This window comes from Salvelinus alpinus, chromosome 36, assembly GCF_045679555.1.
Source record: "Salvelinus alpinus chromosome 36, SLU_Salpinus.1, whole genome shotgun sequence".
NCBI classification, from domain to species: Eukaryota; Metazoa; Chordata; class Actinopteri; order Salmoniformes; family Salmonidae; genus Salvelinus; species Salvelinus alpinus.
In genome coordinates this window covers 6,860,141-7,003,255 of record NC_092121.1, presented here as the reverse complement: position 1 = coordinate 7,003,255, position 143,115 = coordinate 6,860,141, and the positions used below count along the sequence as shown (strand labels likewise).

Sequence of the window (143,115 nt, the reverse complement as noted above, 5' to 3'; positions counted from 1 at the left end):
CCATCGGCTCAGAGACTGAGCCCATGCAGCTGGGAGGTATTCGCATCTCGACTAAGGAGAGGGAACGGAGAATCACCAACCGCCTTTGCCTCTATTGCGGTTCTGCTGGACATTTTGTCATGTCATGTCCAGTAAAAGCCAGAGCTCATCAGTAAGCGGAGGGCTACTGGTGAGCGCTACTACTCAGGTCTCTCCATCAAGATCCTGTACTACCTTGTCGGTCCATCTACGCTGGACCGGTTCGGCTGCTTCCTGCAGTGCCTTGATAGACTCTGGGGCTGAGGGTTGTTTTATGGACGAAGCATGGGCTCGGAAACATGACATTCCTCTCAGACAGTTAGGGAAGCCCACGCCCATGTTCGCCTTAGATGGTAGTCCTCTCCCCAGTATCAGATGTGAGACACTACCTTTAACCCTCACAGTATCTGGTAACCACAGTGAGACCATTTCCTTTTTGATTTTTCGTTCACCTTTTACACCTGTTGTTTTGGGTCATCCCTGGCTAGTATGTCATAATCCTTCTATTAATTGGTCTAGTAATTCTATCCTATCCTGGAACGTTTCTTGTCATGTGAAGTGTTTAATGTCTGCTATCCCTCCTGTTTCTTCTGTCCCCTCTACTCAGGAGGAACCTGGTGATTTGACAGGAGTGCCGGAGGAATATCATGATCTACGCACGGTCTTCAGTCGGTCCAGAGCCAACTCTCTTCCTCCTCACCGGTCGTATGATTGTTGTATTGATCTCCTTCCGGGGACCACTCCCCCTCGGGGTAGACTATACTCTCTGTCGGCTCCCGAACGTAAGGCTCTCGAGGATTATCTGTCTGTTTCTCTCGACGCCGGTACCGTGGTGCCTTCTTCCTCTCCCGCCGGAGCGGGGTTTTTCTTTGTTAAGAAGAAGGACGGTACTCTGCGCCCCTGCGTGGATTATCGAGGGCTGAATGACATAACGGTTAAGAATCGTTATCCGCTTCCCCTTATGTCGTCAGCCTTCGAGATTCTGCAGGGAGCCAGGTTCTTTACTAAGTTGGACCTTCGTAACGCTTACCATCTCGTACGCATCAGAGAGGGGGACGAGTGGAAAACGGCGTTTAACACTCCGTTAGGGCATTTTGAATACCGGGTTCTGCCGTTCGGTCTCGCTAATGCTCCAGCTGTCTTTCAGGCATTAGTTAATGATGTACTGAGAGACATGCTGAACATCTTTGTTTTCGTTTACCTTGACGATATCCTGATTTTTTCACCGTCACTCGAGATTCATGTTCAGCACGTTCGACGTGTACTCCAGCGCCTTTTAGAGAATTGTCTCTACGTGAAGGCTGAGAAGTGCGCCTTTCATGTCTCCTCTGTCACATTTCTCGGTTCTGTTATTTCCGCTGAAGGCATTCAGATGGATCCCGCTAAGGTCCAGGCTGTCAGCGATTGGCCCGTTCCTAAGTCACGTGTCGAGTTGCAGCGCTTTCTCGGTTTCGCTAATTTCTATCGGCGTTTCATTCGTAATTTCGGTCAAGTGGCTGCCCCTCTCACAGCTCTGACTTCTGTCAAGACTTGCTTTAAGTGGTCCGGTTCCGCCCAGGGAGCTTTTGATCTCCTCAAGAAGCGTTTTACATCCGCCCCTATCCTTGTTACTCCTGACGTCACTAAACAATTCATTGTCGAGGTTGACGCTTCAGAGGTGGGCGTGGGAGCCATTCTGTCCCAGCGCTTCCAGTCTGACGATAAGGTCCATCCTTGCGCTTACTTTTCTCATCGCCTGTCGCCATCGGAACGCAACTATGATGTGGGTAACCGCGAACTGCTCGCCATCCGCTTAGCCATAGGCGAATGGCGACAGTGGTTGGAGGGGGCGACCGTCCCTTTTGTCGTTTGGACTGACCATAAGAACCTTGAGTACATCCGTTCTGCCAAACGACTTAATGCACGTCAAGCTCGTTGGGCGTTGTTTTTCGCTCGTTTCGAGTTCGTGATTTCCTATCGCCCGGGAAATAAGAACACCAAGCCTGATGCCTTATCCCGTCTCTTTAGTTCTTCTGTGGCTTCTACCGACCCCGAGGGGATTCTCCCTGAAGGGCGTGTTGTCGGGTTGACTGTCTGGGGAATTGAGAGACAGGTAAAGCAAGCACTCACTCACACTGCGTCGCCGCGCGCTTGTCCTAGTAACCTTCTGTTCGTTCCTGTCTCTACTCGTCTGGCTGTTCTTCAGTGGGCTCATTCTGCCAAGTTAGCTGGCCACCCCGGCGTTCGGGGTACGCTTGCTTCTATTCGCCAGCGGTTTTGGTGGCCTACTCAGGAGCGGGACACGCGCCGTTTCGTGGCTGCTTGTTCGGACTGCGCGCAGACTAAGTCAGGTAACTCTCCTCCTGCCGGTCGTCTCAGACCGCTTCCCATTCCTTCTCGACCTTGGTCTCACATCGCCTTAGACTTTATTACCGGTCTGCCTTCGTCTGCGGGGAAGACTGTGATTCTTACGGTTATCGATAGGTTCTCTAAGGCGGCACATTTCATTCCCCTCGCTAAGCTTCCTTCCGCTAAGGAGACGGCACAAATCATCATTGAGAATGTGTTCAGAATTCATGGTCTCCCGCTAGACGCCGTTTCAGACAGAGGCCCGCAATTCACGTCACAGTTTTGGAGGGAGTTCTGTCGTTTGATTGGTGCTTCCGTCAGTCTCTCTTCCGGGTTTCATCCCCAGTCTAACGGTCAAGCAGAAAGGGCCAATCAGTCGATTGGTCGCATATTACGCAGCCTTTCGTTTCGAAACCCTGCGTCTTGGGCAGAACAGCTTCCCTGGGCTGAGTACGCTCACAACTCGCTTCCTTCGTCTGCTACCGGGCTATCTCCATTTCAGAGTAGTCTTGGGTACCAGCCTCCTCTGTTCTCGTCCCAGCTCGCCGAGTCCAGCGTTCCCTCCGCTCAGGCTTTTGTCCAACGTTGTGAGCGCACCTGGAGGAGGGTCAGGTCTGCACTTTGCCGTTACAGGGCGCAGACTGTGAGAGCCGCCAATAAACGTAGGATTAAGAGTCCTAGGTATTGTCGCGGTCAGAGAGTGTGGCTTTCCACTCGTAACCTTCCCCTTACGACAGCTTCTCGCAAGTTGACTCCGCGGTTCATTGGTCCGTTCCGTGTCTCTCAGGTCGTCAATCCTGTCGCTGTGCGACTGCTTCTTCCGCGACATCTTCGTCGCGTCCACCCTGTCTTCCATGTCTCTTGTGTCAAGCCTTTTCTTCGCGCCCCCGTTCGTCTTCCCTCCCCCCCCCCCGTCCTTGTCGAGGGCGCACCTATTTACAAGGTACGGAAGATCATGGACATGCGTTCTCGGGGACGTGGTCACCAGTACTTAGTGGATTGGGAGGGTTACGGTCCTGAGGAGAGGAGTTGGGTTCCATCTCGGGACGTGCTGGACCGTTCGTTGATTGATGATTTCCTTCGTTGCCGCCAGGGTTCCTCCTCGAGTGCGCCAGGAGGCGCTCGGTGAGTGGGGGGGTACTGTCATGTTTTGTCTTTGATCATCATGTCTTGTCCCTGTGCTTCCCTCTGCTGGTCTTATTAGGTTCTTTCCCTCTTTCTATCCCTCTCTCTCCTCCTCCCTCTCTCCTTCTCCCGCTCTCTCTCTCTATCGTTCCGTTCCTGCTCCCAGCTGTTTCTCATTCTCCTAACGACCTCATTTACTCTTTCACACCTGTCCCCTATTTTGCCCTCTGATTAGAGTCCCTATTTCTCCCTCTGTTTTCCGCTTCTGTCCTTGTCGGATTCTTGTTTGATGTTTGCTGTTCAGTGTCCTTGTTCCGCCCTGTCGTGTTTTTGCCTTCTTCAGATGCTGCGTGTGAGCAGGTGTCTATGTCAGCTACGGCCTGTGCCTTCCTGAAGCGACCTGCAGTCTGTGGTCGCGTCTCCAGTCGTTCCTCTCTACTGACGAGAGGATTTCAGTTTCCTGTTTTGGATTTACCTTTGATAATATCCAGGAGAATCATTGTTTGTTTAATACTGGAATAAAGACTCGGTTTCTATTACGTCGCTTTTGGGTCCTCATTCACCAGCATAACAACTGCACTCAATTTAAAAACAGCCAAAGTGCAGGAATTAATGTTGATCTTGAGGATTGACAGAACATTTGTGTCTATGTTGTTAGACGGTCAAGGTAATTCGCCTACTCCATAGATGACATGAAATCAAGATTCCTGAGGTAAGATTAAGGTCTGTGTACATTTTGATCCTTTGTTTTCCAAGCAAGGGAATAATGGGGGAGCATGAACAAATTGCTTGTTCGTGTTTTTGTTTCTGCATATAAAACCAAAAAATTACTTGCCATTTCAATGTTAAAATGTGGGTGGGGTTAAATGTGGAATACCTGGTCAAGGGCACAGCCAACACTTCCTGTCCTTTCAAAGTAGGAAGTCACCCTTCTAACTCCATTCATGAATCTATTAGTCTATTCATTAATTGATTCATAGCTGCTCATAACATGCCACAGTGCCAAGATAAGGTAAGGTCACTTTCTGCCTAAGATTTAGTGTGTATTGACTTATTAGTGAACTGCTGTTACTGTAAATGGTTAGCTGACTGATATATCCTAGTTACTTGACTAACCTTTGGTTCTCTTATTAAATGATGGCATACAGCCATTACAACAGTATCTATTTCTAGACTAGACATATGCCCCTAGTTTGATGACAGGAAGGACCGCTGCGCCACCTTCCTGTTCAAGTGAGCACAGCACGACAAGGTGAGTCCAAAAAAGTATGGTATGCTGCTGCATAAAGGATGTAATATGCCAGGGAGATATGTATACTGTAGCTAAGTAAGTAATACTAAGTGTATGTTGTGTAGTAAGCTGTTAGTAGCCCATTTGCCTCACCCTAATATTTTGGTCCCTTTCCCCCTCATAACTTAGCCTACTGTTCTGACTTGGTGGTGCACATGTAGCCTATAGCGTGTTTTAGAGAAATGTCATCATCAAATATTATAAGAGCTTTCATTGTCTGTTTACACTCCCCCTTTATTTATCCTACAATTCTGACTTGGTGTACAGGGAGAATATTGTAAGAACGGCCCATATTCTGAATTCTGTCGCTGTACATTTCAAAAGTGCTGAACAAATAGTTATATTGACTACGTCCATCTTAGCTTGCTCATTAATGTCTTAATCGAAAATACGGATTGCGCTCATGGTTCCTTGGTTCCCTTATGCCATAGTTTGTACCTCTCAATTGTCAGTAGAAACCACATTTGTTTAAGGAAGTCAACCATATCAGCTCTGTTTTTTTAAAAGGCAGTAAATGAGGCTGAATTAACTGTTTCGCTGCCAGACAAGGCTCCGCTGTTAGCCTGGTGTATCGTTGGTAAAGATTCACTTAATGGTGCTGAAAAGAAAGCTCTGCTGTTAGGACAGCTTTATGTAGGCCCTAACAATTTATGGGTACCATTTGTCACCGTTATAGTGCAATTAATGTATTGTTTAGTGTTGTGTAGTGTAGTGGCTTTGCTGGCATGCATTGAAAAAACATTTTGGGAGTTTGCCCTACCAAGATTGACATGCTGAAATTGCTACTGGTCAGTGGTTGCACATCTAACTAGCTGGAATGAAGCAAGGGTGTGAATAGTAGACATGTAAATATATCTTTTCACTGTTTGCAGCAGGTCTTCAGTTCACTGTTTACAGCAAGTCTCCGGCTAGAGATTCTCCCCTTGTTTCCTCCATTGCTCACCTCCCTCTCGAAGCACATTGGGGGAGTGGAGGGAAGAGGAAGCAAGAATATGATGTCTAGTTCTCACACACACACACACACACACACACACACACACACACACACACACACACACACACACACACACACACACACACACACACACACACACACACACACACACACACACACACACACACACACACACACACACACACACACACACACACACATACACACACACACACACACACACACACACACAGCTTGAAAAGTTTACTGATTATAATCATTTCATTATTGGTTATTATTATTGTAAATTATTTGATTGATAGAACCCATTGTATTATATTATTTTATTGAATTATTATATAAACTATTAAAAAATATATAGAAAGGCTGTTGTTAATCTTTTTCATTCTTCTGGAAGGTCCAGCATGGCTATAAATGATAGAGAATTTGACTAAAGCAAGTGCCATTTTAAATGACTTGTAGATGTTTTGTTGTTGCTAAGAGTTACGGACTCATTGTGCCGATCTAAACTCTTATTCCTGTAACTACACATGTGAAGCTACAAGACAATCATATTTAAATGTATATCAAACCATTTAGAAATGTTGACCCTTATGTCACACATTGGCCCCTTTTTAATACACTGAACAAAAATATAAACATAACATGTAAAGTGTTGGTTCCATGTTTCATGAGCTGAAATAAAAGATCCCAGAAATTTTCCACCAGCACAAAAAGTTTATTTCTCTCAAATTTTGTGCACAAATTTGTTTACATCCCTGTTAGTGAGCATTCCTTCTTTGCCAAGATAATCCATCCACCTGAGTTCCCCTCGCCATTTCAGCAGGCAGACATTTTGCATTTCCCAACATCTTTGCAGGAACTAGTCGTTTCTAAGCGGCGTGGCGGCAACCACGTCACACGGTGCAACCAAAACAAAGATCTACACACATGCAAGAGGTTTTTTCCCTCGATACAAAAAGTGGTTTTAATAATTTTCTGAATATTCTCTGGTTTTTGGACTTCCACCTGCAACTGGACACAGAAGTTTATAATAGGCTTTGTTTCTTCCGAGTCGAGAGTTGAAAAATTGCTGCCGTGGCCTTCCACTAGCTACGGTGTAAGGGCTGTATGGAGCGACCTGCCAGAGCCGTCATTCAGCCACGGAAGCGGGGATTAACTATGGTGGGGTGGGGGCCACGTCCAGCGCCAGAGCCGACACCGTGGACAGATGCCCACCCAGACCCTCCCCTATAGGTTCAGGTTTTGCGGCCGGAGTCCGCACCTTGGGGGGGGGGGGGGGTACTGTCACGTTCCTGACCTGATTTCCTTTGTTTAGTATTTGTTTAGTTGGTCAGGACGTGAGCTGGTTTAGGTGTGTCTGATTGGCCTGATATGGTTCTCAATCAGAGGCAGGTGTTTTACGTTGTCTCTGATTGGGAACCATATTTAGGTAGGCTGTGTTCACTGTTTGTTTGTGGGTGATTGTTCCTGTTCGTGCGTTCATTGTTTTTCATTTGTTCACATGTTCAGGACTGTTAGCGTCGTTGGTTTCGTTTTGTTTATTGTTTTGTTCGTCTAGAAAAGTATTCTAATAAATATGGATACATACCACGCTGCGTTTTGGTCCTCCGATCCTTCTAACTTATCCTCCTCAGACGAGGAGGATTACGACGGCCGTTACATGCTGTCTTATCCGATTTGCCAAAACTGAAGATCCTTCTGGAAAAATCAAGTAATTCTATTCTATACAGTTAAACCTGAGTGCTCAATTAAGTGAATATACACTTGGCCCGTTACATTAACAGGTAATGTCACGCCCTGACCTTAGTTATCTATGTTTTCTTGATTATTTTGGTTAGGTCAGGGTGTGACGAGGGTGGGTATGCTTACTTTTGTAATGTCTAGGGTTTTTTGTATATCTAGGGGTTTTGGTATGTCTAGGTATATGTAGGTCTATGGTGGCCTGAATTGGTTCCCAATCAGAGGCAGCTGTTTATCGTTGTCTCTGTTTGGGGATCATATTTAGGTTGCCATTTTCCCTTTTGGTTTTTGTGGGTTCTTGTCTATGTGTAGTTGCCTGTTCAGCACTCTTTGTATAGCTTCACGGTTCGTTTTGTTGTTTTGTTAGATTTGGTCATTCTTATATTAAAGAGAATGTACGAATACCACGCTGCGCCTTGGTCTCCTCCCTACGACGGCCGTGACAGGTAGGCTATCCTAAATAAATCTCCAATGCCTGTTGTGTGCTGCCTGGATCTGAATTACGCTTAAATTATCTTCAGTAATATTTAACGAAAACACAAATACACTGGACAGTGTGGGTGAAGGGTTAGCTCCATCCCATTATGGATAATTTATTAATGCTTTAAACCCCTGATGAAACCTCATGCCTGAGATGAGTTCAGCTCCCCTTCTCATCACAGATAACATCATTAACATTAACTCAGCATTAACTCAATCCTCCACTGAATACATTATAGAAAATAGAGTGGCAACGCTGCAAATGTTATCACATTACTGTAAATGTTATCCTATTAGTGAGTTCATTTTGTGTGCTGGTGTTGTTGAGTAATGTTGAGGGTGCGGTTATGTGTAGACTAGAGAAGCTTTTGCTTTTTTAACTTCAACCCCTTCATCATCGGTCCTTATTCTGACTCACTTGCACCCCCCGCGTCCCCTCCCCTCCTTTGCCCCCCTCACCCCCTGCGGCATGTGCTCAAGAACATGGCCATTACCGTTATTGGTTCCTATGGCAACCCTACCCTGCTCTTGCAGCCCATAGGTAATGGTGGTAGCAGTGACACTATCTGTGCTCAGTGGGGTTTGTTGGTATAACAGAAATGAATATGTTTACAGTTAGGATAGATAAGTGCTATTTTGGAACATACACTCAATCTCTCCTTCTCAGTCTTCATCTCTATCTATCTCACTTGCTTGGTTTCACACACACACACACACACACACACACACACACACACACACACACACACACACACACACACACACACACACACACACACACACACACACACACACACACACACACACACACACACACACACACACACACACACACACACACACACAAATCTCTTCATAATTCTTTAAAACACTAATGCACCCAACTAGGGATGAAGAGAGAGATAGGGGGGGTACAAAGAGAGAGAGAGAGAGAGAGAGAAAGTAAATGTTATACTTTCTTTGACATATACTTTTGAAAGAGAGCGAGAGGGAATTTCGGAGGGAGGGAGATAAGGCCATGAATACATGTCTGTCCTCCCTTTTTCTTGTCAGTACCCCAAGGAGAATAGTTGAATGACAGACACACACACACGCACATTCACACACACTCTGCGTGGTAGCAGGCAGCATGTGTGTGGCGCACCCCACCACCGACTGCTTCTAATTAGCACGTCTCTGCACACACACTCAGCTCTTGAATACTGCATTACCCAGTTAGCAACAGACTCCAATTTCATTTGGTCTTTGAGGGAGCTGGGAAACGCTGGGGAGTTGGGGAATGCAAGCTCATTACTGGTGATTTTCAGTGGAAATCAATGGTACAATACCCTGAGTTCTCCTGGGATAGAGGGGTCAGAGAGAGACACTTTCATGTCAATTGTCTCAGACATCATCCTGGCAATTCTAAGCTCTCCAGAACCCATTGTTGATTGTTTCATGTTTTTTTACAGGCAGGCACAGAAATTGAGTCCCATTAATACTGAAAAATACCTGCCTCTGTCTGCAGTGAATGTGGCAGAGCTGTCATGCCCGTCCTTATGCTACTCCCATCCTGAAGGGATACTTAAAGAGATGTTGTCTAGTAATTTCTTTTGCCATTACTGATCTCAGATCTGCTCATGAGTTGCTTTAAGGTGCTAATGGATGTGGGGGATACCTTATGGAAAGTACCCCCCCAAGACCATTGTGATTCACTTTACTGAAAGAAAGATTCCAGTCCGTATGTAAACACACAAATTCTCCCTTTAACCCAGGGGTGTCAAACTCATTTTGCCCCAGGGGCCGTATTCAGTTTTCAATGAGGTCTGGGGACCGCACAAAAAAAGGTGTTATTTCCTCGTCAAAATGTGCAAAAAATCTTCCTCTACCCATATTCCCTGACTGTCTGGCTTTAATTCCGGTGGTTATTAGCAAGCTAGACATAGTCAAGAAACTGTGTACATGTAGGTCCATTATACGTTTTAGTCATTTTAAGTAACTCTAACCACCCGCGGGCCAGATTGGACCCCCTCCGGCCCGCGCACCGTATGTTTGACACCCGCGCTATAACCCTTTTAGCTTGTTAGTGTGATTGTGCATCTGTTTATTTCTATCCTGCAGCATAGGGCTGATCTGGATGTGCTCCTCAGCTAAATACAGAAACAGAGATAAAAGATGGGGCAATATAGTCTCTGATGGCCCATTCTTCTTCATGGGAATTTGATTTGGCCACACTGCCAAAGGGCTGCCTCTGCAGACAACGAGCGCCGCAGTAATATAACGCTCAGTCTCAAACGTTCATATGGTTAGAGTATCATTAGATCTATTACATTCAGAATCCTATATGTTTGGTAAATGAAGTCAAGAGGTCTGAATGTCAATTTATGAGAGGGAGTCATAGACATAGTCTGCCCATTATTCAGTTTCCTATAATGATGTTGAACTTCACTGCAAGCGTCAACATCGTCAATTACTTCATACGAATCTGTATTTTAGAGGACCTGTATTCCATATTGGTTTAGGTGTAACCGTGGAGACGAATGGCAAACTGAAGGCTGAGTTAGCTGGCTGAATTTCCATAATCGTTCCTTTCATATCCCGCAGTTTGAAGTCTCTTCAAATCCACCAAAAGCATCTGTCTCATCAATTGTTACCAGGTACACCTGCTGCATGCTGCTAAAAGATGTCTTCTACATTTGTGTGACGTGAATTCAGGGCTAGGGCTGGCTGGTGGAGAGTAGAACAGCAGATGGAGAGCTGAGGAAGAAAGAAGCAGGAAGGAGGATGGTGAGGAGGAGGAAAGAGGAGAACATCAGGACATGCTGACAGCTAAGGAGCTTCAAGACTGTGCAGGTAAATAACACTTCACCCTGGAGCTGAAGAATCCACACGGTTCCTATTTGACAGCATGCCAGTATACTGCACATACAATTAACTACCATCACCATGCATTCAACAGGCCAAACCTTCCCCTCTCACTGTACTATAGTAAGAATATTTAAGAGTACATGTGTTAGTTTATTGACTGTTTTATTGGCTGAATATGTATTATGCGTGTGGGTATTTCTCGAGAAGAAGACCGGCGTCAAAATAGCTTCCAGCCTTACAATATGGCTAACAGTAGGGTTGCAAAGGGTCGGAAACTTTCAGGACATTTTCTTGGGAAGTTAATCCCTGGAATTTGGGGAATTTTTCTTAAATTAATCAAAACGGTATATCTTATAACAGTGAACCTTTTTTGTGGGATACACATAAGGCAGTTATAGGTCTTGTGGCATATTTTGGTTACACTATCCCCAATTCAATGGAATTGCAACCCGCTGCATGCACAGTGCATTCTTCCATCGCATGTGCAGTGCACTCTTCCATCACATGTACAGCTGATTCTCAAGATTTTGCACACTAATGAGATGCTATTGAGCCCACACTACTACACTGTCTGAGCCAAGGACTGCATGCTTTCTGGTAAGTTTTGATTACAATACTGGATGGGGTGAATATATATGTTATATGACATACATGTTTTTTTGTTGGCTAGTAAATAGTAGCCTACAACAAAGTGTGTTTAAATCATTTCTAACTTGTTTACGATTTCTGCTAGTTAGTTTTTGCTACCATGTGGGTTTTAGCTTGCTTGAGCCTGCTAACTGAGGAGTGTTAATTCACCTGTTTCCATACATGTTTCATTTTAAAACATTTATCTTACAAAGGAGTTGTTTAATCTAACTGCTGAACTATTTATCTGTACATGGAATTGTATTCATTTTTTCCTAATCTTTATAGGATAATGTCATAGGCACTATCTGATGTGTGGAGATATTTCACTGCAGCTAATGTAGAAGGAAAGCTGTGTACATTTGAAAATACTGTGCCAAATCATATGTGAAGAATGCAACAAAGATACAGAATCATCTGGCCAAGTGCATAAAGTTCCCTCAGTGCTCACAACAAGCAACCTCTGACAAAAGTCCCTCTACTTCTACTCAAGGTGAAAATTATGAATGAGACACCATATCGATAGCAACAGCTCATGGTCCTCCTGGAATCAGACGTTTTTTTGACTCAATGGAGGAACGTCAGAGAAATGCTGATGAATGTCTTGCTCAAACTGGTTCACATCTGATGCTCACAGGCAATGTGTATTAGAAGAGATTTCTGAATGTTCTTCACCCAGCATAAACCCCTCCAACCAGACAAGCTTTATCTACTAATTTGCTGGATGCAGAGTTTAACAGAGTTCAAGTGAAGGTCAAGCAAATCATAGAGAAAGCAGACTGTATTGCAATCATCTCTGATGGGTGGCCGAATGTTCGTGGGCAAGGAATAATAAACTTCATCATCTCCACCCCTCAACCAGTATTCTACAAGAGCACAGACACAAGGGACAACAGACACACCGGTCTCTACATTGCAGATGAGCTGAAGGCAGTCATCAATGACCTTGACCACAGCAGGTATTTGCACTGGTGACAGACAATGCTGTGAACATGAAGGCTGCTTGGTCTAAAGTGCAGGAGTCCTACCTTCACATCACACCCATTGGCTGTGCTGCTCATGCATTGAATCTGCTCCTCAAGGACATCATGGCACTGAAAACAATGGATACACTCTACAAGAGAGCCAAGGAAATGGTTAGGTATGTGAAGGGTCATATAGCAGCAATCTACATCACCAAGCAAAGTGGGAAGAATAAGAGCACCACATTGAAGCTGCCCAGCAACACCCATTGGGGTGGTGTTGTCATCATGTTTGACAGTCTACTGCAGTCTCTCCAAGAAATGGCCATATCACAGTCTGCCGATATGGACAGCCCCATCAAGAGGATCCTCCTGGATGATGTACACTACCGTTCAAAAGTTTGGGGTTACTAAGAAATGTCCTTGTTTTGAAAGAAAAGCTCATTTTTTGTCCATTAAAATAACATAAAATTGATCCGAAATACAGTCTAGACATTGTTAATGTTGTAAATGTCACACCCTGATCTGTTTCACCTGTCCTTGTGCTTGTCTCAACCCCCCTCCAGGTGTCGCCCATCTTCCCCACTTATCCCCTGGGTATTTCTACTGAAGGAAATGTCCTCAACTCGCAGCTTCATTAAATAGTACCTGCAAAACACCAGTCTCAACGTCAACAGTGAAGAGGCGGCCGCGGGATGCTGATGATCAACTAGCCTTTTAAAATGATAAACTTGGATTAGCTAACACAACGTGCTATTGGAACACGGGAGTAATGTTTGCTGATAAATGGGCCTCTGTACATCTGTGTAGATGTTCCATTTAAAAAATCTGCCATTTCCAGCTACAATAGTCATTTACAACATTAACAATGTCTACACTGTATTTCTGATCAATTTGATGTTATTTTAATGGACAAAAAAATGTGCTTTTCTTTCAAAACAAGGACATTTCTAAGTGACCCCAAACTTTTGAACGGTAGTGTATTTTGGGAGAGAGTGGTAAGCAGCCTGAACCTCCTGAAACCTAAAGCGGTAGCCATTGCACGGATTGAGGGAGACAATGCCATTCTGTCTGATGTTTAGACTCTGCTTGCAGATGTAAGAGAAGAAATCCGTACTGCCCTTCCCACTTGCTCCAAGCAGAGGAAACTGCAGTTCTGAAATACAGTTGAAGTCGGAAGTTTACATACACTTAGATTGGAGTCATTAAAACTATTTTTTCAACCACTCCACAAATTCCTTCTAACAAACTATAGTTTTGGCAAGTCGGTTAATACTGTGTGCATCACACAAGTAATTTTTCCAACAATTGTTTACAGACAGATTATTTCACTTATAATTCACTGTATCACAATTCCAGTGGGTCAGAAGTGTACATACACTAAGTTGACTGCCTTTAAACAGCTTGGAAAATTCCAGAAAGTGAAGTCATGGCTTTATAAGCTTCTGATAGGCTAATTGACATAATTTGAGTCAATTGGAGGTGTACCTGTGGATGTATTTCAAGGCCTACCTTCAAACTCGGTGCCTCTTTGCTTGACATCATGGGAAAATCCAAAGATATCAGCCAAGACCTCCACAAGTCTGGTTCATCCTTGGGAGCAATTTCCAAACGCCTGAAGGTACCACGTTCATCTGTATAAACAATAGTACGCAAGTATAAACACCATGGGAACACGCAGCCATCGTACCACTCAGGAAGGAGACGCCTATGCAGATATGCAGATAGCCCGGTTGGCCAATGTGTGGGAGCAGTGGTTGGTCGGCCCAATTGAGGTAGTATGTACATGTGTGTATAGTTATTGTGACTATGCATATATGATAAACAGAGAGTAGCAGCAAACAATCCCAGAACAACATCAAAGGACCTTCTGAAGATGCTGGAGGAAACAGGTACAAAAGTATCTATATCCACAGTAAAATGAGTTCTACATCGACATAAGCTGAAAGGCCGCTCAGCAAGGAAGAAGCCACTGCTCCAAAACCGCCATAAAAAAAGCCAGACTGCGGTTTGCAACTGCACATGGGGACAAAGATCGTACTTTTTGGAGAAATGTCCTCTGGTCTGATGAAACAAAAATAGAACTGTTTGGCCATAATGACCATTGTTATGTTTGGAGGAAAAAGGGGGAGACTTGCAAGCAGAAGAACACCATCCCAACCGTGAAGCACGGGGGTGGTAACATCATGTTGTGGGGGTGCTTTGATGCAGGAGGGACTGGTGCACCTCACAAAATAGATGGCATCATGAGGACGGATAATTATGTGGATATATTGAAGCAACTTCAAGACATCAGTCAGGAAGTTAAAGCTTGGTCGCAAATGGGTCTTCCAAATGGACAATGACCCCAAGCATACTTCCAAAGTTGTGGCAAAATGGCTTAAGGACAACAAAGTCAAAGTATTGGAGAGACCATCACAAAGCCCTGACCTCAATCCTATAGAAAATGTGTGTGCAGAACTGACAAAGCGTGTGCAAGCAAGGAGGCCTACAAACCTGACTCAGTTACACCAGGTCTGTCAGGAGGAATAGGACAAAATTCACCCAACTTATTGTGGGAAGCTTGTGGAAGGCTACTCGAAACGTTTAACCCAAGTTAAACAATTTAAAGGCAATGCTACCAAATACTAATTGAGTGTATGTAAACCTCTGACCCACTGGGAATATGATGACAGAAATCAAATCTGAAATAAATCATTCTCTCTACTATTATTCTGACATTACACATTCTTAAAATAAAATGTGGATCCTAACTGACCTAAGACAGGGAATTTTTACTAGGATTAAATGTCAGGAATTGTGAAAAACTGAGTTGAAATGTATTTGGCTAATGTGTATGCAAACTTCAGACTTCAACTGTACATCAAAAAGCGTTAAAGACTTAAGACTTCTTTCTGAAGCCCATACACTCCGCAGTGTACATGTTGGACTCCAAGTATGCTGGCAAGAACATCCTGTCTGGTGCAGAGATCAACAAAGCATATGGTGTCATCACTACCGTGTCTCGCCACCTTGGATGGATGAGGGCAAGGTTCTTGGCAGTCTGGCGAAGTAGACTTCCAAGCAAGGGCTTTGGGATGGAGATGCAATATGGCAGTCGTGCCAACATATCTCATCGGCCACCTGGTGGAAGGGACTTTGTGGATCTGAGGCTCTTTCCCCTGTTGTCCCCATCATCCTCCAAATCCCACCAACATCAGCCGCCTCAGAGCGCAACTGATCCTTGTTTGGGAACACACACACCAAAGCACGCAACAGGCTGACCAATACAAGGGTTGAAAGATTGGTGGCCATCCTGGCAAATTTGAGGCTTTTTGAGCCTGACAACGAGCCATCCTCAACAAGGTTGGAAAGTGACAGTGAAGATGAGGCCTCAGTCTGATGTTCAAGAGGTGGACATTGAGGAGGTCCAGGGAGAAGACATGGAAGCCTGATAGTCTAGAAACTAAAGCTTTGGTTGTCTTCCTATCATTTTACAGATGCATATTGAAAACGTTTTTGGGAGATGCGATGGATCATTGGGGATCATTCAATATTCCTTTTCTTTTGTTGTTCAGTGAAATCATCCCAATTGAAGAGTCAACTCATTTAATACATTTTTTATATTGGAAGGATTTAATCATTTGCAATTATGTCTAATTATGTTAAAAGGTAAAAGGTTTATGTTTCTGTCTCCACATGATATGGTAAACATCTACATTTAAATGGTATTAATATTAAATCGGCATACATTTCCGTTAATTCCCATATATTCCCGTTAATTCCCACAGAAAGTTTCCACCTCTGAATATTCCCCAAAATGTGCAACCATAGCTACCAGCCTCAGAAAATGGCTGAATAGGAATGCATCTCCGTCTATCTGAGAAGAATCAGAAAGGGGGATGCAGGGGGGAGAGATGGAATAGTAAAACCCCTTTTCTATGTCGCTATTGTCTAGTGTCACTGGTATGCCTCCGTTCTCTCTGTCTCCGTTCTCTACAGCACGTCCCATTAGAAATGACTTGAATTGGGTTGAGAAAGGCCACTTAAATTCTAGTAAGCCTGGTGCCGGCACAGAAATTGTGTCTATTGTGAAATGCTCTCCCCCAAGATACAAGGAGAATAGCTACTTGTTTTTGTAAAAGGTTGGACTCATCTCTCCCTGGCAAATTTGTATTTTGGATATTTCTGAAATACTCAAAATCATTCCCAGACGGAACATATTCGGCAACACTAGAAACCAATGTAATATGTGAACGTTTCATTCCAGACAAAGTTTCTATGCTGCTGAATCATTTAATGCATTATTCCGCTAAGTGTTAAATACCAACCGTGGCTTAATCACCATTTTTTTCTGGCATGTTTCCAGTCCTGGTGTAGCTTTCATTATATCCACTGCTGTTTCTGTTGTTAAAGGTCACCCCTGACGTTGCCTGACAAGCTAATATAGCTCCGTGGAGCGCTCCGAGCAGTGTACCAGAGCAATAAAAGGGCCACATTCTCCACAAAGGGGAAGGGTTAACGTCCGTCCGTCTAGCACTGAACGACTGCATGAGAAACAGCCCCTGCAACAGTACAGTGTACTTGCTGTGTGTTCACACAGCATAGCGATCCAATGATCTTGATGCCTCTCAATCTTCCCCATCAACCGTTTTGAAACACTCATCCCTATCTCTCCCACACCATTCCTCGCCATATCATTTGCATTTTAATTTATCCTTGTCACACAATCAATCAATCCTTCAAAGTGGAATTTGCATAATTAAAGCATGTCATTCCCATTTAATCTTCGTTAAGGGACTTCAGATATGACAGTTCCAATTAGGTCCCATTGTTTCCATGATCCATCAGTGAGTGTTGTAGCTAAGCAGTTTCTTTTTTTCACATCTAAGAGTGTTTTCCCGTTATTGTCATCTTCCCTGCTATAGCTAGTGGTTCATGAAAGATGTTGTTTTTCCTCCGACACAACAGTGTGCTGGACTCTCACCCTCCCTCCCTCTCTCCCTCCCTCACCCCCTTCTCCCTCCCTCCCTCCCTCCATCCCTCCCTCCCTCCCTCCCTCCCTCACCCCCTTCTCCCTCCCTCCATCCCTCCCTCCCTCCCTCACCCAGGCAGTCTGGGGTCTCATGTAATTTAGTGAACCGCCTTTTCTTCTAAATATAGAGCAACGCGTTGTTCTCTCTCAATCAGCATTCACCTGCAGATCACGACTGTATCTCAGAACACTACAGTGTGTTTGTTCTCCAGATCACAGAATGGCCATGAAGAAACATCTCGATCCCATAATTGTTATTGTGCCTTATAAGCAGAGGTTAGCCAGTGATCAAAGAATGGTCATATCTACAGCAAAGGGCTTCAAGTTTCATGGGCTTCAAATCTACGTCTAAGGGTTTTGTGGTCTCCATGTCAACGGGCCTACATCATCAGAACGTTGTGGTGTGTTGTTTTCTTTCACTTCTTTTGATTAAATGGATTTCCGCCTGAGGGTATGTGGATGCCTCAGTGGACAAGGAGCTAGTGTGTGTGTGTGTTTGTGTGTGTGTGCGGGCGGGCGTGCATGCGTGGACGTACTCATCCACCTCTTAGAGACTCAGCTCCCCTGACAAGTGATAAAATAATAATGAGAACATTTGTTGCTTCTGAGTTGGGAGTCAGAGAGGGAGAGAGAGTGAGAAAAGTAGAGGGGGTAGGGGAAAGCAGAGAGGAGAGCAGAGATAGGGATACGGGTGAGGGAGAGAGAGAGAGAGAGAGAGGCAAAGAAAGAGAGGAAGATGGGGGATAGATTTTGACGTAGACTCTACTCGGTATGATTTCCTTGAAATGCAAAGAAACTTCAAGGAAGACGGGGAAAGTGGTGAAAAGTATGATGGAGCGAAAAATAATGATGGGTTTTGGTGATGGGGTGAACAGAGTGCGGTCTGCTTTAAGAGACGTGGCAGGAGGTAGAGATGGAGAGAGGAAGGGAGAGAAAGAGAAAGATAGATGTCTGACGGTGCTTTGACAAGCTGTTTCTTGTCTGTATAATGCCCAGAGATGTCAGCCATTCTGAGATGGCATTCAGCTGCATACGCTCCGCTCCCTCTTTCTTTCTCTGTCTCTCCATCGCTCTCAGTCTGTCTGTTGGTCTCCCTATCTCTGTGTCTTTCCTCTCCTCTCTCTCTCTCTCTCTCTCTGCCCCAGCATTGTTTAGATCCTGAGGGAAAGAGATTAATGTGGATGTCTTGAGGACAGACAGTGTGCCTGGACCGAAGCCCTTAGGGTCCAGTAGATAGATGCCCCAGGGGTGTGAGGAGGTGTAGAGGGGTGAACGGGTTCCTAATTGCGGTCAACTGGTGCGGTCAGTCAATTGCAGGGTTTGACTAGAGAGAACTGGTCAGATCCTGTGAATCCAATATGGTGTCAGTCCAGTACTGTGGGTTTTAGCTGAGGCTGGGCTCACATCTCAAGGTAGACAGTGTAAATGGTTTTATTATTAGGTTTACGAGCGCTTATTCAGTTTAGAGTTTAGATTGTAGGCATCGGACTGGGAGTATATGGTTAGCTGTATACAATGTTAGCTGTTCACAATGTTAGCTGTTCACTACCCAGTATTCCTCATAACTTTGGAGGTTTATGAGCCCCCATACTCTGTGTGTGTGTGTGTGTGTGTGTGTGTGTGTGTGTGTGTGTGTGTGTGTGTGTGTGTGTGTGTGTGTGTGTGTGTGTGTGTGTGTGTGTGTGTGTGTGTGTGTGTGTGTGTGTGTGTGTGTGTGTGTGTGTGTGTGTGTGAGAACCAAAGAGTCTCATGGACTGGAGCCTGCATTGAGAGAAGACCTAGCGCCTTGCTGAGTGCTAAGAGTATTTGACCAGACTTGCAGGCATACCTCAGTCTGACTTTGAAGTCTAAACCATATAGGTTACTGTCCCACTGGGCACACCACATCATTTCAACGTGAAATTTGGTTGAAATTTGGGTAAAAGTTTGTCTAGACATGAATCAATGAGATGTCAACCTTTATTCACCCACTCAAAAAGACAGCCTGAGATTTGTTGAATTTCAGATGTGTTAGCACTATGCTTTCAACCATCTAAAAGCACAACCAAATTCCAATGGAAAAATAATATCAGATTTTTGGTTTAGTTGTCATCTAAATGTGTTACCACTGCACTGTCAATCATTTTTAAAAGCAGGAGATGTATATTTTGTGCCACAGACTTAGTCTGGCTTTAATTCCAGTTTGTCTAAAAATGTATAATTGATATGTTAGATTCATGTCTCCATTTCAACCAAAAATATAAGTTAAAGAATAGGACTAAATCAAATCAAACCGTTACATAAGGTCCATTCATTATCCAACATATAAATTATTAATTTGTAGACAAAGTGGAATTAAAGCCAGACTTAGCCCTAGTTCAAACACCACTCTAAAACGTCACTTTCTCACTGGAAGAACGGGGATCGAGTCCTGCCTGAAACAATTATAAGTGCGCCTCGTCGGACTTGTGATGATAGTTCAGCAGCCTCTGCCGCTCTTTCGGCGCAGTGCGGGTGAAGCACGCCTCTGTTTCATGTGGCGCACCAGAGCAGTTCTTCCACTGTCGGAAGACATGGTAATGCATATTAACACATGTTAATTGCATGCAAATAAAAGGTTGCTTCGCTACCACACCCACAACGGAAGCACAATCAGGGTCTCGGATTCGCAGGTGGAGGACTTCTGTGAAGGTCGCTGTTATGCCTGAATTCGACCCAAAACCGACAAAGATGTCGCTGCAGTGTTGAGCTGAGAAACCAATCCGTACGTCAAGCGGAGCTTATAACCGTGACGGCTCGCTCTTCATTTCTACGCACTTCAACTCGTCATAAATTCGTCTGGACGGTGCGTAAATCAGTGGCACAGATGGAACTATCCGAGCTGAAGATACCTCTCCTTCAAACGTTGATATCTGGTTGCGATGACAACCAAACACAATTCAATATCCAGTTTGTTTATACATGAATAATTGATGTGTCGGATTCACATCTCCATCTCAACCAAAAATCGAAGTTAAAGCATAGCACTAAATCTACGTGAATGATCTGATCAAACTTTGAATGAACTTTAAATAAAGTTTGATTTGATTTAGTGCTATGCTTTAACTTTGATTTTTGGTTGAGTTGGAGATGTGAATCCAACATATTATTGATTAACTTGAAGAGGACATTTGAAACCAACCAAAGCTTGAAACCATAGGCCTATACTGTATGTATTGTCTATTTTTAGTTGAACCACGGGTTGAATTGAAACAACAGCTGTTGATGACTTGCAAATGCTATCTAGGAATAACTAGTATAATATTGATGATATATGACTTATATAGTGTGGTTACATTTTATTTGCTCTGTTTAAACCTACTCGTTGGACTGACTTTGATAACAACAGTGAATATATTTAGTTATTTAGAGATCAATAATCCTTCTCATGATAGCACATTGGTAGTAGCCAGTGACAAATATGAAAAACGAGCAGGGTTTGGGTAAAACTCTGCTGGTCGCCCAGCCTATTGTTAGGTTTTTTTTGATAGTGGATATAACATTGAAGATCTGACATTGTTTTAAAGGTACAAATTCAAAATATTTTCTACAAGGTTTGTCTATGTTGAAAATTGTTTACAATTATGACATAATCCTTCGGTTGAAATTCCATCCTCAAAACATGTTTACGTTGATTACTTTTTTCAAATCCAATGTGTTTTGCAGGTAGATCCATGCCACAATAAATGTACAAATTACATTGAAACAACGTCGATTAAACCAGTTTCTGCCCAGTGGGCTATGTCTCTACTCAACCTTGACTTTATTTGACTGCATGGATTTCATAGAGAGAAGGCCTCTATGGATCATACCCTCCGTGGATTATCTCCACTTTATCGTCATAAAAGAAATTCACAAATACATTTTGATAAAAGTCAAGGCATGAGTGCACAACATGTAATAGTCTTGAGTAATTGTTCACCTGTGCATTAAAACGGACTAGTTTTACAGCCAATTAAAATCTATGCATTTGAACAATATTAGATTTTACACACAGTTATTTACGTGCGTAACTGTGTGCAAATGGTGAATAGTTTAGACTTGTGTCTATAAACAATTAATATGCATCCTTATAATAGATTATTATAGTAGACTAATAACATTATCATTATTATTGTTATTATTACTACCTTATATTATTGTTATTGGTATTCCTGTTACAGTGCAGTATAACATACACAAGATCCTCGATCACATTTAAATGTAAATTCACTTGTTTAATTTATACTGCATATTTATGCTGCTTTGTGCGATAGGCCTATGCCATACATGAATACATTGAATCTTCTGCAACAGGTAGCCTAGGTACATTATGTACAATGGATATCAATGAAGAGATACGACAACGTCACGTTTATTCGTAGCATGCTGCACTTTTCATTCAAGTTTCATCTTGGTACAAAAGTCATGCAGCATCAGGTGCTTTCAAAAAGTGCAAAAACAGTAGGTCCAAATACCACCTTGTACTGCAGGCTACAGACCAAGCCGCGTGCATGCTGAACTGGACAAGAAAACACTCTTTGAAGCAGTGATGGGGTTAGTTAAACATGCACGATCCCAGCACCTTGAGTGTTTGCCCGACATGCTACTAAGAAACGGGACCAAGAAAAATATATTTTCAGAGAAATCCCACATCCAAAACGTATAGCCTACTGTCAGAACTGGAAAGGAAAACAACATAACATCTGCATGCGTAAAGTTGCTGACGAGTTAGCTTTGTTACTTAAACAATGATGAAATATCGACTTTTGCAAATAGAATGAGGTAACAACGTGTAAACACTTATATCACAAGAGTCCATTACTTTGTTCAAGTTGACAGTCAAAAACAAAACCATATCCAACAGCCTATGCGTAAACAACGATGCATTCCTTGTTCTCCTTGAACTTTTGATGTGAGGAATTGTCCGCGCTTGACTGCAATTGCAGTCTTTATTGGCAAACATACTTCGTAAGGAAATCAAACGCATTGCATATCATCGTGCCGCTCCAAAGACAGCGTGGTGAGGCTATGGGTCCGTGGCGCGCTGCTACACACCATTCTCCATCCCGGCGCCAGAGACTAGCTGAGTCCTATCATCCCCGGCGCCTCTACGTCTTTGGAAGGTCTCCGGTCCTTCACCATAAAGTTAATCATACTCTCCGATTTGATCATGAGGTTGCAGCCGAGGAAAAAGATACCAAACATGACGGTGAGCGACAGTACGCACAGGACGGCGATCTGTACGACGCGACTGATGAAGAGTTTCCGCTCGTCCGGAGGTAGCGCCAGCGAGCCGCCGTCACTGGTTGCCACGTTGGTCGCGTTGCAGCAGTTCACCAGAGTACCAGCGAGGACTTGGCTCCTGTTGAATAGTGCGCCCTGGGCTTGGTCGAGGAAGGAGCTGTTCATGTCTCCGTGGATGTCAGTCTGACAGCGCTTGGCAGCTATGGGCGCACGCGGTTCCACAGAAACACACTCACGGCTAAAACCTGGCTCGCAGTTGCAATTTGCGTCATGTGACTGGGAAAACAAACCAAAGTAAAAATCAAATGAGAAATGTATAATGTTCTTTTAAATTCGATAATAGCAGCACGGCCAAAAGCTGATATGTCGGTGCGTATCAGCGGAGAGAAACTATCACAATCCTAACCAGATGCCCTGTTCAGCATCATACTTGCGAGTCAAAGTAATAAACTGAACACAACTTCTACGTGGCTCGAACCTCTCAAGCGGGTCCCCTTGGACATCTCGAAGGAGGTGTAAATGTGTACGTAAGACTGCCTTGCATGCGCACATGTGCCCGCTTGAGTGCGCTTTCGTGCCAAGTCTCTCGTGCATTTTAAAGAGATGATGAGTTCCGCTCTCCATGAGTGGGGGGTGGGGGGGGGGGGGGGGGGGGTAGGCGATTGAACGATTTATCCAACCCTCATCGACTGTCAGCGACAGGCAGTTATATGGAGTGTTATTATTAGAATGTGTAATCAAAGGCATAAGTATTGGTTATGGTCTGTCACCACCACTGAAGAACTCCCATTATATGATTTCTGATGGATGTAGAATGTGGCAATGCTTTGTAACCTTAATTATGGTAGATGACTGTATCAATCTCTACAACACTTTGCTCAAGCTGCATTTCTTCCTGAAGTGCCAACATTCTAATATCCACTGCATAATAAACGGGAGGCATAACAACAACGGAGGCCTCTGAAAAGAACCCGAGGTACTGTACAGTTCAGTCCTGCACTCCTCCTCTAAATGCCACCGTAACAGTATAACATTGGAGTAAGCACAGTCACAGAGAGACACATCCAGAGACAGACTACTTGAATTGAGAGATGGAGAAATGTAATCAAGTTGATCGAATCTGGGCAAACTTTCCAGCAGAGAAGTCTATTTCCATTCCTCCTCTCTCTCTCCATACTTTCCCCGTGTGTGTAGACGCCAGTGCTATTTTCGCTGAGATTAACTTGCCGGGAAGCAGCCTCTCTCTGTTTTATTAACATGCCTTATTCAAATATCAGTTTCTCACTCAAGTGCACAGTCAAGCTAGTTCAGACAACCCCCGACGAACAGTAGGATCTCTGCAGTACTATACGGTACTGTACTATACGGTACAGTAGCCTATACCTGTCAACGAGATGCGTAGGTTTAGATGCTCTGACAAAACTGAAAGCAACCATAAATCACCATCATCTACATGCAGATTGAAGATTGGGTATGAGAGCGTATTGTCTTTGCCTCCTATGGACTCAACCTTTATCAACCATGCCTTTGTATTGAAAAACGTACATGTGCCCTAGTGATAGGCTATATGATTGGCTATACATATTCTAGTTACTGAAAGAGTATCCAAGGCTCACATTATGCATATCTTCAATGGTTTGTAAGGACTTTTTTCCTTCCCAGTGTAACAGTTTAACTTTAGTACGTCCCCTCGCCCCGACACAGGCGCGAACCAGGGACCCTCTGCACACATCAACAACGTCACCCACTGAGCGTCGACAGCCCACAGGCGGCAAGGCGAACTGATGAAACGCTACTAGCGCGTACCCCTAACTAGCTAGCCATTTCACATCCGTTACACCAGTTTGTCTTTCGGTGTTGAGCTTGTGTCAAGATAGAGGACCTCACAGGGAGCCTTAAGAGGCAAATTGTATCCAACGGTTCATGTTCTTCTTCTCGTGATGACCACCTGCTACAGTAATATTATTCTCCTGCCGCCATTACCATCTGTTATCTTTAGTACCATCAAGCCCTCTTTAATGGCCAAACGGAGAACTGTATTCTCATAGGTCCTCATCTCTGGCCTCCACAATGACTTTGATTGTAGAGAACATTGACTTGGAACAGCAGTGCTATCATTCTGAGTAGTAAACAGTATTTCTCATCATAGACCAGACCACTACTATTATTCACATAGAACCTCCACGGTTCAGTCTTTATTATATTTGAATAGGAGTATTATAATAACCTTACAGTCATTTATGCTTGTCCTGTCCCTGGGCATTGTAGAGTAGGCTATTATATGAAGAAGCAATGGCACCGACGTTATGGTGAGCAGGTGTAGGCTACGATGATGCTTTTAAAATTCTCCCTCGGATAATGTGAGAGAATATTAAAGCCCCCAGACCTAATATTCTGTTTGTCTGCTCAACAAAGCCTTTGAAAGCCAATTTAGGATGCTCACGATATTACATTTACATTTACATTTAAGTCATTTAGCAGACGCTCTTATCCAGAGCGACTTACAAATTGGTGCATTCACCTTATGATATCCAGTGGAACAACCACTTTACAATAGTGCATCTAACTCTTTTAAGGGGGGGGGGGTTAGAAGGATTACTTTATCCTATCCTAGGTATTCCTTAAAGAGGTGGGGTTTCAGGTGTCTCCGGAAGGTGGTGATTGACTCCGCTGACCTGGCGTCGTGAGGGAGTTTGTTCCACCATTGGGGTGCCAGAGCAGCGAACAGTTTTGACTGGGCTGAGCGGGAACTGTACTTCCTCAGAGGTAGGGAGGCGAGCAGGCCAGAGGTGGATGAACGCAGTGCCCTTGTCTGGTTATAAGCGGCTTTAGGCTGCGAACTGACAAGCGTGTGTACAAACAACGATTAGCTCTTTACATAAATATTTAATTACACTTCTAGGGGGTCAATTACAGTTTATTTATCACTGTACAATAACTGGAGATCAAACAAAGTGTTTGGTGTCCACCAAGCTGGAATAATTCTATTAGACTTTTCTCATTTCGATCAATGACAACAGTTGGCGGGATCATCTAATGCTGTGTAGATGTCCTTCTGTTCATTCATTTAATAGTGTATTGTAATTATAGACACAGACAAGGATTTAAATGTTGATTCCTTTGGAAATACAGCCTGCCTCCGGGTTAACAATAAAGCACACAGTCGTCTATTTATGAAACATTAAACAGCAGCCCACGCAAAGTTAAATACGGTTACAATACAAAGTACAGCCAGGGACTTTAATTCCTGAATCAAAGTGAAGAGAAAGATCTTGAATTAAAATTCTGTTACTTTCGAACATTTTGATATGAAGCTGCTTACAAAGACTCGTTCACAACATTTCAGCAGACTTTGAAGTCAATTAATTATATTTTTCTTTCATTTGCTGCATACAACCTGTTGGTAAAACTGAGGTTTATATGTGAAATACAGAAGTTATATTTTCTAAGAAGCAGCACGTTCTGTTAAAACCTCAGGATCGGCCCCTTTTTTTCAATTTTCGCCTAAAACGACATACCCAAATCTAACTGCCTGTAGCTCAGGCCCTGAAGCAAGGATATGCATATTCTTTGTACCATTTGAAAGGAAACACTTTGAAGTTTGTGGAAATATGATAGGAATATAGGAGAATATAACACATTAGATCTGGTAAAAGATAATACAAAGAGAAAACCAACCTTTTTTGTATTTTTTTTTACCATCATCTTTGAAATGCAATAGAAGGCCATAATATATTATTCCAATCCAGCTGCAATTTATATTTTGGCCACTAGATGGTATGTGCAAAGTTGTAGACTGATCCAATGAACCATTGCATTTCTATTCAAAATATTTTATCAAGACTGCCCAAAAGTCCCTAATTTGATTTTATTCATAACTTTTCATGTTCAAAATTGTGCACTCTCAAACCAAAGCATGGTATTCCTTCACTGTAATAACTACTGTAAATTGGACAGTGCAGTTAGATTAACAAGAATCTAAGCATTCTGCCAATATCAGATATGTCTATGTCCTGGGAAATGTTCTTGTTACTAACAACCTCATGCTAATCGCATTAGCCAAAGTTAGCTCAACCCTCCTGTGGGGGACACACTGATCCTGAAGAAGTTTAAAAGTAAATGATCGACATCATTAGTGACACTAGTTGCAATACAGAACTCAACACAGGTCACAGGTGGCATGAGCTCATTATTATTTCATATCATGACACACAGCATGTAGGCCTGTGTATAAAGATATACATAGATATGGAAAGTACATATAGACATGTATGTGTGTCCCAGACTTGTTCCTTAGCAACAGTAGACCTGTGAGCATGGTGATAGATGGTTGGTAAAGTTATTTTGGTTGAGAAAAGGAGGGAGGGAAGAAGAGAGGGGGAGAGAGAGAGAGATGGGGTGCCTGGACGAAGGAGAAGGCAAAACGCTTCCACTTAGCACGGGGGAATTGGCAGCCTAGCAACACAAACTAAGTAAAGACATCCCCTAGCAACACGCATGGGTTTGGCCCATACCTCCCACCTCCCCCTTCCACCTCCACCCATGTCTTTAGAGGCCTTCACACACGGCATGGCAGCACCTGAACACAGCAGAGTAGAAGCCTACACCCTCCATACACTCCTCCATCCCAAACCTCCAACCCCTTCATCTCCACATCCCTTCTCCAGAGGTGCAGCTGGGGGCAGACTTCTTAGGATGTTGATCCAGTTCAATTAGTCTAATAGATTACCTACAGCTAGGTCTTCATTAGATGAACAAAGTGTGTGTGTGTGTGTGCGACGGGCATGTGTGTGAGTGGAGGTCAAGATTAAATGAGAGAGTGAGGGGATTAACCAGCAGGAAACACAAATAAACAGAGAGAAGGTTAGGGAGTATCGAAGAGAGAATCAGAAAGAGAGAGAGAGAGAGAAACCGAGAGAGAAACAGAGAGAGCGAGAGAGAGAGAGAGAGAGAGGTCTGTGGTTGTGGGCACTGTCACCTGTGGGACAGTTAATGACATAGAGCTAAATGTAGTCATTAGTTCCCCCCTGACAGAGACTCCAGGTACACAGCAGCAGAGTGTTTCTGACTGCTCCTCTCAACAACCCCTTCACAGGCTGCATCCATTAGTCATTCAAGTTGTTTCAGGGAGATAATGGCTTCATTGCCTTCATTTGTTGTAGCGTTGTCCTGTGTGTGTGTGTGTGTGTGTGCGCACCCATTTGTTTGAGTGAGCGTATCTGTTTGTGTGTTTGAGGGCAGTGAATTTGAATTGCATGGCCTTAATTGAATTAACTTGCTTTTTCTGCCTCCTATCTCCAGGGACAACGTCTCCCACACTTCCCCCATTGAAGAATCTCCTGGCCTAAACATGTTGGCAGATCTACACATCTCTCATTAAACTTTCTAACTTGATTCCTCTCCTTCTTTCGCCTCCTCTTTCTCTCGCCACCTCTCTCCCTTCCACCGTATCTTATTCTCCGCTCTCCCCCTCCCTCCCCCTCCCTCCCTCCCTCCCTCCCTCCCTCCCTCCCTCTCTCTCTCTCTCTTTGTCTCCGTCTTTCTGTGTTACACAGCAGGCTATGAAACAACCCCATTGAGCCAGAGAGTGGATGTGCTTTTAAAAAGAGCCTGTGGAAGAAAAATGCTCACCCTCTCTTTATCCCTCTATCCCTTTCTCCCCTCCGTTAAAATGCCAGTTAAGAGTCTTTCTTTCCCTATACCTTCTCGTTTGAGTTGCTCTTTACCCCGGGACACCTGTTGAGGGGAGGAGCAGTGCTCTCCGAGCCAGAGAGGCAGGGGGCCAGCGGGTCAGGAGGCACAGCGTCACAACACAAACAACATGTCCGCCATGAGAAGAGCTAGGCCACATCTCGTAAGGTAAACCCCAATGACATATGGACTACCTGAGTTGCAACAAATCCCAGGTGGACCCCCCTCTAACATAATGAGGTGGTCTTCATTATATCCAGACCCAGTGAAAAGGAAAGGGGTGACGTGGTGGCGGTTATCCAAACACTGATATTGGCAGAGCGATTACATTCTCAGACTCAGTAAAAAGCTTGACAATGTGCTCTATGGAGCGGAGACAGAGGTCAAGACCAATCTCCTGCCCCCCCCCCCCCCTCCCTCTCCTCCCAATGGTCCGGCTCACTGTCTTAATTGGGTGCCATCTGACCCCCTCTTTAGCGCTTTACCAGTACAATGTGAGCCATGGAGCATTATCCCCCACCCACAGCCAGGAGCAATCAGAGCCCAATGCAAGCACACCACCTTGCCTTCCTGGGTATTACAGCTTATCTATTTCTCTTTTTCTATCACCCCCACCTCGCCGCAATTCCAGAACACTGGCTGGTGGCAGTAGCTTAGCAACCAGCGAGACAGAGAGAATAACGGTATAGAGGGAGAGGGACAGTGATTCAATAAATGGACAAGCTTAGAGGCAGAGAGAGAGAGAGACAGAGACATTGTCTGGCTCCCCCCCCCCACCCCCCTCGTTTTTATCCCCCTCCTGCACTTTTAGAGGTACACAATTTCTCTCCTGCTCCATCACTCCACAATGGACAGGCCTGGGAGGGCCACTAAACAGGTCAGATTCAGATAAAGGAAGAATGGATCAAACAGGTCTACTGAATCCTTCTCTAAAGAAGAGATGGCAGAGAATGGATGTAAATAGTCCAGCCTACATGCCCACATACACAACAAGCAAAATATGCTCAAAGCCCCGTAAAGCTTTATCTGAAAACGAAACAAAGATGCAAACAACAATGTTTACAAACACTTTTCTCTGCATTGTTATAACAGTGTATTGTTTTTGACAATATGTTTTTTTTATTTCTATCCATTTTTTATTTAATGTATCTTATTTTCATTCATACATTTGTTTAGTTTATATATAAATGTATTCATTCATTTATTTCAGTTTTTTTTTTTGGGGGGGGCAGGGATATTGTCGAAAAGACTTCAAAAGATTAGCAGGCAATTTGAATGTCTTGAATCACACAGATGCTTGCTACCATTATAGTGACAGACACATCTATGCCACTGACGTGTGGAGAATAGGCCAACAGCATATTCTTTAATATAATGCATATCCACACTCTAGTCTACATATTATGTCTTACAATTCTATTTCTATAAAGTAGCGTACACGTGTATGTCAAGAGCCTCTCTGAATCATAATCAGCATTGCATTTTGCAAGAATGAGGAAAAGCATTCTAATTGGTGATCCACTGGTTTGAGAGCAGGCTACTAATACTACTACAGAGGTGGAGCAGGCGGAGAAAGTCAAGCAGTCAGTCCTAACCGGTCTCTCCAACATGGGAACTTTTTTTGACCGACTATGGATATTTTCTGGTTTATTATTAGCTTCTTCTGAAGTTCTTGGTAAGTATTTTCTTTTTCATTTAATCATTTGTATGTAATACGTTTTCCATTGCCATTTTATAAGACATTTTCTATTCTAGAATGCCGACTAAATTTGAATTATACTTTTGTTTTATCCTATGTTTTTAACAAGTAATACGTCTTAAGTTCCAGAAAAACTCAGAAACGATTTTATTTGCTAAAACAATGAACTGTATTGCGCTACTGGAATGGAACATTGGGCATGTTGAGTCCTTAAAAGGGATCGCTAATTCGCGAGACGTTGTGCCAGAGTGCGCTCATATTTGTACAGGCCACACCTTTGCATCATAAGATAACACTTTCACATAGTATTTGTTTTGGCCTCCTGTTTTTATAGAAACAGTGCTATATAGACAAGCAATCACTTCAACATGCAGAATAGCCTAATAATAATAATAATTCACTAGTATCGAATTGCCTTCATGACAGCTGTTGTACAAAACACTGTGCGTGACAGGACAGGCTTGCAGTAGCAAGCAGTAGCAAGCAGTATGGCGTAACAGAAGAGGAGAGAAGTGGAGCCTGGGGCAGAGAGGAGGCAGAGGAGAAGGAACCAGCAGAGAGAGAAAAGAGTGTGTGTGGTAGAGAAATGGAACCGTATGTGGCCCAACTAACTACTGAAGTAGTGAGCAAAGAAGAAGTGTAGTTTAAATGCAGAGTCAGTGTGGAGAAACGTCATGAGCCACAATTACTGGGCAAAACAGCAAGTAGAATAACATTGTCAGAAACACTCAAAGCTAATAAAGAATCAGTCTAAAAGTGTCCATACAGCACATAGCCTATATGATTTCTATTCAAGTGTCCATATATAGCTTCTTTGATTCCCACTACTGGACCTTCCTACCGATTCACTCATGTTTATGTTGGTGTGTACTTCAGGCTCAAACATCTGCACATCTCGAGGGGTGAGCACCTGCAGACAGTGTTTGGCTATCCACCCTAGCTGTGCTTGGTGCTTTAAGGAAGTAAGTATACCCCTGGGAGACTATGTACACAAAGTGCTGTCATTTCCTAATGGTTCACCCTATATGGATGAAAATACCCTCAACTTAAAGATGACATGCTGCACTTTAACACCATAGTCGTTGCATCATTTCAAATCCAAAGTTCTGGAGTACAGAGTCAAAAACAACAAAAAATGTGTCACTGTCCCAATACTGTATTCATCTACTGAACCCCCCTTCCATTGTATTGCATTTAGATGCACTTTTTTAATTGATCACTGTCCCTTTACTGGTTGTCTCATTGGGAAGTGTTACTCTCACCAGTGTGTGTGTGTTGTTTTCCTGGGGTCAGGAGTTTGGCCAAGGGGGCTCCAGTGTGTCCCGGTGTGACCTGAAGCAGAACCTGTTGGATGGGGGGTGTACGAAGGGGGGGCTAGAGTTCCCCGTCAGTAGCCTCAGTGTGCAAGAAAACACGCCCCTCAGTGACAAGGCATCGGGGGCTGCTGACGACGTCACCCAGATCAGACCCCAGAAACTCAGCCTCACTCTGAGACCAGGTACACTAACACAGCATAGGCTCACATGCGAACACCCATATACACCTGCTTCACAACTCATCTAAAGTACATCGAAGTACATCTTTCGCCTCTCCTCTCTCACAAATTCATCCACCTCCTTTTTATCCTTTGTACCCTACCTGCCCCCACCACTTTTGACATTTTCCCACATCTCTCTCTCTCTCTCTCAGATGATGCCAGGCGTTTCACAGTGACAGTGAAGCAGGTGGAGGACTACCCGGTTGACCTGTACTATCTGATGGACCTCTCCTACTCCATGAAGGACGACTTGGCCCGCCTGCGCTCCCTGGGCAACCAGCTGGCTGCAGCCATGGGCCGCACCACCAGCAACCTGCGTATGGGCTTTGGGGCCTTTGTGGACAAGCCCCTGTCCCCATATATGTACACCTACCCTGAGGAAGCAATCAGTAACCCTTGCCTTGGGTGAGTGGGGGGTGGAGGGGACAGAGAGGTGGAGGAGGAGGGAGAGGAGGAGGAGATTGTTCAGAGTGGATTTTGATTCTGAAAAGGGTTGATATTCTGTGTTGAAGCTCAAACTTCCTCAGGATGTGTCTTTGTTAATAGCTGTCAAATTGTGTCTAACAGCAATGTATTTATCTTTCTTTCTCCATCTCTCGCCACCTTTTTTTTGTCAATTTCCTGTTTTCGGCATGGCATGGGGTGTGATGTGTAGGATCCAGACGCGGTGCCTGCCTCAGTTTGGCTACAAGCACGTGCTGTCGCTGACCAAGCAGGTGGAGCGCTTCACCGAGGAAGTGGCGAAGCAGCAGGTGTCTCGTAACAGAGACTCTCCAGAGGGAGGCTTCGACGCGGTCATACAGGCAGTGGTGTGCAAGGTGATAAATACACACACACACCTAGAGACACACGCACACACACACACACACACACACACACACACACACACACACACACACACACACACACACACACACACACACACAGTGGTTTAGAAAACAGCACACAAACTTGAATACATACCGTTTCTCTCCTCTCCTCTTCTTTCCCTCTCTCTCCCTCCGTCTGTCACTAGGACAAGATAGGCTGGCGTGGGGATGCCTCCCACCTGTTGGTGTTCACTACAGACGCTACGACACACATAGCCTTGGACGGCCGGCTGGCTGGTCTAGTGCAGCCCAATGATGGACAGTGTCACATCGGCAGAGACAACAACTATGACAAGTCGTCAACCCTGGTGAGTGGCGTGTGTCAGGGAGTTTGTGTTGGAGTTCTATTCTTCTGTTATCACCAGAGAAACGTTATGATAATGATGGTCTTCTCCTTCAGGACTACCCCTCTCTGGCTCTGATCACAGAGAAGATGTCGGAGAACAACATCAACCTCATTTTCGCTGTGACCAACAATGTGATGCCCCTCTACCAGGTGAGTACACCTGACTGTTATCAGGGTCACCGTGGTTACTAGGTGTAGGGTTATGGTACAGTACCTATTATGTCCCCTTGGACCCTCTTTCCTCAGAACTACAGCCAGCTGATTCCTGGCACCACAGTTGGAACGCTGTCGGATGACTCTGGGAATGTGATCCAACTCATCTTGGATGCTTACGAGGTAAGAGACAGCCGTATATGTGCGAGTTGGGTTTTGATTTCAATCATGCCCAGTCATGCCCACTTTACCATTAACACGAGTTGGTAACACCTAGTGAGAATTGTCATGCACTGAGAGACAGCTGCGCTGAGTGCTCTCTATCCAGTCGTAGCAGCAGAATCAGCCTACAGCCCGGCCATTTACAGACAACAGAACTACCCGTTAGCATGTAGCGCCTCGTAGACAATGTTATGTTGAAAGGACAGGAGCAAACATCACCAACACAACTGCCATAAAAAATACTGATACTCTAGAAAGCAGGAAATGCCTCGAGCTTGTCATGCTGCGTCATGCGTTGCTAAGCCATTCGTCACGTACATTGGCACACAACATTAGCGAACATAACACTCCCACTTCAAACTCTCATTGCTTCTAGCATTTCTTAATGAGGACGTAGAAAGTGAGGCTAAAGGAGTGAGTTCAGCCCCCCTTAAATTCTCAAACAGTCTATTTGACTTCCCACGAGCCCGTGTGTGACAGATAGAACACTGTGTATACACACTGTATCCATTTCCACAGAGACTAAGAGTAGAGGTTTTCTGAATCGTTTATGTTTCTGATTGAGTTCTTTCTGACCTCTGCTCATTGACCCCTGACCTGTGGAGTAGAGGATTCGTTCCAAGGTGGAATTGGAGTTGCTGGGTGTTCCAGAGGAGCTGGCTCTGTCCTTCAACGCCACCTGCCTCAACGGAGAGCTCATCCAGGGACTCAAGTCCTGCTCCGGACTTAAGATCGGAGACACAGTCAGTACCTGTACCACTCACCATCTGGATGATAAATGCTGGCCTAGTGTCAGATCTTAGGTATAGGAATAATGCTCTGTTCTTACTGCAAAGTTCAAATGTAACCTGCTGTATCACACACACCTTTCCCCCCAGGTGTCGTTCAGTGTGGAGGCCAGGTTACACGGCTGCCCTAAGGAGAGGAACCGTACCTTCACCATTAAGCCTGTGGGCTTCAAGGACGCCCTGGAGGTTACGGTCCACTTCGCCTGCGGGTGTGACTGTGAGGCCACAGCCCAGCCCGAGAGCCCTCTCTGTAACCAGGGAAATGGGACCTACGAGTGTGGTGTGTGCCAGTGTCGCCCGGGGCGCCTGGGAGACCGCTGTGAGTGTGCCGACGGGGACTACAGGCCCTCAGACCAGGGCAACTGCAGCCCCAAACCTGAGGACCCCATCTGCAGTGGGAGGGGAAACTGTGTGTGTGGACAATGCTCCTGCCACACTAGTGGCTTTGGAAAGGTGTGGGGCAAGTACTGCGAGTGTGACGACTTCAACTGCCTGCGCTTCAAAGGAGAGATCTGCTCAGGTGAGTGGATAGACCACTGTGGTGTCTGTCAAGGAGGCAGCCATGTTGGTTTCTTTTTGTGTTTTATTTTTACCCCTTCTTGTAACATTCCTTGTCTGTGTTTGCTTTAGGGTTAGGGTTTTTGGAAGACTTATGGTTTTAGCAGGATAGAGGAGATTTCCATAGAACATGTCCACAATGCCTCAGTTGACCCGTATCCAGACCTCTCTCTTTTACTGTTAATTTAACCTATTCGATTATTAGCTTGGCTTTAATCGTAGTTGATCCATTGTTACTACAGTTTCTTGCCACTGTATATGGTATTAACTATGTGAACCCTTTGGAAATACCTGGATTTCTGCATAAATTGGTCATACATTTTGATCTGATCTTCATCTAGGTCACTACAATAGACAAACACAGTCTGCTTAAACTAATGACACACAAACAATTATACCTTTTCATGTCTTTATTGAACACACCTTGTAAACATTCACAGTGCAGGGTGGAAAAAGAATGTGAACCTTTGGATTTAATAACTGGTTGTCCCTCCGTTGGCAGCAATAACCTCAACCAAAATTTTTCTGTGGTTGTGGATCAGACCTGCACAACGGTCAGGAGGAATTTTGGACCATTCCTCTTTGCAAAACTGTTTCAGTTCAGCAATATTTTTGCGATGTCTGGTGTGACCTACTCTCTTGAGGTCATGCCACAGCATCTCAATCGGGTTGAGGTCAGTACTGGGCCACTCCATAAGATGTATTTTCTTCTGTTGAAGCCATTCTGCTGTTGATTTACTTCTGTGTTTTGGGTCGTTGTCCTGTTGCGTCACCCAACTTCTGTTGAGCTTCAATTGGCGGACAGATAGCCTAACACTCTCCTGCAAAATGTCTTGATAAACTTGGGAATTCATTTTTCCGCTGATGATAACAAGCTGTCCAAACCATGATGCTCCCTCCACCATATTTTACAGTTGGGATAAGGTTTTGATGTTGTTGTGCTGTGCCTTTTTTTCTCCACACATAGTATTGTGTGTTCCTTCCAAACAACTCAACTGTAGTTTCATCTGTCCACAGAATATTTTGCCAGTAGCGCTGTGGAACATCCAGGTGCACTTTTGCAAACTTCAGATGTGCATGAATGTTTTTTTTGGACAGCAGTGGCTTCTTCCGCGGTGTCCTTCCATGAACACCATTCTTGTTTAGTGTTTTACGTATCGTAGACTCGTCAACAGAGATGTTAGCATGTTCCAGAGAAGTCTTTAACTGACACTAACTGAACCTCATTGAGCATTCTGCGCTTTGCTCTTGCAGTCATCTTTGCAGGACGGCCACTCCTAGGGAGAGTAGCAACAGTGCTGAACTTTCTCCATTTATAGACAATTTGTCTTACCGTGGACTGATGAACATCAAGGCTTTTAGAGATACTTTCCAGCTTTATGCAAGTCAACAATTCTTAATCTTAGGTCTTCTGAGATCTATTTTGTTCGAGGCATGGTTCACATCAGGCAGTTCTTCTTGTTAATAGCAAACTCAAAGTTTGTGAGTGTTTTTATAGGGCAGGGCAGCTCTAACCAACATCTCCAATCTCGTCTCATTGATTGGACTCCAGGTTAGCTGACTCCTGACTCCAATTAGCTTTTGGAGAAGTCATTAGCCTAGGGGTTCACATACTTTTTCCAACCTACACTGTGAATGTTTAAATGATGTATTCAATATAGACAAGAAAAATACAATAATTAGTGTGTTATTAGTTTAAGCACACTGTGTTTGTCTATTGTTGTGACTTAGATGAAGATCAGATCAAATTTGATGACCAATTTATGCAGAAATCCAGGTAATTCCAAAGGGTTCACATACTTTTTCTTGCCACTGTAAATAGTAGATAAATATCGGCTTAAACCAAGCTGTAAAATAAGGTGTTACCCCACATTCTTATTATATGCCATATACTGAATGTTGTTGGCTTTGAAATAGACCGAGAAGACTACACAATGTTATGTAGCAATAAACAGAGAACGCAGTGGTTCGATGACTTTGACCTCAAATTCACTATGCTTACTGCACTGTAGCGCCAATGGACATACCTAGTCTGCTCTTACACTTAGATTGTATTACGAGGGTGAAAACATTCGAAGGAAACGGAACACGTTTACAATATACTTACTCACAAGACGTTATTCAGATTATTCAAATCAAAACCACGTCTTCTTCCCATGATCATTTGAGCGTAGTAAACGAGCTCACAGCGCTCACTGATTCCATCAATCTTCTACCCACTCTTGGGAATGAAGTATGAGGTGTCATCACTGATCATCTCTCCCTACTGCACGCCTGCACAGCACACCCGTTGTGAAGTCAAAGTAGAGCATTGCAATAGGTCCTGTCATTGGATAATTGAATGTTGCTGCATAGCAGATGAGTCATGGTGCTGTTGCTACATTTATATACAGTGACATTCGAGAGTTTGGACACACCTACTCATTCCAGGGTTTTTCTTTATTTTTTACTATTTTCTACATTGTAGAATAATAGTGAAGACATCAACACTATGACATAACACACATGGAATCATGTCGTAACCAAAAAAAAAGTGTTAAACAAATTCAAGTATATTTTATATTTGAGATTCTTCAAAGTAGAGACCCTTTGTCTTCATGGCAGCTTAGCACACTCTTGGCATTCTCTCAACCAGCTTCATGAGGTAGTCACCTGGAATGCATTTAAATTAAACAGGTGTGCCGTATTAAAAGATAATTTGTGGAATTTCTTTCCTTCTTAATGCGTTTGAGCCAATCAGTTGTGTTGTGACAAGGTAGGGGTGGTATACAGAAGATAGCCCTATTTGGTAAAAGACCAAGTCCATATTATGGCAAGAACAGCTCAAATAAGAGAAACGACAGTCCATCATTACTTTAAGACATGAAGGTCAGTCAATCTGGAACATTTCAAGAAAGTTTAAAGTTTCTTCAAGTGCAATCGCAAAAACCATTAAGCACTATTATGAAACTGGCTCTCATCAGGACCGCCACAGGAAAGGAAGAACCAGAGTTACCTCTGCTGCAGAGGATAAGTTCATTATAGTTAACTGCACCTCAGATTGCAGCTCAAGTAACAGGCACATCTCAACATCAACTGTTCAGAAGAGACTGCATGAATCAGGCCTTCATGGTCGAATTGCTGCAAAGATACATTACTAAAGGACACCAATAATAAGAAGAGACTTGCTTGGGCCAAGAAACATGATTCATGGTTCCCACCGTGAAGCATGGAGGAGGTGTGATGGTGCTTTGCTGGTGACACTGTCTTATTTATTTAGAATTCAAGGCAAACTTAACCAGCATGGCTACCACAGCATTCTGCAGTGATACGCCATCCCATCTGGTTTGCGCTTAGTGGGACTAGCATTTGTTTTTCAACAGTACAATGACCCAACACACCTCCAGGCTGTGTAAGGGCTATTTGACCAAGAAGGAGAGTGATGGAGTGCCGCATCAGATGACCTGGCCTACACAATCACCCGACCTCAACCCAATTGAGATGGTTTGGGATGAGTTGGACCGCAGAGTGATGGAAAAGCAGCCAACAAGTGCTCAGCATATGTAGGAACTCCTTCAAGACTGTTGGAAAAGCATTCCAGGTGAAGCTGGTTGAGGGAATGCCAAGTGTGCAAAGCTGTCATCAAGGCAAAGGGTGGCTACATTGAAGAATCTCAAATATATTTTGATTTGTTTAACACTTTCTTTGGTTACTACATGACTTCATGTGTGTTACTTCACGTCTTCACTATTATTCTACAATGTAGAAAATTGTAAAAATAAAGAAAAACCCTTGAATGAGTAGGTGTGTCCAAACTTTTGACTGGTACTGTATGTGTTGGCTGTAGCTATAACTCTGTGTTTTAACCACAGCCGTTCCCTTAGGGATGGATTGAGCTTTATTAGACAACCAGGACTTTGCTTATGGTAACAGAGGTTGAAGTCAGATTGGCCAATCGCTGTTGTAATCACTGAAAGAATGAGCGGCACTGGATACCTGTAGAGAAGTTATGTCTGTTACTCTTTCAGGGAAAGAGCTATGTAGTCTATTATAGTAATTTTTACTGAAAATACACTGTTTGATTGCCTCCATAAGACATCCCTTGTTGTCAAATAGATGGTTGCCATTAGTTCCCAGCGTAGCCCTGAGTCTGTCGTCCTAGGAATGAGGATGTTCCCATGGTCAACCGCTTCACATGTTTGTTTTCACATTGTCCAGACTTTTCCTCATCCCTCTCTCCACTCACCCAGCCATAGCATGCCTCCACAGGGATTTAGACGGGAAGGCAGGGGGGTCTGAGTCATGTGAGACAGCATCTCTTAACCTAAGCAGTCTGGCCCTTTGGGAAGGCACTATAAAAAGGGCCCGCGGGCTGAACAAGAGGGGTAATGTGCACCGGAATATTTTTTTTAATTCAACGTACCTAAGGCAACCAGCTGCAATAGGACTGTGAGTTTGGTCATTGTTTGGGCATATAGCTGAACCAACATACATTCTATTCTACTTTATCTGCATATTTCCCAGTGTAAAATGAAACTCTTCACGACAGTATATTACATATATCATCAGGCCTTTCTTTGAGGGCCTAGTTACACCCAAACGCAGTTGTCTGAAACTCCTGGTGTACAAGCCACATCAAGCCTGCAAGTCACATTATGTGTAATTCCTATTGGAATCCAACTAGAGTGAGGATACACAACAATTGGAACTTTCAATCACCCACAACCTGCATTGAGAATTACTGACAGGGTAGAAAATATTGAGACAACCTAAATCATATAAACTGGAACAGCCATCTCAGTAACCGGTACAAAAAAATCTACTAACAGATTGGATTAGTGTCACGGCCGTTTAAAGGAGTGGACCAAGGCGCAGCGTTTTGAGCGTACATACTTATTTACCGGTGTCGCCAACAAAAAAACAATAAATATCAAACCGACACGTGACGCCAACGTAGTGCATCCAGGCAACTAACAAGGACAACTACCCACAAAACCAACTTGGAAAATGGCAACCTAAATAGGCTCCCCAATCAGAGACAATGATAAACAGCTGTCTCTGATTGGGAACCCATCCAGGCCACCATCAACCTATTTACCCCTAGACAATACAAAATCCCCATAGATAACAAAAACCCTAGACAAGACAAAAACCCATAGACAATACAAAAACTAAACAAACCACCCTTGTCACACCCTGACCTAACCAAATAATAAAGAAACCAAATATAACTAGTCAGGGCGTGACGATTAGTTTTGAAAAATGTACGTTTTTTATGTTTGTGTAGCATAAGATTAATCAACCAATCAATGTACATGCAAAAACAGAGATATTGAAACAAACAATTCTGAAAATCAACCTGCAATAGAGCATGCTGGGAAATATAATAACGATGGGTGTGGTTTTTAGCAAACATATTTGTAATTTTACTCCAAAGGAAAACATGAACTTGTAGTTCGTCTCAACAAGTTCATGTACATTCAGCTCAATGTGAGCAAAGTTTGTTGAATGAACAAACCTTCACACATTAGCTACATTTATTTTCCTTCAATTCACAGAATAATGCTGATTAAGAAATTGGTTAAGTTGGCTTTTTTTGTGTGAAATGTCTGCTATGTGTGAAATGTTATGTATGGTGCTTAGGGTGAAGTCAGGACTTGGGAGTGGGATATATTTATGTTAAAACAGTAATTACTGTCTTAACTCAGCATTATCTATGGTTTCGTCAGTGGAAAATATGTTGTTTGTGGGATTGTGGTCTTAGTCATTGAGATGTACTCTTGTCTATGGTTGGCACAGAAATGCAACAGTCCAGAACTCCATATTTAGTGAGTAGAGCACGCTGAAGGAGACTCAACTTAGTCAGCCTGTGTCTCTGGAGTCTTGTTGGCATTACGTCATTGCTGTGTGACGAACAGTATAGTATAAGAGTCCCTGGGCCCAGCTCAATTTGAGTCTCCCCCGTCCCGTCCTCCCAACCACAGGCCCTCCCACATCCCCCGGAGGATGTGTATTTTCCCCTCTGCTCTGGAGCTGTGGCTGTGGCTGTGGCAGTGGAGCACAATGGAGCAGGAGTCAGCAAGCACATCCACAGGGCACACAAACAGACAAGAGAGAACAGGAAAGTTAGCATTCCTCTGGCACCCTGCCCTCTCTCTTTCTATCCTCTCCATTTCCCTCTTTTAAAGTTAATCTCCATCACAAATACTCCCACTCATCTCCTCTCTCTTTTTAAATGTTTTATTATTCTCTCATCGGTGTCTTTACAGTACCCCCCCCCCCTCTCTCTCTCGTGCTCTTTCTTTTTCTCTCCCTCTCTTTATATTTATGACTTCCTCCACCACTTCGCTCTCATTCGCTCTGTCCTCCCTCCTGGACTCCATGTTTATGTGTCTCTGTAGTTCATGTTTACGACTTGATAAATCGGAAGATTAGAGTGCCGTCTCAGACCGAGGCAGATTATTTAGATATGCATGTAACGGCTTTCTTCCTGAGGTGAAGGAGAGGACCAAAGTGCAGCGTAGCCAGTGCTCAACATGTTTAATTAAAGAACAAGTGAACACTACAAACAACTTACAAAATAACAAACGTGAAAACCGATACAGACCTATCTGGTGCAGAACACAAACACAGAGACAGGAAACAAACACCCACAAAATCCCAACACAAAACAAGCCTCCTATATATGATTCTCAATCAGGGACAACGATTACCATCTGCCTCTGATTGAGAACCATATTAGGCTGGACATAGAAACAGACAAACTAGACACACAACATAGAATTCCCACCCAGCTCACGTCCTGACCAACTAAACACATACAAAACAACAGAAAACAGGTCAGGAACGTGACAATGCATGCCAAATGGCACCCTGTTCCCTATATAGTGCACTACTTTTGACCAGGGCCCATAGGGCTCACGTCAAAAGTAGTGCACTGTGTAGGGAATAGGGTTCCATTTGGGATGTATCCCTAGAAACTCATTCCCATGTCTCTGACTCGACCCAACAGCAAGTACAGTAGAGAGAACAAGGCACAAGCATGAACTCACTGTACGGATGAGGTAGAGTATAAGGAGCATTAGCCAAACACAAGAACGTTTTTAAGAGAGGAAAACCGGGACTTTCTTTACTATGTATTGATTGTGTCCCAGTCAAAAGCATTCAGTTGGGTTCGTGCTCTGTTTGTGGGATACATACTGTAAAACATTAACCAGCTCAACTCAGACAGCTTATGTGCCTGCAAGACGGTAAAGCGACTTTTTATACCTATAGCTGCCTCTTTCATTACAAACACACACACACACACTCACTTATCTCATAGTGATGACAGAGTAGGGTGTGGGGACTGGGGAATTTTGCTGACGGAGGTGGTTTCACCTGAAAACAACAATGCCCATGTCTCTGAGGGCATGTTTTTACAGTTTACAGACCTCTGTTCAGTTTCCAGCGGTCACTCTAACCCAGTTGAGCTCTGAGACAGTGACTCAGTTTGTCTCTGCTCTTCGTCATTCATTGCCCAGCCCTGTTGCATTAACCTTCAGCCGGTATGTCTGTCTGAGGGCAATCAAACAATCATTTCTCAATTTTGCTGGCTGGTCTGAGAGATATTGTGGAGGCTCCAGGGTGTGGCCATCACATCCAGAGATTGTCCCAGTGTTGGGAGGGGATGAGTGGGATGGATTACCAGTTTGCTTCATTAAGAAGGGAGCTTATCCTGCCATTGTCTGGTCATGAATTGATGACTTAATGTTTTGTGAATTATTACTCAATATGGACTCATCACACATGTGCCTGCCTGCCCATACTCTCAATACACTCATTAATACAGAGACAAACACACGCAGAATTGCTGACAATTATACTTAACAAAAATAGAAACACAACATGCAACAATTTCAAAGATTTGACTGAGTTACAGTTCATATTAGGAAATCAGTCAATTGAAATGAATTCATTAGGCCCTAATCTATGGATTTCACATGACTAGGAATACAGATATGCATCTGTTGGTCACAGACAGCTTAAAAACAATGGGCCTCAAAATGGGCCTCAGGATCTCGTCACGTTATTTCTGTGCATTAAAATTGACATTGATAAAATGCAATTGTGTTCATTGTCCGTAGTTTATGCCTGCCCATACCATAATCCCATCACCACCATCGGGCAATCTTTTCACAATGTTGACATCAGAAAACCGCTCACCCACTGTAGAATAAATATCTTCAAAGTAATGACTCGGGACGTCGGGTTTGAAACAAAAGCTTCTTTTAGTAATACTACTTGTTCACGTTACATTTAACAACTTCAGATTCTACAAAACAATAAAAGAAAGTTGCTAGCGAAAGTCAGGATAATCACTTGTCACTTGGACATAACTGGCGCGTTCTCTCTCTCTACCTCCTGTCGCAAGGCATTCTGGAACTTTCCGTCAATAGCGTAATCCAATACTAACCAATGCAACAGAAATATGTATGTAGTTCTCTCATTCTCCAACACACAAATTCTAATACAATTCCATATGTAAATAACTCTAAAGAAAATATCTTTAGATACAGCTCAATGAATTAACTGTAAACATTAACTCATTAACTCATAACCCATTAAAGTTACAACACCCACACAACGCCATACACGTAGTTTGCGGCTGGACGTACTGCCAAATTCTCCAAAACGACATTGGAGACGGCTTATGGTGGACATTCCTCTAGTCAGCATGCCAATTGTACGCTCCCTCAAAACTTGAGACATCTGTGATATTGTGTTGAGTGAAAAACTGCACATTTTAGAGTGGCCTTTTATTCTCCCCAGCACAAGGTGCACCTGTGTAATCATCCTGCTGTTTAATCAGCTTCTTGATATGCCACACCTGTCAGGTGGATGGATTATCTTGGCAAAGGAGAAATGCTCACTTACAGGGATGTTAACAAATTTGTGCACAACATTTGAGAGAAATAAGCTTTTTGTGCATATGGAAAATTTCTGGGATCTTTTATTTCAGCTCATGAAACATGGGACCAACACTTTACATGTTGGGTTTCTGTTTTAGTTAAGTATAGATACAATCTGGCAAAAACACATGCACAACCACTCACATACACATTGCTTAGAAATTCAAAACATTCCAGGCCAGGGTTGTAATTGCACTCATGGGTTTGTCCAGTATTGATAACGTGATGTATAAGAGAAAGATAAACCTAATGTACAAAATATACATTATTACTGTCTCTAAGTTAGACATAAAATGTCCATAAAAAATGGCCCATCCTCACTCTCTGTGTCTACCAGGCCATGGGAAATGTGACTGTGGCTTCTGCAAGTGTGGCTCTGACTGGATGGGGGAGAACTGTAACTGCACAACCCGGACAGACACCTGCATGTCCAGCATGGGCCTGCTGTGCAGTGGCCGGGGCCAGTGTGTGTGTGGGGCCTGTGAGTGCACCCAGCCAGGGGCCTACGGGGCCACTTGTGAGAGGTGTCCAACCTGCCCTGATGCCTGCAGCATTAAGAAGTGAGTAAATACAGGGGGCAGTATAACTGCCTACACACAGATACTGTATGAGTACATGTGATAGGGGTGATGATGAAATGGTGATGCAATAAGGGAAAGGAGGATGATTATGATGAAGAAGTTGATGATGATGATGATGTATTAACATTGTGTTGTATCTGCAGGGAATGTGTTGAATGTAAGCACTTCAAGAGAGGCCGTCTCTTTGAGGAGAAAAGCTGTGCCCGAATCTGCAGGGATGAAATTCAGAAGGTGGAAGAACTAGGTAAGAACTATTACACAATGTTCCCTTATTGTGTGTTCAACATGCGCTCCACGCAACAGATTGCATTATTTACAGTGCGTGTTAACGTGCTTGATGATCTCACATCTTCCTATGATGTGAGCGGCAGGTAGCCTAGTGGGCTAGTGGGCTGGGCCAGCGCTGGGCCAGTACCTGGAAGGTTGCTGGTTCGAACCACTGAGCCGACCACGTGAAATGTTTGTCAATGTGCCCTTGAGCAAAGCACTTAAACCTAATTGTTCCTTTAAGTAGTTTAAAGCATGTTATATAAACTGGGTGTTAGCAACCCACATTGAGGCCCCCAATTTCTCTACAGTATCAGAGCTTGTTCTTCCTGAGGAAACTCTGCAGTTTCAGGGTGGTTATGACGCTGATGACCATTTTCTAGAAATCATTCATCGAATCCATTTTAACATTCAATATGATCTGCTGATTCGGTAATCTAAACCTAAAGAACCAGAACAGGCTGAGTATCATTGTGAAACCAGGTAGCAGGATCATTGGTAGGAACTTACAGTAACGGACCTTTCTCGCCAGCAACATACATGAATCATACGCAAGGAGCCATCCATTCTGAGACTCCTAGCATCTCCCGTTTGATACATTTTTGTATGCTTCCCTTAGAGCGCAGATACAGGCTCCCTAGGTTTAAAACGAATAGTTCAAAACTCTCCTTCATCCCAGCTGCTATTAGCTTTCTCAATATGCGGTAGGACTGTACTGTTTTGGTACAGACTGGTTTATTCATGTCTGGTTTAGAGGTCTAATTCCTATGGACACTGCTGTTTATATTGTATTTGTTTGTCTGTATATTTAATGACATGTGTTCATTGATTTTTCTATGTGCTGCAAAATAAATAGAATTAACCTCCAGCTCCTCATCTTGTCTCTCTCTCTCTCTCTCCTTATCCTCCACTTGGTTCTAACCCCCTATAACCCTCTCTTTCATCCCAGTCTTCTATGAGAAGAATGCTGTGAACTGCACCTATAAGGATGAGAATGACTGTGTAGAGCGCTTCCAGTACTACGAGGATGCCAGCGGAAAGTCCATCCTGTATGTCATGGAGCCTGGTGAGTGTGTCCATCCGTGTGTGAATGGGTCGGAGTTCTGTGCTCATATGTACAGCATGTGATATGCGTTTGGCAGGGTCTGGATGAGAGTGAATTCCTTTAGTTATCTGGAGAATAGTTGTGTGTGTGTAGAAATAATGTGCATTACTATGTGTGCATAGGACTAAAGCCGGGAGCTGTAGGAGGAGTCGATTTTTCTCCCTAGCTAAGAATAGTGTGTTCCTGGGTGCCACGTCAGTCTTTGTCTTTGTGGCTGGCAGACACCACTAGAGAGTAGAGCAGGTACAGAGGGGGCAGAATGGTTCTCTAAAGCTGATAATAGCACTCAGCCCTGCCACCCCTGGTAGTCTTCTCCCCTCTGACACGCACCCAAGAGGAACAAAGACAACCCCAAAGCCAGAGCGAGGTGCATTAACGCTAGTCCCCTATTGCAGACACAAATGTCATCCACCCAAACCCTCCCCTCCTCCTCATCTCTCTCCATCTCTTTTCCCTGCTCAATCCTCTCTCTTCTCTCTCCTCCTGTTTTCTTCTCTCTCTTTCAGACTGCCCTAAAGGGCCTGATATCCTGGTGGTTCTCATGGCGGTGGCGGGGGCCATCTTGTTTCTGGGTCTGGCTGGCCTGCTCATCTGGAAGCTGCTGGTCACCATCCACGACCGCCGAGAGTTCGCCAAGTTTGAGGAGGAGAGGGCTAAGGCCAAATGGGATACGGTGAGTCCGACTATGCTTTTATGACAAAGCTGCCATCTGATGGAGAAAATATGAATGGCCAGAATATTTATCCATGTCAAGATGACACATCCTCTATTTGTTTCTATTTTCCAGGCTAACAACCCCTTGTACAAAGGAGCCACCACCACTTTCACCAATGTGACCTACCGTGGGAACTCTTGAGGGACTCTTGACCAATCACAATCAGCAAAACTCAGGGGTTTATAAGAGAGATGCAATGTAGTGACACAGAGGGGGTTGGTGAGGCGGACCCTCTCCACTGTCGTGATAAAGTGTGCTGACTCTACAGTCAGTGAAATACGTTTGTTGATATTACACTGTAGTGATGGTATTGTATATATCATGTAAAAACCAAAGCATTACAACTGCCTTATCCAACATTTTGATATCAGTCCAAATTATGGCAGGGCCTCGAGGACCCCTATTTCACCCACAAAGTGTGACGTCATTCCCATAATAAGGCCTGGTATAGTTCAGAGATCCCAAACCTAACTTTAGAGAGAAAGACTGTTATGCTCTGTAGTTGTTTCATGAAATTGCACTGCACACACCACAGCACACTTGCCCACAGGCCTCTTTTACCAACAAACGGGTTGTAGTATGTTATTATGGAACCAAACTGCTTGCTTCCACTGCCACGGTTTACTTGCGCTGTGACACTGAACTCAGGTATTCACACTGTATTACAAAAAGGTCAAGACCAATACCTGTAATAAATAGCCACCTGGGATATCATGAGTGAATGATGTTTTAGTTAATGGTGCTGGTGCCCAATTTATGCTGTATGTTAAAATATGGAAATGTTACATTTAATGTGTTTTGGGAATGAGTGGGTTTTTGGTTAGATGATTGGTTTTACTATGTTGATTAAAAAAAAAAGTGAAATCACTCATTTTTCAGTCTTTTTTTTTTTAGCAATTTCACTCTGCTAAGAAACATTGTAGAAAAAAATTATCTGCTTTTGCGTTTTGCTTTTATATATAACATCATGTTTGTAATTGAATGAGTATCAATAACACATTGTGCAAACAAGTACAAACACGATTTGCCATGGATAAAGATACGGAGATTTCTGCGCATGTGCAGGATTTCCACTCCGCTGTCTATGTAGCTGTTGCTCAGCGCTCCTTTGCCGCTTCACCCAACCGTAACATGAGCATCTCGTAATTATATACAGATCTCCGGTTTCAGACACTTGCGAATTAAAAAGTTACATTGGCAGGTGCACAGTGCACTGCTAAAATGCTGGCTAACCCCTAAAGTACATTGGTGTTTTGCCATAGGTATATAATTACCTCTGTCTAAATAAAATTATTCAAAAAACTTTACGAGAGAGCTTGACTTAGCCATAGGTGACTATTAGCTTATTTTTTTTATATATATATATATATATATATATAGTTGTGGATTGTTTCAAATTACATGTGCGTAGGCCTATGGCTATTAGGGAAGCCAGCAATTTGGGCAGTGCGTGTGGCAATAGGCTTAGCTGATTATTGAGTTGCAGCTGCTAGTAAAAAGCATTTAAAATGTGTGAAGATAATGTGTCTCGACTATCATTTGAAATGTTGAGACAAGCAGAAGAGGAATGCATGCTCTCTCCAGAATGTGCTCCACTGTCACCCGCCAATTCTTGCACATTCATTGTTTCATTGTGTGAATTGCTTGCCCCTTGTTTATTATGATCAATTCCCCATTACATATGTAACCGGTAGGGCTAGTTAATGTACAGGCAATCCCCATCATTTGGTTACATTCATTTCTATTATTCATTTCTGGTACTGTACATCTCAGTTGTTTTGCTTTAGGATTCCCACAAGCCACACAATACTTGTCAGAAGGTAGCCCAGACACTTCAAAACAAACTTTGTTTCGATTTTTTCACTATTAGTGGCCACACCTGGTGCTGGGGGGGTGGGCAAAAGAGGGCGATGCCTTATAACGATGACTTGGTTGTACTGATTGCTGGGAAAATAAAAAAAACCTTAGAAAGATGCCACCGTCCTGTGTGCTCACAATAAGAGCTCATATGTCATGGCTCACTTGACTTTACGAGAATATACCTAATTTTTATTTTGAGCTGTGTCATCTTCTTGGAGCTGGGGGAGGAAAGAAAAATAATGATTAATACATTTGTGTTACAGTTAGCATACAGTGTACATTGAAGGCATATCTCACCTCCCTCTCAAGTTTTTTTATTTCAAGGTCCAGTTTCCTAATTGTCCTCTTTTTTATTTCGGACTCCAGTGCAAGATTTTCCATCTTTTTCTTCTTGTACTGAATGTCTATGTCTGCCAGTTCTATTTGGCGCCGGAGGTGGTTGCCATACAACTTTCTGATAGCTTGTGAGCTCTGTGAACACAATACAATTAGCGCAGCTGGAATTTGGCAGGATGTGGTGTCCTTTTATTAATACGCACTATGTTGCCAGGCTGGTTTTCCCACTGTATAGCATCTGGGTCCTGTAAAAGAAATTAGATTTTTTGATTTTGATGAGGACTCCTCACCATTGTAGAGTAAATAGTACTTTCACAGTCTTAACATGATACCTCATGCCTTCTGGAATCCAGAGAGATGGTCTCCTCCTCATCATCGTCTCCATCATGTGCTGTTGCTGCTGCACTGGGGCCTTCACCCTATCACATTTAATCGGATTCATATTGAAGCTAGTAGACAAGACATGCCAGGCCTACAGTATGCCTTTGATGGAGTACTCACTGGATCAGCATCGTCTGGTGCTTGTGCTGGTGGCTCTAACAGGAACACAGTGCTGCCAGACACTGCAAGGCAATAGGTAAACCAAAGTCAGACAGTCCAAATTGATTCAATATGAATGTGGTTGTATCCCATGTAGAGATGGAAGGACATACCTTGAATGAAGCGGGTGGCATCTTGGGAGGAACCTATGCTCGTCTCTTTCCCCCCAGGGATCCCCTCTAAGACGGGCCTGCCTTTATTTAGCTCCAAGGCCATGTCCTCTGCTGGGGTAAGGTCAGCCTTTGGTGACCCACCACCCGTGCCTTGTCTGTGGGTATTCTTTTTCACTGCTAAAACAGTACAGACAATGTGTGAGCAGGCACCTTCTGGGTACAATATATGCTTGTGCTTTGTTAAATATTAGTCAGGGACCATACCATTCTGCAGAATGTTCTTGTATTTGATTTTGACCTGCTGCCATGTCCGTTTTGGCCCGTTCATGTTTAATCTACACACACACACACATTTAATGGAGTCACACTGCAAAAAATTACTTGGTATTTTTGTCTTGTTTTCAGTAAAAATATCAAAAAATTTATCATAGCTTTATACAGTGTGATGGAGTTACTTTACACAATTTCACTCATATCTGCAGTGCATTTCAATTAAAAATTTAACCGTTTCATAATTACAGTACAACTGCATTTTTGGAGATGTGAATTAAATATTTGAATTGTAATTGTGATGTTTCAGCGGAGCGGTGAGTGTGTAATTGTGCACTACTTACGCATTCAGGCGGTCTGCAATACTTTGCCACGCTTTTTCTCTTTGCTTTATCACTGTGGCGGTGTTGCCTTTCTTCTTAATTATATCTTTTACCTCCTCGTATGCCTCCATGAGGATTTGTGCTTCCGACGGGGAAAAGTACGCGGCTCTAGTTGCCATGGTAAATCAGTTAATCTGTGATCTGTGGCGGGGTCTATTTGAGTGAGCCGTGAGCGCGCACCTATCCAGGATTGGTTTCACCTGGCTTAATGAATCCGTGTCTGCTCATCCTGGCTTGGTCTTTGTGCAACCAATTAAGCCTGGACGCACATGTTTTGGCTTCATTGAGCTCAGCTGAGTCATTTATCCCGGATGTCTTAATTCTACTTTTGTGCAACAGGCCCCTGTTTTTCCATGTGTGAATCTGTTATTCAATGCGTTTCAATGGGACAATAGCAATAGCAGGCCAAATTCAATGTTTCATCAAATAATTGTATTATATTTATTTTTGATACCTAAAGGGGTCGTAAAATTCTAAATCAAATAGCTAAATTATCCTTGGTATGACCATCTTATTAAAACAATTCCATATGTTAGCCGAGTAGAGGGACATCCCAAGGATTTCCAGAGGGGCGGTGCAAAGTCTTATTTTTCTTCTAAAGGATTTGGTTGGCGGAGCGCATCCAACTTTTAGGTGCATACACCACCACCTACTATACTGGTGTGTGAGGCCATTCACGACCTACCTACATTACATTTTTGATACACTTCTCACATTTAGGAATCTCCCCTCCTACACACTGCTGCAACATACCTAGAAGCTTGACACCTAAAACACTGTAGTATTTTCAGGAACAAAATCTCTCACCGGATACCTTATAGTTCCTAACTTGACCTTGTCGGGCAAAGACTCTACATCAAAACTCAGCAGGACAGACAATGTCTTCTCAATTTCCCCACGCTCTCCACCGGGTCTGCGTCGCACCATACGGTGGGTGTCACAGACACCGCGAATCTTCCATTTCAACTGATCCTCCTCAACACAATGCCATCCCTGTTATCACTCCTTTCAACTCCACCCTGCTCCAGAGAGCAAAGCAAGTCACATTTCTTGTCCCTAACTGCATGATCCGGAGCGCCCGCTCCCTCTGGACTGAAGAAACACAATAAATCATCACTATTCCATTCAGAGTTACTTTCAACAGTCCCCAACCTCTTCTCCATCCAACCTGACACCACATATGGATTAGTCAAAATGCAAGGATCGATTCCCTCCACAAATCTCAGTCCCACTGGGCCAGAATCATCCTTTTCATCCTCGGGACGCTCGGCGATCCTCACCGCAGGTACTACATCCATAAACTCGTCAGGTTCCACCTCTGAGCTACTATAGGACGTATCCCTCTTTTTGCACTTGGCGCCAACCTCCCTCACCACACTGCTTCCCTCTACACTCAGCTTCTTCTCGGTGGTCATCACTGCACCTGCCACCACAATGAATTCACCCTCACCTTCCTACTCTAGCTCTTCCAAAAGTTCTGTGCAAATCTCAATTCATTATTCCCTCAAAACATAATCCCCTTTTTCCCTTATCCAACGTCTTCTCCTTCACCAGATCTTCCAGAAGGTTTGTGCAATCCCACACTCCATATTTATTCATCTGCTGCACGTTTTCCTTGCCCGCCATCATCTTTCATCATACCTCCATTCATCCCCACGCGGAGATCTCACCAGCAGCCACGTTCTCGATCACAATGCCAAATGTAGGGCTATGGCGCGCTCAACTGGTGTAACAGAGTACTCACAGGCAATGCTGATTTACTGACTATAGTGGGATATCTCGTTGACAATGTAGTCTTTGCTTCAATTTCTCTGGACATTCCTTCCGGTGCGTCAATTCAACATGGCAGCGCCCGTTACTGTGGGAGGGATAGTGGAGCAAAACATCACTGAAACGGAACAAATATTACCAGAATCCACATCTGGAGAACTGAAAAGACCTCAGTTCGGAACCCGTTTCCTGACAGACCCACGTCAAGTTTTTCAACATAACGCATGGTTCGTATTTTAGCATGCCTACTACTGGTGGTAGACTCTCATATGCAGATAACATCTATGCTGGCTGGGTAGCATACAGGTTTTTAGCAAATGTTCGAAAAAGGCCCCTTCACAAAAGATATTGTGTCAAATCCAGTGCTCTTGAAATCCGCTTCCATGCATTTGTGAGGGTATTTACATGTCCTGTTTGAAATGTATAAAACCTGTCCATGCAGCATGCATAGGTCTTTATGAAACGCAACCTCTCTTTATGCTGAGTATAGGAGCTCTCAGCCATGTTGAAGAGCATCTTGACACAAAACAAATGTAACAAGGACACAAGTTTGAACGTTACAGAAGACAGCAGTGTCGATTTCAAATCAGAAACTGAGAAGGCTTCTCCCATGACACACACAAAACTAGAAGGGCACAGAACTGAGTTGCTGTGGTAGTTAGAGATGAGCAAGCCTGTCGAGATGGAGGCATCATCAATCCCAGCATTCAATTCTATGGTTCTACACACATGCTTAGCCCTTGATCATGACTCTCAGTTCCATTACATTACACAAGAGTCATTGGATGAAGGTGTCTACTGTACATGTGTATTATGTTAAGAGCCCCAAGGCTTGGTCTGAACATAAACATGCATCGCTTGCGGTACGGCTTTGGAAGCATAAAGACCTTACATTTCATATCAGCGAGAAATCAAAACAAGGTTAAATTGATACACAGATTTTTTATATAGGGTTAGGGTTCCCACACGGTCATATTTCCATGTTACAGCGCTTGTTTACGGAAAACAGATGAACTATCTGCGTCTTCTATCACATTTTTGTACATTTGCTTCTCAACAGAACATGTAAGGTCTTTGGACTGTAAGGAGTAACTTTAGGATTCATTAGTCTATTATTGGGCAAACATGTGGACAGAATATAACTAGGCATGGGTAGCATGTCTTCCTCTTGGTTTCTATTGGTGTTGGTGTCCCTTTCACTTTCAGGGACAATGTGGAGTGGACAGAGGAGCAAGAGGCAGCTGCCAAGAAGAAGGTCCAAGAAAACAGTCAGCCCCTCCCTCAAGAGAAGCAAGGTTGGTTCTGAACCAGAATCTGGGTTTACAGGAGACGTCCTCCTTTAAGCCGAGAAGCATCCATTCAACTTGCCATTCACCAGCTTTTCAAGCTTAATAATGTCAAAATACATGTGGTACTTACCAAAGAAAGGAGTTTCACTGAGCAACTATCATCATTGCTGCCGTCCCAGACAGTATGCACTTCCAAAAAAGGTCTAAATTAAAAGTTACATGCAACTGAAAAAATCTACCTCATTACTGCCATCAGAGATCTGTATATAATGTCTCGACTGACTGATCCACAAATCACCTTGCATCATAAGTAACAACCCATTATTATTTGAAGATCAGTCAGTCAGTCACAATTTACCCATGATACATTGCAGTTTTAATGCTCTCGAACATGTCCAATGCCTTTTCTGGAAATAATCTAAATCCACCTCTTCTGCACCTTCTGCAATATTAGTAACATCATTAAAATACACTAAAGAAAGCCTTGAAATATGCAATCACTAAAAACGTACCCTATATTGTCTACTTAATCTATTTTTGCATTCCGTGTAGCATGGGTGAAACAACTGATTATGAGGTTCATACACTGTTGTAGGTGATACAATCAATTCCCTTTCCTGCTGCTGGATCAGCTAATCTGTGCGTGGCATCAGAGAGGAAGAGGCGAAGCGAGAGGTTTCACTCTCGCCAAAATCAGTCCAAATATAAGCCCAATACGTTTCTATGGGCTTATTTTGGACCTAAGCTTGTCTACTGCTTTCCCGGCTTTGGGACAACAACTCCCATTGTTAGGGTGGAGACATGAGCATCTCGTCATTATATACACATCTCTGGTGGCAGTAATGAGGTGGATTTGGCACATGAGCACTTGCTCAACAACAAGATTATTTCCATATAAGGCATTTTTTCAGTTGTTTGTCACACAGACAATTTTTGGGTAGGGCAGTAATGACGATAGCTGCTCAGTGAAACTCCTTTCTTTGGTAAGTACCAAATGTATATTGACATTAGAAGGGATACTTTGGGATTTTGGCAATGACATCTCTTTATCTACTTCCCCAGAGTCAAATGAACTAATGAATACCATTTTTATGTCTCTGCATGCATTGTGAATGAAGTTAGAAAGAGTTTTGCGAGCCAATGCTAACTAGCGTAAGCACCATGACTGGAAGTCTATGGTATCTACTAGCATGCTAGCAGTTACGAAAGAATTCCAGTAATTGCGCAAATGCTAGTTAACAACTCCCTTCAAACTGCACTCAGAGACATAAAAATGGTATCCAAGAGTACATCTGACTCTGGGAAAGTAGATCCTGAAGTATCCCTTTAAGCTTAAAAAGCTGCTGAATGGCTGCTTCCTAGGTTTAAAGGAGAATGTCTCGTGTAAGCCCAAATTTTAGTTCAGGTTGGTTCATTGCACCCCGTTAATCCACGAGAGCAGGTGGGTGGTGTTGAGAGGTGGGTGTTCCCATGGACAATAACTAATTGTGGGAACAGTTTCACCAACTGAGAGTATGGTATCAATTATTTCAGCGCTAGACGCTGATAAGTGATAAAACAAACAACCATACATAGGCCTGCTAGATACATACTTTTGTATATATAGTGTATGTGGACACCCCTTCAAATGAGTGGATTCGGCTATTTCAGCCACATCCGTTGCTGACAGGTGTATAAAATTGAGCACACGGCCGTGCAATCTCCATAGACAAACATTGGTAGTAGACTGGCCATACTGAAGAGCTCAGTGACATTCAATGTGGCACCGTCAGAGTATGGCACCTTTCCAACAAGTCAGTTCGTCAAGTTTCTGCCCTGCTAGAGCTGCCCCGGTCAACTGTAAGTGTTGTTATTGTGAAGTGGAAACGTCTAGGAGCAACAACAGCTCAGCCGTGAAGTGGTAGACCACACAAGCTCACAGAACTGGACCGCTGAGTACTGAAGTGTCGTCCGGGTTAGGGGAGGGTTTGGCCGGTCGGGATGTCCTTGTCCCATCGCGCTCTTGTGGCGGGCCAGGCGCATGCATGCTGACTTCGGTCGCCAGCTTTACGGTGTTTCCTCCGACACATTGTTGCGGCTGGCTTCCGGGTTAATCGAGCAGTGTGTCAAGAAGCAGTGCGGCTTGGCGGGGGTCGTGTTTCGGGGAGAACGCAAGGCTTTTCACCTTCGCCTCTCCCGAGTCCGTACGGGAGTTGCAACGATGGGACAAGACTGACCAGCGATTGGATATCACATAATTGGGGAGAAAAAAAAAAATATATATATACAGTGGGGAGAACAAGTAGTTGATAACCTGCAAAATCGGCAGTGTTTCCTACTTACAAAGCATGTAGAGGTCTGTAATTTTTATCATAGGTACACTTCAACTGTGAGAGATGGAATCTAACACAAAATTCCAGAAAATCACATTGTATGATTTTAAAGTAATTAATTTGCATTTTATTGCATGACATAAGTATTTGATACATCAGAAAAAGCAGAACTTAATATTTGGTACAGAAACCTTTGTTTGCAATTACAGAGATCATACGTTTCCTGTAGTTCTTGACCAGGTTTGTACACACTGCAGCAAGGATTTTGGCCCACTCCTCCATACAGACCTTCTCCAGATCCTTCAGGTTTCGGGGCTGTCGCTGGGCAATACGGACTTTCAGCTCCCTCCAAAGATTTTCTATTGGGTTCAGGTCTGGAGACTGGCTAGGCCACTCAAGGACCTTGAGATGCTTCTTACGGAGCCACTCCTTAGTTGCCCTGACTGTGTGTTTTGGGTCGTTGTCATGCTGGAAGACCCAGCCACAACCCATCTTCAATGCTCTTACTGAGGGAAGGAGGTTGTTGGCCAAGATCTCGCGATACATGGCCCCATCCATCCTCCCCTCAATATGGTGCAGTCGTCCTGTCCCCTTTGCAGAAAAGCATCCCCAAAGAATGATGTTTCCACCTCCATGCTTCACGGTTGGGATGGTGTTCTTGGGGTTGTACTCATCCTTCTTCTTCCTCCAAACACAGCGAGTGGAGTTTAGACCAAAAAGCTCTATTTTTGTCTCATCAGACCACATGACCTTCTTCTCCCATTCCTCCTCTGGATCATCCAGATGGTCATTGGCAAACTTCAGACGGGCCTGGACATGCGCTGGCTTGAGCAGGGGGACCTTGCGTGCGCTGCAGGATTTTAATCCATGACGGCGTAGTGTGTTACTAATGGTTTTCTTTGAGACTGTGGTCCCAGCTCTCTTCAGGTCATTGACCAGGTCCTGCCGTGTAGTTCTGGGCTGATCCCTCACCTTCCTCATGATCATTGATGCCCCACGAGGTGAGATCTTGCATGGAGCCCCAGACCGAGGGTGATTGACCGTCATCTTGAACTTCTTCCATTTTCTAATAATTGCGCCAACAGTTGTTGCCTTCTCACCAAGCTGCTTGCCTATTGTCCTGTATCCCATCCCAGCCTTGTGCAGGTCTACAATTCTATCCCTGATGTCCTTACACAGCTCTCTGGTCTTGGCCATTGAGGAGAGGTTAGAGTCTATTTGATTGAGTGTATGGACAGGTGTCTTTTATACAGGTAACGAGTTCAAACAGGTGCAGTTAATACAGGTAATGAGTGGAGAACAGGAGGGCTTCTTAAAGAAAAACTAACAGGTCTGTGAGAGCCGGAATTCTTACTGGTTGGTAGGTGATCAAATACTTATGTCATGCAATAAAATGCAAATTAATTACTTTAAAATCATACAATGTGATTTTCTGGAATTTTGTGTTAGATTCCGTCTCTCACAGTTGAAGTGTACCTATGATAAAAATTACAGACCTCTACATGCTTTGTAAGTAGGAAACACTGCCGATTTTGCAGGTTATCAAATACTTGTTCTCCCCACTGTATATATATATATATATAACCTCACTCACTACCGAGTTCCAAACTGCCTCTGGAAGCAACTTCGGCACAATAACTGTTTGTCAGGAGCTTCATGAAATGGGTTTCCATGGCCTAGCAACCGCACAGATCACTGTGCAATGCCAAGCGTCGGCTGGAGTGGTGTAAAGCTCCCCGGCATTGGACTCTGGAGCAGTGGAAACGCACGCTTCACCATCTGGCAGTCCGACGGACTAATCTGGGTTTGGCGGATGCCAGGAGAATGCTACCTGCCCGAAAGCATAGTGCCAACTGTAAAGTTTGGTGGAAGAGGAATAAAGTGTCTGGAGCTGTTTCTCATGGTTCAGGCTCCTTAATTCTAGTGAAGGAAAATCATAAATGCTACAGCACACATTTACATTCTAGATGATTCTGTGCTTCCAACTATGTGGCAACAGTTTGGGGAAGGCCCTTTCCTGTTTCAGCGTGACAATGCCCCATGCACAAAGTGAGGTCCATACAGAAATTGTTTGTCAAGATCGGTGTGGAAGAACTTGACTGGCCTGCACAGAGCCCTGACCTCAACCCTATCGAACACCTGTGGGATGAATTGGAATGCTGACTGCGAGCCAGGCCTAATCGCCCGACCTCACTAATGCTCTTGTGGCTGAATGGAAGCAAGTCCACGCAGCAATGTTCCAACATCTAGTGGAAAGCCTCCCCAGAGTGGAGGCTGTTATAGCAGCAAAGCGGGGAACCAACTCCATATTAATGCCCATGATTTTGGAATGAGATGTTCAACGAGTAGGTGTCCACATACTTTTTGTCATGTAGTGTAAGTACCAGAACAAGATATAGTATATGTAGTAGTCAATTTGCATCTCTTCCACTCATTTCAACAGAGGAATTTGAGTGCCGGGCGAACGAGTTCTGGAATGAATTCTACACCATCCATGAGAATCGCTTCTTCAAAGACCGCCACTGGCTCTTCACAGAGTTCCCTGAGCTGGCCCCACAGTGTCGCCTCAACCGGGACTCCTGTATTGGGGACCATAGAGCTGAGGACAGTGAACCACATGGTCTCGAACAGAGTCAGGGTCAAAGCAGTGAAATCACCCCTCTGGCCCCTGTAGATGGTGACTTCCCTGGATCCAGTGCCATGTATCGCATACTGGAGGTGAGGAATACTGTATCATAGTGTGACTGCAGTATATGTTAGCTTGAGTGCCAGTCTGTGTTATGCCAACTCATTGTCACTCATTGTAATGTCAAACATGTTTGCAGTGAGAATGAGCAATAGAGTTGGCAAGAGCACAAACAGATATGGGTCCAGCTAAGTATATGTGGCCCTCGGGCATAGAGTAGGCTAACCTATGTCCTTTTGATTCAATAGGTTGGCTGTGGTGTTGGCAACACTGTCTTTCCCATTCTGAAGACCAACAAGTGAGTGGTGGTTGGGACCACGTGTATTGAGCAGTCCCATTTATGCAGTATGCAGCCTGATCAGTTTGACTGTTTATACTAGCTACTACCCTCTTCGTATGCACATGCTGTATATCTGCTATTCAGATCTCAATATGTATTAGATGCAACCCGGTTCGCACCTCCATGTTCCATGACCCTGTCTTCTTTGTGTGTGACAGTGACCCTGGACTCTTTGTCTACTGCTGTGATTTCTCCAGCACCGCTGTAGAGCTGGTCAAGGTGAGAAGGAGAAATGCTTGATAGATGATGTCATTAGTTGGCTGATAAATAGATTAATTCATCTTGTCCCTTTCACCACCAGGCTAATTCAGAGTATGACCCCGGGCGCTGCTATGCCTTTGTTCATGACCTGGGTGATGAGGGAGCTATTTACCCTGTCCCAGACGCCAGCCTGGGTGTTATAGTGCTCATCTTCGTGCTCTCAGCCCTGCATCCTGACAAGTAAGACGCCCCTGTGTGATGTGCGTGTTTGAGTGTGGCAACAAGCAAGTGTGGGTGCGTGTGTATGTGTGCGATAGGGAAAAATTAAGTGCAATCAAATTCCCATGTCTTTCTTTTTCTCTGTCAGGATGCAGGCCTCCATCAGCAGACTGGCTCGGCTGCTGAAGCCTGGAGGAGTGCTGCTGCTCAGGGACTATGGGCGCTATGACATGGCACAGCTACGCTTCAAGAAAGGTTAGTTACCATAGGCACTCGTGCGTGGGACTGTGTGGAATCCAATCAAATGATATTGGTCACATACACATATTTAGCAGATGTTATTGTGGGTGTAGCGTAATGCTTGTGTGTAGCAAAATGCTTGTAAATTGTGATTAGCAATATGTACATGTTTTGGGGAAAATATTGAATTATTGAATGTTCCTTTTTCAGGAAGGTGTTTGTCAGATAACTTTTATGTCCGGGGTGATGGAACGCGAGTCTATTTCTTCACTCAAGGTAATAAATCAATCAAATCAAAAGGCTAGTATGTACTGCTTTTTAACAGTGGTAATTTGCAAATCCGTTTTTTATTTTTTATTATATTACCTTTTAACTAAGCACCTGGGGGAACACAGAGCTGTGTAGACAAATGGCTGAGGGAACCCAATAGCAAAACATGGCTAATGCTTTGCACACACATCACCCCTCAGTCCATCTCCATGGTGTCCATCATCACAATGGTCTCATGGAGGTATCCCAATTCTATCCATCCCTCCCTCCCAGGGGTTACAGTCCCACATCTACCTCAGACACTAGACACTTTCTGTTTTTTATGTGTATAATATCTCCATAACATCTCTCTCCAGATGAGCTACATGACTACTTCAGTGAAGCGGGTCTGGAGAAGGTCCAGAACATGGTGGACCGGCGGCTGCAGGTGAACAGAGGCAAGCAGCTGACCATGTACCGTGTCTGGATCCAGTGCAAGTACCGCAAGCCTCATACCCAACCGCCAGAGACACGGGAGTGAGCCAGGAACAGCAGAGAGAACACTGTGGCTTATCATTGAACTAGTGTCTGAGGTAGATGTGGGACTGCAACCCCTGGGAGGGAGAGATAGAATTGGAGATGGATTGAGGGGTGATGTGTGTGCAAAGCATTAGACATGTTTTGCTATTGGGTTCCCTCAGCCATTTGTTTTCACAGCTCTGGCTCAGAAACGGCATATAGAAAAGGATGATGAGCTAATGAAACCTGAAAAAAGGTCTGGAAACCCAATGTTCTAATGTTTACATTCAACAGACTGTTTGCCATTTTTCATTATTTTAGATTAATTGTGCTGTATGAGTTAAAAAATATTTTACATTAACACTTTCAAGATGATTAAAAAACTATGTGTAATCCCATCATTGTCACATGATTCCTTTCAGATAATTGCCTTCACTTCACATTTCAAAAGATGATTGCGTTTCTGTCTCCCTGAAAAGTTATGGGCAGTTTTAGATTGCATGTAGCTAGTTTGTAAATCGATTTCAATTGGTCTACAGTCGGTTTTGGGGGCAGGCGTGGTTGGGGTGGAGGTGGAAAGACAAATTTGAACAATCTCACGAGAATAAAGGAGATTTACCGATTATTGTTTATACTACAAAAAAAAAGAGAAACCGAACCAATCCAGATTAAACTGAAATGATCGGAACAACACAATTTCCGTAACAGATTGTTTGCTAGAGCGAGGAAGGTGAAGCCGAACACCAACTTTGTTCTGATTGAGTACAGAATTAGACCGAACATATCAGATCGGAGGACAACATTATAACACAAAATACCCACATTGTTGGAGCATATTCGCGATGAAAAGGGCAAGTGATGGTCATTGTTCGGGATAAAATACCCGAAAGAGGCATGGTACGGCCCTTGATGAAAGGAATGTGAACCTGGGGATACCGGTGTAGGGAGTGCGGAAAGGCTGGTTCGGGATACCCCAGGACTTCTAGGCGGAGAAGGGAACTATCCGTCGTTATTGGGGGGCCAAGCAGACGCTCGTCTCCTAACTGGTAACAAATCAACACCGAAGAACGGGGATTTGGATGAGGCCTCGTTTGACAGTGTCGAGGTAGGGAGACAAGAATCGTGGACATAAAAAGATTGGACCCGTGGAAAATATAATTACAACAGGTAACTTTGGTCGAGTTGTATTAATGCTTTATTTCTAACATAACTTTGGGTTGGGACACAATATTCCTGAAAAACAGCAGTTTTCATGTAGCTAACGTTGGCTAGCTAACGCTAGCTAACTAACCTTACATGTTAGTCAGATATTTGCCATGTCGCTATCCATCACCCATTGGCCTAGTAACGTTAATGATCTATTCCCTTTCTTAAATTGACAATTTTGCAAGTAGTTATAATTTGGAAATATAAAATGCTGTTTTTTTTTTAGTTACCTATCAGACATATTTGCCAACGAAGTGACCAACTTGCTAGTTAATAGTTAGCTGCACCAGGTGGCTTACGTCGGACGTCAGCTGGCTACTATAGTTAACTAGCTAGCTAACAAGCATTTAGCAACAAAAACATGTTTGGAATGCCATCACCAACAAGGCAGCCATACCCATAGACTAGCCAAGGGGGGAACCTGAATTATTGACACATGTCAACTAATGTAATGAACACATGATCATGAGTCATGACAATGTCTATCATGTTACTCTCATTGTTAGTATTTTGTCACCTGCAAGTGGATGATGGCACGCTGCCTGTATTCTTTGATCAGCTAGCTAGTTAGTTATCTAGCTAGTTAATTTGATATACTATTAACAAGTTGGTTGGTCGCTGGCCTGACCCTTCTTGCCAAAACTGTCAGCTAACTAGCTAAGCAACGAAGCTATGTGGGAAAATGACTCAATCAGATTCACTAATCTTATCACGATACTGTAATCACAGTTTTGAAACCATATTTGCTGAAATGTCCCTTGTCAGCACAAGAGTATGCTCAGCTCTTGCCTGTTTAGTCTTTGCTTCATTTCTTGTTGTTGATCAAGTTCTGTGTTGGAATCAGTGGTGGTGGTGACCTGATTTAAAAAAAAAAAAAACAGGTGTGTCTGAGGTTATCCGTGAGTCAGTTTCTACGAATTTATAGTTGCATGCATCAACACATTCATCTATAGGCAACCCTGAACTGGTTGTGTCACTAAATCCTCAAGCTGTTGCTAGACGATTTCCAGCCCCTTGTATTCTTACTCTGTATGATGTTTGTCTGTGCTATGGACAGTAAACAGATCTGATATCAAATTGTGTGTTTCTTGCTCATTGTCCCTGCAGCCATGATGGAAGAACTGCACAGCCTGGACCCGCGACGCCAGGAGCTGCTGGAGGCTCGCTTCACTGGGGTCGGCGTGGCTAAGGTCTGTGTTACTACACTATATCGTTGGAGATGAGAGAGGCCTATATAGGGTCTTGCTCCTTTCCCGCTCCACCTTTTCTACTAATGTAGGACTGACAACAGGATCTCAATAGTGAACTTTTATTTCAGGGCCATATCTGTCTTTCTTTGTCTCTCTCTCACCCCTTCTCTTTGTTTCTCCCTTTCTTTGTTTGATTCTCTATTTCTGGTTGAGCTTGGTCAGGGACAGGCTAGCCCCCTCCGCCTCTCTCTCTCTTGAGAATGTAGAGCTGTGTGTCTGTTGGCTGGTGTGATATGGTATCCTCTCCTACTGGCTCATGATGTGGTGGCTGCATATGCAAGTGCGGAGGGCTGCCAAGAAGGGAACGGGCAGGAGGGGGAAGTGGGGCAGGGAAGGGCAGGCATGCCTGTCACTCTCATACGCGTAGAAACCCTGACCAGATGTTATGGCAGTAGCGCTCTGGCTTTTGATTAGAGGTCCTGCCTGGTGGTGCTGAGGTAGACTCCATCTTAGAGAGCTGCCTTTGTGGGAAGGGATCCGGAGCCCAGAGAGTGAATGAGAGCCAGGACTGGGCTCTATGCCAGCCGTAGGCAGAACTGAGCCAAGAGCATGGTGCTGTCGCAGAGAAAATGGCGGCTCCCGCTAAAGCGTCACGCCACGGCCGAATCGGTCTGACCAGGTTCTGTCTGACAGAGTTACAGTGTGTGGAAAGACTGGGAGAGAGAGAAAGGAAGTATTAGCCTAGAAAGAGATGAGACGTTTAGCCTGCCCTGGTGTTATAGGTCTGAAAGCCCCAGGATGTGGTGGGGGCAGCTCAACCTGTGTCTCTCGACCTTGAACAGCCCTGTAGCTCCCTATCAGTCATCCTGAGCTGCCTTATAAGCGTTGTGGGCGCGGCTTAAATCGGTCCAGTATTGGCGGCAGAGAGAAATGTGCTGTTTTTCAGCTAATTTCCTGCAATTCTATACATTTTTCCATGGAGCTGAGAGAATTTTGCAGTGTGAAAGCAAATTTCCTGCAATTCTAAGCATTTCTGTGTTCTTATGGTTAAACATTAGAACATAACCTATGGGGACCCCAATCGAGGCCCCTTGGCATGTACCCTGCATGCCACGTCAGTAATCCAGCCATTCCAAAAATAGTATTAAATAAATCGTTTTTGGAATTTTTGATTCTCCCTGACTGTCTAGCTAGTTTTTATTTGGGGGATTTCTAGTTCTCAAAGATTATATAACAATATATAGGTCAATTTATATTTTCTACATTCTGTCCATCCTTAAAATGTATTTCATTTAGCAGCGCCACTGCTAAGTGAATACAAGGGAAACACTGAAAGCCTTCCAATACCCTGAGTAGTAGGATTTTATAATTATTTGAACAAGGCTGGAGAGAATGAAGATGAAATAATGAAAGGCGAGAGTGTGAGGGAGAAAAAGATTGAGAGACCTACTCCCACCTGCATTAGTTATGTCTGATGTTCAGCAATTTCAGGTTCAATTTAGTTAGAGGGAGCAGCATTATGTGTCCAGAATGACTAAGTATATTTCTCTGATATGGCAGAGTCTGGTGAATTCAAAAGTGAGTCATTTGAGTGACAGGCATCACCTAGGCAACAGACATTTAGAATTGATAGGGTAGGTACACAGTGTGGAGACGAATGGTGATGATATTAGCTCAACCCTATTCCTCTCCGACTCTCTTCTGCTCTCTCTTTCTCTCACAAACAATCCCTCACCTTATCTGTTCACCAGAGAGTAGCCATGGGGAGAAACAGTCAGTCAAATGAAAGCAGAAAGCATAATCCCCATCCTTCCCTACCACACCCCTGGTTTAACTGTGAATTAAGTTTAGTCCCTCCTAGCCCTTGGCATATCCTTCCACTCTTTGTCTGACGTGTAATTGTGTGGGTTTGTTTGTTTGTTTTGAACAGGGTTCAGGCCACAATGAGTCGTCCAATCAGAGCCTGTGCAGCGTGGGCTCTCTCAGTGACAAAGAGCTGGAGGTCAGTGTCCCACAGCAGTGGCGCCATTAATCTTTTCACTCTTATATGATATTTTATACATCTTCCACTGTCTTAAAGTACAATGTGTTTCTCCTACTCGTTTTCCAGACCCCAGAGAAAAAGCCCAACGACCAGAGAACGAGGAAGAGGAAAGCAGAGCCGTACGACGGCAGTCAAGGTGAGATGTCTGTCTCCCTTCCTCCGTGATCTCTCTCATTCACCTCAGTCGTGCCTTGCCGGCGGCCATTTTGTTGTCAGAATATATCAACGGCCCACAGATTTTCAGCCTTTTTTTCTCTTCTCCAGGGAAAGGAGGAGCAAGAGGACAGAAAATTAGTGATTATTTTGAGGTGAGTGTGCAAGGTGCACTTTTTGGCAAGACTCATCCATAGCTTTGAATTTCTTCGCCCTTCTTGTGACTTTTCCATTAAATCTGTCAGTTTGTGGGTGGTAGCGGTCCTGGTACCAGTCCTGCCAGGAGTCTCCCTCCAGTTGTCCGCTCCTCCCCACAACATCACTCCCTCTCCAACCCCCCAGGCACAGTGAGCGTGCTCCCTCACTTCTCCTTTCTTTTTCCGCCTCCCTTTTCACCGTGCCCTTTCCCCCCCCCCCCCCATTCCTAACGAACCCATCGTGTCCTTCAAACTGACCTGAATGCAAAGCAGAATGTTACTGTGGTCCATGACATGATGTTAGTGGTATGTGTGGATGTCTTTGTATCCCAGATGCAGCAGGGCAGCCCGTCCTCTATGGGTTCAGCCAACACAGAGCACTCATCCTGTTCCCTAAAGCCTGTCTCCCTCTACATGAACCACAAAGCCACACAGGTAGCTGTTACCTTACACCATCTGTACACACACACACACACACACACACACACACACACACACACACAGAGCACTGGTGATGTCTGTAATAACTTCCTGTATAATATGACACGTCTCTGGTGAATGTTTGACTTCATCTCTCTTTCTCGTCCTCTGGTTCTCCTCCTGCAGTCTGACCTGACGGTAGAGAAGCTAACTGCTATGGAGAACAACAAGAACTCTGACCTGGAGAAGAAGGAGGGGAGGATCGATGACTTACTGCGGGTGGGAACACATCTGCCATCAACGTGCCCTTGTTTTTCCCATTCTGTCTTCTAATGGAATAACATGTTGTGGGCCTCGTCATGAGACAGGATGATGCTCCAGACATGGAAACAGATCTCTTCAGAACCTACTAACTGACATTTTAAAACAGCTTTGTTTCATTAAAAGGACTATTAATGAATGGGATTTTGACCCGTTCTGTTTCAGGCGAACTGTGACCTTCGAAGGCAGTTGGATGAGCAGCAGAGGATGCTGGAGCGGTACAAAGAACGCTTGAACAAATGCGTGACCATGAGCAAGAAGCTGCTGATTGAGAAAGTGAGTTCTCCCTCTGTCCCTACAACAGGCTTGGGAGTCTAGAATACCGTCACCCATGTCTATTTTCTCGACCAAGGATTAGCTTTCCCCAAGTATAACGTGTGTGTGTCTTCTCTCCCTCCCCCAGTCGAAGCAGGAGAAGATGGCGTGTCGCGACAAGAGCATGCAGGACCGTCTTCGTCTGGGTCACTTCACCACCGTCCGACATGGTGCCTCATTCACAGAACAGTGGACGGACGGATATGCCTTTCAGAACCTTATCAAGTAAGGGTCACTCAAAAGCCTCTCTCACTCTGCATCTCATCCTCCTTCATACTCCTCTCTACCCTCCTCTGTTGTTTTTAATCTTTCTCTCTCTCATACCAGCACTGACCCTCCCCGTCACCTGTCTGTGTGTCTCGTCTCTAGGCAACAGGAGAGGATCAACTCCCAGCGAGAGGACATAGAGAGACAGAGGAAGGCCCTGGCCAAGAGGAAACCGCCCTCAATGGCCCAAACCCCGCCCCTTAGCCTGGAGCAGAACAAACGCAAGAGCAAGGCCAACGGAGCCGAGAGCGACGCGTACGTTACCCCGCCTCTTCCCCTCTCTGTTTAAATGCATACATTTTCCCTGGTTTGGTTCTGTTTATGATGGTGAGTTTCTTCATCTTCCAGGTTATCACAGGCCGAGTATCACGAGCAAGAGGAGATTTTCAAACTAAGACTGGGCCATCTCAAGAAGGTGGTGTGCTGTTTACCTGCAATGTTTCTATGTTTTGTGTATGTACTTTGTGTACTGTTTATCTGTTGGTTCCTGTAAAAGTTGCTAATAAGCTTGCTGTGTGTTGCAGGAAGAGGCAGAGATCCAGGCTGAGCTGGAGAGGTTGGAGCGAGTACGGAACCTGCACATCCGCGAGCTCAAGAGGATCCACAACGAGGATAACTCCACGTACGTGCTCTCTACCGGTGTTCTCTTATTTGTGTTCTCTCTGTTTGACCTTTTAATCGAAATATGTCTGATTTCCGCAACAGGTTCAAAGACCACCCAACGTTAAACGACCGGTACCTACTGCTCTACTTACTAGGCCGAGGTGGCTTCAGTGAAGTTTACAAGGTGAGGGCACTCATTGGAACTGACCTTTTGTCACCATGGTCAAATGCATAGTTGTATACCCATTGAACAGCGGCGACATAGTCTAAAGGATTCCTCATAATGATGTACTTTCGATGTTCACCTGAATCCATTTTTTAAAGTCGGTGCCAAGGTTTCATATTGGTGCCAGGTTTCGCTCAGATATGATAAAGAATAATGGATGTGATAGAATGATTTGCTTGTAATTGATGTCATGTCTCTCACGTTTTGAAGGCCTTTGACCTAACGGAGCAGAGATACGTCGCAGTCAAAATCCACCAGTTGAACAAGAACTGGAGGGACGAGAAGAAAGAGAACTACCACAAGTGAGTTCCCTTTTTCTTATCATGGACAGACACCTTTTTTCTCAGAGTGATACGGGTAACAAAAGCACTTTGGTTTTAACATTGGAGTTTAACGTGGTCTCTTTTTCAGACACGCATGTCGAGAGTACAGAATCCATAAGGAGCTGGACCACCCACGGATAGTCAAACTCTACGACTACTTTTCACTCGACACAGACTCGTAAGTTGTGTCCCCCCCCCCCTCAAACAGCAGCAGAACATATCCAACACATCTTTGGAATAGAACTTGACATTTTGGGGGGTTTCGAGTTCCGGTGTTATTTTTTTCTTTCAACTCTGTATCCTACTGTTTTGAAACAGTAGCTCACAGTTGGTTCCTTTGTCTCTCGTTGTGGAACAGGCTCTGTACGGTTTCTAACCTAAAACAGTACCACACAGCCGAATGAACTGTCGTTGTTCTAGGTTCTGTGCGTTTCTAGAGCTTAACAGTACCACATCCTCTCTCTCCAGGGTCTGTACGGTTCGAGATTAAAACACTACCTCACCGTAGGTTCATCTGTCTCGTTGTGTTCCAGGTTCTGTACGGTTCTAGAGTACTGTGAGGGGAACGACCTGGACTTCTACCTGAAGCAGCACAAGCTGATGTCGGAGAAGGAGGGCCGCTCCATCATCATGCAGATGGTCAACGCCCTCAAGTACCTGAACGAGATCCGCCCACCCATCATCCACTACGACCTCAAACCCGGTGGGTACAAACAGCAGATCACACGGACACTAGCATGGCAGCAGTTACACTGCAATATTAGTACCAGGTCAACACTGATGCGATCACTTACAGTACCAGTCAAAAGTTTGGACACACCTACTCATTCCAGGGTTTTTCTTTATTTTTACTATTTTCTACATTGTAGAATAATAGTGACGACATCAAAACAATGAAATAACACGTATGGAATCATGTAGTTACCAAAAAAGTGTTAAGCAAATTCTTCAAAGTAGCCACCCTTTGCCTTGATGACAGCTTTGCACACTCCTGGCATTCTCTCAACCAGCTTAATCTGGAATGCTTTTCCAACAGTCTTGAAGGAGTTCCCACATATGCTGAGCACTTGTTGGCTACTTTTCCTTCACTCTGCGGTCCAACTCATCCCAAACCATCTCAATTGGGTTGAGGTCGGGTGATTGTGATTGTGGAGGTCAGATGCAGCACTCCATCACTCTCCTTCTTGGTCAAATAGCCCTTACAGCCTGGAGGTGTATTGGGTCATTGAGTCACAGATTTCCACTAGTCTAATGTCCATTGCTCGTGTTTCTTGTTCCAAGAAAGTCTCTTCTTCTTATTGGCGTCTTTTAGTAGTGGTTTCTTTGCAGCAATTTGACCATGAAGGCCTGATTCATGCAGTCTCCTGTCAACAGTTGATGTTGAGATGTGTCTGTAGCAGAGGTAACTCTGGTTCTTCCTTTCCTGTGGCGGTCCTCATGAGAGCCAGTTTCGTCATAGCGCTTGATGGTTTTTGCGACTGCACTTGAAGAAACATTCAAAGTTCTTGAAATGTTCCGGATTAACTGACCTTCATGTAATGATGGACTGTTGTTTCTCTTTGCTTATTTGAGCTGTTCTTCCCATAAAATGGACTTGGTCTTTTACCAAATAGGGCTATCTGCTGTATACCACCCCTACCTTGTCACAACACAACTGATTGGCTCAAATGCATTAAGAAGGAAAGAAATTCCACAAATGACCTTTTAATATGGCACAACTGTTAATTGAAACGCATTCCAGGTGACTACCTCATGAAGCTGGTTGAGAGAATGCCAAGAGTGTGCACAGCTGACATCAAGGCAAAGGGTGGCTAATTTGAAGAATCTCAAATTTAAAATGTGTTTTTGATTTGTTTTTTGGTTAATACATGATTCCATATGTGTTATTTCATAGTTGTGATGTCTTCATTATTATTCTACAATGTAGAAAATAGTAAAATAAAGAAAAGCCCTTTAGTAGGTGTGTCCAACTTTTGACTGGTACTCTACCTGTAAAGCAAGTTGAAACGATGACAGCAGACTAAAACGAGACAAGATACCTTTTCACTCGGTTATCTTTTGACTCTTAAGGCTGGTTTACAGTTGGTCTGTCGACATCGACAGTCTGTAGGCTGTTGTCGCAGTGACATCCTGAACGTTCTATCGTTGTCCGACATCGAACTTGTCGTTGTTGTCATGATATGCATGACAGCAGCCTGGTGGTCCAAATAGCATAACTGGTGTATTTTAACACCGATTAACCCATCCGTTAATTGGATATATGTTAATCTAGCAAGCCAGACAACTAAAAGCTAGAAACTAACCACGCAACAATGTTTTGGTTAGTTTCTAGCGTGTTAGAAGGTAGGCAGTTCAAATAATGACCAGAGCATAGCTGACATCTTTTTAGGGAAAGGGGGAAACCTAGTTAGTTGTACAACTGAATGCATTCAACTGAAATGTGTCTTCCCGCATTTAACCCAACCCCTGTGAATCAGAGAGGTGCATGAGGCTGCCATAATCGACATCCACGTCTTCGGCATTTGGGGAACTGTGGGTTAACCGCCTTGCTCAGGGGCAGAACGACAGAATTTTACCTTGTCAGCTCAGGGATTCAATCCGGCAACCTTTCGGTTACTGGCCCAACGCTCGGACCACTAGGCTACCTTTTTAGTACATTTTTATGAATTATTACAGGAAAGTAAACTCACAACAAGATCATTTTTCAAGGTAATGGCAAGCTAATTACAGAAAATAGCTTACGATTGCGAGTGTGACGTATTAAATGCAGGGCATTCTACCGGATATTTTTTTTGCTTGTCTCATTGCTGTCGCAGTCAGGTAACCATGACAACACACTTTTTTCATCGGTCTGTGACAAGGAAACCGAAACGTGTCAGTGACAGTCTATAGACGTTCCACCGGAGTATATATGAAATGTTGTTTGGACCAGCGAAACTTGACGCATTTGAATTGTCTACAGACACGTCGTTAGACCAATTTTATAAACCAGCCTTGACCACATATTACTGAGAAATGTTCATTATGACCTTTTTTTGTCTTGACCTCTGACTTGTCTTTTCCTCAGGCAACATCCTCCTGGTGAATGGCACAGCCTGTGGTGAGATCAAGATCACCGACTTCGGCCTGTCCAAGATCATGGACGACGACAGCTACAACTCAGTGGACGGGATGGAGCTGACCTCGCAGGGTGCAGGGACCTACTGGTGAGGCGCCGCACAAACTACAACAATAGAACGACTGTCTTGTTTGGGTGATTGTTATTGTGGAAAGAGTGTTTCTCTAATAAATGATCTTCCCTTGCAGGTACCTTCCCCCAGAATGCTTTGTGGTGGGTAAAGAGCCTCCTAAAATCTCCAACAAGGTGGATGTGTGGTCAGTGGGAGTCATCTTCTACCAGGCTCTGTACGGACGCAAGGTAATACAAGCACGCACACGCTACTAACTCCTCTCAGAATTCTATTCATACTCTTTATACTCCATTTAAGAGATGAGGATGTTTTGTGTTGCTAACTTTTTCTTCTTTTCTTTCTTTGTCTTCGCCTCCAGCCCTTTGGCCATAACCAGTCTCAACAGGACATCCTCCAGGAGAACACCATACTGAAGGCAACAGAGGTGCAGTTTCCCCCCAAACCAGTAGTCACCCCAGAAGCTAAGGTACTGCTTGTTTTTTCTGACTGTCCCTCCCTCACCTTTCTGTCATTTGTTAGTCCATTCCTTAAATTCTGCCTCACCTGGTGTTGTTTCTCCAGCCCTCTTTCACTGGTCTGTTACTTTACGCATTCATCCCTTTCTGCTCTGTGCACAAACTCTTCCCCTGTCACAACGTCTCTAAATGTCCCCTCCTTTTCTCTCTCCAGGCCTTTATAAGGCGCTGTCTGGTCTACCGGAAGGAGGACCGTATCGATGTGCACCAGCTAGCCAGTGACCCCTTCCTCATGCCTCACATCCGCAAGTCTGTGGCCACGTCCGGGGCCTCTGGCACGGCTATACCCTCCACCTCCAGCTCCTCCAACAGCAGCGCCTCAAACTGAGCCCTCACTATCTATCTCACTACGAACTGACTGACCTGAGTGGAAGGTGGAGGTGGGGGTGGCTGCCTGATTTAGCCCCCTCACCACTTACCATCCTGCTTATGTCCCGCCATGGGCTCAGCACCCCAGGGAAACCTCTGGGGTGCAGGCAGGGGGAGCGTGAGGAATCATGGGTGAGGTGGAGGGGTGGGGTAATCAGTGTTCCAACTGCAACTTGGAGCCCTCCGTCCCCCATGTCCACCCACCCAGCTTCCCTGTCTCTCCCTCCCCTGAGGGGTGGTGTTGTTCTGGGGGTCAAAGCCCTAGGGTCCCCCCACAGTGAGGAGGGGGGCATGGCACTGAGCTGATGAGAAATGTTAAGATGAAAAGAATGGAACAGGGCTGCATTAGCTTTGAGAAATGGAAGGGACTGTTGGAAGACTCTGTTTTCCATCTTATACACACACCCACCCACCCACCATGCCTCGGAGTCGTCCCAGATGCTCTGGGTTCTCCTTTTGATAAATGCTTTGGTTGTCATCCAACCCCCTCCCCTGACTGACAGTACCAGTCTAGCCTGCCTTTAGACTGGACCTGAACAAGACCTATGGCATTCATTCATTTAAGCCACTCTCCTGGGTCCAGGTAGTTTTTGAAGGGAAACATACCCCCCCCCCCCCCCCCCGTTTTAAATCCTGTGACCAAAGCTTAAAACTTCCAGATGGTGGCACTGTTCCGCTGCTGTTTTTATATTGGTTCTAGTTGTGTTACATGATATATGACGTGGAAAACGAATGAATGGTCCCTTTTTTAAGAATTGTTACTTTTACATTTTCTCAATTCTAAGGGAAAAAAAGCAATTGGTGGTTTTTAAATTTGTTTTCTTTTGTTTTTTTCCCTGTTCTCTTTTTAGTAATTGCCCCTTCATGAAAACACATATTTATTTAGGTCTGTTTTATTGAATTTTTTGCCAATAAAATGCAAGGGACTGGTTTACTCATTGTACTGTACTGTTGCGAGGAGATTGGGCCTTAGCAGAGAATTGCATAACCCATTAAATACTATTGGTTAAACTGTGCGATCTGAGTGTTTTGTGGGGGGGGTGTGGTTCTGGTTGGGTTGTTTACTCTCAGAAAGCACGGCAAGCTCATTTCTCTGCATCAACAACACAAAAGCACACTTGTGTAATATTTATTATCTGTAACCTGGAATTTCCAGGGGGAAAAGGAAACCGGGAAGACCCAGATACAGCTGGAGAAGGTCTATCGAGGAAGAACTCAAATAATCAAGAACATCTTTGAAAGGGAGGTAGGTAGTCCAGCGGTTAAGAGCGTTGGGCCAGTAACCGAAAGGTCGCTGGTTCGAATCCCGGAGCTGACTACAGTTGAAGTCAGAAGTTTACATACACACTCAGTTTTTCACAATTCCTGACATTTAATCCTAGTAATAATTCCCTGTCTTAAGTCAGTTAGGATCACCACTATTTTAAGAATGTGAAATGTCAATAATAGTAGAGAGAATTATTTATTTAATTTCTTTCGTCACATTCCCAGTGGGTCAGATGTTTACATATGCTCAATTAGTATTTGGTAGCATTGACCTTTAAATTGAAACGTTTTACCCTAGTTAAACAGGTAGCGTTCCACAAGCTTCCCACAATAAGTTGGGTGAATTTTGACCCATTCCTCCTGACAGAGCTGGTGTAACTGAGTCAGGTTTGTAGGCCTCCTTGCTTGCACAAGCTTTTTCAGTTCTGCCCACATTTTCTATGGGATTGAGGTCTGGGCTTTGTGATGGCCACTCCAATACCTTGACTTTGTTGTCCTTAACCATTTTTCCACAACATTGGAAGTATGCTTGGGGTCATTGTCCATTTGGAAGACCCATTTGCGACCAAGCTTTAACTTCCTGACTGTTGTCTTGATGTTGCTTCAATATATCCACATAATTTTTCTCCCTGTGCACCCACAATCTGATGCTGCCACCCCCGTGCTTCACGGTTGGGATTGTGTTCTTGCAAGCCTCTTCCTTTTTCCTTCAAACATAACGATGGTCATTATGGCCAAACAGTTCTATTTTTGTTTCATCAGACCAGAGGACATTTCTCCAAAAGGTACAATCGTTGTCCCCATATGCAGTTGCAAACCGTAGTCTGGCTTTGTTTTATTACTGTTTTGGAGCAGTGGCTTCTTCTTTGCTGAGCGGCCTTTCAGGTTATGTCGATATAGAACTCGTTTTACTGTGGATATAGATACTTTTGTACCTGTTTCCTCCAGCATCTTCAAAATGCCATTTTCTGTTCTGGGATTGATTTTCACTTTTTGCAACAAAGTACGTTCATCTCTAGGAGACAGAAGGCGTCTCCTTCCTGAGCTGTATGACGGCTGCCTGGTCCCATGGTGTTTATACTTGCGTACTATTGGTTGTACAGATGAACGTGGTATCTTCAGACATTTGGAAATTGCTCCCAAGGATGAACCAGACTTGTGGAGGTCTACAATGTTTTTTCTGAGGTCTTGGCTGATTTCTTTTGATTTTCCCATAATGTCAAGCAAAGAGGCACTGAGTTTGAAGGTAGGCCTTGAAATACATCCACAGGTACACCTCCAATTGACTCAAATGATGTAAATGAGCCTATCAGAAGCTTCTAAAGCCATGACATCATTTTCTAGAATTTTCCCAGTTGTTTAAAGGCACAGTCAACTTAGTGTATGTAAACTTCTGACCCACTGGAATTGTGATACAGTGAATTATAAGTGAAATTATTTGTATGTAAACAATTGTTGGAAAAATGTCCTAACCTACTTGCCAAAACTATAGTTTGTTAACAAGAAATGTGTGGAGTGGTTGAAAAACGAGTTTTAATGACTCCAACCTAAGTGTATGTAAACTTCCGACTTCAACTGTAGGTGAGATCTGTCGACGTGCCCTTGAGCAAGGCACTTAATCCTAATTGCTCCTGTAAATCGCTCTGGATAAGAGCGTCTGCTAAATGACAAAAATATTAAATGTATATAACGAAGTGGGGGAAACCAAAACAGATGGAAAAGTCTGAATGACCTAGAGACGGGTTGGCTGACAACGTCACGAGAATGTGGACACATCGATGAGGAAGAAGGCCATGTGGTGGTATGATTAAAATAGCAAACAACCATGTGGGGAGTCGTAGGTGGCTAGTTTCATCTCGTTGATACTGTGTTGAGGTGTTTTGACTCATGTCTGTGCTAATATGGCTCAAATTTGCTAGCTAACCAACAACTGTATTGATGTATTTGAGAGACAAGTGCTCCTTGTGCAAATGTATTTGTTTTCAATAAACATTTTGAGACAAAATATAGTTTACATGTCAACAATCTAAACCAACCCTGTCTGTTTTGCCCCATTTTTGCTTATGTGTTTTGTTGCTAAACAACCAACCCGTCTATGCTCCCCACGGACCCCGAGGTACTGCACCTGGTCCGCGGTCAGATCTCAACATCTCTCTTTCTATACACTGTATATCTTTTTTTACATTCGATTTTTTTAAATGAATATTACAAAAAACAAATTAAATGAATTTTGGCCAAGAGATCTGTAGAATAAGTTGAGGGTGTAATACAATACAGTGTAATATGATTCATCTGCAATTGATGTTCTTAATAATTAACCCTGGGCAACATGGGCCTGGATATTGGTATCCACAGTACTCCACCAATTATCAACTCCATCCTTATTCTATTTTAGTTTACGTAAATGCACTGTACTTTAAGCTTTAAAACTGAAACGTTTTCTCTCTGCCTCATGACAAAATGTGTAGAATTGCAGGATATACGCTTTAAAGCTGAAACAACAAAAAATCTCTGCCCCATGAAAAAATATGTAGAATTGCAGGAAATTTGCTTCTCTCCGATGCCAGGAGATGGAGCTTTAAAATGGTTTGTCCGGCCATGCACTGCCAAAGTCAAAGTAGAACTCCTTGTATTCTATTTTTTTTTTATCCCACTCCAGTTGTGTTCTGATTATGACGGGGTCCCTGATGAATTTGCTATCACAAAAGGGGTCCCCGGCCCAAAAAACGTTTGAGAGCCCCTGAAGTAATTATCTATAATACAACTGTCACATTATTGAATGAATGATTGGGCTCACGCAGTGCTGAATTGATGCCATGAGCGATGATCACTCTACCATTGAACCACACTGGTAAAAAATGTATGGGTAGGCCATAGAGATAGAAGCTCAATCTAGGTCTGTGGGTAGGCTACTACCTTGCATGGTGCATTCGCACGTTGTTTAAAATGTGTGTTAAACTGAGTGTGGTTGTGTGCAGTGCACTGCCAAAGCCACAGATCAATAATGATCAGTGGACAGGGAGACAGCCAGGGCCCTGAGCCATGCATACTGCTAATGGTCCAACAACGGCTGTGTTCACAAGAGAGAGGATGAAGCTAACACATCAGTGACACCAGCTTTGAACTGTTAGGCTACGTGTGCAGATTGTACACACACACACACACACACACACACACACACACACACACACATTATCCGCCAATGTAAGATTGTTCTGATTGATGCATCATTCTTGCATTTCCCAACAGATTGACATTGGATTGTTTCCACTCCCCCACATCCACCACTAACAATACCCAACACGGAATCATTCCAGGGGTGAATAAAGACGATTCCATGTGAAACTATGTGCACCATGGCATCTTAATTGATTCACGAGGAAGGGACAGCAATACTGTGATAATTAAATCATCCAGAATACTTTCTTCACAACAGTGGAGGCCAAGAAGCCATCACTTTAGTATTTATTACACATATTTATGAGTTGGCTTTGGGTCTCTGGCTTTGGAATGGGAAGTAAAACGTGTTTCTTGTTGCAATCTCACGTGGATGATCTGTGTGCATAACTGTCACCCCACTGCTGATTTGGGGAATGATTCTGAGTCAGAATCTAGTAAAATAAAACATTTATGTTTTCAATCTTTACTGTAGTTTTAAATAAGCTAAATCGAGTGTATATAGGTGTAAACATTTTTTTAAATATATTTGTAATGCCAATACCTTATTTTCAAGGAAACAAATAGGCCTAGGCTAGCTAGGCTACATTTTTGCAGCATGTAGCGTATCACAAGCAGGGATGTTGTTACAATGTAACAGCGGGGCAGATCTCAAGAAGATGCAAGGTAACAATGTTGCAAGTCTGAGATTCTGAGATACAATGTTGCATATTTGCAATACAATGTATCTAGTTTGTGCACAACTGTGTATGCATGTGAGGCGGGCTAGAGTATGGTGACGCTGACGCAACGCGTCTGCTAACTTCACTTTTAACGACGCACTAAAAAGACACAGAGCCCACTCTACTCCTCCTCTCTTCTGCACCCCATCATACTCACCACCACTCTACCCATCCGTCCCGAAAGGAAAGCTTTCAAAAACATTTGCTCCGATTTACAATTTGCTGAGCAATAGCGGGCATGCCACGCTGCGACCGAAACAAGGATTCGAGGAGAACATGGAAAAATTGCCTTCACTTTTACAAATGCACTTTATATTTATTAATCTTTAGTCTGGAACTAAACAGCAGCGTTTCAGGTAAGATCAATATGTTGCTGTCGAATGCTTCTCGGCTTTTCATTCAAGGAAAACTCTGGAGACCGAGAGTCTCTTTGTTATGGCACGTCTGAATATCCACCTAAAGCTTATTTAGCTTTTTTTGTTTTGGGGTAGGAGACCTGGTGGGATTTTACTGGTACTTTTTTTATCTGAAATTCACTGATGCATTGGAATGCCACGAAAGTCCAAATTCTGAGTGGAACCAGATGTGTGAGTGAGTGTGTGTGTGTGTGTGTGTGGGGGGGGGGGGGGGTATGTGTTTTCTCGTTTGGAAACTTGAAGTGAAGTGCAAATATACTTTGCCATCTTTGGAAACTTAAAATGGTATACATGTCCTACACCTCCGTGTCCTTCCTCTGTAAGCTGATATGGGACTGACGCGTTGCATGTATTTGTCACCCCGCAGGCAATGTAACTTTTACATCCTGTTATACAATTATGTCTATCTCTTCTCGGTCCTCTTTTGAGTTTTTCTCACTACCTTGTAGGCCTTTTGGCACGACAGTGACCTCTCGCTTTTGAACACTGACCTGCCTCACTCCTAGGCATGCTATGGGTCGATTTGTAGAGATTAAATCTAGGTTAAAAAAAAGGTATAATATGTTAATGAAGACGGATAACACTAGGCTATAACAGTTATTTCGAGAAATACCACACTGTCTCTCTGAAATGAAGACAAAGTAGGCCCAGTAACCAACCTGACAGTGTAGACAACTTTTCGAGGTGGGCCTAACTAAAAACTGAAATTCTCAATTCCTCCCAAGTGGAAACAGAACTTAAATTGACTTGGCCAACCCTGTATCACAAATCCAGAGGGATTTCAACTTTCAACAAGATGTATTCAGTTCTTTAATATGGAGGTCTACGCCGTGTGTTATGGGGTCAGAATTAGTTCAGTTAGTACAAGGGAGGGGTGTCAACAAAGCTGAGCATGATGATTCAAGGTGATGAAGTAAATAAGACAATCATATACTGTAGTTCACCAGGTTCTGTTATTACTGTATTATTACAGTCATTGTTTTTGTTTTCTGTGTGATATCTCTGAAAGCACAGTTGTGTCAGCTCTCAACACAATGTCATGTAGGTCCAGATATGTTGTTGTGTCTAACTGTTACACCTGCAGTGCAGATGTTACTGGGTTTGTTTGCCAACTGCAAAGGCAAGGCAGATCTCTCATTCACATGCTTTCATTCTTGTTTTCCACCATTTCTATTTATTCTGTCTTTTAGACACTTATTCACACCCTGAGATCTTCCTGAGTGTACAGGTCTCAGAACAATCCCTCTATCCTGGGGCTCGGTCTTACCTTTAGGATCATGGAGGAATTTCAGGTACCACCCCTGTGTCTTTGGACTCAAGCTGACCAGAAAGCAGGAAGCCAACAGCCTGATCAGCCCCTAAACACCCCCCCCCCCCCCCCCCCCCCCCCCAACCACCCACTAAAGGGCTGATCAGCCCCTAACAAATCCCACCCACTCACTGCTGCTTCTCCTCCCCTCCCACTGAGATGTTTCCTGGGTGGGGGCCTACCACAGCTCCAGCAGTGTCAGAGGCTGGCCTGGACCGTCATAAAATAAACAGAAACAAACATACTAACAGGCTGGAATTTCCTGTCAATTTGTTGGTTGCTGTTTTTACTGAACAAGGACATGTTCTGTTTTATAAAGCTTACCCGGAAAACAAGCGTCCCCTTTCATCTCAAACATCTGTCAAAATAAGAAAAAGGTTCAAGGACAATCCTTTGGTCCCACCACCACACCTTCATCTAGACCTGGGGGTCTTTAACCTGATACCAGAATCTATCATCATTGTTGTTCTTATCCACTAACATCCACCCACACTTTTACTCCACTTTGCTTTAAAATCTACGGGAGTCAAATGTTTGTTATCTCAAATTTCTATCACAATATGGTTCCCAGTCCCAGTGCCACCATCTCTACAGTACGTCTCACCTCCGTGTGGATCAAGTCAGTCACCTTTGTTTCATGTACCTCAGCCTCCACTGGACCTCTGTGCTCCAGCTCCAGTGCCCTGCTCACACCCCCACGCCCAGAGAGACCTCATCAACACACCAGCCAGAGTTGGAGGAGAAGAAGGTGGTTCTGGGAACATCAACCTCTCTGCTCTTGGCTCCTTGTGTTCCGTTGTTCTTGGCTCCAGGTTTAAGCCTCTCTCTTTTGCAGCAGGAAACTGGCGTGGGTCTAAGTAGGGTGACGGGGCAGGGAGTGGGAGAGAGGGAGAGGAGGGATTAGGCTAGATGGGTGTTGTTCTGGTTGTATTTCCCCAAGGTTTAACTTTCGCCAAGATTCAGTGAAGCTGGTGATCTGTGCTTTACTGTATTCGCATCAAACATTTTCAAATCCGCTTCTGGAATTACATTCAAAGTTTGTCTTTTACTTAGCAGAGCCGTCTGAGGTTGAACCAGCACTTCAAAACACAGCTGCAGGGCCCAGGTTTGAACACTTTGAGAAGTTAAGAGCTACTACTTCACAACATCAGTAACATCAGCACCCAGCTTGTTGGGTACTAGTCGTGGCCTGTGGGAAATGAGTCATCAAGTCCAATCAAGGTCTAACAATCAAGGTCTACGTTTTACTGCCTTGGTAGCAATAGAAAACCAACATTCCTTTTGTGGTGGCTCTTATTCTCATCATGACAAAAGACAAAATGACATCAGGCGGCTTTTAATAAAAATGCACGTCTCCTAAAAACTCCTCTTACCACACCGCCGTGAGTGTTGCTAAGCCAAGCGTTAGCATGGGCACAACTATCGTTATTGTAAGCCGTGTCAAGGAAATCACACACCACTGGAAGCAGCGCTGCTTGCTTCCGAGCATCCGGCTTAAGTCAGCGCTGTAGATGTCCAAAATGAATTCATTGTTCTGTACAGTGTTTTGACAAATTTAGGAGGGGCAAAGTTGATCCTGTAATCTGCTCACAGCTGGGGTGGATTGCCTGTCATGACAGAGTAGAGCCAATTAAAAGAACAAATAGAAGGGTTGGATTTTCAGACCGAGGTAGCTGGGAGCACTGCTAAACGTTTTGGCATGGACCACAAGCTAAGAAAGATCATTGAATTGAGAGGCATCACAGACTGAGTGACTTTGCTGAACTGTCTGATCTACAGGGTCCATACGGTATGGCATTAACAGGACTCAGTTTGTCTCTGCTGTTGGAGAACTGTAGAGAATGCTTGACTAACTGTAGCAAGGTTATTGAACACATGCCATTTAATGGAAATGACAGACAATGAGTTCCCTGGAGAGAAATGAATCCATGGAAAGTTTTTTTTATTCCAGACTGTTATGGATTGTGTTACGTTAATAATAGGAGTCTGACATTATAAACTCATGGAAAGGCAGACTTGTCAATGTTAAGACATTCAGTTGCTTTTTGTCTGTTGGAATCTGCCCCTCATTCTTCTACTTCAATGACGAAGGTGCTATCTAGAACCAAAAAGGGTTCTACGGCTGTCCCAATAGGAGAACCCTTTGAACAACCCCTTTTGGTTCCAGGTAGAACCTTTTCCACAGAGGAACCCAAAATAGTTCTACCTGGAACCAAAAAGGGTTCTTCAAATGGCGACAACTGCAGAACTGGGCTCCCGAGTGGCACTACATCTCAGTGCAAGAGGCGTCACTACAGACCCTGGTTCGATTCCAGGCTGTATCACAACCGGCTGTGATAGGGAGTCCCATATGGCGGTGCGCAATTGGCCCAGCGTCGTTAGGGTTTGACCGGTGTAGGCCGTCATTGTAAATAAGAATTTGTTCTTAACTGACTTGCCTAGTTAAATTTAAAAAAAAATAACCCTTTTTTTCTAAGAGTGCAGAGTAAAGATTTTTCCAGAGGTGCACCATTACCATGTGAAAAAAAAGGTATTTTGACTTCTGACTCTTTATTGCATCACAATTAGTGGACAGTAAACAGGACTAACAGCAGGTTGCTACAACGACACGTCTGCAGCAGTCAGCGCCAGCTGGTAATTGTGTCTGATTACACTGTACAAAGCACTGCCAGTGGAGGCTCTCACAGCTCTGTGGAACCACTCAGCCATTGTGTTTTGTAACTACAGCGTTCGCAGCATCTGGAAGCCGACCAAGGCCACAAGCTGACTATTATTTCTCAACAACGTCGCAACAGAGGTTGTGTGAGTCTGAGAAAAGCTAGTGCTATACACTGATTGAAGGTCTGCTTCATAACCACTTTGGAGGGACTCTTTTTATGGAGATTCTCCATCATTTTAGTGTTGGTAGTGCTGCAGGGACCGTGTTGCTAGTTCTGTGAGAGAGCTACAGTGGACTGATTAGATGACTTGAGGAGGTTTTTGTACTACAGGCCAGGACACCTATTCTGTGTGTGGACTGAAGTACCCCCATACCAGAGCCATCTGATTCAGAAGGGCTGGGTTAAATGCGGAAGACACATTTCAGTTGAATGCCTTCAGCTGTGCGACTGACTAGGTATCCCCCTTTCCCTATGTTCAGTCCAACGCCCAGTGATCTTTCCCACCTTCCTCACATCCTGGCCCCTCGGAGGGCCCCGTGAAGGAGGAATGCTGACGGTCTCTCTCTCTGTTTCTCTTCTCTGGACCCAGATTCACGAAGGAGACCTTCTGTTTGTTTTGGAGTCATTCCTTTTTTCTCCTTGCTCTTTGTGTTCACTTAACATCACAGCTGCACTCCCCATCCTCTCTTTCTTCCTCTCCCTTTCCATCTCTCACTCCATCTCTCGCTCTCTTCCACCAGTGCGCACACTTTTGATTCACCTGGCCTTAACCTCCCAATCCCCAATCCCCATAATCCCCCCCCCCCCCTTGCAGGAGAATAAAAAGAAAATATTGGAGAAGAAGTGGGAATGAGAGAAAACCACACTGGGTTTTTGAGAAGGCTGTTGGGTTCTCTTCCCGACATTCCAGTCATAGATGCTGGATTCCAGCCAGTATCGCCTAGCTAGCTTAGAGTTAAATATCTCACTTTCTCTCTACCTCCTCCTCTTTTCAGTTCATACAGGGTTGCAGTGTGTACAGTATACATACTCTTGTATTACACAGAGCCTACAGTAGAGACCCAATGCGCATGGCACATTGACATATACATTACTACATAAGGATGAACGAAGCCAAGGTACAGTTCATGACATTTCATTGTAACTTTTTTTGAGGATTAACTGTAGGGTCACTCGGTCTGGGTAAATTACTGCCATAATTAAGTAAAGTAATGACATGTATTCTATCCGATATTGACAACAGAAACATCTTAAAATATGAAACCAGGCTTTTTCTCCTGATAAAGTTCCAAACCAGTCCCCCCAAAACCCTCAGACCGCCCAGTCCTCATTTCGTTCTTCAGCCAACCTCCCCTCACATGACATTCAGACCACAGACTCCCCGTGAGGAGAAAGGCCATTCCAGGTCACACGTCTGAAATGGGACAAATATCCCAGAATCTGACAGGAAATAACAAACACATAGACATTACCAACGTTAATAGACGCGTGAAAAAACACGTGCAACCACATTTTCAAAGCAGCAGGCCCGTCCAATTAACACGTGTCTAGACACATAACCTGGGTCAAAGTCTGCTTAAGTTGATACAGGTTTGTGAGCCTCCTATGGTCTTTTAAATACGCAAATTAAATGATTTCTTTCCCCAACTTTCTTGTCTGTTTTGTCATAGATGTGAGAGGAGATATGACAGTGGGCTAGGTATCATTGTGAGAAAGCTAGCCTTTCGACAGCACCACAACCAGCTGAAATGTGCTTGCTCTAACAAAGCAGGACATCCATTAACAGTGATATTGATCGTGTTCCGGCTCTCTCCACATTAGCAGCTAAAGATGGAATAATTTCTGAACAGTGTTATTGACTGTCCTCTCTCTCTCTCTCTTTGTATCTCTCTATGTGTGTGTCTCTCTCTCTCGGTTTATCTATCTCTCTCTCCACAGAGCCTGTGAATGGTGATGTGTTTGTGTTCTTCCACGAGGGGGCTCAGGGCTGTCTAGGGGTGCAGGGTCACTCCCTGTCCCTGTCCGAGTCCTGCGAGGATGGCGCCCAGAAGTGGAAGTGGGTGACCCGGGGCCGGCTCTTCAACCTAGGCTCCTCTCTGTGCCTGGGCCTGACAACAGGCAACTACAGCTCCAGGGAGGATGTCTCACCGCTGGGCGTCTACCCCTGTGACAGAGAGCCTCCAGGGGTCCGATGGACCTGGTACTGTGCCCATGTGTTGGAGAACCTCAACCTGTACCTGCCGTCACCCTCGCATCCTGTTAACCCCTCCGCTAACTCCTCAGTGGTGGCCTGGGATGTCAAGCCCCCACGAGAGGGGCTCAAGTGGAGGCTCTTTGGGGACGATCAGGACCTGTGTTCTAGGACCTATCGTGGTAAGGAGAAGAGCTTCTGCTTCTGGTTTACAAAGTCATTCTAGTGGATTACAAAGGGTTGAAGGCGCCATTTCGGTACTCTTTGTCTGATAAATTGAAGTGTAAGTTGAGCAAGTCATTCTGGCCAGGAAATGACTGACATGTACAGTTGGAGTCGGAAGTTTACATACACCTTAGACAAATACATTTCAACTCAGTTTTTCACAATTCCTGACATTTAATCAGAGTAAAAATTCCCCGTCTTAGGTTAGGATCACTACTTTATTTTAAGAATGTGAAATGTCAGAATAATGGTAGAGAGAATTATTTATTTCAGATGTAATTTTTTTCATCACATTCCCAGTGGGTCAGCAGTTTACATACACTCAATTAGTATTTGGTAGCATTTCCTTTAAATTGTTTAATTTGGGTCAAACGTTTCAGGTAGCCTTCCACAAGCTTCTCACAATAAGTTGGGTGAATTTTGGCCTATTCCTCCTAACGGAGCTGGTGTAACTGAGTCAGGTTTGTAGGATCCTTGCTCACACACGCTTTTTCAGTTCGGCCCACAAATTTTCTATAGGATTGAGGTCAGGGCTTTGTGATGGCCACTCCAATACCTTGACTTTGTTGTCCTTGAGCCATTTTCCCACAACTTTGGAAGTATGCTGGGGTCATTGTCCATTTGGAAGACCCATTTGCAACCAAGATTTAACTTCCTGTCTGATGTCTTGAGATGTTGCTTCAATATAACCACATAATTTTCCTCCCTCATGATGCCATCTATTTTGTGAAGTGCACCAGACCCTCCTGCAGCAAAGCACCCCCACAACATGATGCTGCCACACCCGTGCTTCACGGATGGGATGGTGTTCTTCGGCTTGCAAGCATCCCCCCTTTTCCTCCAAACATAACGATGGTCATTATGGCCAAACAGTTCTATTTTTGTTTCATCAGACCAGAGGACATTTCTCAAAGAAGTACGATCTCTGTCCCCATGTGCAGTTGCAAACCATAGTCTGGCTTTTTTATGGCGGTTTTGGAGCAGTGGCGTCTTCCTTGCTGAGCAGCCTTTCAGGTTATTTCGATATAGGACTCATTTTACTGTGGATATAGATACTTTTGTACCTGTTTCCTCCAGCATCTTCACAAGGTCCTTTACTGTTCTGGGATTGATTGACACTTTTTGCACCAAAGTACATTCATCTCTAGGAGACAGAACGCGTCTCCTTCCTGAGCAGTATGACGGCTGCATGGTCCCATGGTGTTTATACTTGCGTACTATTGTTTGTACAGATGAATGTGGTACGTTCAGGCGTTTGGAAATTGCTCCCAAGGATGAACCAGACTTGTGGAGCTCTACAATTTATTTTCTGAGGTCTTGGCTGATTTCTTTGGATTTTCCCATGATGTCAATCAAAGAGTTACTGAGTTTGAAGGTAGGCCTTGAAATACATGCACAGGTAGACCTCCAATTGACTCAAATGACGTCAATTAGTCTACCAGAAGCTTCTAAAGCCATGACATCATTTTATGGAATTTTCCAAGCTGTTTAACGGCACAGTCAACTTAGTGTATGTAAACTTCTGACCCACTGGAATTGTGATACAGTGAATTATAAGTGAAATAATCTATCTGTAAACAATTTTTTGAAAAATGACTTGTGTCATGCACAAAGTAGATGTCCTAACCGACTTGCCAAGACTACAGTTTGTTAACAAGAAATTTGTGGAGTGGTTGAAAAACGAGTTTTAATGACTCCAACCTAAGTGTATGTAAACTTCCGACTTCAACTGTAATTATAGAAAGTGATGGTGGTGGTTACTTGTTGGTTGACAAGTAAAATAACAGTATTTTGTTTCGGTATGGAGCAACAAGACGTTAGTTTTAATCTGGTAGAACGGGGGAGTCAGCCATTTTGCAATAGAAAATACAAGCCAGAATATGGTTTGTCTCTATTTCTCCCAACAGTGCTTGTAAATTAAATGCTGAGGCAGGGTTAGTCAGCTGTGTTGTACTGTTGAGGAGGGTACAGCTGTATCTGTTCAGACGCATGCTGCAATTTTTTGCCCTGGGCCTCTCTGTTGACTGTATGACTGACTGGCAGCCCGCCAGCTAGACAGCTAAGGAAAGCCCTCTCTCTCTGTGTTCGTAAACTCAAGATGTAAACAGTGGAATGCCCTTTCCCTCACATAGACTACGGTAGAGCTGGGACATTATACCGGAAATTATCGACACCGACGATAACAATCATTTATCGCGGGCCTTTTCCTGATATGGTTCATTACGATACGTAGCCTGTACTAGAGAAATGTGAAGTTTGAAATGAAATAAGTGTGTTAATATGGGTGATTATTAATGGGACAGTTGATGGTTACAACCATCAAACTAGTAGTAGTTTAAATGAAATGTTTAAAAAAAACTTGTTGCACATTAATGTTATAAACTATCCTTCTATTTATCGTCATCGTATCAATTCAGGCAATTTATCACGATCTGGATTTTTGTCCATATCGCCCAGCTCTAGCCTACGGTATGTTAGTGTTTATGTAGGACTTAGGAGTTGAAGCCCCTGCTTAAGAGTTAGCAGTGTGGTGTCGAAGCAAAGCCTTGTTTACACTATTATTATTATTATTATTATTCATACAGATATCAAATGTCATAATTTAAGTTGCACTGACAGCCATTCTGCCGGGCTTAGTCTTTGAAATACTGTCTCTAGCCTGTCTGACTGCAATTAAAACCAGATCTCCTACAACCTAAGTCCAGAAAACGACTTATTTACTTTCCTCCTCTATCTTTCCTCTCCTTCTTTACTTTCCTCCTCTATCTTTCCTTTCCTTCTTTCCTCTCCTCCTCTATCTTTCCTCTCCTTCTTTCCTTTCCTCCTCTATCTTTCCTCTCCTTCTTTACTTTCCTCCTCTATCTTTCCTCTCCTTCTTTACTTTCCTCCTCTATCTTTCCTCTCCTTCTTTCCTCTCCTCCTCTATCTTTCCTCTCCTTCTTTCCTTTCCTCCTCTATCTTTCCTCTCCTTCTTTACTTTCCTCCTCTATCTTTCCTCTCCTTTACTTTCCTCCTCTCTCTTTCCTCTCCTTCTTTACTTTCCTCCTCTCTCTTTCCTCTCCTTCTTTACTTTCCTCCTCTATCTTTCCTCTCCTTCTTTCCTTTCCTCCTCTATCTTTCCTCTCCTTCTTTACTTTCCTCCTCTATCTTTCCTCTCCTTCTTTCCTCTCCTCCTCTATCTTTCCTCTCCTTCTTTCCTTTCCTCCTCTATCTTTCCTCTCCTTCTTTACTTTCCTCCTCTATCTTTCCTCTCCTTCTTTACTTTCCTCCTCTCTCTTTCCTCTCCTTCTTTACTTTCCTCCTCTCTCTTTCCTCTCCTTCTTTACTTTCCTCCTCTATCTTTCCTCTCCTTCTTTACTTTCCTCCTCTATCCTTCCTCTCCTTCTTTACTTTCCTCCTCTATCTTTCCTCTCCTTCTTTACTTTCCTCCTCTATCTTTCCTCTCCTTCTTTACTTTCCTCCTCTATCTTTCCTCTCTTTCTTTTCTTACTTTCCTCCTCTATCTCCTCTATCTTTCCTCTGCTTCTTTACTTTCCTCCTCTATCTTTCCTCTCCTTCTTCACTTTCCTCCTCTATCCTTCCTCTCCTTCTTTACTTTCCTCCTCTATCCTTCCTCTCCTTCTTTACTTTCCTCCTCTATCTTTCCTCTCCTTCTTCACTTTCCTCCTCTATCTTTCCTCTCCTTCTTTACTTTCCTCCTCTATCTTTCCTTTCCTTCTTTACTTTCCTCCTCTATCCTTCCTCTCCTTCTTTACTTTCCTCCTCTATCTTTCCTCTCCTTCTTTACTTTCCTCCTCTATCTTTCCTCTCCTTCTTTACTTTCCTCCTCTATCTTTCCTCTCCTTCTTTACTTTCCTCCTCTATCTTTCCTCTCCTTCTTCACTTTCCTCCTCTATCTTTCCTCTCCTTCTTCACTTTCCTCCTCTATCTTTCCTCTCCTTCTTTACTTTCCTCCTCTATCTTTCCTCTCCTTCTTTACTTTCCTCCTCTCTCTTTCCTCTCCTTCTTTACTTTCCTCCTCTCTCTTTCCTCTCCTTCTTTACTTTCCTCCTCTATCTTTCCTTTCCTTCTTTACTTTCCTCCTCTATCCTTCCTCTCCTTCTTTACTTTCCTCCTCTATCTTTCCTTTCCTTCTTTACTTTCCTCCTCTATCCTTCCTCTCCTTCTTTACTTTCCTCCTCTATCTTTCCTCTCCTTCTTTACTTTCCTCCTCTATCTTTCCTCTCCTTCTTTACTTTCCTCCTCTATCTTTCCTCTCCTTCTTCACTTTCCTCCTCTATCTTTCCTCTCCTTCTTTACTTTCCTCCTCTATCTTTCCTTTCCTTCTTTACTTTCCTCCTCTATCCTTCCTCTCCTTCTTTACTTTCCTCCTCTATCTTTCCTCTCCTTCTTTACTTTCCTCCTCTATCTTTCCTCTCCTTCTTTAATTTCCTCCTCTATCTTTCCTCTCCTTCTTCACTTTCCTCCTCTATCTTTCCTCTCCTTCTTTACTTTCCTCCTCTATCCTTCCTCTCCTTCTTTACTTTCCTCCTCTATCCTTCCTCTCCTTCTTCACTTTCCTCCTCTATCTTTCCTCTCCTTTTCTTTCCCTTTTTTGTGGCGAGGCAAAAGACATTTGTAACTTTTAACTGCCATTCCTCACAACTTGCTTTTGTGAAGTCAACAGGCTGCTGAATAATGAATGCCACGGACATTAGTCATCCTGCTGTGTAGCTAGCAGGCTAGCAGCTTGACACGAACCAGCCACTGGTGGAGGAGAGAGGGAAATGAAGGAGGGAGGGAAGGAACTTTCTAGGCCTTTCCCCCTTTTTTAACACATATGCCCTACTTTCCATGGGCCTGGCTAGTTCTCTGTGTGTTTTGGTAACATCGCAAACACCCTTCTAGTCTTTCTCTTTTACAGCTCTCTCTCTCTCTACCGCTCTCTTTCTCCCTTTCTCTCTCTCTCTTTCCTCGCTCTTCTCTCTCTCTCTCTCTCTCTCTCTCTCTCTCTCTCTCTCTCTCTCTCTTTCCTCGCTCTATCTATCTTTCCTCGCTCACTCTCTTCCCTCTCTCTCTCTTTCTCCACCGTGTCTTGGAGAATTGATTTGCATTTTCCCCCTTTTGCCCTCTCCTTCATACCCCGCCGTCCAGTGGAATGCAGAGGCTACCGTGGCAACCCCTGGGCATTTTGTCAAACTGTGGAGATCAGGTTTCATTCAAAATAATGTTCATTCAACCTCTCAAAGAATAATGGAGTTTAGTTTATACATGGCAGTCTCATAATAGACTGGAAAAATAACTAAAACAGCTGCTTATAAATTAAACTCATTATTTTATTATTTTAGAGAAGGTTTTTTGGAAAGAGTGTCCTTTCTACCCTTGTCAATTGCTAGTGAAAATAACTTTTTCTGGCATACATAGACAGTATATTGAGTTTTTATAAAGCTTTGTCCTGATGTATTTATTTTTCAGATGAAAATCGTTTGATTGTTTTTCCATTATCTGGTCTATTTTGGTTTATTGTTTACCTCTGATGAGCTTTCCCATACCTTTTGGTCCAAAATCACACTTTGGCGTGTGTTTTCATTTCCTGTAATATATCTTCTATTTATTTATCACGTTTAATTGCACGTCTTTGAGTACACAGATTTGTTTACTCAGTAAAACGATCCACACAAATCAACATGGGACAGAAAGTGGCGCTTCAGTGCATCCTGGGACGTGAAGTCTTTCCATCGTGTGCCTTTGCAGAGATCTATACTATCCAGGGGAACTCTCGCGGTCTGCCCTGCTACCTGCCCTTCATGTACGATGGCCAGTGGTTCCACAACTGCACCAGTATTGGCAGAGAGGACGGTCACCTGTGGTGTGCCACCACCTTCGACTATGGCAAGGATGAACGCTGGGGCTTCTGTCCTGTTAAGAGTGAGTCACTGTCTTGCACAGCTATGTTCCTCCTCCTCCTCCACCTCCACCTCCGCACCCCCCCCCCCCCACACACACACACCCACCACAGACTCTATGTCTCTTTCGGATTTTTCCCCTTACAATGATCTCTGTTTTTCCTTCCCTCCCCTCTCCCTCGCTCTCTCGCCCCCTCCCAGGCAATGACTGTGAGACGTTCTGGGACACAGACCCCCTGACAGACAGCTGCTACCAGTTCAACTTCCAGGCCACCTTGTCATGGAGCGAGGCTCGCATCAGCTGCCAACAGCAGGGGGCAGACCTGCTCAGTATCACCAAGCTGCATGAGCAGACCTACATCAACGGTAAGAGACCAGAGGAGAGTCTAAAATGCAGTACTCTATGCTAGAACACGGGAGCGGTTTTCTTCCTTATTCTCGGTTTGATAGAAATGTGTTTATAGGTCTGTTATATCAAACATTACTGGTAAACCACTATGTATTAAGCGTTTATAAGCCATTTAAAAGCATACCTTAAAATCAAGTGCTACCATCTCTTCCCAACTTACCTCTTCTCTAATAGTTTTAAAGAGGTAGAGTGTGATCTTGTCTCTGTTTATATGAGGACATCTTAAGTTTATAAGAGAAGTCTCTCCCTGCTGCTGTAGGTTTGCTGACTGGTTACAGTGCTGCTCTGTGGATCGGTCTGAATGACCTGGACATCAGCGGAGGTTGGCAATGGGCTGACTCCTCCCCGCTCAAATACCTCAACTGGGAGAACGGTGAGAGAACACTGTCTTTAACCCAACCCAATCTCAACCATCCTCAACCATCTTTTTAACCCAACCCAACCTCAACCATCAGTTTAACCCAACCCAACCTCAACCATCCTCAACCATCAGTTTAACCCAACCCAACCTCAACCATCCTCAACCATCAGTTTAACCCAACCCAACCTCAACCATCCTCAACCATCAGTTTAACTAAACCCAACCTCAACCATCCTCAACCATCAGTTTAACCCAACCTCAACTATCCTCAACCATCAGTTTAACCCAACCTCAACCATGCTCAACCATCTGTTTAACTCAACCCAACCTCAACCATCCTCAACCATCTTTTTAACCCAACCCAACCTCTACCATCCTCAACCATCTGCTTAACCCAACCTCAACCATCCTCAACCATCTGTTTAACTCAACCCAACCTCAACCATCCTCAACCATCTTTTTAACCCAACCCAACCTCTACCATCCTCAACCATCTGCTTAACCCAACCTCAACCATCCTCAACCATCTTTTTAACCCAACCCAACCTCAACCATCTTTTTAACCCAACCCAACCTCAACCATCCTCAACCATCTTTTTAACTCAACCCAACCTCAACCATCTTTTTAACCCAACCCAAGCTCTACCATCCTCAACCATCTGCTTAACCCAACCCAACCTCAACCATCCTTTTAACCCAACCCAACCTCAACCATCCTCAACCATCTTTTTAACCCAACCATCCTCAACCATCTTTTTAACCCAACCCATCCTCAACCATCTTTTTAACCCAACCCAACCTCAACCATCCTCAACCATCTTTTTAACCCAACCCAACCTCTACCATCTGTTTACAACACTAACACCACAGACTACACAGATAACATCTAAGCGTTCCCTTCTTTCTATCTCACAATATTTATTCTATTTCAATCCTAGACCAGCCGAGCCATGTGGAGGAGGAGAACTGTGCGGTGATCAGGACAGAGTCGTCTGGCCGCTGGCAGAACAGAGACTGCTCTGTAGCCCTTCCCTATGTCTGTAAGAAGAGACCCAATGCCACCCTGGACCCCTTCACCACTGGTACGTCTGCCTAGTCACCGGTCGAGACTCTAGACCTCCTTATCAAATCCTCTCTGCTAAAGCTTTTACAGCTGTAGGAGCTTAATTTGATCACCCTTCAGTTGCTGTGAATATTTTGGTATATTTGAGTTTTAGAAAGGCTTTTAATGTTTGTAATTTTCACTTTCAAAATTCAGACTTGATTTTCCCTTACGTTAAATGTATCAACCCCTACAAAATGTCAATTTGTTACAATCCACATAAGAATTCACATTTCCTGTTGCTGCAGGCTTATTTTTCCGCTGTAGCAAACCGGCTCAAATTAAGATACATCTGTAGCTTGTTGTTTCATGGATAGTTACATCCCCTGTATGTGAGCAGTTAGAGTCATAAAATAAATCATCGATTTGTGTTACCATCTGGTTATATGCTCGCTACTGTATTAACAAATAGTTAATATAGGGTATATTTCCCTTCTGTTTGCTCTCTGTCTCTGCTCTGTGGGCTGCAGACTCGTGGGCGGATGATGAGAAGTACGAGTGTGATGTGGGCTGGCAGGCGTTCCAGGCAGGCTGCTACAGACTGACGTCAGAGAAGGTGGACTGGGACACTGCTCAGAAAACCTGTCAGAAAATGGAGTCCAACCTGGTCAGCCTCCACACCCTGCCTGAACTAGAGTTCATCATCAACAACATCAAGCGAGGTACACAGATAATACAGCACGTCATGGAAAGGTACCTCAACCTGAAGACAGGTAGCTACACCAGATAGTACAACAATGTACATGTCACGAAAGGAAGCTTCAACTTCGGTGTCAACAGTTTCTCTCATAGGAGACCGTTGATCTTGTTTATTGTTCTGTTTTTATATATAGCACTAATGTACAATTTGTTTAGGTTGTTTACCTGAAACAACAAAAATGAAATTAAATAAAAAAATTGGAGTACCAGTCAAAAGTTTGGAAAGTTTTTGGTTAATACATGATTCCATATGTGTTATTTCATAGTTTTGATATCTTCACTATTATTCTACAAAGTAGAAATAAAGAAAAACCCTTGAATGAGTAGGTGTGTCCAAGCGTTTGACTGGTACTGTATATAAGAAGTTATTTACAACTTTTTGCACCACCGCACTATAAGGACAGGGGTTCGCTGTAGTTCCCCCCTACCTACAGTCTTCGAAAAAAAGGTGCTATCTAGAACCTAAACGCGTTCTTCGGCTACCCTCATTGGAGAACCCTTTGAAGAACCCTTTTTGGTTCCAGGTAGAAAGAACCCTTTTAATTCCAAGTAGAACCCTTTTGGGTTCAAAGTAGAACCCTTTCCACGCAGGGCTCTACATGAAACCCATAAGGGATGTACCTAGAACCAAAAATGATTCTCCTATGGGGACAGCCGAAGAACCCTTTTGGAACATTTTTGTTGAAGATTGTCTAATACTCCAATCCACTCACTGCTTCTCCCATCTTGTTTCTGTCCTAATGTGATTGCTGTAGTGTCTCCTCCTCCCTGCTCTGTGATAGTTATCGTCATATCTCTGTGTGTCAGATGTGGAGGAGCTGTGGATTGGTCTCCATGACACGGCTATGCAGATGGACTTCCAGTGGACAGACCACACGCCCGTCATCTTCACTTACTGGCATCCCTTTGAGCCCAACAACTTCCAAAACACCCCCGAGGACTGTGTCACCATCTGGGGACCCGTGAGTGACCCTTGGCCTTTGACCCCTATAGTCTGGACCCTTCGTCATCTCACAGCAGTGTGTTCTCACTGCCAACAAGCCTTACAGAAAACTATTGTTTATACTCTGCAGCTGTGCCCTCTCTCTTTCTGTCTGTCTGTGTGTGTGTGTCTCTGTGTGTGTGTGTGTGTGTGTGTGTGTGTGTGTGTGTGTGTGTGTGTGTGTGTGTGTGTGTGTGTGTGTGTGTGTGTGTGTGTGTGTGTGTGTGTGTGTGTGTGTGTGTGTGTGTGTGTGTGTGTGTGTGTGTGTGTGTGTGTGTGTGTGTGTGTACAGGAAGGCCGCTGGAATGACAGTCCCTGTAACCAGACCTTGCCATCCATCTGTAAGAAAGCAGCCCCGAAGACTGACGGACAGGCACAGAACCACGGGTGCAAACCAGTAAGATTTACTGTAGTCCCTTTCTTTATTTCACTCTTTCTACGTTCTCTTTTTCCCTCTCTCTTTGTCTCTCCTCTGTTTCTCCCTCCCCCCTCTCTCTCTACTTTCTTTCTCTCTAACTCCTCTCTCTCTCTCTCTCTCTCTCTCTCTCTCTCTCTCTCTCTCTCTCTCTCTCTCTCTCTCTCTCTCTCTCTCTTTCTCACTCCTTCCTCTCACTCCCCCACTCATTAGTGTGCTTGCTGAAGGCAAACAATTCCATCTGTTATTCCCCTCCTGTATCTATTGTATCTTTCTTATTCTCTCCAATCTGTCGCTCCCTGCCATCCTTTATCTGTTTCCCTTTATCTCCGTCTCTCCGTCCCCCTCTCTGTCTGTCTAGAAACGTTCTATTCGCAGTTCTAGCAGCGTCACACTGTTCTAACTCCAGATGCAGACAGTCAGCACTGGCACTCTGAATGCAGATTGTAAATATTTGAGTGCACCCCCTCACACACTTCCCCCCTTCCTGTGCACCCCTCCGCCCTCCACCTTCCGCCCCTCTGCCCTCTGACCACACGCCTCCTCCCCTCCGCCCCAGTCTGTGTTTGCTCTGAATCACTCCCTCAGGGCCAGGGAGATCAGCCAGAAACCCTACCCCCAGACAACCCCACAAATGTGTTCACATTCACAAAAATACCCACACATAAATGAACCATATCCACAGGTCTCACATCTGGTGAACCCATCTCTCTTTTTCTCTCGCTCTCTCTCTCTCTGTCTCTCTGTCTGTCTCTTTGCAATTTCACAGACTGTAATTCTCTTCTTATCTTTGACTAGTTTCCCTCATGGTTGCGTGCTCTCCTCTCCTGCTATATTTCAACCCTCTCCTCCTGTTTAAAGGGTAAAAGCGTTTACTCAGGCAGAGGTATTACTGTTTGATCCTGATGCTTCAGTAATTTAGTGTTTATGTGCTCCCTCCATCCCTCACTAGACATGATGGATAGCCCAGCTAATGCCTCGTGGCAAATGAGTTACTGCTGTAAGCTTGGCTCCTGCTTGGCCAACTTCTCCGTGGAGTTGACTGCGTTGTGCGATTTTGTATGAGTTAATACTCGCCTTTTTTTTGAGTTAACTCAACGTCTGAAGAGAAGGTGTGAGACAACCAAGTTACGGACTTAATTGTTCTGCGGTTCTGCAGTTCTGTCGGAACAATAGGGTCTATGTGATCCATAGCTCATCGGCTCAGGGAACTGTAACACTCGAGATCCCCAGACAGTGTTGCATTGTGGGTCATGTGACAGGAGAGAGAGAGAGAGAGAGAAATAGATAACATACGCATCTGCCTCTCCAGTGTGATTCTCGTATAGAGGAGTGCTGCTCGCCAGCTGGAAGTATTTGAGGTTTCTCCAACCCTGCCAAGTGCAGTTGTGCAAACGCCTGAAGTTGGACTGAATCACACAAAGTGACCCCCCCCCCCCCTCTCTCCATCTCTCACGTACGCACTCACTTCAACGCACACATTTACACGACTACACACTCAAACCCTTGAGACCTTTTTGTGTGTTGGCCGTGCTCTCGGTCTGTACACGTCTGCAGATAAGCACTGAGAGGAGAGAGAGAGAGCGGTGGAGAGAGAGCATAGCTCTGAGCCTGGACTTGTTCTGTCCTGCCCCGGGTTTATAAGTAGGGACAAATAATTGCCCTCTCCTCGTTAGCCATGTGTTGCTTATAGTACTTTATGCTTATACGTTCCCATCTCATCTGGTTGTGTTTTCATGCAAGTCTCTGGACATAGATAGATCTCTTTGGACAGTTAATATTTCTACGCCTACTCAACCTTTCTCGTCTCTCTCCCCTACCTCTCTCTCTCGTCAGGGCTGGAGATGGCACAGTCCGGCCTGCTACTGGGTGGGAGAGGAGCAGGTGACCTTCGAGGAGGGCAGGAAGGCCTGCGCTGGCAGCGGAGCTACCCTCATCACCATCACCAATAGGTACGCACACACACATGCGTTCCTGTACATACACTCATGCACGTACGCAAGCACGCACAGACACAAACACACATACCTAGTGTAACCTCTGACCCCTGAGCCTTTTCCATGTGCGTTGTTGTAGGTTTGAGCAGGCATTTGTCAACAGTCTGGTGTTTGGCCGTTCTGGGGATTCATTCTGGATAGCCCTGCTTGACCAGAACAGCCCCGGAAAATTCCACTGGCTCAGCGGGGATGAAGTGGCCTATACCAACTGGAACAGAGACCAGCCAGGTGGGACATGGACCTCTGTCTCTCTATCTGTCCACAGAGCTATCATGACGGACACGTTGGTCTTGTACTAGTCTTCAGGATACCTGTCTGTGCCATATTCCCAGAGCAAAGTCAAAACTAGATATGGTATAAACACTTATCTCTTGAGTATTCATTGTGGATAAATTGCCAATGACTTAATCAGGTGATTTGTTTACCGTTTCCATCACCATCTTTTGCCATGATCTCCACCATCCCCACTGGTGTGCCAGTCAGTCAGTTACTCCCAGACCCAGGCTCATACAACTACGTAACATAGACCACTCTCTCCCCCCTCTCCTCTGTCAGGAGGAAACATCAAAGGGGGCTGTGTAACCATGGAGACGGGCTACGCCACAGGCCTATGGGAGGTGAAGGACTGTGCGTCGGCCCGGGCTAAGTTCATCTGTAGACTGAACCAGGACACGTCCCTCAGCCCTGAGCCCCCCGCCCCGCACCCCACCCCCAGCCTCACTGGATCCTGCCCCAACGGGTGGAAGACAAACGGCAAGCTGCACCACTGCTACAAGGTATCCTACGCCTTTACCACTGCTTGATATTACTACACAGTGAAGAGGCGACTCCGGGATGCTGGCCTTCTAGGCAGAGTTCCTCTGTCCAGTGTCTGTGTTCTTTTGCCCATCTTAATCTTTTCTTTTTATTGGCTAGTCTGAGATAAGGCTTTTTCTTTGCGACTTGAGAAAGCCAGCATCCCGGAGTCACCTCCTCACTGTTGACGTTGAGACTGGTGTTTTGTGGGTACTATTTAATGAAGCTGCCATTTGAGGACTTGTGAGGCGTTTGTTCCTCAAACTAGACACTCTAATGTACTTGTCCTCTTGCTTAGTTGTGCACCGGGGCCTCCCACTCTTTCTATTCTGGTTAGAGCCAGTTTGCACTGTTCTGTGAAGGGAGTAGTACACAGCGTTGTACGAGATCTTCAGTTTCTTGGCAATTTCTCGCATGGAATAGCCTTCATTTCTCAGAACAAGAATAGACTGACGAGTTTCAGAAGTAAATTCTTTGTTTCTGGCCATTTTGAGCCTATAATCAAACCCACAAATGCAAATGCTCCAGTTACTCAACTAGTCTAAAGAAGGCCAGTTTAATTGCTTCTTTAATCAGGACAACAGTTTTCAGCTGTGCTAACAACTTTTGAACGGTAGTGTATATTTTAAGGATATGTATTAGTTTAGTCAATATCGATACCATTTATTTGCCTCTAACGCCTCTGTGTGTGTGTGTGTGTGTGTGTGTGTGTGTGTGTGTGTGTGTGTGTGTGTGTGTGTGTGTGTGTGTGTGTGTGTGTGTGTGTGTGTGTGTGTGTGTGTGTGTGTGTGTGTGTGTGTGTGTGTGTGTGTGTGTGTGTGTGTGTGTGTGTGTGTGTGTGTGTGTGTATGTATGCGCGTGCCTGCCTGTCTGCCTGCATGTGTGTGTATGCCAGGTGTTCGACTCAGCCCAGATGGACCAGAAGCTGAGCTGGCTGCAGGCCCACCTAGCCTGTCAGAGACACCATGGAGCCAACCTGCTGAGTGTCAGTGGCCCAGAGGAGGAGCACTTCATACTGCAGATACTACACGAAGCCTTTGGGTGGGTGGACACTCCACCTTGATCATGCATGGGTTGTATGAATGGGTCTCTATTACAGGGCCTAGACTGGATGGAGGGAGAATGTGGTTCTTATTTGAAAAGGGGATGGGTTTGTAATTTAAAGAGGGAATGTGGTGGTAATGATGAGGATGAAAATAATAAATATATATAAGAAGAATTTCGGGGGGTGCTTATATTTGTCCTGTTACACACAGCCTGTAATGGGAATGTTTTTTTGCATATCCCAACTCCCCCTGAGATACCCTCAGGGAGTGGGGTCACGGGCGAAGACTAGGATGCTGATGATGGTGATGATGATAGTAATGATGATGATGCTGCTGCTGATGATCATAATGACAATGAGGATGATGCCGACGACTCTGCTGCTGCTGATGATGATGATGATGGTCCACAGGGAGTCAGAGGACCATGAGCAACGCTGGTTCTGGATCGGCCTGAACCGCAGGAACCCCATGGACAACGGGAGCTGGAAGTGGAGCGATGGACTGGCCGTGAGTCACAGCATCACCATCCAGTCATCCAGCCACAGCATTACATCACAGCATGGACCTAATTCGAGTAGCCAAACCACAGCACTATCTATTATTGACCCAGCTTAACACAGCGACCTTGATTTACCGATAGCTACAGCCCAGCTGCAACAACATACAGCCTCTTGCACCATATACGTGTGCCTCAAAGCTTAGAGATATAGCTACCTGCTTTTCAAGCTCATTTTGTAACGTCCTCTAACCCATCTTCCTCTGTATGTCAGTATACGTACCAGAACTTTGGGCGTTACTACTACAACGTCCGTCAGTGTGCAGCAGCAGACCTGGGCACCATGACCTGGCTGGCCATGCACTGTGACTCTGAACTGGACTGGATCTGCAAGATCCCCAAAGGTAACAGCAAGACAACGGAACCACACATAGACACAGATACAGTCACAAAGCAGTGCTACTGCTGTATACAGACACTATAGAGACACGCTGACACAAGGGGCCCTTGTTATTGCCTGAAAGCTTTCATTTTGAATATTCAAGTCTGTGTTATGTAGTGCTGAGCGATTAACCCCCAACATTTTTTATATCGGTTATTTAACAACTAATTGTCTGACGTCGGTTCAATTACTTGAATTCCATTTAGTTTTTTTGGGGGGGGTGGGGGGGGGTGGAGCCTAATGCACCGTTTCTCTGGAGAGAAATCAAATACTTCAGGAGAGAAATCCAGTCAATAACTATGTGGGATGTTGAAGGGAGTTGTGACCGGCCGGCTCGATTCGGTCTTATGTAGCAAAATTTGGAAATTGTGTTTTTTACATTGGATAAAAAAGTAGAGACTCGGAGCTTGAACATTTGATGTCTTGCACTGCAAGTCAGCGCTTAATTTGTAACTCGGGAGGTGCTGGAACAAAAATGGAGCACGAGAGGGGGGTTGAAGAGTTTTTGAGGTACCGGAACTCATGAGAAAATAAAACCACCTTTATAATAAAGCGTTGCATGTATATCATCACATTTGCGTAGTGACATCGAGCAGTAGAGTCGAGGCACTTGCAGAAGTTGTACACATTGGGGAACATTTTTGTAGACTAGGGTCCGGTAAGAATGTGGCCTTTTCTAAACACATTTCATGCAATTCTAAGTGACGGGAGACTTTGGCAGGATATTTTTAATACAGCACAAATGAGAATCTGAGATCAACAAAAATGACCTAGGCCTAGGTGTGTGGAGACGCATGTTGTAGGCTACAATATGAGGAGGAAATTACAGTCCTAAAAATACTTTCCAGTTTCACTGACTCACCCAATGACATGCAGCTCAATTGCTGGTGATGGCCGATCCGCTCGTGCCTAAAGCCTGTCTCTCGCTTGTTTAACTTTGTAAAACAATATTTGGAAGTTGATCAAATATGTTGGTAGCCTGCAACATAGTCTTCTCTTTTCAGCAGGAGCCATTTGCTTTCCAACCTCTGTTTTCCCTCGATTGTATTTGTCTGTTTTGTCTGCATGCTGCTTGTTCACTGACAAATTTGCCACTCGTTCACGACTGTAGGCTATTCCTTGTTATTGGGCAACAATCCACAAGAAGCTATTGATCCTTCTCATGGTGTAGTAGGCTATTCGGAATGATTTCATTTATTTATGAACAGACAGCAGTTATTCTAGAATCCTTCTATAAGGAAATAAATTATGAAGTGCAACGCTTGAGAGATGAGAGTTGCAGGCTCATGTCTATCAGAGCAGAGAGGGAGAGAGAAAATAGAAAGTGAATCTCATCCTAGTTACATATGTAAGAGATACAGGCATGCTTCTCACACAGCCACCACCCGTTCGTCTCACACATAGAGTAGGTTACAATGTTGCACCACGTTTGTTTGTGGGGGCAGGAGAATTAACGAAGAGGCAACTCGAATGAACTTCGATCGCTTTTATTCACATTTTTACATTGCAATTTTTTACCGGATTCGGCCAAATTGGTTCGGGATCAAAATAGTCCAAAACAGTGAGGTCCCGGATCCTGTTCCATTAGCTCGAATTAAGCACTGGTTACAGTTGAGGAACAATAGGAAAGTAATTCTGCTTTGGAAGTTGATAAACTTGTAACACCACTTTTGAGAAAATGGCCCTTGAATGTTTTGGTACACCTACAGGAGAGCTCTTCTTTATCTACACCCATTTAGCATTGTTCACACCCTCTTAAGCCTTAGCCCCACCCATCTCTTTAAAGATTCACATGTGAGGCCATGTGCTAAACAGAGTGAGTACAGTAGTGTACTAAACAACCAAAGATTTTAAGACTAAAGGATGGTTTATACTACCTCTATCGACAGTTGTTGCAGTGACATCATGAATATTCTATTCAATATTCTATTATCTTGTCGATGTCGTTATGAAAAAGTATAAACACAAACATGAGCAGTCTGGTGGCCTAAAATAGCATAACTTGTCTATTTTAACACCAATAAACCCATCTGTTTAAAAATTAATTTAGTATATGTCAATCTAGCAAACTAGGCAACTAAAAGCAACTTTCGAAACAATGTTTTGGTTTGTTAAGTTGTTAAGTTAGCTAGCTAGCCAGTTCAAATAATGACCATATCATATAGCTGACGTCTTAACTTTAGCTAATTTTTATTCATTATTACAGGAAAGTAAACTCAAAACAAGATCATTATTTACAAGTTATTGGCGAGCTAATGACAGAAAATAGCTTACGGTCACAAATAAAAGCAGGACATTCTACCTGAGAATTTTAGAACTTGGACACTGTCTTGTTGGCCTAACATCATATACTAATTTGACATTGGTGCAGGTCATGTTGTTCTCACATTACCGTCTCTGGTAAATACACACTATATCAAATAAAATCTAAGTGTATTTGTCACATGCACAGGATACAGAAAGTGTAAACGGTACAGTGAAATGGTTACTTGTATAGTTGAGTCTTTTGTTTAGACATGTAGCTAGCTAGCTAAATAAAGAACCATAATCCCAACTCATAATATTACTACCATGCATGAATCTGCAGGTAGCTAACACTAAACAACTAGGTTTAAAGATAGCTAGCTAGTTCACATTAGGCTATATAACTAGCAATGCAAATGGCTCTGAGATACAAATAATATTACTACACAGATCATACACGTAGTGTTAGCTAGTGAGCCATCCAGCTAATGTTAGCTAGCTAGCTTCAACATGCAATGAAAACAACTTTATGACAAAATGAGAGAAACGAATAATATCTGAAAATGTAGCTAGACAGGTGTTTAGCTTCTCCCTCCCTGTTACAGATGCCATGGTTGTCCTTAGTTTGAAGATGTCATCCAGAGACAGGTGTTTTATACAACAGCGTTCCTTTTTGACTTCCTCCGCCTATTTGAACGGCAGAATTTTCAAACGGCAGAATCTCCTTAGCTATCATACTCTGCTTCCACCCGACATTCCACTGATTTCAAAACTCGCTTCATCTTGAAAGTGGAGAGCATTAGCAACACTTTTGCCGTTTTTCGTGATATCTTTCAAAAAAGCTGCGTTAAAAAGTATTACCTACACATACTGAGCAGCTCATGTTATACAGTCGTGGCCAAAAGTTTTGAGAATGACACAAATATTAATTTTCTGCTGCCTCAGTTTGTATGATGGTAATTTGCATATACTCCAGAATGTTATGACGAGTGATCAGATGAATTGCACTTAATTGCAAAGACCCTCTGCAATGCAAAATCCCAAAAAACACTGCATTTCAGCCCTGCCACAAAAGGACCAGCTGACATCATGTCAGTGATTCTCTCGTTAACACAGGTGTGAGTGTTGACGAGGACAAGGCTGGGGATCACTCTGTCATGCTGATTGAGTTCGAATAACAGACTAAAAGCTTCAAAAGGAGGGTGGTGCTTGGAATCATTGTTCTTCCTCTGTCAACCATGGTTACCTGCAAGGAAACACGTGCCATCATCATTGCTTTGCACAAAAAGGGCTTCACAGGCAAGGATATTGCTGCCAGTAAGATTTCACCTAAATCAACCATTTATCGGATCATCAAGAACTTCAAGGAGAGCGGTTCAATTGTTGTGAAGAATGCTTCAGGGTGCCCAAGAAAGTCCAGCAAGCGCCAGGACCGTCTCCTAAAGCTTATTCAGCTGCGGGATCGGGCACCACCAGTACAGAGCTTGCTCAGGAATGGCAGCAGGCAGGTGTGAGTGCATCTGCACGCACAGTGAGGCGAAGACTTTTGGAGGATGGCCTGGTGTCAAGAAGGGCAGCAAAGAAGCCACTTCTCTCCAGGAAAAACATCAGGGACAGACTGATATTCTGCAAAAGGTACAAGGATTGGACTGCTGAGGACTGGGGTAAAGTCATTTTCTCTGATGAATCCCCTTTCCGATTGTTTGGGGCATCCGGAAAAAAGCTTGTCCGGAGAATACAAGGGGAGAGCTACCATCAGTCCTGTGTCATGCCAACAGTAAAGCATCCTGAGATCATTCATGTGTGGGGTTGCTTCTCAGCCAAGGGAGTGGGCTCACTCACAATTTTTCCTAAGAACACAGCCATGAATAAAGAATGGTAACAACACATCCTCCGAGAGCAACTTCTCCCAACCATCCAGGAACAGTTTGGTGACGAACAATGCCTTTTCCAGCATGATGGAGCACCTTGTCATAAGGAAAAAGTGATAACTAAGTGGCTCGGGGAACAAAACATCAATATTTTGGGTCCATGGCCAGGAAACTCCCCAAACCTTAATCCCATTGAGAACTTGTGGTCAATCCTCAAGAGGCGGGTGGACAAACAAAAACCCACAAATTCTGACAAACTCCAAGCATTGATTATGCAAGAATGGGCTGCCATCAGTCAGGATGTCGCCCAGAAGTTAATTGACAGCATGCCAGGGTGGATTGCAGAGGTCTTGAAAAAGATAGTCAATACTGCAAATATTGACTCTTTGCATCAACTTCATGTAATTGTCAATAAAAGCTTTTGACACTTATAAAATGCTTGTAGTTATACTTCAGTATTCCATAGTAACATCTGACAAAAATATCTAGACACTGAAGCAGCAAACTTTGTGGAAATGAATATTTGTGTCATTCTCAAAACTTTTGGCCACGACTGTAGACAAAAGCCTGTTACATGGCAGACCAATCCGAACTCTCGGCATTCCAGCCCATCCATTATCTCAGCCAATTATGGCTAGCCGGAAGATTCCTGTCTTTTCCGTGTCTAAACCAACTAGGCTCGTAAATTAACAATTGTATTCGTATTTACAGATAGCAAACGCGTTTGTTATTAAGGCACATAAAGGTTCACATGTTCCAGAAGGCATTTCTGCTAAAAAAACGCATTTTGATAAAAAAAATTATGTTTACGTTCAAATGTCTCTCCTGTGAAGCAGTGACGCGCAACATACGCCTAGTTTCCTGAAATTAGATGTTGTGGAAATTCTTACACAGGGACACTCAAAGTCAATTTTAAATGAATCGTTGTCTATTGACACTGTGCTGGAGAGGTTCCAACAAACCTAATGCACCATAGTGGAATGTCTGCTGGGGCAGTCCCAGCAGTTGTCTTATATACGACTTTACACAGACAAGTTATATTTGCATGATTTAGCATAATTCATTCATCATTACCGTCTTGCTTCATTCATGCGACCGACCAATACTGGTTCATAACATGTGACATACCAATACCTCACAAGGCTTCTTCTCTCTAAGCTGAGACCTTGAAACTAAGATATCTTTCGTTCTCAAAACAAAGGTCTGGGCGTACTGCCAAATTGCAGCTACTGATAGTGAGGATTCGTTCAGTCAGTGTCACGATCGTCATTATGAATGGACCAAGGTGCAGCGTGGTAGGTGTACATTTTCCTTTAATAAATTAACACCGAACAAAAACAACAAACTACCAAACGAAACGTGAAGCTAATAATAGTGCTGACATGCAACTATCCATAGACAAGATCCCACAAAGGGGAAATGGCTGCCTAAATATGATCCCCAATCAGAGACAACGATAAACAGCTGCCTCTGATTGGGAACCATAACAGGCCAACATAGACACACAAACACCTAGATGACCCACTCTAGTCACACCCCGACCCAACCACCATAGAGAATAAGAAGCTCTCTATGGTCAGGGTGTGACAGTCAGTCACTTGCATGAACACAGAAATTGGTTTACAGAAAAGCACAAACATGCAACATAGAATTTGGTAGATAGAAAAGCACAAGTATAACATTTCCATCACAGAGTCACATATTCAACCTAGTTCAGCACAAAACATGTGGTAATTAACTACAATGACCATAATCCACTGCGCCAGTTTTTTCTGACTCGGACAAAGACAGGATCAGAGAAGAAGAGGCAAAGCGAGAGGTTTCACTCTCGCCCAAATCGGTCCAAAATAAGCCCAAAATAAGGACAATTCCTTCAACCTCATGGCTTGGTTTTTGCTCTGACATGCACTGTCAACTGGTGGACCTTATATAGACAGGTGTGTGCCTTTACAAATCATGTCCAAATAATTGAATTTACCACAGGTGGACTCCAATCAAGTTGTAGAAACATCTTAAGGATGCACAATGGAAACAGGATGCACCTGAGCTCAATTTCGAGTCTCATAGCAAAGGGTCTGAATACTTAAAACCTGTTTTCACTTTGTCATTATGGGGTATTGTGTGTAGATTGATGAGGAAACAAATGTATTTAATCTATTTTAGAATAAGGCTTATAACATAATAAAATGTGGATAAAGGGAAGGGGTTTAATACTTTCCGAATGCACTGTACACTCCTGAAATATTGTATTATTTCATAGTAATTTCCTACTTTTCTCTTGACGTCTACCCAATGTGGACCTGACAAGACAATGGAATATTTTCAATGTTTTGGCAATCGAAAACCCGAAACCGAACCGACCTCAAAAAACACTAATCACTCAGCACTAGTGATATGCATTTGTTCTGAATTATGAGTTCAGACCACTTTTTGTTTTGTGTTTTCAGGAAAAGTTGATCAGGATCCAAACCCCACTGAAGGTCAGTTTGAAAACCACACTCCTCTCATTGTCTCTGTTATTTTTATAGTCTTCCATCATAACCCACTACCACCAACTTTTCTTCTCTTTCTCCTATTTCTCCTCATCCCCCCCAGCCCCCACTGCCAGTGAGTGGGTGGGCTTCCAGGAGGCAGAGTATAAGTTCTTTGACCACCGGTCTACGTGGGACCAAGCCCAGAGGATCTGCTCCTGGTTCGATGCTTCTCTGGCTTCCATCCACTCTTCTGCGGAGGAGGTTTTCCTTGCCAACACACTGCACAAGGTACCACACACAAGCTTTTATAAAAACCTTACAACAACTTTATCACTCTTCATAAAGTAACACATCCACTGCTGAGAAGAAGGCCTTCCTGGCTGACATACTGCACAAGGTGCGCTACATAACCTTTATAACCCTTCATAAATCAAGTTATAACCGTTTTATAGCTACTTCGTGTTCATGAAGAACGTAACAGGATTAAACACCCACGTGGGCACTTTCATATCTCTACAAAAGGTACCAGCCACCACGTGTTGTTTTATCCAAGCTAATAGTCTATGCTGTACTGTACATCGCTGCATGTCACTGGAGGTCAAGTGTGTACGACTAGAGGCCGCGTGTGTTTTCTCACCTGCAGATGACCAAGGTAGAGGGGGACCACTGGTGGGTGGGGCTTCATACGTATGAGAACGATGGCCGTTTCCACTGGTCAGACCACTCTGTGCTCAACTATGTGTCCTGGGCTTTCGGCAGGCCACACCCACTCAGCCGCGACCGCAAGTGTGTCCACATGTCAGTCAGCAAAGGTGAGGATTGTGGGATGCTGTAATGTTTGTCCCGTAAATAGCATATTTAGTGTTTGTTTTTTTAACAATATTTAATCTTTCATTCTAAAACATTCTACAGCGGAGTGGGCAGATCAGAAATGTCACTCAGACCTGCCCTACATCTGTAAGAGAGTGAATGTCACAGGCACTATCCCACCCACACCCTCCATCCCCCTGCCCCTCGCGGGCTGCCCCGATGGCTGGGCCCCCTTCCTGCACAAGGTAGGGCTTCTGGGTTATGTAGTTTCTACTGTGCTGATGAAGATATGCCAGTTACATGAATGCGACATTACGGTGTTATGTTATGATTTGATCTTCCATTTTAGCCTCTCAGTTGTTACCAGATCTCACATTAGATCTCAAACAGACCTCTGACCTGAGGGACTGGTTTCTCCTGGGTTATGTTATGTGTGAGAGCATGATGGTCCTTCCTGACCTCTGACCTTCCTGTGTGTGTGTGTGTAGTGTTATAAGGTGTTTGGTCATGAGGAGAGCCGGAGGGCCACATGGTCAGGAGCCAGGCTCATGTGTGAGTCACAGGGAGGAGCCTTGGCTGTGGTACCCAATCACGTGGAGCAAGGTAGTTTTATACTCACTCACGCACGCACGCACACACAACCAAACAAACACACGCACGGTTTCACATACACACACAAGGGCAAACACACACATACACCATCAATAAACATCAGTGGTTCCCAAACTGTCGGGCGGTCGGCAGAGGGGGGGCGGAGAGGTAGGGGGAGATGAACATACAGGAAAACATACTTTTTAAGGAACTCAGTCGGTCTTTCAACTTACTCTTGAAAGTTTCGAAATCGGGTGATGCATCAGCAGTTTTGCTCTTGTCATGTCAGTTATTGCCTTAGAGAGCTTTTTGTAACTTGTCCCAGTTCCCCAACGATGAAAGAGGGGCATGATTTGATTGAAAAAGTTTGGGAAGCACTGAATAACATCATGCATGCTGTCTCCCACAGCCTTTGTCACCACTCTGCTGTCCAACGTGAGTTTTGACCTGTGGGTGGGGCTCACGTCTGACTCTAAAGGCCACTTCCAGTGGGCTCGTCCTGGACTCCTCAGCTACACCAACTGGGCCTCTGGAGAACCCCTGGACAACAGTGGACCACTCCACAACAAGGCTCCGGTACATACCACCCTGGTCTAATCCTTTTCTGTATTAATCCAGTCTTTGGTGGCATCCCAAATGGCACCCTATTCCCTACATAGTGCACTACTTCAGAACCAGGGTACTAGTCAAAAGTAGTTCACTATATATGTAACATGGTGCCATTTGGGACGCATATTTGGTCCGTGGGTCCAGTCTTTGTCATGTCCATTGTTCGTCATTGTCACCTGACAGAGGAACTGTGTGGTGATGATCCATGGGAACCCAGCTAAAAATACTGGCATGTGGGCATCCCGGGCCTGTGAGATGGAGAAACATGGCTACATCTGCCGGAAGAAACAAGGTACAGGACATGTCACAACTCCAAACGGCACAGCCACTCGCAATTCAACAGTGCATAACATAACTAACCAGTGAATTATGTAACGGACAAGCATTCCTGTGTGAATCTAGTACATAGTACTGTACCTACTGAAACACATACCTGATATATTAAACAGTTGTGTTTATATCAGTCAGCAGAAACAGTTTCCTTTATATACTGATATATCTTTGTCTCCTTAGACCCAGCTCTGCCCCCTGGCGCTGCCCTCCTGCCCTCCTCCCTGTCGGGAGCCCTGGACCTGGGTGGGGTGTCGTACCGCATAGTGAAGAAGCGCCTGGACTGGATGGGGGCGTTGCATGTGTGCGAGTCTCTGAACGGGACGTTGGCTTCAGTGAGAGACCCCTACCAACAGGCTTACCTCACACTGCTGATGAACAGCCTACACCTCCCAGCATGGATCGGCCTTTACAACAATGGGGTGAGGCCCTGGACATGACAAGCTAGGAGGAGTAATGCACATCTACGAGATCTTTTATTGGTTTGTTTTGATATAACAACATGGTAACATGTAGGGTGAGATCACTGTATCACGACAAATCAATATTACATTGATATAATCAGATCTTCAAAAGATTGATTTAACTAGATTGACCAATGAGGTAAGACTTGGGGTCAGAAGATTAGGATTAACTCCTCCTCTGTTCCACACTCAGGGACGGAGCTTCAGCTGGTTGGGCGAGGAGGACCTGAGTTACACTGCCTGGCGGGTTGGGGAGCCTAATACACTGTCTGGATGTGGTCACATGACCACGGTGGGGCAGTGGACTATGACCCCCTGTGACGCTAAACTGGATGCTGCCATCTGTCAGATTAATACAGGTGTGTGTGTGCGCATCCGTGTGTGTAATACAGTATATGAACATGTGTGTATATAGTGTGTGTAAGCCCTGTCCTCTCTCTCTCTCTCTCTCTCTCGCTCTATCTCTCTCCCCCCCCCCCCCACCAGAGGAGGCTTTGGTGCACAAGTGGAGTTTCCCAGGACAGTGCCCTCACTCTCTGGGCGACTGGGCCTGGTTGCCTTTCAGGAACCACTGCTACTCCTTCAACCTGCAGAGCCTCCGGCTGCAGACCGACGCCCACTCCTCCTGCAGGAAGGGTAAGAAGGACACTCTGTCAACTGCCAATCACACAGTCCAGATATGACCTTAGTCAGCCAGACACTCCTTAGTCTCGATACATGTACATTGAGTATGTCCCAAATGGCACCCTTTTCCGTATGTAGTACACTACTTTTGACCAGAGCCCTATAGAGAATAGGATGCCATTTTGGACGCACAACAGTGGATTCCGTGACGTGGTTAGATTTTAGCAGCAAGGACCGCTATTTCTTGTCCTGGAATCCCGCTTAACTGACAGGTTTCAAGTCTGCTTGAAAGCTGCTAGCCATCAAGCTAACAAAGTTAGTCCCAGATTAGTTTTCCAATGGGCCCCTTTTGTCCGGAGAAGTGAATGAACGGTGCCAGCCCTGTAGGAGCTGCTGAGGATTATAGGCTTGAGGTGGCTTCCTTGATTACGCAGGTCGCCAGCCTACGTAAAAAACTAGAGAAAACGGAATGTTCACCTTTCCTACGCCGGTGGCTGGACGGCGTTCGGCCTTGTCGGATGCATCTCCGACCTTGTCGTTTGTCGTGATCCGACTGGCCGGTGTTGTTCGTTCGCCAGGGGAGCCATCTCCTGCCTCTCCTCCCCCTTCTGATAGCGGAGTCGAAGGAGCACAGCAAGAGGAGCATGGCAATCAACGATGGTCGCATGTCTCGAGCCGTGGAACCAAAGACAGTGCTTACTCCTACTCCTTTCCCTACGATTTTGAAGTTGACCCCTGCAACCTTCCGGCCCTGCTCTGGATTGCTGTTTATTTTCAGAGCCACATTCCTGTAAAGCTTAGAGAGGACATAATGTTGAATACTGTTGAAGTAATATGGCTACAGGTTCATCTGCCTCACCTAAAGACCATTCTTGTGGGAAGCTGCTATAGACCACCAAGTGCCAACAGTCAGTATCTGGATAACGTGTGAAATGCTTGATAATGTATGCGATATCAACAGAGGTATATTCTCTGGGTGTTTTAAATATTGTCTGGCTTTCATCAATCTGCCCACTCAAGAAAAAGCTTCAAACTGTAACCAGGTTCAGGTTATCAGTCAACCTACCAGGGTAGAATGAAATCATCAACATGTATTGATCACATCTTTACTAATGCTGCAGAAATGTGCATTGCAGAAATGTCCATTGGATGTAGTGATCACAATATAGTAGCCATATCTAGGAAAACCAAAGTTCCAAAGGCTGGGCCTAATGTAGTGTATAAGAGGTCATACAATAACTTTTGTAGTGATTCCCATGTTGTTGATGTAAAGAATATTTGTTGGTCCATGGTGTGTAATGAGGAGCAAACAGACGTTGCACTTGACACATTTATGAAATTGCTTATCCCAGTTACTTATAAGCATTAAGAAAATTACTGTAAAACCGGTATATCCCTGTGGATTGATGTTGATTTGAAAAATTGTATGGTTGAGAGGGATGAGGCAAAAGGAATGGCAAATCAGTCTGGCTGCACAACCGATTGGCAAACGTACTGCAAATTGAGAAATCATGTGACTAAACTGAATAAAAAAGACGAAACTACACTATGAAACAAAGATAAATGACATAAAGAATGATAGTAAAAAGTTTTGGAGCACCTTAAATGAAATTTTGGGAAAAAAGGCAAACTCAGCTCCATCATTCATTGAATCAGATGGCTCATTCCTCACAAAACGGACTGATATTGCCAACTACTTTAATGATTTTTTTAATTGGCAAGATTAGCAAACTTAGGCATGACATGCCAGCAACAAATGCTGACACTACACATCCAAGTATATCTGACCAAATTATGAAAGACAAGAATTGTAATTTTGAATTCTGTAAAGTGAATGTGGAAGAGGTGAAAAAAGTATTGTCTATCAACAATGAAAAGCCGCCAGGGTCTGACAACTTGGATGGAAAATTACTGAGGATAATAGCGGACGATATTGCCACTCCCATTGGCCATATCTTCAATTTAAGCCTACTAGAAAGTAGGTGCCCTCAGGCCTGGAGGGAAGCAAAAGTCATTCCGCTACCTAAGAATAGTAAAGCCCCCTTTACTGGCTCAAATAGCCAACCAATCAGCCTGTTACCAACCCTTAGTAAACTTCTGGAAAAAATTGTGTTTGACAAGATACAATGCTATTTTACAGTAAACAAACTGACAACAGACTTTCAGCACACTTATAGGGAAGGACATTCAACAAGCACAGCACTTACACAAATTACTGATGATAAAAAGATTGTGCGGGCTGTTTTGTTAGACTTCAGTTCGGCTTTTGACATTATTGATCATAGTCTGCTGCTGAAAAAACGTATGTGTTATGGCTTTACACCCCCTGCTATATTGTGGATAAAGAGTTAACTGTCTAACAGAACACAGAGGGTGTTATTTAATAAATGAACAAAACAAGAAACACAAACAGCGCACCGTCATGGAACGGCAACAATGACGACTGGGGAAGAAAACAAAGAGAGTGACATATAAAGGGCAGGTGATCAAGGAGGGGATGGAGTCCAGGTGAGTGTCATTATGCGCGTAACGCTGGTGACAGGTGTGCGCCCTAACGAGCAGCCTGGTGACCTAGAGGCCGGAGGGGAGCACACGTGACAGGACCTCCTCCCCGACGCGCGACGCCGACCAAGATGACAATCCCGGGGATCAGGAGCGGAACGGTCACCTCTGCTAAGGCGCAGGAACCTGTCGATCTGGCTGAGGCACGGGAGCATGACGACCTAGAGCCCCGGAGAGAGAGCATACGTAACAGTACCCCCTCCCCGGCTCCGGCTGCAGGACGCCAACCGAAGGGATGATCCGGAGCGGACCGGTCGCCTCCGCTGAGGCACAGAAACCTGACGAACCGGCTGAGACCTCCTGGTTGCCTCCGCTGAGGCACAGAAACCTGACGAACCGGCTGAGACCTCCTGGTTGCCTCGGTTGAGGTACAGGAACCTGTTCACCCAGTTTAGGCATGGGAGCCTACAAACCGGCTGAGGCAGGTAGCGCTGGCTCCAATACCCGGACCCGACATCACCTCCAACACAAAAACAAAAAACTCTCTGATGCTTCCCTTTGTTGAGTCGTCATTCTGTAACGATGTACGCTGAGAGTCAGGAAGCAAGTTCAGGGAGTGAATACATTTAATAAATAAATGAACAAAACAAGAAACACAAACAGCGCACCGACATGAAACAGGAACAATGACGACTGGGGTAGAAACCAAAGGGAGTGACATATATAGGGCAGGTGATCAAGGAGGGGATGGAGTCCAGGTGAGTGTCATTATGCGCGTAACGCTGGTGACAGGTGTGCGCCCTAACGAGCAGCCTGGGGACCTAGATGCCAGAGTTGACTGTTTAAACAACTAGCACACAGCTCAGACTTTTTATTTTATTTCATCTTTATTTAACTAGGCAAGTAAGTTAAGAACACATTTTTATTTACAATGACAGCCTACCCCATCCAAACCCTAACCTGGATGACACTGGGCCAATTGTGCGCCACCCTATGGGACTCCCAATCACGGCCGGTTGTAATACAGCCTGGAATCAAACCAAGGTCTGTAGTGACGCCTCTAGCACTGAGAGGAAGTGCCTTAGACCGCTGCGCCACTGGGGAGCCCTGAGACACCCATGCACACCTATGCATAACCCACAAGACATACCACCAGAGGTCTCTTCACACTCTTCACAGAACAGACTATGGGAGGCGCACAGTACTACATAGAGCCATGACTAGATGGAACTCTATTCCACATCAGGTAACTGATGCAAGCAGTAGAATCAGATTTAAAAAACAGATAAAAATACACCTTATGGAACAGCAGGGACTGCGAAGCAACACAAACATAGGCACAGACACATGCATACACACAGATGATAACATACGCACTATACACACACATACACATGGATTTTCTGTTGTAGATATGTGGTTGTGGAGTAGGGGCCTGAGGGCATACACTTAGTGTGTTGTGAAATCTGTTATGAATGTATTGTAAATAAATTGTATACCTGCCTTCATTTTGCCGGACCCTAGGAAGAGTAGCTGTTTCCTTGGCAGCCGCTAATGGTGATCCATAATAAATACAAATACAGTCTCTATATATAGCTAATGGGGATCCATAATAAATACAAATGCAGTCTCTATATATAGCTAATGGGGTGTCACGGCTGTCTTCCTCTTCTTCCTCTGAAGAGGTGTAACAAGGATCGGACCAATACGCAGCGTGGTAGGTATCCATGTTTCAATATAGAAAACTGAACTATGAACACCAATACAAAACAATAAACGTGAACAAACCGTAACAGTCCCGTGTGGCACAAACACTGACACAGGAAACAATCACCCACAAAATACCCAAAGAACATGGCTGCCTAAATATGGTTCCCAATCAGAGACAACGATAAACACCTGCCTCTAATTGAGAACCAATCTAGCCAACCATAGACTTACATAAACACCTATAATGAACACAACCCCATAACTCTACAAAAAAAACCCTAGACAGTACAAACACCCTAGACGAGACAAAAACACACAAACCACCCTCGTCACACCCTGACCTAACTAAAATAATAAAGAGAACAAAGATAACTAAGGCCAGGGCGTGACATGGGGATCCCTAATAAATACAAATACAGTCTCTATATATAGCTAATGGGGATCCCTAATAAATACAAATACAGTCTCTATATATAGCTAATGGGGATCCATAATATATACAAATACAGTCTCTATATGTAGCTAATGGGGATCCATAATAAATACAAATACAAACAGTCTCTATATGTGACACTTTACATGCACATTGTGACACTAAAAGATCACAGAGTACATTACAGCTCTTTCCACTCAATCGCTGTTGTCACGGAGAGAGCTTTCAGCGCTCAGCACTGACGTCAATGACCAAATACGTCAATAAGTCTAAATTAGCAGTGATTCATTGAGCTGTTATTGAAATGCACTCGCTTTATTATCTCCTGATTTCCCACTTTCATTTTCCTTATCATCCCTCTCTTTCCTTGTTTCACACCTCCCTCTGTCTGTCAACTCCTCTCTGACCGCATTTAATTATCTCAATATGGTTATCTGATCTTCTCTCGCTCTCTCTCTCTCTCTCTCTCTCTCTCTCTCTCTCTCTCTCTCTCTCTCTCTCTCTCTCTCTCTCTCTCTCTCGCTATACCCCCCTCTCTCCCCTCCAGTGGGTGGCCAGCTGCTGTCGGTCCTGGATGAAACAGAGAATGGCTTTGTGTGGGAGCACATCCAGGGCTACCAGGAGCAGGCCCACGGAGCCTGGCTGGGTATGACCTTCAACTCCAAAGGTAAGGAGCTCCTCAGGATGTACACAGTGAAAAGTATACACAGATGACTCCAACTGTTAAAAACATGTAAATATCATACACTGCAAGGTCATATAATCTAATGGGCACTGTAAGAAGAGTAATTTGTCAAAGTGACATATGCTATCCATATACTCATTCATATATTACATACATGATTTGTACACACCTTTTTGCAATAGGGTTTTCCAGGGATATTTCAAGGTGTTCTTCAGACAGGCGTGTGTGTGTTTGTGTGTGTGTGTGTGTGTGTGTGTATGTGTGTTGTTCCTGGTGTTGTCCTGCAGGGGGCAGTCTGATGTGGTCTGAGAGTGCAGAGGTGAAGTTCACTAACTGGGAGGTGCAGGGCACCAACTTGAGCATGCTGTTCCCCAACGCCTGCTTCTGGATCCAGAGCAACACAGGCCTTTGGAAACCAGGCTCCTGCAAGAACCACACACACGGAGTCATCTGCAAACGGCCACGCAGTAAGGAAGGCCTCACCCTGTAGCGCAGACAAATAACACTATGGAAAATGTCATACTTGTACACAGTGATAGCAAATATGTATGACCGCCTACTGTGCTTCATTTAAAACTGCAAACAGCAATCTCTGAACTGACAACACAACTTGAATGTTATCTTTTCCATTGCAGGTGCTGAGGCTTTGGCAGTAGTCTGTAAGTATGGATAGGAGATCCTATTATGTTTGTTCAAGTCATCAAATGTTAGATTTGTTTAAATCTGTAATGCTAATCTGTAAAAAAACAACAACAAAAAAACAGTCCCTCTTTCACTCTCTCTCCCTCTCTCCCGCTCTCACTCTTTCTCTCTCTCTCCCTATCTCCCGCTCTCACTCTTTCTCTCCTTCTCTCTCTCCCCCTCCCTCCCTGTCTGTCTCAGCTGAAGAGGACCACCTGCCCACTCTGATTGTGATCATGGTGACGGGCCTGGCGTTGGTGATCCTCATCGTGAGCGTGATCTACCTGTACCGCCGGCGCCAGGCAGGCTCCCGGGGATCTTACGAGGGGGCGCGCTACAGCCGCACCAAGTCCAACCCCTCCGAACAGGCCGAGAAGAACATCCTGGTGTCTGACATGGAGCTCAACGAGCAGCCGGAGTAGCACAGCCCACCAGGACTGGCCCCTCCCCCCGGGGCAGGAAACACCTGGGAGTACCTAATACTGACTGACCCACTGTCTGACTGATACACATTCTGCTTCTACGTTTTATGTCCCTGTTCTGTTTGAAAAGATGTTGAAGATGCTGAAGGTCTGTGCTGTGTGGAGCGCAGCAGATGCTAATCAAATTCCATTTAAACAGTCATTCTCCAAAGGGGTTAATAATATGCAAATTACAATATGAACTGCTTTTCTTAGTAGTATAGCAATAATGTTTCTGATGTCAGTTTCACATTTCATTTCAAACAAGTTCCTGTTTTTGGTCGCTATGTCTAAAAGGCAGATGCCAAAAGCCAAAGACAAAGGCTTTGCGACAGTTCTTCCCTTGTCAGGAGACTCAGTATCATCCAAATATCAACACAGCCTCCATCGAGACCATGACAGTATTTACCTGAGGTTAACTTCAGGTTTGTTTTGTATATTTCCTTTTGGTTTGTTTGTGTGTTTTTTTGTCCAGTGCAGCTGTAGTGAATCTGTAGTGAATCCTCCTAAATCTGGTTGTTGTAGTGAAGCTTTTGTTGTTGCCCGTCCCCTTCCCTCCCTCCCTTCTGTTCTGACTGACACGTCAGCAGAGCCTGGTTGGAAAGCAATACTTACTTCGGTGTGAAAGAGAAGAGGACAGTGATTTTTAGAGTGATGATTTTAGAGTGATTTTAAAGGGTCCCTGGCCTGTTCACCACAACTGCACATACAGTAGGAGAGAGGGGGGGGGGGGGGGAGACAGAAATTTGACTTGATACAGACTGATACCGTCTTTTGTTGTCTTGGCACAGTGTGATGGGGTCGATAAGGGTATGACACCCATTATATTTCAGTGTGTAACATTCTAGAGGGTTTTAGAGGGGTTTGTTTTAGTACTTTCTACCACCATCATGAGCAGAACCAACATTTATTACTTTAAGTAACTGTCCAGTGTTTCCAGATTTCTATGAAGTAGGCCTTAAAATGAATTACAAAATGAGTGAAATAGTTTTCCTTAAAAAAAATTGTAATTAGGTATGTTAAAAAGCAGCTTTTCTGTGTTGGAATGGTGTGGGCGTACCCCAACAACAGAATGGTGTGGGAGTATATCGGGTCATAAAGAAAATTCATGCGAGTAGACCGCTGATTGGCCAGCACATCCTCCTCAGGAGGATGAAATCATCTTCTATGAGGAAGTAGCAAGCGTTTTTTAAACAGTCTGTTTGAGATACAGATTTGAGGTGCGGTTTTTGAAGTATTTTTTCTCCAATTCATGCTTTGACCACAAATACGAGTATAGGATAAGTCAACAACATTACTTGGTTATGAGTTAACAGAAGAGAAAAAAAGTGAGATTTTCACTAGACAGTTACTTTTTGTTGATCTTGTCTCACCGCTGCAACTCCCCCACGGGCTCAGGAGGGGCGAAGGTCAAGTCATGCGTCCTCCAAAAGATGACCTGCCAAACCACACTTCTCAACACACACCCGCCAGCTACACTGTTCAACTAATTACTCAAGTCAGCATGCAGGCACCCAGCCTGCCACAAGAGCGCAATGACTCAAGTAAAGCCCCCCGGCCAAACCCTCCACGGACAACATTGGGCCAATTGTACGCCGCCCTATGGAACTCCCGGGCATGAACAGTTGTGACACAGGCTGGTATTGAACCTGGGCCTGTAGTGGCACCTCAGGAGGCCTCTAGTCAGTTACTTTAAGCAAAGGACAGTGCATTCACTCCTTTGTTTATGCATTATTACTAAGGTACTTTTCAATTGTTTTTGTGTTATTTCCTTCCTTTGACTTTTGGATGGGTGACATGGTGTAAAGTATGTGAACGTCTGTGTTAGTCTCATGACTGGTATGGATGGTTAGGTTTCCCATGTTAATGTCTGTGTTTGTTGGTGGTACGATTACACACTGACCTGCAGCCATGGAAAACATACCCTATATATACAGAGTATGTGGACACCCATTCAAATTAGTGGATTCGGCTATTTCAGCCACACCCGTTGCTGACCGCTGTATAAAATCAAGCACACAGCCATGCAATCTCCATAGTCAAACATTAGCAGTAGAATGGCGTTTCTGAAGATCTCAGTGACTTTGATGCCACCTTTCATCAAATTTCTTCCCTGCTAGAGCTGCCCCGGTCAACTTCAAGTGCTGTTATTGGGAAGTGGAAACGTTCAGGAGCAACAACGGCTCAGCCGCGAAGTGGTAGGGCGCACAAGCTCACAGAATGGGACCGCAGAGTGCTGAAGCGCGTAGTGTGTAGAAATAGTCTGTCCTTGGTTGCAACACTCACTACTGAGTTCCAAACTGTAACTGTAAGCAACGTCAGCACAAGAACTGTTCGTCAGGAGCTTCATGAAATGGGTTTCCATGGCCAAGCAGCCACACACAAGCCTAAGATCACCATGCGCAATGCCAAGCGTAGGCTGGAGTGGTGTAAAGCTCTCTGGCATTGGACTCTGGAGCAGTGGAAACGCATTCTCTGGAGTGATGAATCACGCTTTACCATCTGGCAGTCCGATGGACGAATCTGGGCTTTGGCGGACGCCAGCAAAATGCTACCTCCCCGAATGCATAGTGCCAACAGTAAAGTTTGGTGGAGGAGGAATAATGGTCTGGGGCTGTTTTTTCAGGGTTCAGGCCCATAGTTCCAGTGAAGGGAAATCTTAACGCTACAGCATACAATGACATTCTAGACGATTCTGTGCTTCCAACTTTGTGGCAACAGTTTGGGGAAGGCCCTTTCCTGTTTCAGCATGACAATGCCCTTGTGCACAAAGCTAGGTCCTCACCTCAACCCCATCGAACACCTTTGGGATGAATTGGAACACCGACTGCTTGCCAGGCCTAATCGCCCAACATCAGTGCCCAACCTCAATAATGCTCTTGTGGCTGAATGGAAGTCCCAACATCTAGTGGAAAGCCTTCCCAGAAGAGTGGAGGCTGTTATGACAGCAAAGGGGGGACCAGCTCCATATTGATGCCCAGGATTTTGGAATGAGATGTTCGATGAACAGGTGTCCACAAACCTTTGGACATGTCATGGAACTTAGGTCACCTGTAGGTCATTCACTTGAAAGTGACACATCTGACATGAGTCAACATGTACAATACCAGTCAAAGGTTTGTACACACCTACACATTCCAGGGTTTTTCTTAATTTTTGACTTTTTTCTACATTGTAGAATAATAGGGTAGACATCAAACTATGAAATAACACACATGAAATCATGTAGTAACCAAAAAAGTGTTTAAAAAAAACAACAGGACAATTTTTGGTTGATAGATGATACCATATATGTTATTTCATAGTTTTGATGTCTTGACTATTATTCTACAATGTAGAAAATAATAAAAATAAAGAAATACCCTTGAATGAGTCCAAACTTTTGATTGGTACTGTATATACAGTATTACAGTTCTGGATGTTGCAACAAACTTGTCGTTTGTATGTGGTATGTTCCACAAGGTACTGGAGAACCTTACTTAAGGGGTAACCTCTATATCAATGCGAAACACAGCTAGGAAAACCAAAGAACTAGTTTGAAAAGGGAAATGATCCACCACGTACTTTAAATATTTAGAAATAGAAAGGTCATCTCATCCATCTTATTTCCCCTTGTCATGTCTTAACCTTGTGTTGTACATTATTGGGTGGAGGAAAGTAAGGTTTCTAACAGAGCACAACTAGATTCAATGCAGGGAATCAACCAAAACCCTAACTTCTGGGTTCCCATTTGAATAGGAGGCAAAAACAGATGTTTTCTTCCCCCACATAACATTCCTCCTACGGTTCCCTCCTTCTCATGACCGGATTTCTGTCCTCCTGCTCCGTGGAATTCTTTGGAGAATTTTGAGATAGAAACTCTCGGTGGGCCAATGAGCCACGCTTCGAAACCAGCTCTTTTCTGCTCTGTAAAGTGGACGAATGGGGCTGAGGAGAGAGAGGGGGAGGGAAGATGGAAGGAGATGGAGGGGGTGATCGTGTGTGTGTGTGTTGTCATCTCCAACTGTGGAATGTTGAGTGGACAAGAAGAACTCAGTGGCAGGTCTGGAACCAATCAGAGCAAAAGAGCTCAGGGCTGAAAGAGAAGGGGGAGAAAATGGGGGGAGAGAGAGACTGACAGGCAGGCACGTATGGGGAAAGAAAGGGGCAGGGAGGGAGCAATGGAGATGAGAGAAGAGAAGTGACATGTCATAGGTTCACCCTGCCTCCTAGTGGAGGGTTGCTGTAGCACCCTGCTTCCAAACGACTGCCTAACTGGTTGTAATGAATTTGAGCTGCCTACAAGTTGGAGATGCCTACGAAGTGATGATGTGTGAGTCTGGCTCTGATGTACTACCCTTTCTGGGACTGACAGTGTGACTGTGGTGGGCTTTTAACATTTGAATCCCTGTGAAGAAAGGTTTAAATAAGCACCTGTTTTGATTTTTTAAATATTTGTTGTTTTTATATGAAATTAATAAAATATATGTCGGCTAAATGACTGTCAATAGAATTATTTCATAAGTTGTTGGTACTTTAGTTACACCATTATATGCACATTATTGTGGGGGGACGAGATGTTTATGGTTGCCTTGTTATATCATGACTGAACTATGACTGAAATAGTTGTGATGTTGAAGAACCGCCACCAGAGGGCGGGTCTTGCTCACAGTAACAGCTTGACTGTGTTTCAAATGAGTTCCTCACTCTCCTGGTCTGGTGCTTCATATGCTCTCTCTCTCTCTCTCTCTCTCTCTCTCTCTCTCTCTCTCTCTCTCTCTCTCTCTCTCTCTCTCTCTCTCTCTCTCTCTCTCTCTCTTTCTCTCTCTCTCTCCACCCCATACATATCTACTGTATGTTTATGTGTGCTTGAATTTCTGCAGGTGTGTCTCCATCCAGTCTGGCCAGACTCTTAGTTCAGGCTGTGATCCTGATCTGCCACACCTCATTGGAGGAGAATGGAAGGAGGGCCTCTACCTTTGCTCTGGCAGGGACTCCTTCTGCCTTCAGGCACCAATAGCTTGTCTATGTGCGGCCTGCCTGTTGCAGCTGATCTGGAAGTGAGGCATTGTGGTTGGCTACCCCTAGCTGTAGCTGGAGCACTAATGTCTAGCCCTGATCTGTTTCGCCTGTCCTAGTGGTTGTCTCCACACCCTCCAGGTGTCGCCCATCTTCCCCACTTATCCTCTGGGTATTTATACCTGTGTTTCCTGTCTGTTTGTGCCAGTTCGTCTTGTTTGCCAAGCTTACCAGCGTTTGTCCTGTCGGCACCTGTCTTTTCCCAGGCTCTCCTTTCTCGTCCGCCTGGTTTTTAACCCTTGCCTGTCCTGACCCTGTACCCGCTCGACTGACCACTTTGGCTGTCCCTGCCTGCCGTCCTGTACCTTTGCTCCTACTCTGGATTATCGACCCCTACCTGCCTTGACCTGTCGTTTGCCTGTCTCTGTTACAATAAACATTGTTACTTCATACAGTCTGCACTTGGGTCTTACCTTGATACTTGATAACTAATGTGCTGTGAGCCATTGTAATGAGTTCAACTGGAGCCCTTTAAGACTGAGACAATCAGTGTGTCAGACCAGGTGTGCCAGCCAAGTGGACATGAGGCCCGACGGCTCTATCCACTGGCCAGGTGTACACTGTTTGGCAAAGGATTTGACCTAGGTGTCTGTCCAGAGTTTGTTCCATAGACCAATGGACAAGGGGTGTAGTGATTAGGCAGAACACTTGGATTAATATGGGTATTTAGGCAGATTGTTTGTGCCCTAATCAAGCGAGAGACCTCTCTGCCTGAGTACGGAGGGAATCACTCATTCCAAATCAAACAGAGGAGATTGTTTCTGTTGCAGGGAGAGAACTAAATGTCTTTGTCATTATCTCACTTAGACTGCCTGTCAAAACACATCTGCCTAAATATTTTACGCAGTTAGTGGTATTGATGTCAGAGCCATGAGGTAGAAAATAGCATTTTTATATTTTAAGTTATTACAGTATTATGTATTTGTACATTTGTTCATATTTAGAATATGTATATCTATTTGTATATGAATCCCCCTTTGTATAGGCTAGCACAGACTGGAATATGTTCCAGGATTCTTCCGATGGCATTGAGGAGTACACCATATCAGTCATCAACAAGTGCATCGAGGACGTCGTCCCCACAGTGACTGTATGTACATACCCCAACCAGAAGCCATGGATTTACAGGCAACATTCACACTGAGCTAAAGGGTAGAGCTGCCGCTTTCAAGGAGCAGGACTCTAACCCGGAAGCTTATAAGAAATCCTGCTATGCCCTCCGACGAACCATCAAACAGGAAAAGCGTCAATACAGGACTAAGATCGAATCGTATTACATTGGCTCCGAAGCTCGATGTGGCCGGGCTTGCAAACTATTACAGACTACAAAGGGAAGCACAGCCGAGAGCTGCCCAGTGACACAAGCCTACCAGACGAGCTAAATCACTTCTATGCTCGCTTCGAGGCAAGTAGCACTGGAACATGCATGAGAGCATCAGCTGTTCCGGACGACTGTGTGATCACGCTCTCCGCAGCCGATGTGAGTAAGACCTTTAAACAGGTCAACATTCACAGGGCCAGACGGATTACCAGGACGTGTATCCGAGCATGCGCTGATCAACTGGCAAGTGTCTTCACTGACATTTTCAACCCTCCCTGTCTGAGTCTGTAATATCAACATGTTTCAAGCAGACCAACATAGTCCCTGTGCCCAAGAACTCTAAGGTAACCTGCCTAAATAACTACCGACCCGTAGCACTCACATCTGTAGCCATGAAAATCTTTGAAAGGCTGATCATGGCTCACATCAACACCATTATCCCAGAAACCCTAGACCCACTCCAATTTGCATACCGCACCAACATGATCCACAGATGATGCAATCTCTATTGCACTCAACACTGCCCTTTCCCACCTGGACAAAAGTAACACCTATGTGAGAATGCTATTCATTGACTACAGCTCAGCATTCAACGCCATAGTGCCCCCAGGTGGTAAGGGTAGGTAACACATCCGCCACACTGATCCTCAACACAGGGGCCCCTCAGGGGTGAGTGCTCGGTCCCCTCCTGTACTCCCTGTTCACTCATGACTGCACAGCCAGGCATGACTCCAACACCATCATTAAGTTTACCGATGACACAACAGTGGTAGGCCTGATCAGTGACAACGACGAGACAACCTATAGGGAGGAAGTCAGAGACCTGGCCATGTGGTGCCAGGACAACAACCTCTGCCTCAACTTGATCAAGACAAAAGAGATGATTGTGGACTACAGGAAAAGGAGGGCCGAGCTCGCCCCCATTCTCCTCGACGGGGCTGTAGTGGAGCAGGTTGAGAGCTTCAAGTTCCTTGGTGTCCACATCACCAACAAACTAACATGGTCCAAGCACACCAAGACAGTCGTAAAGAGGGCACAACAAAACCTATTCCCCCGCAGGAGACTGAAAAGATTTGGCTTGAGTCCTCAGATCCTCAAAAGGTTTACAGCTGCACCATCGAGAGCATCCTGACTGCTTGCATCACTGGCAACTGCTCGGCCTCCGACCACAAGGCACTACAGAGGGTAGTGCGTACGGCCCAGTACATCACCGGGCCAAGCTTCCTGCCATCCAGGACCTCTAAACCAGGCAGTATCAGCGGAAGGCCCTAAAAATTGTCAAAGACTCCAGCCACCCTAGTCATAGACTGTTCTCTCTGCTACCGCACGGCAAGCGGTACCAGAGCTCCAAGTCTAGGTCCAAGAGGCTTCTAAACAGCTTCTACCCCCAAGCCATAAGACTCCTGAACAGCTAATCAAATGGCTACCCAGACTATTTGCATTGCCACCCCCCTCTACGATTTGATTTGATTTGATTAGATGCTCCATTTGGTTTAATCCAAATGACGTCATATCCCTGACATCACTGCATCAATCAGTAGACGAGAAGAATACCGTTTTTGAACATGTTAAATTCATTTTCATTGTAAACTTTTCATTACTATATAAAAGGTAAAACGGAGAAACCTTTTGAATGTTTTTATTTGCGTCAGACTCACTGCTTTTTACATAGACCGTGGTTGAATTTCTTGAGAAGCCTGCACCACTGCAGTTTGTGGAGAGAGTGGTCCTGATGCCTCGTCCATTCAGGATAGATGAGGCTCGGTTAGAGTCTGAGGCAGGGCCGGCGACAGAGCGAATCAGTTGGACGGGCCTTTGATATCCATAGGTGGGGACGTTTTTTCACGGGACCTTCTATGTGTGCATGCCCTCGCGTGTTCACAATTCTTTTTCATGGGTCTTATAGTAGATCATTGCAGCTCGTAAGTTTCAAGTTTGGCTTGTAATTTAGCCTACCATTTCTACCGATCTGAGTGACAGTTATGAGTATTTTTATATGTGCATTTTTGTGGAACAGTTACATTTTAGTAAAAACGTTTCGTTCCTCAAAATCATTGTCACATGGTTAATCAATGAATACAATTATAAAAATCTAAACTAAAGCAAGAGCAACAGCCTCTGTCATATGGACACATTGATACACTGTGGTCCATAGGCGGCTAAAGAAAGAAGCGCATAGAACTCAGAGATACATAGCCTATAGGCCAATGCAGCAGTAGGTATCTTTAACTAAGTAAAATGCATAAGCCTAAAGCCGATAAACAAAAACAGTAAAAAATATCCTGATGAAAATTCTGTTTTTTTCAATCACATTCACCTCTCTACTGTGGGGAGTTAAGACAACTGCCAAAGGGGCACTGTCCTGCATGTGCACACAGCAGGCCAGGTACATGACTGTAATTAATACACGTATTAACAGAAATGTATGTAACCAAATGACAGGGGATTAACGGTACATTTACTTGGCTTACTGGTGACATATGTAATAGGGAATTGATTTTTTTTAAATACAATCAAAGGGAAAACAATTCACAGAATGAAATAATGAATGAACAAGAATTGTCAGGAGACAGCTGAGTGCATTCTGGAGAGCTGAGAGCAGGCGTTCTGGAGAGCTGAGAGCAGGCCTTCTGGAGAGCTGAGAGCAGGCGTTCTGGAGAGCTGAGAGCAGGCATTCTGGAGAGCTGAGAGCAGGCGTTCTGGAGAGCTGAGAGCAGGCATTCTGGAGAGCTGAGAGCAGGCGTTCTGGAGAGCTGAGAGCAGGCATTCTGGAGAGCTGAGAGCAGGCGATCTGGAGAGTTGAGAGCAGGCGTTCTGGAGAGTTGAGAGCAGGCGTTCTGGAGAGTTGAGAGCAGGCATTCTGGAGAGTTGAGAGCAGGCGTTCTGGAGAGTTGAGAGCAGGCGTTCTGGAGAGTTGAGAGCAGGCGTTCTGGAGAGCTGAGAGCAGGCGTTCTGGAGAGCTGAGAGCAGGCGTTCTGGAGAGCTGAGAGCAGGCGTTCTGGAGAGCTGAGAGCAGGCATTCTGGAGAGCTGAGAGCAGGCATTCTGGAGAGTTGAGAGCAGGCGTTCTGGAGAGTTGAGAGCAGGCGTTCTGGAGAGCTGAGAGCAGGCGTTCTGGAGAGCTGAGAGCAGGCGTTCTGGAGAGCTGAGAGCAGGCGTTCTGGAGAGTTGAGAGCAGGCGTTCTGGAGAGCTGAGAGCAGGCGATCTGGAGAGTTGAGAGCAGGCGTTCTGGAGAGTTGAGAGCAGGCGTTCTGGAGAGTTGAGAGCAGGCATTCTGGAGAGTTGAGAGCAGGCGTTCTGGAGAGTTGAGAGCAGGCGTTCTGGAGAGTTGAGAGCAGGCGTTCTGGAGAGCTGAGAGCAGGCGTTCTGGAGAGCTGAGAGCAGGCGTTCTGGAGAGCTGAGAGCAGGCGTTCTGGAGAGCTGAGAGCAGGCATTCTGGAGAGCTGAGAGCAGGCATTCTGGAGAGTTGAGAGCAGGCGTTCTGGAGAGTTGAGAGCAGGCGTTCTGGAGAGCTGAGAGCAGGCGTTCTGGAGAGCTGAGAGCAGGCGTTCTGGAGAGCTGAGAGCAGGCGTTCTGGAGAGTTGAGAGCAGGCGTTCTGGAGAGCTGAGAGCAGGCGTTCTGGAGAGCTGAGAGCAGGCGTTCTGGAGAGCTGAGAGCAGGCATTCTGGAGAGCTGAGAGCAGGCGTTCTGGAGAGCTGAGAGCAGGCATTCTGGAGAGCTGAGAGCAGGCATTCTGGAGAGCTGAGAGCAGGCGTTCTGGAGAGCTGAGAGCAGGCGTTCTGGAGAGCTGGGAGCAGGCGTTCTGGAGAGTTGAGAGCAGACGTTCTGGAGAGTTGAGAGCAGGCGTTCTGGAGAGCTGAGAGCAGGCGTTCTGGAGAGTTGAGAGCAGGCGTTCTGGAGAGCTGAGAGCAGGCGTTCTGGAGAGCTGAGAGCAGGCGTTCTGGAGAGTTGAGAGCAGGCGTTCTGGAGAGCTGAGAGCAGGCGTTCTGGAGTGCTGAGAGCAGGCATTCTGGAGAGCTGAGAGCAGGCATTCTGGAGAGCTGAGAGCAGGCATTCTGGAGAGCTGAGAGCAGGCATTCTGGAGAGCTGAGAGCAGGCATTCTGGAGAGCTGAGAGCAGGCATTCTGGAGAGCTGAGAGCAGGCATTCTGGAGAGCTGAGAGCAGGCATTCTGGAGAGCTGAGAGCAGGCATTCTGGAGAGCTGAGAGCAGGCGTTCTGGAGAGCTGAGAGCATGCATTCTGGAGAGCTGGGAGCAGGCGTTCTGGAGAGCTGATAGCAGGCGTTCTGGAGAGCTGAGAGCAGGCATTCTGGAGAGCTGAGAGCAGGCATTCTGGAGAGCTGAGAGCAGGCGTTCTGGAGAGCTGAGAGCATGCATTCTGGAGAGCTGAGAGCATGCATTCTGGAGAGCTGAGAGCATTCTGGAGAGCTGAGAGCATGCGTTCTGGAGAGCTGAGAGCATTCTGGAAGGCTGAGAGCAGGCGTTCTGGAGAGCTGAGAGCATGCATTCTGGAGAACTGAGAGCATGCATTCTGGAGAGCTGAGAGCAGGCATTCTGGAGAGCTGAGAGCAGGCATTCTGGAGAGCTGAGAGCATGCATTCTGGAGAGCTGAGAGCATGCATTCTGGAGAGCTGAGAGCATGCATTCTGGAGAGCTGAGAGCAGGCGTTCTGGAGAGTTGAGAGCAGGCGTTCTGGAGAGTTGAGAGCAGGCATTCTGGAGAGTTGAGAGCAGGCGTTCTGGAGAGTTGAGAGCAGGCGTTCTGGAGAGCTGAGAGCATGCATTCTGGAGAGCTGAGAGCATTCTGGAGAGCTGAGAGCATGCGTTCTGGAGAGCTGAGAGCATTCTGGAGAGCTGAGAGCAGGCGTTCTGGAGAACTGAGAGCATGCATTCTGGAGAACTGAGAGCATGCATTCTGGAGAGCTGAGAGCATGCATTCTGGAGAGCTGAGAGCATGCATTCTGGAGAGCTGAGAGCATGCATTCTGGAGAACTGAGAGCATGCATTCTGGAGAGCTGAGAGCATGCATTCTGGAGAGCTGAGAGCAGGCGTTCTGGAGATCTGGGAGCAGGCGTTCTGGAGAGCTGAGAGCATTCTGGAGCGAGACAAGCCATATCTTCTCCCACCCCCCCTTCTTCTTGTTGCAACATTTTTAATTATACTCAAGACACATTATCTTCAAAAATATTTGAGATGCTTTTCACTGACAGACGCCACTCAGTCAGCTAAACATATTGCAACATGGGCATGCCTAAATTGGCGGCTTCCCAAATGGCCATAGGCCTACACATCTTGTGATTTGAAATAATCCAGAGCAATTCATTTTTTAAAAGAAGCTAATGATCGATCCTCTGTGGCTAAGTCATTCTCTTTGGTGAAGTATTTAGAATCATTTTTTTATTTAGACAGGGGTAACTATATCATTTGCGCAGAACATCATTTTACTTTAGCTGAAGCCAGCATCCTAACAGTGCACTGTGCGTCGTCAACTTTCCTTTCCAATTCGCAAGAGACTGAAACCACAGATCTGTATATAATGGCGAGATGCTCATGTCTCCGCCCTAAGTGTGGGAGTCGTTGTCCTAGCGCTTCAATCACACCGGCAGCGTCTATGCATTTTGGTACACCAGAATTACATTCGTTTCCAATGAAACGCTACGTTTGCCTTGCAGCGTTGCAGAGGAAGTTGCAGTGTGTTTGGTGTGGTGCATACGTTGGATTTATCTAATTTATGAGTCAAATTGTATGCGTAGACGTCTTCACAGAAATGGTAGCAGAAGGTGAATGTTGAACCTTTGTTGCACACACATCCAGATGGTGCTGCGTACTTTTTAGCGTCTTTACGCTGTCGGGGTGTGTTCGAGGCGTAAAGACGGGAACGCAGGCGACAAGTTTATGTCAGTATATTATGCCCACAGAAACACATTGGGCTTATTCCGGACAGATGTTGGCGAGAGTGAGCCCTCTCGCTTCGCCTCTTCCTCTCCGCTGAAACGAAACAGCGCCCCTCTGTCTTACTATATGTATACCATGTATCTGATGCTGTCTGGCCAGAAATAGTATGACATGCCATACTCTTTTGGTCCAGACAGCATCTGATACATGGTATACACATGCGGAGACAGAGGGACCCTGTTTCGCTCGCTTGGATGCTTTATCTGAGATTGATGAGTCTTTCTGTCTACAAATGTATGATCAATATTTAAATATTTTATTTGGATGGGCAAGGAGGTACGGTAGGGTGTGCCAGGCCCCCTAAGGCCCGCCCCTAACGCCAGTCCTGGGCTGAGGCATCAGTTCAGTTTTACCCATCCTCAACCTACCACCACCTTGAAACAAACCCAGGCAGAGGTAGTGGTAATCTGGGCTTATTTATCTAGGCAAGTCAGTAAAAAAAATATATTATTTACAATGACGGCCTACCAAAAGAAAAAAGGTCTCCTGCGGGGACGGGTGCTGGGATTAAAAATAAAATAATAATAATTTAAAAAAATGCCATGCTCATAGTTTTGTTTCTGTTTCTCTAGAACTCAAATATTTTATTGTGTTTAGTCTTAAATACATCTCTGTAAATGTAATTTCTCTCCTGCACACCTCTCTTGAATATTTTATAAGTTTGTCTGTGTGCTGTTCTGAGTCAGAGGCTGCTGGACAAACTGAAAAAAAAAAAATGTTTGAACACGAACCTGTGTCGTCATCACCAAACATCCATGTTGCATCCATGATCCGTGCTTTTAGGCACTAACATATGTGTCTGGCATCCATTGATATTTTTCTATTTGGCTTCACTTGACTTTTTCATTTAGAGGATTAGTTAGTCACAGAGAAGAGGGACGGAGGCCAAGGCAATGACTCAGTGCTTAGCGTCGACTTTTCTTTAATCATCTACATGAGGAAACCAGGTGTGTGTTTGGTTCTTCAAAGTTCTGCCTTCTGAAGGGACAACATTAGCAGAGTGGTCATGTGTTAGGTAGGGCTCATTTGAATGAACTGTTTCCGTGGCAACTAGCAAATTACATTCATATTGTTTGATCATCGAGTTGAGAAAATTGTGTGCGTGCGTGTGCGTATTTTATCATGTATTTCATAGGTAGCACATCCGGTGAACAGGTCAGGGTTCCATAGCCGCAGGAAGAACAGCAGAAACTGGACAGCCAGGAGTTGTCAGGCCATGTAGTCCTGAGGCATGGTCCTAGGGCTCAGGTCCTCCGGGAGGGGGGAGAGAGAGAGAAAGAGAAAGAGAGAGAGAGATAGGGGGGAATTAGAGGGAGCATACCTAAGATCACACAGGACACCAGATAAAACAGGAGAATTACACCAAGATAGGACAGACTGACCCTAGCACCCCGGCAGACAGACTATTGCAGAATAGATACTGAGGACTGAGGACTGAGACGGGGACGGGGGGGGGGGGGTCATGGGGCACTGTGGCTCCGTCCAAAGTTACCCACGGACAGGGCCAACCAAGGCTGAGTATTGCACATGAAGATCTCTCCCACCGCACAAGCTCGAGGGGGCACAAAACCAGACAGGAAGATCACATCAGTGACTCAACCCACTCAATTTAAGTATTGCGAAAAAAGCCTGCCATGGCATGATGCACCCTCCTAGGGACGGCATGGGAGAGAGCGAGTAAGCCAATGACTCAGCCCCTGTAATAAGGTCAGAGGCAGAGAATCTCAGTGGAGAGCCAACGGTTGTTAACTCCAATGCCGTGCTGTTCACCTTCGCACCCCTGGGCCAGACTACACTCAATCATAGGACCTACCAAAGACAGTAAAGACATAATCCTTAAGAGTCATAGTAACATAATAAAAAAAATCCCCATCAAAATATTATTTTAAATATAGAGATATCTGTTTTTTTGCCTGGGCTGCGTCTCAATCCACCACATCAGCCTATGTCGGCCTTCCGTATCTACGGTGGAAGGTTGAAACCTCCCAAAAATCGGTCTTCTCACAAAAACTAAGACTGTTTTTCTCTACGACTCCCACAATCCCAACGGGACTCGTCTGAAGTCGGAACCGCTGATGTGCCAACTTCTGTCTGTAGCGTCCGAACCGTTTGGCTACAAACTAATATGACATCTCTGTGGAAAGATGAGAGTCTCAATACCGTTATGGTGTTCTCCACAAGCGTCAAGGGACTCGTGTGAATGTAACCCATTCAAATGAATGGAAGTATGAAGGTAGTTTTGTGCCAACAAAATTATAGGGTTAAATATGTATGTCCAAAAGAACAAAAATATTTCCTGAGCTTTCTTATATCTCCTAGATATAGGACAGACACTTCAAAACCGTATTCCTCATGATAAATTGTTTTATTGTCTTTTTTTTTAACATTTATGAATGTATTATTCAATGCGTTTTTGTCCCGCACATTGAGTATAGTTGCGGAGAGTCCCTGTAATCCTAGATTCAGATCATTCAAGCAAGAAAAAACATCTCTCAGATAGGCCAGTCATGTGAGAAACTCGTCATCACGCAAGCAGTCAGACAAGTGAAAATTATGGTCAGTAAAGAAATCTTTAAGCTCGTCTCTCACTTAAAAAGAAGGTGCCAATACTTTGCCCCTTAATAACCAGCATGTCGTCTAGTCGCTACATAAGGCTAGCCACTTAGCTCTCTATTTCCATGCTTTTAATAGGATACCCTACCAGAATACTGTGAGCATGTTTAATACCTAACATTACAAGTTAATACTCCCAAAGGACCACATGTATTATTCTTTACTATTTGACTGGTTGGCCCACTTTGGTGCTTAGTGGCTGCTAGCACGGGGATGCAAGTTGTACAGCCGAGTGAACACTGCAGGACGTGTATTAATTACCAAGCATTTGCCAGTAATCTTTCTGTGTTCTGGCTTGTTAGGATGTTCAATCGAGGGTTACATTTATACAAATGGTGAATTATACTGTGTTTGTTTTCCTATTTGTTTGGACATACCTACTCATTTATGGGTGCAAAAAAGTGTTAAACAAATCAAAATAGATTTTATATTTTAGATTCTTCAAAGTAGCCACCCTTTGCCTTGATGACAGCTTTTCCACCGTACTTTGAAAAATCTGAAATCTTAAAATATACTTTGATTTGTTTAACACTTTTTGGTTACTACATGTTTCCATATGTGTTATTTCATAGTTTTGATGTCTTCATTATTATTCTACAATGTAGAAAATAGTAAAACACTTAGTAAAACCCTTGAATGAGTAGGTGTGTCCGAACTTTTGACTGGTACTGTATATCTATTTTTTATTATCCTTCAAATATGCATATTGCTTAAGATACATTAGAGAACTAAGGTGGTTCCCTCCAGAATCCCTTCCGTAAGTGTAAACTTTATTATGTTCGCCCTGGATCGAGCTCTACTGACGTTTGGTTTAACATGGTAGTATCTTGCTCTAGTCTAGGAGAGGTGAAGGCCAGCATAGAGGTCCAAGGTTTTCTTCTGAGTATTTTGTTTTTTTAGCTGTTTTAAATTTTTATTTTATAATAATATTCTGATCTTTCAGCACACTGGCCATGTGATTGTACTAACATTCATGTGTAATTACTATGACTATGCCTAATTCGCATACTTTATCAGCTGGAATTTACCATGTGGTCAAGCGTAGCCGAGCACATGCTCATCTTAAGTCTTTAAGTCCGGACATTGTTAATCTCCAAGAGACCCATCTTCTGTCCAGCGACCATAAATATTTCACTCCTACTTTGGTGCTAAGGCCAGAGGGGCAGCCATCCTTATCAGAAAATGCACCCCGTTTGTCTCCAAAGTAATTTCAGATACTAATGGCAGATATGTTATAGTGATGGGGAAATGGTTTAGCACACAGGTTATTCTGGCTAACCTCTGTGGTCCTAATTGGCATGACGCTACATTTCCCTCTGACCTCATCGCAACACTTCCTGACCTCAACTCTCACCATTTGATATTGGGCGGGAGTTTTTAATTGTGTATAACATCCATGTAAAGACAGATCCAGACCGAAGCCCAACAATGTCATTTCAAGATCAGACGCAGTAATCAACTCAATTCTAGAATCCTATCATTTGTCTGACCCATGGAGGAGTAGCAATCCCACTGCTCGACAGCACTCCTTTTTTTCTCCAGTCCACTGCTCATACTCTAGGATTGACTTTTTCCTGCTGGACAATATAATTCTTCCTTTTGGAACTAATAGCCAATATCACAGCCTTTTATCTCAGACCGTAGCTGTCATGTTTTGTCTTTGATCATGTCTTGTCCCTGTGCTTCCCTCTGCTGGTCTTATTAGGTTCTTTCTCTTTCTCTCTCTCTATCGTTCCGTTCCTGCTCCCAGCTGTTTCTCATTCTCCCTACGACCTCATTTACTCTTTCACACCTGTCCCCTGTTTTGCCCTCTGATTAGAGTCCCTATTTCTTCCTCTGTTTTCCGCTCCTGTCCTTGTCGGATTCTTGTTTGATGTTTGCTGTTCCTGTGTCCTTGTTTCGCCCTGTCGTGTTCTTTGCCTTCTTCAGATGCTGCGTGTGAGCAGGTGTCTATGTCAGCTACGGCCAGTGCCTTCCCGAAGCGACCTGCAGTCTGTGGTCGCGTCTCCAGGCGTTCCTCTCTATTGACGAGAGGATTTCAGTTTCCTGTTTTGGATTACCATTGATTATATCCAGGAGAATCATTATTTGTTTAATACTGGAATAAAGACTCTGTTACTATTACGTCGCTTTTGGGTCCTCATTCATCAGCATAACAGAAGAATCCGACCAAGATGGACCCAGCGACTATGGATTCTCTCAACACTGCCGTCGAGTTCCAGGGAGCAATGCTGTAGCCCTGTCCGGCTAAAATATCAGTTGCCCGGACGGTACTGCATCACAACGGCGTGCCGACTCGACCCACTAATACCATCCTGTAGTGCCTTTAAAAAATTCATATCAACTCACATTGATGTCTTTATAGAGATCAGCTGCACCCCTGATATGTCTCATTCTACTGTGTGGGAGTCTAAGGGGACAAATTATTTCATACACGGGGTATGACAACAAACAGCGCACTAAACGCTTATTGGAGCCATCTCAACTCATTCTAGATGTGGACAACAGATATGCCTCTTCTCCGGCTCCTGAACACTACAAAGAGAGACTGCTACACCAATCGGAATTTGACAAGCTTTCCACTAAACAAACGGAGCAGATTCTGTTTAAGACGAGGCAGATATTTTATGAACACGGAGAGAAAGCTATCAAGTTGTTATCTCACCAGTTTTGACAATCCCCTGCTAGCAGCGCAATACCTGAAATCTGTGTTGCAGCTGATTTAACTTCTACCAATCCCAAAGAAATCAACCATCAATTTAAGCAATTCTACTCTGCTCTTTACTCGTCAGAGCCTCTTCCTGACACATCTTGTACGCACACATTTCTAGACACTCTGGACATCAATTCACTAACATGGATGCCTCAATAAGTGAGCAAGTTACTCGAGCAATCCAGTCCATGCAGAGCGGTAAAGCACCTGGGCCTGATGGCTTCCCTACTGAATATAATAAAGCATTCTCCTCCAAGCTATCCCCTATCCTCAGCTCAATGAAATCCTTTCTAATCAGAAACGGCCTCAGACACCTTTATTTATGATTTATAGAAAAACATATACAGTAATAGAAACAAAAACAATGGAAAAAGTTCAATAAAAAAAAAAATTGGTATCATAATTATAGTCGAGTCTTATCAGCACAATATATGGCCACTAGAACAAACATGACTGCTGACAAAAATATACAAGTTACACTAAGTAAAAGACGCCCCCCACGTATTGTAAGAATGGGGACCAGGTTAAGTCAAACTATTGTCGGGACCCATGCACAGTGTACCTAACAATCTCCAGAGGCAGAGATGACATCACCTCCTTAACCCACTGCATAAAGGAGGGCGGCGTTGCAGACTTCCAGTGAAAGAGGACAAGGTGGCGAGCTAATGTTGTCGCAATTCGCCTGATCTGTGGTAACATTCTGATCTAGGGGAAGTACACAAAAAATGGCAGTGAACGGGTTAGGGCAAATAGTTGTATTACATATATGTGAGAATGCCTCAAAAATGGAGTCCAAGAAGCCACAGAAAGATTGGCATAACCAAAACATGTGTCCCACAGTCGCTGGACTCTGGTGGCATCTCAAACACTTGGGGTCAACATTTGGATATATTTTTGCCAATTTGTCATTTTGGTGGGGATACACCCGATACTATGTTGCCATGTGTCATCGGGTAGCTTGCCAAACATGTCTTGCTCCCATGCAGAAGTTTTACTTGCCAAGGAAGGCAGATTAATATTCTGTATTATGGAGATTGTGCCCTTCAGATACGGGTTAAGATTGAAGCACATCTCGACTGGACACTTAGCGGGCTCAAGTGGAAATGAAGGGAAATGTTTTTATTTATTTCGCCATCTTGAATATATAACCTTATTTGTTCATCAAAAATGGTGAATAACTCACCACAGGTTAATGAGAAGGGTGTGGTTCTACACCTGCATTGCTTGCTGTTTGGGGTTTTAGGCTGGGTTTCTGTACAGCACTTTGTGACATCAGCTGATGTAAGTAAATAAGACATTTGATTGATTGATTGATTGATTGATTCTACTTGAAAGGATACACATAACTCTGCAATGTTGGGTTTTATTGGAGAGAGTCTCAGTCTTAAATCATTTTCCACACGCAGTCTGTGCCTGTATTTAGTTTTCATGCTAGTGAGGGCCGAGAATCCACTCTCACATAGGTACGTGGTTGCAAAGGGCATCAGTGTCTTAAATGTCCTCGATGCGAAAGCGATCAGCTTCTCTTCACCGGAAGGCATGATATGGGACATGACTGCTCCCTCACCATAGGGACTAGCATCACAAGATAGTGATACTCCCTTTTAGTGATCGCAGACCGCTAGCGGTCCACCTGCGACAACATTCGGTGAAGTTGCAGAGCGCCAAATTCAAAATAAGAAAATCGTAATGTTAAACATTCATGAACATACAAGTGTCTTACATCATTTAAAAGCTTAACTTCTTGTTAATCCAACTGCTTAGTCAGATTTCAAAAAGGCTTTACGGCAAAAGCATACCATGCGATTATCTGAGGACAGTGCCCCACACCAAAATACTTTTTCAACCAGCACAGGCTTCACAAAAATCACAAATAGCGATAAAGTAAATCACTTACCTTTGAAGATCTTCCTCTGTTTGCAATCCCAAGGGTCCCAGCTACACAATGAATGTTTGTTTTGTTCGATAAAGTCCTTCTTTATATCCAAAAAAGTCTGTTTAGTTGGCGCCATTGATTGCAGTAATCCACTCCTTCAACATGCATACAAAGGAATCCAAAAAGCTACCGGTAAACTTCGACCAAACAAGTCAAACAATGTTTCTAAACAATCCTCAGGTACCCTAATATGTAAGTAAACGATAATATTTCAGACGGAAAGAACGGTGTTCAATAGAAAAGGAAAATAATGAAGAGCGCGCCCTCATTTTCGCGCTCCAAAAGCCTACCTTTCCTGATGAGAACACCTTGGATAAACTACAACTACTTGTTCGTTTTTCAAGAAACAAGCCTGAAACCCTCTATAAAGACTGGTGACATCTAGTGGAAGCCATAGGAACTGCAATCTGGGAGCTATTATTTTGTATATTCTATAGGCTTGCAATGAAAAGGCCTGTGACCTTCAAAAAAAAATAATCCGGATGGGTTTGCCTCGGGTTTTCACCTGCCATATCAGTTCTGTTATACTCACAGACATTATTTTAACAGTTTTGGAAACTTCAGAGTGTTTTCTATCCAATTAAATGTTATATCCTATCCAATTATATGCATATCCTAGCTTCTGGGCCTGAGTAACAGGCAGTTTACTTTGGGCACAGCCTTAAGAAGTTTAACAGGTCGAAGTACATCAGTGCCTCAAATTTCAGGAGTTTTTCCTTGGTTTTCACTAATGCTTTCTGGCATTGTTCTGTCCATTTCCATGTCTTGTCCTGACAAAGCAACTGATGCAGCAGCTTCAGCTTAGCGCTGAGCTCAGGATAAAGTGTCTGCAGTAATTTCAGAAAAAGAAAAGAAAGAAGGGAGAGAGAGAGAAAGACAGGCAGGCAGGCATGTATGAGGTAAGAATAGGGGCAGGGAGGAGGAGAGGAGATTAGAAAAGAGAAGATTGAAATGTCCTAGGTTCACCCTGTCCCTTAGTGGAAGGTTGCTGTAGCACCCTGCCTCCAAACGACTTTGCAATGAATTTGAGCTGCCTACCAGTTGGAGCTGCCTACAAAGCGATGATGTTTGAGTCTGGCCCTGATGTCTTACCCTATCTGGCATTGTTTGACTGTGTGGAGTGGGCTTTTAAAATTTGAGTCCCTGTGAAGAAAGGTTTAAATATGCACCTGTTTTGATTTTATATATGAAATTAATAAAAATATATGTTTGCTAAATGACTGTCAATAGAATTAGTGAATAAATTGTTGGTACTTTAGTTACTCTATTATATGCACATTATTATATCATGACTGAACTAGCAACATGACTATTGTCGTTGTGATGTTGAAGAACTTCCACCAGAGGGCAGGACTTGCTCACCGTAACACCTTGACTGTGTTTCAAATGAGTTCCTCACTTTCCTGGTCTGATGCATCATATTCTCATACTCTCTCTGTCTCTCTGTCTCTCACAGTTCAGGCTGTGATCCTGATCTGCCACACCTCGTTGGAGGAGAATGGACCGAGGACCTTTACCTTTGCTCTGGCAGGGACTCCGTCTGCCTGACTTGGCAGGCACCAATAGCTTGTCTATGTGCCGCTTGCCTGTTGCGGCTGATCTGGCAGCGAGGCATTGTGGCTGGCTGCCCCTAGGCTGTAGCAGGAGCACTAATGTGCTGTGAGACATTGTAATGAGTTCAACTGGAGCCCTTTAAGACTGAGACAATCAGACTGGGTGTGCCAGCCAGGCGGACATGAGGTCAGTGGTACACTGTTTGGCTACGACCAAAATGACAAATGATTGAACCTTTGTGTCTGTCCAGGGGTTTGTTCCATGGACCAATGGACCAGGGGTGTAGTGATCAGGCATTAGGATTAATATTGGCATTCAGGCAGATTGTTTTTGTGCCCTAATCAAGCGAGAGACCTCTCCGTCTGTGTAGGGAGGGAATCGCTCATCCCAAATCAAGCAAAAGGAAATTGTTTCTCTTGCAGGGAGAGAGAACTAAATGTCTGTGTCATTTATCTCACTTACGCTGCCTGTCAAAACTCATCTGCCTGAATATTTGATGCAGTTAGTGGTATTGGTATTGTTTCTGCAGTTTGCAGAGAGAGTGGACCTGATGCCTCATTGTCCATTCAGGATAGATGAGACTTGGTTAGGCTGAGGCATCAGTTCAGTTTACCCTGTCCCGTCCTCACCTCAACTTACCCACACCCACCTTGGAGCAGACCCAGGCAGAGGCAGTGGTAATTTAGGCTGTACTATTGAAGAACACATTCTGCTGAAGCAGCACTTTACACACAGCAGCCCTGACAATTACCCATCTCTCCTCTGTGTTAACCAGGTCTGGCTGTGGAGGCGGTGGTGGTGGGGTGGTGTCGGCAGGAAGAAAGGACGCCCAGAAAACATCTCTCTCTTGCTCAGGCTTATGAGAGCAAGCAGATGGCTTATCTTAATTACATTTATTTCCAGGGCCCTGTTACTGTGGTATGGGTAAGCAAATAGGCCTTCTCAAGTAAGGCCAGTTTGGCAAAACTCAGAGGGAATGAAAAGGGCATTTTCATGCTCATAGTTTGCTTTCTGTTTCTTCAGGAACTCACCTCTCGTCCTTAAGAGTCTATTGATGCACGTGTAATTAACATAATTAACAAATCCCCATCAAAATATGTTTGTTTAAAGCTAGAGATTTCTGTTCTTTTGGATGGCGGACGATGGGCTCATGGTTTTGACGGGAGCAGAATCAGTGGAATGGTATTAAATGCATCAAATACAGGGTTTCCAGGTGTTTGATGCCGTTCCATTTGCTCGGTTCCGGCCATTATTATGAGCCATTCTCCCCTCAGCAGCCTCCACTGTTCTCAATCCATCGCATCCGCCCATGTCGGTCTTCCACATCTCCATTGAAAAGTGGCAGAGCTATAGCTCTGTCTGTCAGACCAGGGGACATCGCAAAAATTGGCCTTCTCACGAAAAACGTCTGTAGCGTCCAAATGGTTTGGCCTACAGATATATGACCACTCCATAGATGGGACTCACAAATACGACCCCCACAAGCCCCACGGGACACGTCTGAAGTTGGTAACGTTGATGTGTCAACTTCTGTCTGTAGTGTTCGAACCGTTTGTGAATAGTGATGATAGAGAAAGTTACAGATGCACAAATATCATACCCCCAAGACATGCTAACCTCTCACCATTACAATAACAGAGAAGGTTAGCATTTTATATCATACCCCCCAAGACATGCTAACCTCTCACCATTACAATAACAGAGAAGGTTAGCATTTTATATCATACCCCCAAGACATGCTAATCTCTCACCATTACAATAACAGAGAAGGTTAGCATTTTATATCATACCCCCAAGACATGCTAACCTCTCACCATTACAATAACAGAGAAGGTTAGCATTTTATATCATACCCCCAAGACATGCTAACCTCTCACCATTACAATAACAGGAGAGGTTAGCATTTTGGGGGGGGGGCATGATATTTATGCTTCTGTAACTTTCTCACTCATGTTATTCATGATTCATTCAGCATTTTCCGTAATCACGGTAGCATCCACATTCATGTCAAAGTGTTTAGAAACATATTCTATTCTTGTTTACAATAAAAGTGACTCCAAAATGACACAATATATTATTTACCATTCATTTCTATTGGGCACAAATTACCCGAAAAACAACCAAAACAAACAGCAAATGCATCCAACAAATTTGTAGAGTCACAAGCTTGATTTAGTCATTGCCTGCTTTGAATATAGGACCAAATACTACACTTTTGACTACTTTAATACACATATAAATCAATTTGTCCCAATACTTTTGGTCCTATGCTGTAATTTCTAAATGGTTCACCCGATATGGATCACAATACCCTCAAATTAAAGCTGACAGGCTGCACTTTAAAATCTGACAGTCTACTGACAGTCATTGTTACAGAATTTGTTACTAAAGCACCTTATACGACCCACCACTGCGACCTGTATGCCCTAGTCGGCTGGCCCTCGCTACATGTTCGTCGTCAGACCTACTGGCTCCAGGTCATCTACAAGGCTATGCTAGGTAAAGTGCCACCTTATCTCAGTTCACTGGTCACGATGGCTACACCCACCCGTGTGGGTGTAGCCATCGTGACCAGTGAACTGAGAGCAGGTGTATCTCACTGATCATCCCTAAAGCCAAAACCTCATTTGGTCGCCTTTCCTTCCAGTTCTCTGCTGCCTGCGACTGGAACGAATTGCAAAAATCTCTGAAGTTGGAGACTTTTATCTCCCTCAACAACTTTAAACATCTGCTATCTGAGCAGCTAACCGATCGCTGCAGCTGTACATAGTCCATCGGTATATAGCCCACCCAATTTACCTACCTCACCCCCATACTGTTTTTATTTATTTACTTTTCTGCTCTTTTGCACACCAGTATCTCTACTTGCACATGATCATCTGATGATTTATCACTCCAGTGTTAATCTGCTAAATTGTAATTATTCGATTTATTGCCTACCTCCTCATGCCTTTTGCACACATTGTATATAGATTCTCTTTTTTTCTACCATGTTATTGACTTGTTTATTGTTTACTCCATGTGTAACTCTGTGTTGTTGTCTGTTCACACTGCTATGCTTTATCTTGGCCAGGTCGCAGTTGCAAATGAGAACTTGTTCTCAACTAGCCTACCTGGTTAAATAAAGGTTAAATAAATAAAAATAAAAATAAAATAAAAAAATTGTATCATTTCAAATCCAAAGTGTTGGGGTACGGAGCCCAAAATCATGTCACTGTCCCAATACTTTTGGAGCTCACTGTATATTGCCTGCGCTTTGTTATACTGTATCTCCTAGATATAGGAGACTTCAAAACCTTATTCCTTATGATTTATTTTTTGACTGTCTGTTTAGCCATTTATGAATGTGTTATTCAGTGTATTTCTATGGGCTATAGCAGTAGACCAAATAAAACATTTGAACAAATCATTTTAGTATATATTTTTTGATACCTGAAGGGGTCTTAAAATTCACAATCAATTGGCTGAATGAACCACGTCTTAAAACATTCCATATATTGATCAAATAATTTTTGTATATATTTTTGTTATACCTAAAGGGGTCCTAAATTTCCAAAATCAATTGGCTAAATGATCCATGGTATGACCATCTTAAAACAATTCCAATATTGTTCTGAGTCAGAGGACAAACTGCTATAATTTTTTTACAAACACGAACCTGTGGCGTCATCACCAAACATCCATGTTGCATCCATGATCCGTGCTTTTAGACACTAACAGATGTGTCTGGCATCCATTGATATTTTTTGATTTGGCTTCACTTGACATTTTCATTTAGAGGATTAGTTAGTCACAGAGAAGAGGGACGGAGGCCAAGGCAATGACTCAGTGCTTAGCGTCTACTTTTCTTTAATCATCTACAAGAGGAAACCAGGTGTGTGTTTGGTTCTTCAAAGCTCTGCCTTCTGAAGGGACAACATTAGCAGAGTCTAGTAGTGTGTTAGGGAGGACTCATTTGATTGAACTGTTTCCTTGGCAACTAGAAAATTACATTTGTGGTGTTTGATCATAGAGCTGGGAAAGTAAAGAAAAATGGTATGTGTGCGTGTGTGTGTGTGTGTGTGTGTGTGTCAGAGTCATACACTTTACACCAACGAGGGAAGTTTGAGTTGAATCCCTGCTTGACAGTCATTTACATCTTGATGACCTGTCTATCTGCCCAAAGGCCCTTAATAGTACCAGTGTCTAATAGCTAAACCACCTGCAGTGCATGTGGTTCACAACAGCTTAATAACCTCTTCTCTTCCTACCCTCCTGTTCCTGGTTTACTCTTTTCTTCCTACCCTCCTGTCCCTGGTTTACTTTAATAACCTCTTCTCTTCCTACCCTCCTGTTCCTGGTTTACTTTTACCTCTGGTCTTCCTACCCTCCTGTTCCTGGTTTACTTTAATCCTACCCTCCTGTTCCTGGTTTACTTTTACCTCTTGTCTTACATTTTACATTACATTTAAGTCATTTAGCAGACGCTCTTATCCAGAGCGACTTCCTACCCTCCTGTTCCTGGTTTACTTTTTTACCTCTTCTCTTCCTACCCTCCTGTTCCTGGTTTACTTTTACCTCTTCTCTTCCTACCCTCCTGTTCCTGGTTTACTTTTTTACCTCTTCTCTTCCTACCCTCCTGGTCCTGGTTTACTTTCCGCTTGGTAAGAGAAGGCAGGGGAGAGCGAGGGAAGGAAGGGAGTAGGAGGGAGAGAGAGGGCCGTTAACAAGTGAAATTAAAAACCTATTAATTCTCAGTCATCCATTTGGAGGCAGGCCAGAGGAGAAGCAGCTGTTAGTTTGGCAGAGAGAGACAGAGACTGAGAGAGAGAAAGACAGAAAGAAAGAGGGAGGGAGGGAGACAGAGACGTTTATGTTTGGATCTTCCCTCTTCCTCTCCTCTGAAACACAGCAGTGTAATGGGTCTCCTTTGAAGTAACTCTCCTAATCGAAACTTGTTCTTGATTAAGATCAGCTTGGTTAGCTTTTATAATCAATGCTTTTCATTACACTTGTCTGAATCTAGTTATTCTGGAATATCAGTGGCAACCTATATTGCTAAACACTATGATTTTTTATTGCTTCCCATGTTATTGAGAGTGGTGGACATGGGTCGGTAATGGCCATGTGAACTTCAAAAGCAGTGTCTGCCCTAGGTCCAAAAGAGAAATTCTTCTTGTTCTTGTTGGTTGGTTTAAATCCTGCATGTAACAGTATCACAATATCGAATGATTTAAGTCACACAGTTCATTGTAGGTACTCTAAATAGGGGTCATCACATGATTACCACACTTGTTGTCTCCAAAGAATTTCCCCAGCTGCTTCTTTTTAGGCACGTAATGCGTCCTTACTGCATTGAGGTCCAGCTGTGGTATCCGCAATCAGCGCCATTGTGTTGATTAAGAGTGACGGGTCAGACTGTACAGAACACTCCATTTTAATCCCGTTGGTGGACTTTGGTGCGATAGTTCTCCACTTGGGGCGACTGAGAAGTAACCTGGGCTCGTATCCGCAGAGCCTCTCTGAGTAGAAGTGCTGATCTAGGATCTGTTTGGCCTTTTAGAGCTTGATGAATAAGACCGTGAGGACCTGATCCCAGATCAGCACTCCTACTCTGAGACACTTTGTTGATACAGCCCCCGGTGAGTCACATTGCCCAGTTGGAAACCAACTCCAACTCTGATTCACACTCTGGCAACACCTGATCTGCCCGGAGACTCAACACCACATCTAACGCCAGAAGTCCTGGTCTGGAATCAGCAATTGATTGATTTCCAGTCAAAATTATTTAAAAACCCACGAAAGCAACCTACTGTTCTCCAGCTCTGTGTACAGGGATTTCTTTTTAAATCAAATCAAATTTATTTATATAGCCCTTCGTACATCAGCTGATATTTCAAAGTGCTGTACAGAAACCCAGCCTAAAACCCCAAACAGCAAGCAATGCAGGTGTAGAAGCACAGTGGCTAGGAAAAACTCCCTATAAAGGCCAAAACCTAGGAAGAAACCTAGAGAGGAACCAGCCTATGAGGGGTGGCCAGTCCTCTTCTGGCTGTGCCGGGTGGAGATTATAACAGAACATGGCCAAGATGTTCAAATGTTCATAAATGACCAGCATGGTCAAATAATAATAATCACAGTAGTTGTCGAGGGTGCAGCACCTCAGGAGTAAATGTCAGTTGGCTTTCATAGCCGATCATTAAGAGTATCTCTACCGCTCCTGCGGTCTCTAGAGAGTTGAAAACAGCAGGTCTGGGACAGGGAGCACGTCCGGTGAACAGGTCAGGGTTCCATAGCCGCAGGCAGAACAGTTGAAATTGGAGCAGCAGCACAGCCAGGTGGACTGGGGACAGCAAGGAGTCATCATGTCAGGTCATCCTGAGGCATGGCCCTAGGGCTCAGGTCCTCCGAGAGAGAGAAAGAAAGAGAGAAAGAGAGAGAGAATTAGAGAGAGCATACTTAAATTCACACAGGACACCGGATAAGACAGAAGTACTCCAGATATAAAAACTGACCCTAGCCCCCCGACACATAAACTACTGCAGCATAAATACTGGAGACAGTAGGGGTCAGGAGACAGTCTACTGACAGTCATTGTATCATTTCAAATCCAAAGTGTTGGGGTACGGAGCCCAAAATCATGTCACTGTCCCAATACTTTTGGAGCTCACTGTATATTTCCTGCGCTTTGTTATACTGTATCTCCTAGATATAGGAGACTTCAAAACCAAAACTTGTTCTTGATTAAGATCAGCTTGGTTAGCTTTTATAATCAATGCTTTTCATTACACTTGTCTGAATCTAGTTATTCTGGAATATCAGTGGCAACCTATATTGCTAAACACTATGATTTTTTAATGCTTCCCATGTTATTGAGAGTGGTGGACATGGGTCGGTAATGGCCATGTGAACTTCAAAAGCAGTGTCTGCCCTAGGTCCAAAAGAGAAATTCTTCTTGTTCTTGTTGGTTGGTTTAAATCCTGCATGTAACAGTATCACAATATCGAATGATTTAAGTCACACAGTTCATTGTAGGTACTCTAAATAGGGGTCATCACATGATTACCACACTTGTTGTCTCCAAAGAATTTCCCCAGCTGCTTCTTTTTAGGCACGTAATGCGTCCTTACTGCATTGAGGTCCAGCTGTGGTATCCGCAATCAGCGCCATTGTGTTGATTAAGAGTGACGGGTCAGACTGTACAGAACACTCCATTTTAATCCCGTTGGTGGACTTTGGTGCGATAGTTCTCCACTTGGGGCGACTGAGAAGTAACCTGGGCTCGTATCCGCAGAGCCTCTCTGAGTAGAAGTGCTGATCTAGGATCTGTTTGGCCTTTTAGAGCTTGATGAATAAGACCGTGAGGACCTGATCCCAGATCAGCACTCCTACTCTGAGACACTTTGTTGATACAGCCCCCGGTGAGTCACATTGCCCAGTTGGAAACCAACTCCAACTCTGATTCACACTCTGGCAACACCTGATCTGCCCGGAGACTCAACACCACATCTAACGCCAGAAGTCCTGGTCTGGAATCAGCAATTGATTGATTTCCAGTCAAAATTATTTAAAAACCCACGAAAGCAACCTACTGTTCTCCAGCTCTGTGTACAGGGATTTCTTTTTAAATCAAATCAAATTTATTTATATAGCCCTTCGTACATCAGCTGATATTTCAAAGTGCTGTACAGAAACCCAGCCTAAAACCCCAAACAGCAAGCAATGCAGGTGTAGAAGCACAGTGGCTAGGAAAAACTCCCTATAAAGGCCAAAACCTAGGAAGAAACCTAGAGAGGAACCAGCCTATGAGGGGTGGCCAGTCCTCTTCTGGCTGTGCCGGGTGGAGATTATAACAGAACATGGCCAAGATGTTCAAATGTTCATAAATGACCAGCATGGTCAAATAATAATAATCACAGTAGTTGTCGAGGGTGCAGCACCTCAGGAGTAAATGTCAGTTGGCTTTCATAGCCGATCATTAAGAGTATCTCTACCGCTCCTGCGGTCTCTAGAGAGTTGAAAACAGCAGGTCTGGGACAGGGAGCACGTCCGGTGAACAGGTCAGGGTTCCATAGCCGCAGGCAGAACAGTTGAAATTGGAGCAGCAGCACAGCCAGGTGGACTGGGGACAGCAAGGAGTC

At 44.3% G+C, this 143,115-nt stretch overlaps 6 protein-coding genes across 8 annotated transcripts; 4 read left to right on the top strand and 2 right to left on the bottom strand.

Annotated features, from left to right (window-relative positions):
• Positions 1-22,350: 22,350 nt before the first annotated feature.
• On the bottom strand, positions 22,351-23,194 carry LOC139564978 (reprimo-like protein). Its single transcript, XM_071384932.1, has 2 exons — positions 23,113-23,194; positions 22,351-22,879 (listed from the first exon to the last, which is right to left on the bottom strand). Exons 1-2 carry the CDS (start codon positions 23,135-23,137, stop codon positions 22,470-22,472), a joined length of 435 nt encoding a protein of 144 aa, XP_071241033.1. The 5' UTR covers positions 23,138-23,194; the 3' UTR covers positions 22,351-22,469.
• A 6,659-nt stretch (positions 23,195-29,853) lies between these two features.
• LOC139564977 (integrin beta-3-like) lies at positions 29,854-46,966 on the top strand. 2 transcript variants are annotated; one of them, XM_071384930.1, is made up of 15 exons: positions 29,854-30,000; positions 30,901-30,986; positions 31,318-31,522; positions 31,714-31,966; positions 32,217-32,379; positions 32,577-32,738; positions 32,831-32,926; positions 33,023-33,112; positions 33,760-33,894; positions 34,030-34,459; positions 43,765-43,987; positions 44,152-44,252; positions 45,225-45,341; positions 45,887-46,053; positions 46,168-46,966. In XM_071384930.1, exons 1-15 carry the CDS (start codon positions 29,934-29,936, stop codon positions 46,234-46,236), a joined length of 2,364 nt encoding a protein of 787 aa, XP_071241031.1. In that variant the 5' UTR covers positions 29,854-29,933; the 3' UTR covers positions 46,237-46,966. The 2 variants fall into 2 exon arrangements, with proteins under 2 accessions (XP_071241031.1, XP_071241032.1); XM_071384931.1 differs by lacking the exons at positions 29,854-30,000; positions 31,318-31,522 and having other exon boundaries at positions 30,923-30,986.
• A 995-nt stretch (positions 46,967-47,961) lies between these two features.
• LOC139565252 (myb/SANT-like DNA-binding domain-containing protein 4) lies at positions 47,962-49,874 on the bottom strand. The gene is made up of 9 exons (XM_071385432.1): positions 49,559-49,874; positions 49,209-49,279; positions 48,945-49,121; positions 48,793-48,854; positions 48,624-48,710; positions 48,495-48,536; positions 48,253-48,426; positions 48,138-48,173; positions 47,962-48,039 (listed from the first exon to the last, which is right to left on the bottom strand). The coding sequence occupies exons 1-8, from the start codon at positions 49,714-49,716 to the stop codon at positions 48,138-48,140; spliced, it is 807 nt and encodes a 268-aa protein (XP_071241533.1). The 5' UTR covers positions 49,717-49,874; the 3' UTR covers positions 47,962-48,039.
• A 1,388-nt stretch (positions 49,875-51,262) lies between these two features.
• On the top strand, positions 51,263-59,820 carry LOC139564988 (tRNA N(3)-cytidine methyltransferase METTL2-like). Its single transcript, XM_071384951.1, has 9 exons — positions 51,263-51,594; positions 52,574-52,662; positions 57,412-57,686; positions 57,903-57,952; positions 58,153-58,213; positions 58,296-58,435; positions 58,563-58,669; positions 58,865-58,930; positions 59,281-59,820. Exons 1-9 carry the CDS (start codon positions 51,440-51,442, stop codon positions 59,442-59,444), a joined length of 1,107 nt encoding a protein of 368 aa, XP_071241052.1. The 5' UTR covers positions 51,263-51,439; the 3' UTR covers positions 59,445-59,820.
• Positions 59,821-59,941: 121 nt separating this feature from the next.
• LOC139564929 (serine/threonine-protein kinase tousled-like 2) lies at positions 59,942-71,778 on the top strand. Of its 2 annotated transcripts, XM_071384854.1 has the most exons (21): positions 60,138-60,589; positions 61,736-61,818; positions 63,749-63,820; positions 63,929-63,998; positions 64,127-64,170; positions 64,261-64,362; positions 64,546-64,647; positions 64,819-64,911; positions 65,119-65,229; positions 65,357-65,493; positions 65,638-65,790; positions 65,884-65,950; positions 66,060-66,157; positions 66,241-66,322; positions 66,575-66,666; positions 66,776-66,865; positions 67,221-67,390; positions 69,755-69,893; positions 69,994-70,105; positions 70,237-70,344; positions 70,548-70,864. In XM_071384854.1, exons 2-21 carry the CDS (start codon positions 61,738-61,740, stop codon positions 70,719-70,721), a joined length of 2,097 nt encoding a protein of 698 aa, XP_071240955.1. In that variant the 5' UTR covers positions 60,138-60,589; positions 61,736-61,737; the 3' UTR covers positions 70,722-70,864. The 2 variants fall into 2 exon arrangements, with proteins under 2 accessions (XP_071240956.1, XP_071240955.1); XM_071384855.1 differs by lacking the exon at positions 64,261-64,362 and having other exon boundaries at positions 59,942-60,589; positions 70,548-71,778.
• Positions 71,779-76,034: 4,256 nt separating this feature from the next.
• On the top strand, positions 76,035-118,323 carry LOC139565485 (C-type mannose receptor 2-like). The gene is made up of 29 exons (XM_071385874.1): positions 76,035-76,283; positions 82,251-82,685; positions 88,462-88,635; positions 88,815-88,979; positions 89,282-89,395; positions 90,322-90,465; positions 90,956-91,147; positions 91,992-92,146; positions 92,459-92,563; positions 94,418-94,533; positions 94,658-94,806; positions 95,134-95,354; positions 96,269-96,414; positions 96,830-96,926; positions 97,190-97,319; positions 103,920-103,952; positions 104,068-104,234; positions 104,590-104,758; positions 104,859-105,001; positions 105,245-105,359; positions 105,757-105,923; positions 106,140-106,248; positions 106,470-106,708; positions 106,944-107,109; positions 107,237-107,386; positions 112,567-112,686; positions 112,992-113,171; positions 113,340-113,363; positions 113,587-118,323. The coding sequence occupies exons 1-29, from the start codon at positions 76,166-76,168 to the stop codon at positions 113,805-113,807; spliced, it is 4,464 nt and encodes a 1,487-aa protein (XP_071241975.1). The 5' UTR covers positions 76,035-76,165; the 3' UTR covers positions 113,808-118,323.
• The last annotated feature ends 24,792 nt before the right edge of the window (positions 118,324-143,115 follow it).

Excerpts from the sequence above, each read along its gene's own strand:
- LOC139564978 (XM_071384932.1), bottom strand. The coding sequence starts at position 23,137 with ATGTCCAAGGGGACCCGCTTGAGAG. Across the intron at positions 22,880-23,112 it reads CAAGGGGACCCGCTTGAGAG|GTTTTAGCCGTGAGTGTGTT; the intron begins GTTCGAGCCACG and ends ACTGCGAGCCAG.
- LOC139564929 (XM_071384854.1), top strand. The coding sequence starts at position 61,738 with ATGATGGAAGAACTGCACAGCCTGGACCCGCGACGCCAGGAGCTGCTG. Across the intron at positions 65,951-66,059 it reads GACTGGGCCATCTCAAGAAG|GAAGAGGCAGAGATCCAGGC; the intron begins GTGGTGTGCTGT and ends TGTGTGTTGCAG. Across the intron at positions 66,158-66,240 it reads CACAACGAGGATAACTCCAC|GTTCAAAGACCACCCAACGT; the intron begins GTACGTGCTCTC and ends TTTCCGCAACAG.
- LOC139565252 (XM_071385432.1), bottom strand. The coding sequence starts at position 49,716 with ATGGCAACTAGAGCCGCGTACTTTTCCCCGTCGGAAGCACAAATCCTC. Across the intron at positions 48,711-48,792 it reads CACCAGACGATGCTGATCCA|GGTGAAGGCCCCAGTGCAGC; the intron begins GTGAGTACTCCA and ends TAAATGTGATAG. Across the intron at positions 48,537-48,623 it reads TGGATTCCAGAAGGCATGAG|GACCCAGATGCTATACAGTG; the intron begins GTATCATGTTAA and ends TTTCTTTTACAG.
- LOC139565485 (XM_071385874.1), top strand. The coding sequence starts at position 76,166 with ATGCCACGCTGCGACCGAAACAAGGATTCGAGGAGAACATGGAAAAAT. Across the intron at positions 103,953-104,067 it reads GGATCCAAACCCCACTGAAG|CCCCCACTGCCAGTGAGTGG; the intron begins GTCAGTTTGAAA and ends CATCCCCCCCAG. Across the intron at positions 105,924-106,139 it reads CACTCCACAACAAGGCTCCG|AGGAACTGTGTGGTGATGAT; the intron begins GTACATACCACC and ends GTCACCTGACAG.
- LOC139564988 (XM_071384951.1), top strand. The coding sequence starts at position 51,440 with ATGGCAGCGCCCGTTACTGTGGGAGGGATAGTGGAGCAAAACATCACT. Across the intron at positions 58,436-58,562 it reads TCAGCCCTGCATCCTGACAA|GATGCAGGCCTCCATCAGCA; the intron begins GTAAGACGCCCC and ends TTTCTCTGTCAG. Across the intron at positions 58,931-59,280 it reads AGTCTATTTCTTCACTCAAG|ATGAGCTACATGACTACTTC; the intron begins GTAATAAATCAA and ends ATCTCTCTCCAG.
- LOC139564977 (XM_071384930.1), top strand. The coding sequence starts at position 29,934 with ATGGGAACTTTTTTTGACCGACTATGGATATTTTCTGGTTTATTATTA. Across the intron at positions 30,987-31,317 it reads GTGCTTGGTGCTTTAAGGAA|GAGTTTGGCCAAGGGGGCTC; the intron begins GTAAGTATACCC and ends TCCTGGGGTCAG. Across the intron at positions 31,967-32,216 it reads ATCAGTAACCCTTGCCTTGG|GATCCAGACGCGGTGCCTGC; the intron begins GTGAGTGGGGGG and ends TGTGATGTGTAG.